The sequence below is a fragment of the Balaenoptera acutorostrata genome, chromosome X (genome assembly GCF_949987535.1).
Source record: "Balaenoptera acutorostrata chromosome X, mBalAcu1.1, whole genome shotgun sequence".
NCBI lineage: Eukaryota > Metazoa > Chordata > Mammalia > Artiodactyla > Balaenopteridae > Balaenoptera > Balaenoptera acutorostrata.
Window position 1 is genome coordinate 104,705,600 of NC_080085.1, and position 142,548 is coordinate 104,848,147.

At 42.7% G+C, this 142,548-nt stretch overlaps 7 protein-coding genes, 1 long non-coding RNA gene and 2 other non-coding genes across 15 annotated transcripts; 5 read left to right on the forward strand and 5 right to left on the reverse strand.

Annotated features, from left to right (window-relative positions):
• The first annotated feature begins 4,176 nt into the window (after positions 1-4,176).
• SOWAHD (sosondowah ankyrin repeat domain family member D) lies at positions 4,177-6,136 on the forward strand. Its single transcript, XM_057538420.1, has one exon. It carries the CDS (start codon positions 4,593-4,595, stop codon positions 5,550-5,552), a length of 960 nt encoding a protein of 319 aa, XP_057394403.1. The 5' UTR covers positions 4,177-4,592; the 3' UTR covers positions 5,553-6,136.
• Positions 6,137-25,032: 18,896 nt separating this feature from the next.
• Positions 25,033-29,343, reverse strand: RPL39 (ribosomal protein L39). Its single transcript, XM_007178595.3, has 3 exons — positions 29,207-29,343; positions 27,886-27,989; positions 25,033-25,738 (listed from the first exon to the last, which is right to left on the reverse strand). The coding sequence occupies exons 1-3, from the start codon at positions 29,207-29,209 to the stop codon at positions 25,690-25,692; spliced, it is 156 nt and encodes a 51-aa protein (XP_007178657.2). The 5' UTR covers positions 29,210-29,343; the 3' UTR covers positions 25,033-25,689.
• Positions 26,807-26,940, reverse strand: LOC130706552 (small nucleolar RNA SNORA69). Its single transcript, XR_009006774.1, has one exon. It is a non-coding gene; the product is annotated as a small nucleolar RNA SNORA69 (small nucleolar RNA).
• LOC102999635 (uncharacterized) lies at positions 29,304-34,937 on the forward strand. Its single transcript, XR_450659.2, has 3 exons — positions 29,304-29,434; positions 30,067-30,117; positions 33,667-34,937. It is a non-coding gene; the product is annotated as an uncharacterized LOC102999635 (long non-coding RNA).
• On the forward strand, positions 31,353-31,459 carry LOC114237242 (U6 spliceosomal RNA). The gene has a single exon (XR_003622942.1). It is a non-coding gene; the product is annotated as a U6 spliceosomal RNA (small nuclear RNA).
• A 6,090-nt stretch (positions 34,938-41,027) lies between the features above and the next one.
• On the reverse strand, positions 41,028-84,431 carry UPF3B (UPF3B regulator of nonsense mediated mRNA decay). 6 transcript variants are annotated; one of them, XM_057537748.1, is made up of 12 exons: positions 84,299-84,431; positions 83,143-83,209; positions 55,688-55,794; positions 55,407-55,513; positions 50,924-51,022; positions 49,509-49,619; positions 48,432-48,475; positions 47,782-47,964; positions 47,339-47,377; positions 45,321-45,481; positions 44,691-44,985; positions 41,028-42,032 (listed from the first exon to the last, which is right to left on the reverse strand). In XM_057537748.1, the coding sequence occupies exons 2-12, from the start codon at positions 83,161-83,163 to the stop codon at positions 41,883-41,885; spliced, it is 1,317 nt and encodes a 438-aa protein (XP_057393731.1). In that variant the 5' UTR covers positions 83,164-83,209; positions 84,299-84,431; the 3' UTR covers positions 41,028-41,882. The 6 variants fall into 6 exon arrangements, with proteins under 6 accessions (XP_057393731.1, XP_057393733.1, XP_057393732.1 ...); XM_057537750.1 differs by lacking the exon at positions 55,688-55,794 and adding an exon at positions 68,807-68,887 and having other exon boundaries at positions 84,299-84,361; XM_057537749.1 differs by lacking the exon at positions 84,299-84,431 and adding an exon at positions 68,807-68,887 and having other exon boundaries at positions 83,143-83,159.
• RNF113A (ring finger protein 113A) lies at positions 83,230-84,320 on the reverse strand. The gene has a single exon (XM_057537752.1). The coding sequence runs from the start codon at positions 84,318-84,320 to the stop codon at positions 83,286-83,288; it is 1,035 nt and encodes a 344-aa protein (XP_057393735.1). The 3' UTR covers positions 83,230-83,285.
• A 26-nt stretch (positions 84,432-84,457) lies between the features above and the next one.
• On the forward strand, positions 84,458-88,658 carry NDUFA1 (NADH:ubiquinone oxidoreductase subunit A1). Its single transcript, XM_028165546.2, has 3 exons — positions 84,458-84,736; positions 85,794-85,883; positions 88,503-88,658. Exons 1-3 carry the CDS (start codon positions 84,635-84,637, stop codon positions 88,521-88,523), a joined length of 213 nt encoding a protein of 70 aa, XP_028021347.1. The 5' UTR covers positions 84,458-84,634; the 3' UTR covers positions 88,524-88,658.
• A 10,781-nt stretch (positions 88,659-99,439) lies between these two features.
• AKAP14 (A-kinase anchoring protein 14) lies at positions 99,440-109,559 on the forward strand. The gene is made up of 6 exons (XM_007178599.2): positions 99,440-99,624; positions 100,810-100,937; positions 101,027-101,118; positions 105,201-105,380; positions 108,030-108,082; positions 109,214-109,559. Exons 2-6 carry the CDS (start codon positions 100,820-100,822, stop codon positions 109,392-109,394), a joined length of 624 nt encoding a protein of 207 aa, XP_007178661.2. The 5' UTR covers positions 99,440-99,624; positions 100,810-100,819; the 3' UTR covers positions 109,395-109,559.
• Positions 109,560-113,770: 4,211 nt separating this feature from the next.
• On the reverse strand, positions 113,771-131,401 carry NKAP (NFKB activating protein). The gene is made up of 9 exons (XM_007178617.2): positions 130,868-131,401; positions 127,840-127,920; positions 123,524-123,594; positions 123,202-123,342; positions 121,478-121,541; positions 119,402-119,511; positions 119,229-119,304; positions 117,709-117,858; positions 113,771-114,648 (listed from the first exon to the last, which is right to left on the reverse strand). The coding sequence occupies exons 1-9, from the start codon at positions 131,251-131,253 to the stop codon at positions 114,474-114,476; spliced, it is 1,254 nt and encodes a 417-aa protein (XP_007178679.2). The 5' UTR covers positions 131,254-131,401; the 3' UTR covers positions 113,771-114,473.
• Positions 131,402-142,548: the final 11,147 nt, after the last annotated feature.

Here is a 142,548-nt window from a genome sequence, read left to right on the forward strand (position 1 = left end):
ACGTTTTTCTAAAAAGGGAAAAAAGTAAATCCAAAATAATAGAAAAGGATGTTTTAAGTGTTTACTAAATATGATTTGTTCTATAGTCTAAGGAGAAGGTATCGAGAATGTTAAACCTTTCACAGGGGTCTCCTCATGGAAAGCCCTGACACTTGGGAAGGGGTAAATGACAATCAGAGACAGTGATGTCTGGCAGTGCGTGCGTGCGTGCGTGTGCACACGAACACATGTTTACACACTCTCACAGTCACACGCTCTTCTGCTCAGGGAGCTTTCTCTCTTGTGGCTTTCTCTCTCACTGAGAATCATGTGATGATATCAGCTCAGGTCTTTGGAGGAAAGAAAACTTATATTTTATATCTGGAACCTCAAGAATGTTCCCTGCAGGGACTTCCCTGGCGGTCCAGTGGTTAAGACTGCGCACTTCCATGGCAGGGGGCGTGGGTTCAGTCCCTGGTCGGGGAAGTAAGATCCCACATGCCACGCGGCGTGGCAAAAAAAAAAAAAAAGAATGTTCCCTGCTCCCTCCATCAGCTACCATTATAGAAGCCTGAGGGATTTTACTTCCCATATTCCACACATTCCCCTCATGCCTGCTCTGCATCCATGGATTTTTCTGAATCCATGAGCCCCACTGGCAAACTCCACTGTGAGCCAAAGATACATGTGCTTTTGGCTTCACCCCAGGAGCATGTTCCTGAAAAGTTGCGGGCAAATTAAATTTTTGCAGGTCAGTTATGATTCCCCACCGGTTTCCAAAGAGACTTTTGAGCTGCGCTCTCTCCTCCTCAAGATTGATTTTCAACATTTCACCTTGAAGTTTCTCTGCCTCTTGCCATCCTCCCCGACAGTTAAACCTCATCTGGAAAATGAAGAACCTGACCAAGGAAACATTAAGAACTCTCGAATAGTCCAGGACCTGGTTCGAATAGTCCAGGACCTATAAAAAATACACTAGAGAGGCTGCCATTTGGAAAAGACACCAGGTACCACCATTCAAAATGCAAACCCTCGCCCTACAGCCAACTTTTGGAGAGGCTATTTCCAAGGGCTTGAGGGGTTTTGCCCCACTCCCTTGGAGGGGGAGCAGCTGCCTCAGGGGATGGGCATTTTCAGTTTAGGAGGATCTTTACTACCCCTTCTGCTTTCTGCTCTCTTCACCCCACTCCCAGGTATCAGATTCCAGAGACCTGTTGACTGAAGAGAAACACACAACCCAAAAGTTGCAAGTTACGTTTTATTCAGCGGACTTACTGAGGACTATAGCCTAGGTGGCAGCCTCTCAGAGAGCTCTAAGGAACTGTGCCAAAGAAGTAAAGGAGGAGCCAAGATATACGGGAGTTTTTGCAAGAAAAAATAAAAACGCGTTCAAACATCAAAGACTACAGCTAATCACAGAAAGCAGACATCTCAAAGTAGTGATTTTAGCCCCCCTCCTTTTTTTTTGGCCATGCCATGCAGCTTGTGGGATCTTAGTTCCCCGACCAGGGATTGAACCCAGAGCCCTCAGCACTGAGAGCATAGAGTCCTAACCACTGGACCACCAGGGAATTCCCTAGCCCTTTTCTCTGTATGGCAAGATGCAAGAGTCTGGGCTCATTGAAATTATTCCTTAGATAAGCATCTTAACTATCTAGGGCCAGTATCCTGTTTTTCTCCATCCTGAGTTCCCCTCAGGGCGCACTGTGGGGTGGTGGGGGACGGTGGCTGCAGCGGCTCCTGGCTTGATGGCAGTTGACATTCATTGTTCACTGGACTAGCAGGCAGCATTCTTTGTTTACTGGAATGGCAGGTGATACTCTTTGTCCACAGACCCTCTCTCCTGAAATGGAGATGGGTGATGTGGTCCCGGGGAACCATGTATGCAACTGGTGACCTAGACAAAGCACTTGGTAAGTAAAGAGTTGCTAGGGAAGCACCTTGGCTTTGGTCTCTGAAAACAGTTAAGCAAGGGCACGTGCACCCTGGCTCTGTGATGCTGGTCAGACGACTGCCCTTGCAGTCTTTGAACCGGAACCAGAGATATTATTAGTGCTGATAGCGAAGGGAACTGCCTGCTTAGTGGCGAGGAAAATTAATAGTCCAAGCGTTCTCCCATCCTGCATTCTCCATGCTGGCATTTTGATTAAAAGAAATACTGCTGCAGCTGTTTGCATATTCTAGAAGTGTGTGTGCATGTGTGCGGTTTAGTGTTTACAGATTTGGGGTTGCGGAGGGGAGTTTCCAGAGCAACGGAAGTAGCTGCTTGTCAGTCAGGGTTCATTTTGAAAATGAAAGCCTGAAAGCTTGGGGCCCACTCTGGGCCTGGGCCTGGTCTCTGAGGAGCCGGCAAAGGCCAGGAGGTGGCTTTGGTTAGTCAGCTCAGTGAAGCAACCACTTGATCACCTTTTGCCTTTTTCTTTTACGAACTGACCAAGTCTATGAGCTGCTTTTGGTGTCCTGCAGATTCAGTCTGAGGCAGGGATGTGGGAGTGGGCATCGAGATTCTGGCCGAAGACACCTCCCCCAACACGTACACACACAGTTACATTTCCCCAGGCTGCCAAACCAGAACGAGGTAACATATTTCTCACACACCTACTAGGTACACAAGGGCAGTATGACTAGTCATCAAAGAGTTCAGTTTAATTGGCATGTCAGAGTAAAGGGAGAGAAATACAACACAAGGCTGTCTGTTCTGGATGCCGAAGGAGTAATACAAACAGATGGTTGGGGGAGCGAGAGGGATCACTCTGGGCTGGGGTAATCGGAGGAGGCTTACTGGAGAAGGTGGCAACTGAGGCCAACCTTGAAGGACAGGGGGAAGAACTTCACCAAATAGAAGCTATGAGGGAGGACATTCTAGGTAGAGGAGGACAAGTTCAAGATATGCTCAGGTTAGGACAAGTCCATCTGTTTGGCTGGAATTTGGGATTTGTGTGAGTGACTTGCTGCTGCTAAGCTTGGTTTGAATGCCAGATCCTCTGTGCCAGAACAAAGGCTATGGTGTCACACAGACTTGCTCTGTTACTTCCTTCGGGGTGACCTTGGGCAAATGGCCTAATCTCTTTGCAAAGTGAGGATAGTAACAATACTTAGCTCTTGAGATCCTTGGGAGGGTGATAGAATGAACATATACAAAGCGTTTAGCAGAGTGGCACATAAAAAATATCCAAAAAATGGATTACAAATGCATAGGCTGCCATGAAGGAAAGCTCCAGGTCTTTAGGGCTGATCCCAAATATTTGAGGGCAAAGGTGGAAAAAAGCCTCTGATACCTTCCATCACTGTGGGACCCAGTAGAGTGGGCTGGCTTGGCCTGAGTCCCCATTCCCTCCGGCCTAGACTGTTGGAACAGTCTCCTGGCTTTCTGCCTCTGCCTCTGCCTCTCCCATAATCATCTTCCTAAAGACCACCTTAATCATGGCTGTATTCCTCTCTGGCTCAAGAACCTTCTATGGCTCCCCACTGCTCATGACTGAACTCCCTAACATGGCAGGGGAGGGGGGAGGCAAGAACTACCATTTATTGAGAGAAGAAAAGAGCAAAGAGGATGCTAATGTTAGGACTAAAAAGGTAAAATATCCTCCTCTTTTAAAAGCCCTGAAACTCTGAATTCGCGGAAATCAGCAGGTCCCTCAGGGAGAGAGCGGGATGCATCTCTGAAGAGCGTAAGGCGTTCGTGGCCGATGACTCAGATTCACCAGTACCTGCTTCTTCAAGCCAAGATGGGAAAGGTTAAAGAGAAGAGGGCGGAGAGAGGAGTCGGGAGCCTCGGGGAAGCAGGGGAATAGCCCTTCTCAGTTCCCTGGAAGGGCTTCCGTCTAGACACTTTCTCGAATTTCTCTGTAGGAATCCCGGGCAGCTTCGGCGCTGCGGGAAGGGTCAAGGCCACACAAAGGGCAGTGCAAGCGAACCCGAGTCACATGGGGCAGCCAAGCCGCCTCCGTGAATGCAAGGCGCGGGACAAAGGCGGCTCGGGGACAAAGTGCAGGGAGACTCCTGAGGAGATAAGAGGGAAGGGCGAAGGAAGGGGCGGAGAGCGAGCGCCCCGGAGCGCTAAGGACTGCGCTCCCGGAGGCCTTGGCTGGAAGCCGAACTCAGCCCGCCGCGGAGGGGACTCTCTAGAGCCTCTTCACCCAGCAACTGCGGGGATGCTGAGAACCCGGCTGCTGGGGCAGCTGGGCTGCTCCCGGCGGCGCTCGGGGCCAGCGCGCAGCGCGCAGCCCACCCCCGCGTCCGCCCCACAGTCGCCCACGCCGTGCGGGAGGCGGGGCCGCCCAGCTCACCTGGCCGTTTGGGGCGGGGCGGGGCGGGGCCGCCCGCGACCCGGGGGAGCGGAGGTGGCGGCGGTACCCGGGGTGCAGGAAAGGGGCTCGCTGCGGGGGCATGGCCGGAGCTCCCACCCCTCCACGCCCCCCCACCGCCCGTGCCGGGGCCCTCCCTCGGCTCGCTCGCGCTCTCCCTCCCTCTTCTCCCCTCCTTCGCTCCCTCCCTCCGAGCCCAATTGCTCAAGCCGCTTCCTTCCCCAACGCCAGCGCCAGTTCCTCTCTTGGTGGGGCCCGGGAAGGGCAGCGAACGCTAGACACTGGAACCGCCGCGGCGGCAGGACCATGGCCGAGCCCCGAGGGGCCGCGAAGCCGGCACCCAAGGCCTCCTTCGCACCGACCGAGCTGAGCCTGCGGAGCGCCCCGCAGCCCCGCCCCTTGAGAATGGACACCGTCAGCCTGGGCAGGTACCGGGGCAACGCCACCGCCTCCCGGGAGCCCCCCTTCCACGGCTCGTTGATGCCCTCGGGAACAGGCTCGGGGCGCCGGCGGGGAGCGCTGCGGGAGCTGCTGGGGCTGCAGGGGGCGGCTCCCGCCGGGTGGCTGTCGGAGGAGCGCCCCGTGGAGCAGTCCCCGGGCGGGCCGAACGGACCGAGCGGTAGCGGGCTATGCCTGGAGCCCCGGGAGCACGCGTGGATACTGGCGGCAGCTGAGGGCCGCTTTGAGGCGCTGCAGGAGCTGCTGGAGGTCGAGCCGGGGCTGCTCCTGCGGGGCGACCCGATCACGGGCTACACGGTGCTGCACTGGCTGGCCAAGCACGGGCGCCACGAGGAACTCATCCTGGTGCACGACTTCGCCCAGCGCAGGGGGCTGCCGCTCGACGTGAGCGCCCCGGGTAGCGGCGGCCTCACGCCCCTCCACCTGGCGGCCCTGCAGGGCCACGATATGGTCGTCAAGGTGCTGGTGGGCGCCTTGGGGGCAGACCCCACGCGCCGCGACCACAGCGGCCACCGGGCCTGTCACTACCTGCGGCCCGACGCGCCCTGGAGCTTGCGGGAGCTGTCGGGGGCCGAGGACTGGGAGGCGGCGGGCGGCAGCGAGCGTAACAACGCCAACAACAACAGCAGCGGCGGCGGCGCCGCGTGTACGCCGAGACGCGCCCCCAGCGCAGTGGGCGCGCCAGTCGTGGAGACAACGGCCAGAGCGGCGGCGGCGTCCGCCAAGGGGAAGGACTCCGTGGGCAGACGGGTGGCGCAAATTCAAGGCCTTTTCCGCCATATGTTCCCCTTCTTCCAGGACCGTTGAAGGAGACGGAGACTGGAGAGCGTGGAGGGACCAAGACGCTGCGGCGGGGCCTCGATCCCGGGTGGTCCCTGGCGGTCCCGGGTCCCACCGAAGGGGCGGCGCCTCGGACGCAGCTCGGGCCGCAGCCGTGGGCGCTGGTCCTGCGGGGAACAGACCACCTCGGGGTCCGTCTCAGGCACCTGTCTCAGGAGTACAGACACCGGCCAGGAGACGCGGGGACCAGGGCACGCCTAACCGAGGGAGAGCAAAGACCAAGCCTTCCTGGCGCCGAATCCACAAACTACAGGATTAAGCAGTTAGGAGCAGAAGCGTGGTCCTGCTTGGGAGAGGGAAAGTTAGCTTCCAGTAGCCATCTCTGGGCAGGTGGAAGCTCTGGGTTTATTAGGAAACATTTGCTAGAAGAATGAGTTAAGATTGTAAACCACTGATGCAGAGGAAGCGCCTAACTGCAGGCCTGACTCGGCTGTTAACGGGTCACTTTGTGAGGGCGGGCTCAGCCCCTGTCAACCTGCTCCTGAGACAACCAGGCCTTACGCATACGGTTTGGTTTCTAATGTATCACGATTGACTTCTTAAGCATATTAAAGTGGCATATGTTTTCCTTTTGCATTACAAAGCTGTCCTTTGAATGACTTTTTTTTTTTTTCATTAACCACCTCTTCCCTGTGTTTGCAGGAAAGAGGTCACCAACCCACGGCTGCGAGCTAGTGATCCAGAACAGTCTCTGGATCTCATTTTCAGAGCAAGTGGCCAAGATGTGCACCAAAGGAGCTACTTTCCCCTTGGCTCTGAGTAGAGACACACAGTTTACCTGTCTCCTGGGCTCTTTAGCATCTAGGTCTGGCCTCTTGCACAAGTCTCATCCCAGAGGAGTTGTCTGCAGGGAGCAGAGGGGAGGTAAAAGGAAAAAGCCTCCAAATATGTATTTCTAATATTTCCTGGTGAGTCACGTAATTTACCTTGACTTCTGCCCTCCAATGAGACACACCCCCTGGCACTTTTTTCCAAGATAGGGCTTTAATCGTCAGCATTGTGGGTTTCTTTTAATTACATTTAATATATAAGTTGTACTTTGGAAAACTGCTCCCATTCAGAAATAGTATGAATTGAGTAGAATACAGGTGGGTTGATTTGAGCTGAAACGAGGGAGAAGCAGTTGGTGACTGGAAATCCATGCTGCTTTTGAGAACAGCATATTTTCAAAATAGCACTGTATCCCTGGAGGGTTGGGTAGCCCTTGCAGTGGACTGCTGTGTCCCCAGCCCTCCCATCCCAGTCCTCTAAGGCCAGGGAGGAACTGAGTCACAACAAAACACAGCCCAGAGACACCACCCTGAGCCCATCCGTCCAGGTTTCCATCTCTGCCTGGCGGGCCTGTTTGCCCCTTCTGTGCTCAAAACGTTCCCACCTGCCCTTAATAACCCATTAGATTCTTCCCATCCATGAAATGATCCAGATCTTTCCTATTGATTCTCAGCCTGTCCCGTGTCTCTAGGAACTATACCTTAAACATATTTACACAGTGTAATGTAGCATTTCCTTTTTCTTCTTCTAAATGAACTTCTTTGGGAATTCCCCCGCCATCCAGTGGTTAGGACTCGGCGCTTTCACTGCAGGGTCCTGAGTTCAATCCCTGGTTGGGAACTAAGATCCCACAAACTGCGCGGCAGAGCCAAAAAAAGAAAAGAAACAAAAGTGAACTTCTTTGATGTTTGCAGTGTGAGGGTGAGCAGCTCCTGGCTTGTGGCATTTGGCATGGGCATCTAGCATAACACTCCTCCACCCCCATGCCCATTTTATAGATGCAAATTGGCTAACTGATGCAGGACTGCGGTTTCTGCTCCACAACCTCTCCCTTGACAGCTGCCAAGGTGGGTTGGGCTTGGTGAAGGCGTCAGGGCAGGGCCTTCCTGCCACATGGCTGAGTCTGCGGACTCCTGGCTTGGAGGGAAGATTGGCATGTGCCTTCGCCCAACATTCAAAGGACACTTTTAACAGTAGTCCCCTCTTCATAGGAAAAGTTTGAACCTAAGCATCTTAACTATTAGCAGATTTGGGGACCTAAGACAAGCATCTGCCCTGCTCTTTCCAAAATGAAAACCAAGTCAGCTGGAAGATTTGAAAGCGGCTTTCTGGAGTTTTTCCTGTAGTCAGCTATTCTTCCCCACAGATTTTTCTCATCATGTGATATTGCCTAGCCTACCTCCTCCATGTAAAATTGAGGTTTGGCTGCAGGGGACAAACCCCCATGCTGAAAACTCTCCATGCCTAACATCAAGCCATTGGCATTTCTGGTATGCTTTTCGAGGCAAGACTGGTATGCTCACCCCAAGAGAAAGAACAAATTCCCTGAGAAACTTCTTTCCAGGGGAGCAAAACAGAGTTAAGCAGATGATGCAAATCTGCATTCTAGTGGGACAGGCAGACAAGAAAAGGAGGCAGAAGCAGGGCTGGGACAGGTAAGCATGGGGGTTGGAGTAGGGGGTGCTGCAAAGAGGGTGGGGCCTAACCCAGGCCAAAGGTGCAGGAAAGGCTTTCCGGGGAGGAAGAGTACACCTGATCTGAGGCTGGAGGGGTGAGTGGGAGTCGCTCAGTGGAGACGGGGGAGCAGCCTCCTGGCAGGGCCACTGGAGTATGCACGGATGCACATAGCAAGTACCAGGAGATGCGAGTCAGCCGGTTTGGAAGGAAGGTGGGAGCTGGGGAGTAACTAACGGCAACTCTGGAGAAGTGGATGGGGGTCCAGATCACTAAGGGTCTCATAGGTCATGCTAAAAGAGGAATACAGATTTTAACCTAGAGGTAGCTGGGAGCCATAGAAGGTTTCTAAGCAGGGGAGTAACATGATGAGATTTTAGAAAAATCACTCTTCCAGTCACGTGGAGGATAGAGCCAAGTGGGGGAAAATGCATCATACAAGCAAAGCGTTTCAGGAGAAACGCTTCAAGGAAAGCCGTGCTTCTGCTGGGAAGTTCAAAGACCCCTGTGGAAGGCAGTGGCCTTCAAACTTGTTTTTTTCTTCTCTCTTTTGCTCAAATGGAGCTTACCTCAGAGCCCCAGGTGTAAAACTAAGTGCGGAGCCGCTCAGGTGAAGCTGGGTTGGGACCTCTCCTCCCCATCCCGTGCCCCTGTCTTAGACAGGCCGGCGGGGGTCGCACAGTGGCCCCGGGAGCAAAATTGCCAAAACTGCTGGCGTGGTGAAAAGTGCTCAGCCTAACCTGGGTTCCAAAACCTGCTACTGATTAGTGACCTTGAGCAAATCACTCACCTCTCTGAGCTGCAGTTTCCTCATCAGTAAAATGGGAACAATACAAGCTCCCTTGCAAGGTTGTTCTGATGATTCGAGAAAATACATATGCAACGCCTAGCAACGCTGCAGGACACATAGGAAATAGAAAATAACAGAGAATGTATTTATTAACAAATTTATTAAAAAATAAATTCTTGTTTGGAAAAATTGAAAGGTACTCAGCAGGCTCTTGTGGTGAAACTACTTTATCTGCTAGGGTAGTCCAGGAGGGATCTTGTGGTTACCTGAATTATCCCACCTCTAAAATGTGTCCACATTGATTGCAAATTATTTTCCCTCTGTACCAGATGAGTGGCTGCTCCTCAAAGGAGATATTGGTTCCTCTGCTGATGTTCTTCACAACCTACACACTTTTACTTTAGACAAAATCGAAACAAGCCAACTTACCTTGTTCTCAGCCCACAGAAGAAGTAAAAGCAGTAACTTAGTAAGTAATTGCCCACCAACTATTAAATAGGTTAGATATTATTTCCAGATAAAGTCATAAACTGGAGTCAGGGCTAAACCTGAAATCTCTGAAGAGAATAAAAGCACACAAGTCGACTCGTCTCTTGACCCTGTTATCTATAGAAATGCCCCCTCCCATCCCAGCCAACATACCCTGCATTCCACACCCAGCCTCCCTGTTTTCCCTCTTTCCCGTTCATTTTAATGAAGGGAAGGAGCATGCCTGTCTCCTTTCAAGATGTAACTCATGCTCTCAAGCCCGCCTCCTCCCACAGCCTAATTCCATCAGTTGTCCCTCTCCTGTATCTTGGAGCTCACCCTCAGTTTAGTTCAGTGCAATAAACGTTTGTTGAGCACCTACTAGGAGCCAGGCTCTTTGGGTGACAAACACTTCCCAGCCAAGCTTTTCCACAGGAGGTCTCCTCCCTTAACATCTCCATTTCCTCAGCTCTTAATCACTCCTATGCATTCTGGTTTCTGCCTCTATCATCCCAGCACAATTGCTTCCACAAAGGTCTCCCATGATGACCTCCTGTCTGTCAAATGCAAGTCCTTACCTTTGTTCACTTCTTGGCAGCACTGGCCAATGTGGGCTACTTCCTCCTCCTTGAAACTCTCTTCTCTAGTCTTCCATGACCTCCTCTGGCTTTAGTTGCTGGCACTTACCAGGTTGAAGTCCTGGAAAGTTCACTCTACATTCTCTCCCTAAGTCATTTCATCCCTTCCCCACTCACCCCTGCCCCCAACTCTGCTCCAGCCACACAGTCCTTGCTGTTCCTCAAAAGAGCCTTGTTCTCCTGAACTCTGGGATTCCTACATGCTGTTCCCTGTCCAGAAACACTCTTCCCTCTATTCCTTGCCCCCTTTCACCTGGCCTACTCCCACTCATCCTTCAAATGTCAGTTTAAATGTCACCTCCTTGGGGAAGTCTTCTCTGACCCTCAGGCTAGGTTAGAACTGCACCTTTTCTAATCCTTATCACACTTGAGAAGTTATTCATGCAGTTATTAGATTAATATCTTCCCTGCCCCACTAGACGTAAATTCCATGAGGGCAGGAACCAAGTCTGTGTTATTCACCACGTTATCCCTAGTTCCTGGTAGATGGAAGGCGCTCAGTAAATTGGCAATGGAATCACAGATTTGACCTCAAAAGCACAAGAAACAAAAGAAGAAATAGATAAATTGGACTTCATCAAAATTAAAAACTTTGGGGCCTGAAAGGAAACTACTAAAAAAGTAAAAAGAGAACCCACAAAATGGGAGAAAATATTTGCAAACATATATCTCATAAGGGTCTAGTATCCAGAATATATAAAGAACTCCTACAACTCAACAGCAAAAGTATAAAAAACCTGATTTAAAAACAAGCAAAGGACTTGAATAGACACTTCTCAGAAGATATGCAAATAGCCAACAAGCACAGGAAAAGGTGCTCAACACCATTAGTTGTTAGGGAAATGCGAGTCAAATCCAGAATGAGATACCACTTCACACCCACTAGGATGACTATCATCAAAAAGTCAGATGATAACAAGCATTGGTGAGGATATAGAGAAATTGGAACACTCATATTCTGCTGGTAGGAATGTAAAATGATACAGTCACTTTGGAAACTAGTCTGGCAGTTCCTCAAAAGTTAAACACAGAGTTACCATACGTAATATTGTGATTTATAATAAAAAACATATATTTGGTCTTCAACCCCATTCCCGGCACAGAGCTCCTAAAGCCCTTGGAATTTCCTATGATAAGAGTGATAAAGGTGTCTCTTGTATGTTAATAAGGTGACTTTGGGGAAAGCCCTTAGGTATAACCTAAGGTTAGGAACTGGTTGCCAGGGGAACCAAAGGTGAGAGGAGAGGGGTGGAACTTTCAGTATACCCCCCCTCCACCCTCTGCGAGGAGAGAGGGGCTGGAGGTTGAATCAGTCATTGGCCAGTGTTTTAATCAGTCATGCCTATGTAATGAAGCTTCCATCAAAACCCAAAGGACAGGGCTCAGGGTCCAGAGCTTCCAGGTTGGTAAACACATGGAGATTTGGGGAGTGTGGCACCTTCAGAGAGGGCATGGAAGCTCTTAACCCTTTCTTCATACCTTGCCCTATGCATCTCTTCCATCTGGCTCTTCCTGGATTACATCATTTTATAATAAACTGGTGATCTAGTAAGTAGGATGTTTCTCTGAGTTCTGTGAGCCACTCTAGCAAATGAATTGAAGCCAAGGAGGGGGTCTTAGGATCCTCTGATTTACAGCCAGTCGGTCAGAAGTACGGGTAACAACCTGGACTTGCAACTGGCATGTGAAACCCGGGGGGTGTGGTAGTTGGAACCTCTGATCTGTAGCCCATCAGTCAGAAGCACAGGTGACAGCCTGGGCTTGCGACAAGCATCTGAAGGGGGAGGGGGCGAGGGACAGTCTTGTGGGACTGAACCCTGAACCTTTGGAATCTGATGCTGTCTACGTGTAGTGTCAGAACTGAGTTGAATTGTAGGACACTCAGCTGGTGTTGGAAAATTGCTCCTTGTTAGTGTGAGGGAACTTCCCCCCACTGGAATTGGTACCAGAACCTATTTACCATATGACTGAGCCATTCCACTCCTAAGGTATCTAGGTATTTACCCAAGAGAAATGAAAACATAAGCTTATATGTGAATGTTCATAGCAGTGTTACTCATAATAACCAAAAGATAGAAAACAACCCTATTGTCTATCAACAGAGGAATAGATAAACAAAATGTGACGTAGCCATACAATGGACTCTTATCCAGCCATGAAAAGGAATGAAGTACTGATTCATGATACAACATGGATGATCCTTGAAAACATGTGCTAAGTGAAGTAAGCCAGTCACAAAAGACCACATATTATATGATTCCATTTATATGAAATGTCCAGAATAGGCAAATCCATAAGAGACAGAAAGGAGATTAATGGTTGCTTAGGGCTGAAGAGGATGGGGGATGGGGTGGGGGGGTGATAGCTAAAGGGTAGGAAATTTCTTTTTTTTTTTTTTAATTTTTATTTATTTATTTATTTTTTATTTATTAATTTCTTTTTTTTAATCATTTTTTTATTGGGACTTCCCGGGCGGTCCAAGTGGTTAAGACTCTGCGCTTCTACTGCAGGGGGCATGGGTTCAATCCCTGATTGGGGAACTAAGATCCTGCATGCAGCGGGGCATGGCCAAAAAAAAAAAAAAAAAATCATTTTTTAAAATTGAAGTATAGTTAATTTACAATGTTGTGTTAGTTTCAGGTATACAGCAAAGTAATTCAGATACATATATTCTTTTTCAGATTCTTTTCCATTATAGGTTATTACAAGATATTGGATATCTTGTAATATCCAATATATTACAATATCCAATGTAATATCCAATACCCTGTGCTATACAGTAGGTCCTTGTTATCTATTTTATATATAATTGTTGTGTATATGTTAATCCCAAGCTCTTAATTTCTCTCCCCTCCCCCATCCTCTTTGGTTTGTTTTCTATGTCTGTGAGTCTATTTCTGTTTTGTAAATAAGTTCATTTGTATCTTTTTTTAGATTCCACATATAAGTGTTATCATATGATACTTGTCTTTGTCTGACATACTTCACTTAATATGATAATCTCTAGGTCCATCCATGTTGATGCACATGGCATTATTTCATTCCTTTTTATGGCTAATATTCCATTGTATATATGTACCACATCTTCTTTATCCATTCCTCTGTTAATGGACATTTAGGTTGCTTCCATGTCTTGGCTATTGTAAATAGTGCTGCAATGAACATTGGGGTGCATGTATCTTTTCGAATTAGAGTTTTCTCCAGATATATGCCCAGGAGTGGGATTGCAGGATCATATGGTAGCTCTATTTTTAGTTTCCTTTTTTAAAATAAATTTATTTATTTATTTTTGGCTGTGTTGGGTCTTCGTTGCTGTGCGCGGGCTTTCTCTAGTTGTGGCGAGCAGAGCTGCTCTTCATTGTGGTGCACGGGCTTCTCATTGTGGTGGCTTGTCTTGTTGCAGAGCACGGGCTCTAGGCATGCGGGCTTCAGTAGTTGTGGCACGTGGGCTCAGTAGTTGTGGCTCGCAAGCTCTAGAGCACAGGCTCAGTAGTTGTGGCGCACAGGCTTAGTTGCTCCACGGCATGTGGGATCTTCCCGGACCAGGGATCAAACCCGTGTCTCCTGCGTTGGCAGGCAGACTCTTAACCACAGTGCCACCAGGGAAGTCCCCTATTTTTAGTTTTTTAAGGAACCTCCATACTGTTCTCCATAGTGGCTGTATCAATTTACATTCCCACCAACAGTGTATGAGGATTCACTTTTCTCCACACCCTCACCAGCATTTATTGTTTGTAGACTTTTTATTTTATTTTACTTTTATAAATTTACTTACTTTTGGCTGCATTGGGTCTTTTTTTTTAATACATTTATTTATTTATTCATTTATTGGCTGTGTTGGGTCTTCGTTGCTGCGCACGGGCTTTCTCTAGTTGCGGTGAGCAGGGTCTGCTCTTAGTTGCGGTGCACGGGCTTCTCATTGCAGTGGCTTCTCTTGTTGCAGAGCACAGGCTCTAGGCGCACAGGCTTCAGTAGTTGTGGCTCGCGGGCTCTAGAGTGCAGGCTCAGTAGTTGTGGCGCATGGGCTTAGTTGCTCCGCGGCATGTGGGATCTTCCCGGACCAGGGCTCAAACCCGTGTCCCCGGCATTGGCAGGTGGATTCTTAACCACTGCACCACCAGGGAAGCCCCTGTAGACTTTTTTTTTTTAATAAATTTATTTATTTATTTTTGGCTGTGTTGGGTCCTTGTTGCTGTGCGTGGGCTTTCTCTAGTTGTGGTGAGCAGGGGCTACTCTTCGTTGCAGTGTGCAGGCTTCTCACTGTCGTGGCTTCTCTTGTTGTGGAGCACAGGCTCTAGGCGTGCGGGCTTCAGTAGCTGTGGCATGTGGGCTCAGTAGTTGTGGCTTGCGGACTCTAGAGCGCAGGCTCAGTAGTTGTGGCTCACGGGCTTAGTTGCTCCGCGGCATGTGGGATCTTCCCCGGCCAGGGCTCGAACCTGTGTCCCTTGCATTGGCAGGCAGATTCTTAACCACTGCGCCACCAGGGAAGCCCCCCTGTAGACTTTTTAATAATGGCCATTCTGACTGGTGTGAGCTGATACCTCATTGTAGTTTTGATTTGCGTTTCTCTAATAATTAGTGATGTTGAGCATCTTTTCATGTGCCTGTTGGCCATCTGTATGTCTTCTTTGGAGAAATGTCTATTTAGGTCTTCTGCCCATTTTTTAATTGGGTTTTTTTTTGATATTGAGCTGTATGAGTTGTTAGTATATTTTGGAAATTAATCCCTTGTCAGTAGCATCATTTGCAAATATTTTCTCCTAGTCGGTAGGTTGTCTTTTCATTCTGTTTATGGTTTCCTTTGCTGTGCAAAACCTTTTAAATTTAATTAGGTCCCATTTGTTTACTTTTGTTTTTATTTCCATTACTCTAGGAGACAGATCCAAAAACTATTGCTGTGACTTATGTCAAACGGTGTTCTGCGTATGTTTTCCTCTAGGAGTTTTATAGTATCCGGTCCTACATTTAGGTCTTTAATCCATTTTGAATTTTTTTTTAAATTTTGAGTTTATTTTTTGTATATGGTATTAGAGAATGCTCTAATTTCATTCTTTTACATGTAGCTGTCCAGTTTTCCCAGCACCACTTATTGAAGAGGCTGTCTTTTCTCCACTGTATATTCTTGCCTCCCTTGTCATAGATTAATTGACCATAAGCACGTGGGTTTCTTTCTGGGCTTTCTATTGGCAATTTTTTTTTAATAAATGTATTGATTGATTGATTGATTGATTTTTGGGTGTGTTGGGTCTTCGTTTCTGTGCGAGGGCTTTCTCTAGTTGCGGCGAGCGGGGGCCACTCTTCATCACGGTGCGCGGGCCTCTCACTATCGCGGCCTCTCTTGTTGCAGAGCACAGGCTCCAGACACGCAGGCTCAGTAGTTGTGGCTCATGGGCGTAGTTGCTCCGTGGTATGTGGGATCTTCCCAGACCAGGGCTCGAACCCGTGTCCCCTGCATCGGCAGGCAGATTCTCAACCACTGCGCCACCAGGGAAGCCCCGGCAATTTCTTTTTAAGGTGACGAAAATGTTCTAAAATTGACTTTGGCAATGGCTGCACATATCTGTGAATATACTAAAAACCACTGAACTGTACACTTTAAATGAGTGAATTGTATACTCCGTGAATTATATCTTAATAAAACTGTTACTTAAAAAACAAAACAAAACAGAAAGAACCAGAGAGAAATGTCCTCTTAGATTAGATTAGAGAGCAGTGAGAACACAGACACAGAGTTATTGAATTAATGAAAGAGAAGTGAGGAGGGGCAGCCTTCAGAAAGGGAAAGAGTAAGAAGTATATAAATAGAAAGCTGACAGAGGAATTAGAAGAACTAGAGCAATGAGGTCCCTGGGTGTGGAGATAAGGCTCCTTCCAGGCCTCAGAGGCCCTGAAGCAACCCTGTAAGCTCAGTTCAGTGTGATAAATGGTGTTCACATAGGGGCCCTGGGTCATTACAACCAGGTTAAAGTGTTTAGTATCTCTGTTGAAGAAGGCAGAGAAGTTTATGACACATCCTAAATAGGTAACAGTCTAAAAGCTTGGGTTCCTATGGGCGCACTCCTCAGTCATCCAGAAAATGTACATTTACGGAGCACACTCAACTGATAAGGTCCTCCTGAATTCAGAACATCTTAAAGGTGTGATGGTCTTTTTGATATGTCAACTTGGCAAGGCTCCAGCCCGCAGTTACTCAAACACTAATCTAGGTGTTTCAGTCAAGGTATTTTGCAGATGTAATTAAAGTCCACAGTTAGCTCACTTTAAGTAAAGGAGATTATCTTAGATAACATGGGTGGGCCTGATTTGATCAGGTGCAAAGCCTTAAAAGCAGGGTTGAGGCTCTCCCAAGAAAAGAAATTCTGCCTGTGGGCAGCAGCTTCAGCCAGTGGACAGCCATGCCTGTGAGATCCTGTCTGCCTTTCCTGAAGGCCTGCCCTGGGAGTTCCCAATTTGCCTCTCAGGCCTCATAATCACAGAAGCCAATTCCTTGCAATAAATCCCTCATTATATATCTCCTACTGGTCCTGCTTCTCTGGGTGAACACTGACTCATAAAAAAAGCAACTGTGTTACTCCAAGATAATAAATTTGTGATCAAATTAAAGTTTATTCAGATGGAACATATCTAATGCTTAGATGGTGGTTTCTAATACCATTCTCCAATAAAAGGAACCAAGGTTCCTTGTCTCCTTGGAGAAATGGCTGATTCTGGGCTGGGGAAATATTGGATTATACCATAAGTATAAAATAAACATCCAGGGACTTCCCTAGTGGTCCAGTGGGAGACATGGAAGAACCTTAAATGCATTATTACTAGGTGAACAAAGCCAATTCAAAAAGGCTACGTACTGGGACTTCCCTGGTGGCGCAGTGGTTAAGACTTCACGCTCCCAACGCAGGGGGCCAGGGTTCGATCCCTGGTCAGGGAACTAGATCCCACAGGCCGCAACTAAGAGTTCTCGTTCCGCAACTAAAAGATCCCGCTTGCCGCAAACTAAAGACCCGACATAGCCAAATAAATAAATAAATAAAAATCCATATGTCCATTTTGATATAAACAAATGACAGAATAAGTAAATAGGGAAGAAGAGACAAATCTCCCATGCAGAAAAATTCTGGGTAATTTATGGAGCTACTCGTCCCTTGAAGAGTTAAAGCGGGGGAGCATGACTCCCCACTTCTTAAGCTGCACATTGTGACTTACTTCCAAAGAGTACAGTCGGGAAAGGGGAAAATAGAGTAACTGTACAGTGGAGAAACCTGACCAACACTACTTCAGCCAGTTGATCAAGGTCAACATCAATGATGATAAATCATGGTGAGAGTACATACCCTTGAAATGATCTGATAAGAACAGCCCGTTACCTCTGTGATCTTCCTTCCCCAAAACTTATAATCTCAGTCTAATAATGAGAAAAACATCAAACACAATCCAATAGAGGGGCATCCTAAAAAATATTTGACCAGTACTCAAAACTGTCAAGCTCATGTTGTTGAACCCAAGTTCATGGGCCTGACACACAGTGAGGCCAAACAAATAGAAACATCAGAGTTTGGAGCAGAGAAAGGTTTATTGCTAAGGCTAAGCAAAGAGTTCTGATCCAGACTCAAACGTTTTGGTTTGTTTGGCCTCACTGTGCATTGGGCCCACGAACTTGGGTTCGACAGCAGTCATCAAAAACAAGGAGAGTCTGAGACACTATCACAGCCAAGAGGAGCCTAAGGAGACATAACTACCATATGCAATGTGGTATCCTGGATGGGATCTTGGAGCAGAAAAAGGCTATTAGGTAAAAACTTAAAAAATCTGAATAAACTATGAACTTTATATTATCTTCTCGACTTTTCTCTAAATCTAAAACTGTTCTAAAAAATAAAGTCTATTAAAAAACTAGAGGGACTTCCCTGGTGGTCCAGTGGCTAGGGCTCCGTGCTCCCAATGCAGGGGGCCCGAGTTCGATCCCTGGTCAGGGAACTAGATCCCACATGCTGCAACTAAAAGATTCCACATGCTGCAACTGAGACCCGGTGCATCCAAATAAGTAAATAAATAAATATATTTTAAAAAAACTAGATCAGGAAAAAAATCAGATGAACAAATACTTCTGAATATGTACTCTACAATTTTTTTTTTAAGATAACTGAGTTAAATTTATTTTATTTTATTTTTTGGCCACCCTGCGCTGCTTGTGGGATCTTAGTCCCCCGACCAGGGATTGAACACGGGCCCACGGCCGTGAAAGTCCCGAGTCCTAACCACTGGATCACCAGGGAATTCCCTGTACTCTACAAGTTTTGGTACTAGGCTACAAAATGAGGAGTCATTCCGCTGTTTTCATTTTTACTTTAATTTAAAAGCAAGTCTTGATGATTTAAGTGGCTGGCAGTCTGTTGACCCTCTGTTGATAGTGACTGTCCTATCTCCTAGTCAGTGCCAAATGAGTGGCTTTTCTACCCCAAAGAGACATTAGCAGGTAGCCCCCCCCAGTAGATAACCTCACTTTCTATTTCATCAAAAAGACAGAAATCACCTAAAAAAATTTGTTCAGCTTCCTGCAACCAAACCTATGAACTGACCTGCACGTGCACCCATTTTCCCCTTCCTGTGCTCCTGTTATAACAGTTACCACTGATGCAGTGTTAACTGCATGCCAGGCACTATGGTAATGCAGACAAAAAAAAGGTTGCGTGCCATTTCAGTAAACAAGAATGTCGCCCACCATCAAACCATCAGCCACTGCAGACGTCCCGATGGCGCGCCCTGAGGGGAATTCGGACGAAGAGAAACAGGATACTGGCCCTAGATAGTTAAGATGCATATCTAAGGAATGATTTCCATGAGCCCAGACTCTTGCATCTTCCCATACATAGAAAAGCGCTGAAATCATTAACTTGAGAGGTCTGTTTTTTTGTGATTAGCAGTAATCTTCTGATGTTTGACTATATTTTTTTTCCAGCAAAAACTCCTATATATCGTGGCTCCTCCCTCGCCTCTCTGGAACATTTCCTCAGAGCTCTCTGAGAGACTGTCTCCTGGGCTGTAGTCCTCACTAAGGTCCCTGAATAAAACATAACTCGCAACTTTTAGGTTGTGGGAGTTTTTGTGGTTTTTTTCAGTCGATAGTAAGCATAGTGCATGCATTATCTCCTTTAATCATCACATCGAAATTCCAAGGTTCTCATAATTTCCTCATTTTATAGTCAAGGAAAACTGAGACTCAGGGAAAGTAAGTGACTTGCCCAAGGTCTCACAGCTAGAAGGTGTTAGAACCAAGTGTTCCAACCCGGACTCCAGAGTCTGACCTCTTAACTCCTAGGCTCTCCTCCTCTGTGAGACAAATCCCTACTCCTGTGCTCTGACTCATCACTTCCCAGCCCTTGGGAGCTTTGATCCACTGACTATTTGTATTGTCCCTTCTGTGTTCCTACTTCTTCCCTTCTGTGCCCTTCACATCATTATGCAAACAAGCTGTCACTCCCCGGGTCAAGACAAGACCCCTCCTCTAATCCCACAGGTTTCTCCAGTTCTCTCGACTCGAATATTCACTACTCAACTGTCTATTGAGCATCTTCACCTGGAAGGCTTACAGCCGTCCCATGCTAAATATACCCCAAACTGAACCCTTGACCACTCCGCTTTCCCACCAGAAAACTATTCTCATGGTCTTTCCCTCTCAGCTAATGACACCACCAACCACCTTGCTGCTCAAGCCAGAAACTTGGGCGTCATCCTTGCCACTTCCCTCTTCCTCTTCTCCTACACTCAGTCAGTCACAAGTCTTGTTGATTCTACGAAATCTCTCCTCTGTCCATTTAACTCTATCTCCACTGCCTCTGCCCTAGTGCTGGCCACCATCCTTTCTCATGCGGACTACAAACCACAGCCTCTTACTAGTCTCTACTTCTAGCCTATGCTGCCCCATCCCCAGCCAGTCTGATGTTAGCACTCCACACACTAACCCCGGTGATTTCTTAAACCCAAACCCGATAGGCATCTGTCCATTTTCAAGCCCTTCAATGTTTTTCTGGGCCTCAAGATGCAATCCAAGCTCTGTCTCAAGGCTTTGAGGCTCCCGGTGATCTGGCCTCTGCTTACTCTCCAGCTTCCTCCTTCATTACTACTTCCTCTGGGCACCCCTCTCCCGCCACCCCCGAGTATGTCCCCTTCCCACACTTCTGCCACACAGAGTGACTTTCACTTCCCTAAAGTCTCCCAGCTTTCTATCTATTTTTTTGGGGGGGGGCGCCCACATGGCATGTGGGATCTAGTTCCCCGCCCAGGGATCGAACCCACGCCCCGTGCAGTGGAAGCGTGGAGTCTTAACCACTGGACCACCAGGGAAGTCCCTCCCAGCTTTTTCCTGACTGGGCCTTTTCACAGTCTGTATCCTCTGTGTAGGACATGAGCACACCACACTCCACCTGCCAGATCTAACTCCTCTTTGGCCTTCGGGGCTCAGCTTGCTCTTCCTCAGCCCCTCACTCCCATGTTCAGGGCAGGTTCCCAAGGACCTAGTGCCTTCCTCACCACAGCACTTAGCATCAGGGGCTGCGGCTGTCTGCACATTCGTCTGTCCCCTGCAGACTGTGAGCCGGTGAAGATGGGGGCCTGTGGATGTGGCTCACCCCTGCAGCCCAGCACCCAGCACCCAGCGCCATGCATCCACCTCGTAGTCTGTATTGGGTGTTTGTGGAATGAACAAGTGGGAGTCAGAGGCAGCTGACCTTGAATTAGATCCACAGGCTTTCTGATTAAACTAACAGTTGTTTTTTTGTAGGTCATTTGCATTCTGTTCCAATGCCTTTCTCCCTTTGGTGGCCCCTGTGGAAACACTTTTTCTAATGAATCAGATACACATTTAGAGACTTACAAATGTGGCATTAGAGGTTCATGATTTTAGACCCAATTTCCTCATTTTGAGCGGCAGGAAACTGAAGTCCCCAAAGCTGACATGGTTTGTTAGTAGGAGACTCATTGTAGCTGTAAAACTGGGACTATATCTTGTCTTACTTCAGTTACTCCGGTACCTAACCGTTGGTAATGCCTGTCTTCTTTCATTTAAACGGTAAGGTAGGTTGCACTGTGACTATGGCTTTCACGATTAACCATGTGTTAATATTAAATGGGGCTGGGACCTCCCTTGGTGGCGCAGTGCCACAACTACTGAGCCTGCGCTCTAGAGCCCACATGCCACAACTACTGAAGCTCACGCGCCTAGAGCCCGTGCTCCACAACAAGAGAAGCCACCGCAATGAGAAGCCCGTGCACCACAACGAAGAGCAGCCCCGCTCGCTGCAACTAGAGAAAGCCTGTGCGCAGCAACGAAGACCCAATGCAGCCAAAACTAAATTAATTAATTAATTAATTAAAAAAAAGAGAGAACGCAGTTCCACTTAGGGTCAGGCTGAGGCACAAGTCCTGTCCCACTGCTCCTGGGTCTCCAGCGACAGCTTTGGACATGCAGCTGCAGGTGGCCTCATCAGTGACCATAGTTCAAGTGCGGGTGTCGGTCCATCAGTGTAGTGAATGAGGTGCTCCTACAGAGGGTGAGTAGTGAGAACAGTGCCATGCCCTACTCGTTATGCCTGAGCTTTCATGATGTGCCCGATTCTCCAGATTCTTTCCCTAGCGCCTTAAACCCCAGCTACCTACCTACCAACCATGCATGCGCACACACACACCATTTGCCTCCTCGTGAACCTGGGTGAGGCCTTCCCCCAACTCCCCAGGCAAGTCATTCCTCCCTCACCCTTTGTAAACACACGTTAAGGCACACATTTTGCACTGCTCTTGCTCCCTTGTATGTCCCTCTCCTCATTCATTCATTCATCCGTTCAAAAAATTTATTGAGCACTTCCTTTGCTCACTCACTCAACAAATATATTTATTGGGCACCTCTGTTATGCCAGCTGCTGGTATGTAAGAGCAATCAGCAGTGAGCAAGACAGACCCTATCCTTGTAGAGCTCAGTCTAATGAGTGAGACAGACGTCAATTAACTAACCACACATAGACCTTTACAGTTACAATTGGGAAGGAAACTCCACAGGGTGATTTAGAGGTACTAAGCGGCAGGACCTAACTGGATTGAGGGGAGAGGAGCAGTCCGGGAAGGTCTCCCTGTGGAGGTGCAAAGTAGCTTGAGACCTGAAGGATGAATGGGAGTTCACCAGGTGAGGAGAGAGAACATTCCAGGTCAAGGGAATACAGTGGGAAGGCTGAGGCCGGGTGGAGCTTGATGCTTTGAGAGACAAAGAGGTCAGTGTGGCTGGATCCAGTTTTGTGAGTGAAGAGAGGGTAGGAGCCACCCGTGCTCCTTTTGGGCCATGTTAAGGAGTGAGATTTATCCCGAGTAGTGTGAAGGGTTGGAAGGGGGGAGTGGTGTGCCAGCAGATCTGTGTCTCGAAAAGCTCACTCTGGCTGGCCACAGGGCTATTCAACTACGGTTTCTCAACCTTGGCACTATTGACATTTTGGGCCCGATGATTCTTTGTTGTGGAGGATTGTCCTATGCGTGGTAAGGATGCTTAGCAGCATCCCTGGCTAAACATCCTCTAAGCTGCCAGTGGTACCTCCCCGTCCCCTAGTTGTTGCAACCAAAGATGTCTCCAGACATTGCCAAATGTCCCCTGGGGGGCAAAGTTGCTCCCAATGAAGAATGATCGATTAGTTTTCTCCGAGGGTTTGCCACCCTCCCTCCCTCGGTTCCCAGACGGGCATATCTGATGTGCACAGGTACAGATGCACGGTAGCTCTCTTGGCTGCAATACCTGTGAGGGTCATAGTTGCCTCTGGCTCCCCAAATACCCAACGTTTTGCATAAGCAGGGGCTTCATGTTTGCTTCTCTGGGCTAAAACACCCTCAGGGAAGGGTAAATGGTTAATATTTCACCCTGTTCTTTCCAAGAAAATCTACTTCCTGTTCAATCTGGTTCTCATTGCCATTCCTGCTGACAGCAGCTACCTGCCATGTTAAGTGCTCAAACTGTTAGTTGCTATCAGCAGGAATGAGAATTGTGGAACTCTTTTTTTACCCTGGCCAATGAAAGCGCCAATTCCTAACCACTGGACTGCCAGGGAATTCCCCTTTCTTCTTTTTCTTAAATTTTTTTTTTGTTTGAGAATTGTTTAACATTTTTTCATCTGTAAAATGGGAGAATTATCTGGTAGGACTGATCCTTGATCGACATTATCATTCAATCCTTACAAACCCGAAGTAGGTATGATTCTGGATAAGTCTCCTGATGTTTCCACAGCTGGTTCAGTAACAGAGGTGGGATTCAACTGGAGGTGAGTGTAAGGCCCAGGATTTTAGTTCTCAAGTCACCCTACCTCCTTTCTTTCCAAGACCTTGAGGGGTTACTCTACTCCAAATTCAAATCCTGGAACTAGAAGGGAACTGGCATCTCTCCAAAGGCTGACATTGAGCACCGACTCCATGCCAGCTCTGCCTGATTTCCCCCCTGACGACCTGCCCCTTCCCACTATCTTTGGTCCCTGTGTCTTATTTTTGCTTTATCCAGCATACAGCCCATGTCTGCTGGGGAGGGGTCCACACCAGAACGTTAACCCTGCTCACTCCCCATTCCTCTTCCCCTTTTCCTAGTTAGGCACTGAATCAGCTGCTTCAGTGCATTATTAACTTCATCCTCACAGCCCTCTGAGGGAGGTCCCATATTGCAGATGACACTGAGGCTTACAGCTGGTGCATGAAGAGCTGGATTTGAATGCAGACTATGCAGTCTTGTCACTCCAGACTGCCAACTCTTGGCCACCACTCTGCTGCTGCCTGCTTCTCAGTAGGCCATTGAGGGATGGACAGCATCACCAAGGGGTTGACTGTCTTTTAAAAGCTGATCTTATGCTGCACCTCTTATAGGTAAATATAAGTCCTAAATATCTCAAAGCTCCCATTCCTCCCTTCAGGAAGCAGCAATCTAGTCCACCGAGGAAACAAATACCGGCACTTACTGTACGAGGCAGTGAGGAGCCACTGGATCCAGGACCTGTGTCCAACCCCAGGCTCAAAAGAAACCCCTTTTACATGGCCAACCAACCCTGGTGTCCATCATTTTCCCTTTCAATTTTAATCCTCCTTATCCAAGGTCTATAGAGAAAGCTCCCTCTGCCGTGTGACCTTGGCCTTGTCCTAACCTCCCTGGGCTCGGCGAGGAGCCAACCTACTCTGAATGGTGAGGGTGAGGTATTCCTAATACTCCAAAATGGTTAGAAATTTCCATCACATGACTGTCAATTTTATCAAGTCCCTCTGCCTTGGACTTGAATAACATTTTTAGCACATTAACATTTACCAACTGCTGTTCACACAGTGGCAGCTGTCTTTGAATATGAGGGAAACAGATGCAATAAGAGAAAATATTTGAAATCTAGGAGCTTGTAAAGGAAGTGGAAATGTTTTTCCAAGATCTGTTGGCAGCTCCCACGTTCTTGGGCTGGTGGGTATTCTGCAGCCCACCCTTCAAACTTCTCGTGAGCACAGTGGTCCTTCTTAAGGACTGTGGTCATGAGCCTCCTAGTGTGGTTACAGGTCAGGGGCCCCTCGGCTGTGCAAGGGGTGCAACCACCATTTGCTGCACTCTGACAGCTCCTTTCACTTGCTTTCTCGGCTCTGTCCAACGCAAGCTCCCAAGCTGGGTAGGGAGTTAGCACCAAACCTGATCCCCCTTCCTCTGCGGCAGTTCCAGCCTAATTCCACAGGTAACTGGCACTCTGGCTTCCTCCCACCTTTCCCAGACGTTAGATATGGCCTGTGTATTGGCCTGTTACTAGCCTAACATACATGTCTATCCATCGGTTAAACTCAAGTACCTAATAGTGCCTGGCCTGTAAATTTGAATGTATTAAATGTCAAAAATACTCTTGATTTCTTTCAACCATTTAAAAATGCAGGGACTTCCCTGGTGGTGTGGTGGTTAAGAATCGGCCTGCCAATGCAGGCGACACAGGTTCAAGCCCTGGTCCGGGAGGTTCCCACATGCCTCGGAGCAACTAAGCCCGTGCGCCACAACTACCGAGACTGCGCCCTAGAGCCTGCAAGCCACCAATACTGAGCCCGCGCACAGCAACAGAGACCCAACGCAGCCAAAATAAATACATAAATTTATTTTTAAAAAATGCAGAACTTTAGTTCACAGGCCATACATTCAGCAGACCAGTTTGCCAATCCCTGGTTCACGTGATTCCTACTCTTTGAGGACTGGCACCATAGAATAGTACATGAATGATTTTTATGGGACTTCCCTGGCAGTCCAGTGGTTAAGGCTGCACGAGTTCGATCCTTGGTCAGGGAACTAAGACCCTGCCTGCGTCGTGGTACGCCAGCCCCCAAAAGCCTTTTAAGAAGGTGCTACCCTCAGGTATGAGAATGACACATACGCGCACTTCCCGTAACAGTAGGTATAAGAGCTGCTAGTTACAGGGAGCTATTAAACAACAAAATCTAACAAACCAGTTCCTTACTTTTACTAGCCATACTTCTAAGTACCTGGTAACTAGAGAACATTTCTATCATTGAACAGTCCTGTGTTACATCTGATAGGAGGGGTATTTATTCAGTACATCATCACAAACCAGAATAATACAATAACAGTTCCAACAAAAGGTTCACATGGTTTATTACTGAGCTACACAGTGAGCAGTGGTGAGGAAAGATCAAGAAAAGAGGAGAGAGCATCAAACACAGGCAGCTGTTCCAGACACTAGTGATGTTCTGATTATGTGTGCCACTTCATATGTGAGGCTCCTTATAGACCCAGCTTGGTTCTTCTCCAATGTCTTCTCTTAGAGTTGTACCTACACAGAAGGAAATCACAAATTACAAAGGCAGTCTGACCTCAATTTAGCTGCTCTTATTGACCACAAACTTTGCCTTAAAGTACCATAAAAATCTTTGAAAGAAAAAGGGTTCCACTTTCCCTACCTTTAACAAGTTTGGAGCTCTTTTTGGAGAGTAAAAAACGATTTGCTAGATGTGTTAAAGAACTAGTCAAAGCAATTTTTTACCTCTCAAAATGATTCCAGGCTAAGGAAAACACACACTGGTTCCTTATAGGGACTAAGTACTGGAGAAGCTCTCTCCTCTCCCCAAGTGTACACTCATTCACTTTTTAAATTATTTATTTATTTATTTATTTTAAAATTTATTTATTTATTATTTTTTTTATTTTTGGCTGTGTTGGGTCTTCATTTCTGTGCGAGGGCTTTCTCTAGTTGCAGCAAGCGGGGGCCACTCTTCATCGCGGTGCGCGGGCCTCTCACTATCGCGGCCTCTCTTGTTGCGGAGCAGAGGCACCAGACGCGCAGGCTCAGTAGCTGTGGCTCACGGGCCCAGTTGCTCCGTGGCATGTGGGATCTTCCCAGACCAGGGCTCGAACCCGTGTCCCCTGCATTGGCAGGCAGATTCTCAACCACTGCGCCCCCAGGGAAGCCCCTATAATTTATTTTTAATGCAGCCTATTTCTTTCTTTTTTAAAGAGTAATCTTTATTTCTTTATTTATTTTTATATTTTTATTTTTGGCTGTGTTGGGTCTTCATTTCTGTGCGAGGGCTTTCTCTAGTTGCGGCAAGCGGGGGCCACTCTTCATCGCAGTGCGCGGGCCTCTCACTGTCGCGGCCTCTCTTGTTGCGGAGCACAGGCTCCAGACGCGCAGGCTCAGTAGTTGTGGCTCACGGGCCTAGTTGCTCCGCGGCATGTGGGATCTTCCCAGACCAGGGCTCGAACCCGTGTCCCCTGCATTGGCAGGCAGATTCTCAACCACTGTGCCACCAGGGAAGCCCTTGCATAATTTTAATAATACATTAACACCTTCAGTCACTTCAATACCAGAGCCAAGTGATTTGCAGAGCTAAGGCTATCTCAGAAATGTTCATGTCGATCTGCCATGATTTTACCCCCCATAAAAGGTAAAATCAAAAATGATCAACACAGATTTTCTTTCAGCAGGATTATGTCAGTACTTCCACGAAACGGAGCACTGTAATTGCAACCTGCTTTCAATACATTTTAAAAGTTAGACAACACACACACACGCACAAAAAGCCAGACCACAGAGCAAGAGACCAGCATCTGATAATTGCAGGTACCCTCTACTGAGCTAGGCACTGAGCTTTATATACATTTCTTTCATTCCTCACAACTATAAAGGCAGGTCCTACCATCATTGGATGAGGACACTATAAACCAAAGGTTGCAATCAATTGGCCTATAAAGCTACAGTGGGTGGCGATTTTCACGTCTAACTGGCTAAATGAATTAAGGAAATGGGCCTTCAATTTTAGCCCTGACAATTCACATCTTCATCTTGGTCTTCACATCAGCCAACTAATCCCACTTCTACTTGCCATACAACCAAATCAGACTTCTATACTAGCTTCACGATCTTGCACTCCTGAGCTTCAGTCTTAATCTTGGCAGGGACCCACTTGCTAGGCTCACCCTACAGTGTCAGCTTAAAAATGCTTTGAAAATATTTTGGCTGAAAGGCATGCAGGAGACCGGAGTTTTAGATATAGCTTTGCCTGGAGTTAGCCTAGACGACCTTGGAGGTCCTTTGTAGCAATTCTAGTAATGTCTTTCTCCTAAAACCATCACTTCAATTACTTCTGCAGTGGAAAGCAATCTTCCAATCTTTAGAAAAGATAAACACTATAATCTTCCCCACTGGGATGTGTAATGAGACAGCCTTCCATCTTATGTTCTGGCTCAGACTGAAGACAACAAGGAAATTAACAAATATTGGAGGAGTGTCTGCCCCTAAGCCCAGCTGTGGGCTGACTGTGTCCAGAAACCCAGAAGAAGCACATTAAAAAAAAAACAAAAGAATTTCAGAATGGTGGCTCAGGACGAATTAAATTGCATAGAACTTTCAATTGTGCATTTATGCCCCCAAAGTAATCCTAAATTCAACAAAACACAAGGGTGGGGAGTGTTTGCCTTTACCTGATTTTATTACCAGTTTTCATTCGAATCCACTGGGGAATGGGACGATTCTGCTTTTGTTTCTTGGCCAGGAATCGTTTGATCCTGAAAGTCTTGTGAGAAGACTGGGAAGGAAATGCAATCAATTTAACAGCAATACCAGAGCTTGCTCCAATGATTCAGTCGGGAACTCCCTAAATCCAACAAATAGTCGAATGCTTAACATATACCAAGAACAACCCTCTCGATGCTAAACCCATCACTGCCCTTTGCTTTGTTCCTCACTTCTCCGGAGGCAGATACCATAATTCCCACAGTTCAAAGAAAAATCAGTAGTCAGGAAGGTAGGTAACCTGCCCCAAAGCAGAGTATTAATGTGCAGATTTGGCTGGGATTCAAACCCAGGTTCTCTCTGCTCCAAGGCTAGGGGGTGTTCCAGTCTTCCCTGCTGTCAGCCCAGGACTGAGAGGGCTATAGTCAGAGATGGCGGGGACTAAAGCACGTGGTTTTCAGGAACAATCCCTTGCAAGTCAGTGAGTCTCAGCGCACTATTTTGTACACCAGGGTACTGGGACTTCCCTGGTGGTCGAGTGGTTAGGATCCCACGCTTCCACTGCTGGGGGCCCCGGTTCGATCCCTGGTCGGGAATCCAACAAGCCGCACGGAGCGGCAAAAAAAAAAAAAGGATTTACACGAAGTCCCTGACTTGCGGTAAATCTGTTCTAGCCCGCTGAGCATTTTGGTATTAATTCTAACTCTATTTAAAACGTCACTTTCCCAAGGATGACTTTCCCAGTTTCCCGTCACATTCAGAGCACATCACCCCTTGATCCAGGCGTTTCTACGAGGTGACGTTCAAGTACCTGAACAAAAGGCTAAAAAGTCCTGTAATCTCATAACGTGGAAGGATCCTGGCCCCCAAGTAAAAGCAGTCTTCGAAAACCAGCAGCCTGCATTCCCTTTTCGATGCCAGGAACATCCCGCGTGTCGCAGGCAGCCCTAAGTCAGGCCACGATTTCTGGGGTACCCCCTCGACTTCTCTTCTTGCCCCCGAAACAGAGTTCGCTCCGGGAAAAACGGGAATCCCTGCCCGCCTGAGCAGTGGCCTGGAGCAGAGAGCGCCCCTTCGGACCTCGCGGGCCCGGCGCAGCCCGCCCCTCCCCAGGTGCTCGCTCGCTTCCCGCCAGGCCCTCGGACTGGAGCCGTGGCCCAACTCCATCTCCTCTGGGAAAGGCCTTAAAAAGGGTCCCGCACATCGACGCAGCCCACGGCACCGGCGAACTCGCGGAGACCTCAGGTCTCGGAAAGCCACCCCAGAGCTGATGGTAACGGATGGACTTACCATGACGAGGAGCAAATCCAACCACACATAGGATGGCGGACAAGAGAAAAAGAGGAGGAATCGAGCGGAAGGACGTGTTTAGAAGGCGCCGCCGGGGGGCGGGGCTTGGGGAGGACACGCCGTGCGCCAACCAACGCCCCCTGGCGGCCGCTCTCTGCACACGCTCCCGTGAGGCCGTGGGAAACCGCGCTCGTTCGTGCGAAATGGAATTCCCTTTGCTTCAGTTCCGTAAGTGGGTTTTTCAGGAGCCCGTTAGTGTGCCAGGGGCACCCTGTGTCATGGGTGAGACAGACAGTCCGTAATAAATGCCAAGGCAGAAACCCTTCCGAAGGCGGGAGGAGCGGAGTGGGCGAGGCTATCTCCAGCGAGGGCGGGGGAGATGTTATGTTCCGGCGCAAGGGACTTCGGTCCTGCGTTTGGGAGGGAGCGCGCCTAGGGGCGGGGGCTGGGAACGCCCCGCCGGAGTGGGCTGGGGGTTGGCCCCCGGCTCTTTCTCGGCGGTTGTTTCCACTAGGCTGGGCCGTGCGGGATGGGAAGGTACAGTGGTGTTGGCCATGGGGCTTTAGACTAGGCAAGAGGCTGCCAATCAAGGTTTTTTTTTTTCCCTTCCAGTTTTATTGAGATATAATTGACATACAGCACTGTATAACCAATCAAGGTTTTACACAACGCAGAGTACTAAGGATCACGGCCCCAATCAAGGTTTTAAATTGAGAAAGTTCTGGACAGAACATTTCCTTGGCTGCTAGGAAGCTCAGACTGACTTTGTAACCCACCTTTGGCAAAATGTACAGGAATTAATGGCACACGTTTTGGATGTTAATGTTCCCCGTTTTCATCTTTTTCTTCTCCCCATTTAGAAACAAAGATCTCTACAGTCACTTCAAGCATTTTTGCACCAATAGATTAAGGTAAGGGTTTTTAACCTGGGGTCCACAAGGGTCAATGTATAGAATTCACAGGGTACATGAACGTGGATGGAAAAAAAAAATCACAACTTCGTTTTCATCAAACTCTGAAACGTAGTGCTTTCTTTATTTACAAATGTAGGCAACAAACTACAGTGACATTAGCAGTACCTGTGACTTGATCACCAATAGAAATCAAAGATGGTTTCATATCACACTGCAGTTGATGCAGATGTCTCAAAATATCGTTTATGTACTCATCACTTCTTTGAAATTACAGTAGACCCACAAGAACTCTGTTAATCCTGTATGTTGCTATAGTACACATTTCTTTTAGAAAATATTTTGATAGCTGTATTGCAGTGTGATTGGTTTTCTTTATCATCCTGTGTACTTTGTTTTATGCATTTAAAAACATTCTGAGAAGGACTTCCCTGGTGGCGCAGTGATTAAGAATCTGCCTGCCAACGCAAGGGACACGGGTTCGAGCCCTGGTCCGGAAAGATCCCACATGCTGCGGAGCAACTAAGCCCGTGTGCCATAACTACTGAGCCTGTGCTCTAGAGCCCACAAGCCACAACTACTGAAGCCCGTGTGCCTAGAGCCCGTGCTCTGTAACAAGACAAGCCACTGCAATGAGAAGCCTGCGCACCGCAACGAAGGGTAGCCCCCGCTCGCCGCAACTAGAGAAAGCCTGCATGCAGCAACAAAGACCCAATGCAGCCAAAAATAAATAAAATTTATTTTTAAAAAAACGATTCTGAGGGACTTCCCTGGCGATCCAGTGGTTAAGAATTGCCTTCCAATGCAGGGAACGCGGGCTCGATCCCTGGTTGGGGAACTAAGATCCCACATGCTCCGGGGCAACTAAGCCTGCGTATCGCAACTACTGAGCATGTGAGCCACAACTAGAGAGCCACATGCCAAAACAAAGGATCCTGCATGTCACAACAAAGATCCCACATGCCGCAACTAAGACCCGACGTAGCCAAAAATAAAATAAATAAATAATTTTTTTAAAATTCTGAAAATAAGTCCAGAAACTTTCTCAGACTGCCAAATGGTTCCATGGCACAAAAATGGTTTCGAATCCCTGGATTGGGGTAGTGACAGATGGTAGAACAAACAAACTAGGTAGGAGGCTTTGGAAATAGTCTAAACAAGAAGTGATGGTGGCACAAAGTAAGGTAGTCACCATGACGTTGAATAAGAAGAAACAAGATCAAGGGGTGATTGTGGTGCTCCCTTCGGCAGCACATATACTAAAATTGGAATGATACAGAGAAGATTAGCATGGCCCCAGCACAAGGATGACACACAAATTCGTGAAGTGTTCCATATTTTTTTGAATGTTCTTAATAAATGGTTACATATGTGGAAAAAAAAAAAGGTGATTGTGACATAAAGTTAGCAGGTCTTAGTCCCAGGTCTCTGCCTTGGGCAACTGGATGCTGGTGCCTTAGATCTAGAGAGGGAATACAGAAACCATAGGAAGCTTGAGCCCAATTTAGTAATTACCAGGGTTTTGTTTGTTTGCTTTTTGGCCACGCCACGTGGCTTTCAGGATCTCAGTTCCCCGACCAGGGATCAAACCCGTGCCACCTGCAGTGGAAGCACGGAGTCCTAACCACTGGACCGCCAGGGAATTCCTGAATAATTACCGGTTTTTAACAGCAACAGTTTAGTTACTTTAATCCCACCCAGTTTTTAGATTCAGATCCTCATCGAAATTTACATTTAATTCAAGTGAGACCTCGGGCTTCTTACCTTGGATTTTTATTATTTATTTAAGAGCCAGTATTTTCTTTTTGGTGACCAGAAGGAGCAACAAATTAGCCTTTAGTAGATGAATTACCATCGTCATTATCATCATCATCATAGCTACCATTTCCTCAGGTTTAGAGTGTGACTGACACTGTGCTAAGAGCTTATATAAATCATCCTTTTAATTCTTACAGCTTTATAGGACACTTGTTGTTCTTTCCTTCTACATTGCATGGCACCCCTTCTGAGTTTCTTTTGCTGATTCTTCCTTATCTCACTTTTTAACATTGGAGAGCCCTGAGGTTCAGATTTGGACCTCTTCTCTTTTCTATATACACTCCCTTCCTTGGTGACTTCATCCAATATCATGGCTTTAAATGTTTTCTTGGACTTCCCTGGCAGTCCAGTGGTTAAGACTCGGCACTTCCACTGCAGGGGGCACGGGTTTGATCCCTGATCAGGGAACTAAGATCCCGCGTGCCACACAGCGCGGCCAAAAAAAAAAAAAAGTTTAAATACTCTCTTGGTTGACAACACCCAAATGTATGTCTCCAGCCTGGATGTCTCCTTGAACTCCTACTACCTTCAACGTCCCCACCTGGATGTCTAATAGATGTCTTTAAACTTAATGTGTCCCAAACAGAACTCCTGATATTTTCACCGTCAACTGGCTCACTCAAAAGTCCTTCCCATCTCAGCAATGTCACCTCCATTCTTCCTGTTGCTTAGGCCAAAATTTATTTTCCACCCTTCTCTCTCTTTTTTAAAAAATACTTCCTCATTTAAAAAAAAAATTTTTTTTAAATTTATTTTATTTATTTATTTATTTTTGGCTGTGGTGGGTCTTAGTTGCTGCGCACGGACTTTCTCTAGTTGCGGCGAGCGGGGGCTACTCTTCATTGCAGTGCGTGGGCTTCTCATTGCAGTGGCTTCTCTCATTCTGGAGCACGGGCTCTAGGCGCACGGGCTTCAGTAGTTGTGGCACGTGGGCTCAGTAGTTGTGGCTCACGGGCTCTAGAGCACAGGCTCAGTAGTTGTGGCACATGAGCTTAGTTGCTCCGCGGCATGTGAGATCTTCCCAGACCAGGGCTTGAACCTGTGTCCCCTGCATTGGCAGGCAGATTCTTAACCACTGCGCCACCAGGGAAGCCGTCCACTCTTCTCTTTTCTCTCACATCCCATATCCAATTTGTCAGCAAATCTGGTCAGTTTGACTTTGAAATTTATGCAGTACCTCAGAATGTGACTTTATTTGGAGGTAGGGTCTTTACAGAGGTAATCAAGTTAAAATGAGGCTGGCTAGGGACTTCCCTGGTGGTCCAGTGGCTAAAACTCCGCACTCCCAATGCAGGGGGTCTGGGTTCAATCCCCGGTCAGGGAACTAGATCCCACATGCCGCAACTAAGAGTTCAGTACCTCAAACAGACAAAACAGAAGAACAGGCCCCTCAGGGCAGTTGACAGCTTCACTGTTTGGCCTGGACACTTCTTGTTTGAGGAACCCCTGAAGCACTTCTGACCAGCCAAGAGGGTTCCTCAGAGTAGAGCTTCAAAATGACTGCTGAAGGCAAATGGGAGCCGTTGAAAGCTTTTGAAGGGCAAGCAGCACTTATGTGGTTATTTTAGAAAGATCGCTTGGGCAGCTGTGCTGAGAGCAGATGGAAGCGGAGGTAAGAGTGGAAACAAGGAGCCCACGGGGGCCACTGCTGCAGTCCCAGCACAAAGATGCGATTTTTTTGTTGCAGCTACTTCCCAGTCCCTCCCAGTCTCTCCCTTTCATTCCTTGCAGATTTAGCTCCTGGCTCACTGCCGCTCTCTCCAGCACTGCTCCTGTCATGATTCCTGGTGAGTTCAGTATCCACTTGCGGCCCCTTGGCTTCCTCTCCTCCGGTGACCCCGTCCTCCGCTGCACCGCAGCCACTTGCTCCCTTGCCAGCCCTTCGACCTCGGCATGATCCCGCTCTCTGCTGTCCTTGCAGCTGACTTTCCCTAGGACTCCAGCACTGACGACGATGCTCCCACCCCACCGGGACCACCCATCCATCGAACCTATGCCCTTTCCCTGTTCCTTCCGCTGCCCCTCCGTGTCTCCTCTTCCCTCCTTATTTAGCTTAAATTGTATCAGCCACTCACTCGTCCACACCCTGCCCTTTCTTGTACTTGCCTGGAGAGACCGTAACCCTAGTAAATCCAGTCCTCCACCTGCTCGACAGCCTGTGCCTCTGACAGCTGAATGAGCCTGGAGGAGACCGACTGACCTCACTCCGGGTTCACGACCACTGACTTCAAGTGGGCCCTGAAGGCTGCCCCACAGTTCTACATTTCTCCGGTGCAGCCACCCTCCCATTCTCCTGGAGCAGTGCTCCTCAAGCTTTAGTGTGCACACGAATCACCTGGGGATCTTGGTCGACTACAGATTCTGACAACTTCCCAGGTGACCTGCATGCTGCTGGCCTGTGATTAGCAAGGGCCTAGGCCAGGGGCTGGCAAACATTTTCTGATAGCAAATATTTTAGGCTTTGCAGGCGACATATGATGTTTATTACAACTATTCAACTCTGCTGCTGTAGCTAGATAGTACATAAACTAGTGGGTGTGACCAGGTTCCGATAAAATTTTAGTTACAGAGACTAAAATTTGAATTTCGTAGAATTCTTTTGTATCACAAAATATTATTCTTTTGATTTTTTCCATCATTTACAAATATAAAAGCCATTCTTAGCAGGCTGTACACAAATAGGCAGTGGCCAGGCTTGGTCCACTTTTGGCCTAAATGACAGTTTTAACCCTTCTTCCTCCGTTCTCACTCTCAGTGATGCCCTTGCTTCCTAGCCACCGAGGAAACTTCAGCAATGGCAGGAGAACTTCCATAACTCACCTACCGCATCCCAGCTACCAGCACTGTACTCTAATCCTCTGCCTTCGTCCTGTTCCTTCAATGGATCCTAACCCCTGTCACCTATTCAGAAACCTGCCTCTGGCAGTTCCTCCCTTTTTGTCCCTGCTTTTCCCTGGATTGTTCCCATCAACACACAAATAAATACGCAGTCGTTTCTCCCATCTTAAAAACCTGATCTTTACCCCGACTCCCTTTCCAACTACTGCTGTTTTCCTTCCTTTACAACAAAACTGAAAGATTTGTCTATATTTACTATTTCCAATTACTCTCCTCATTCTTTTTTTTTTTGTTTTTGAGCTATGATTCACATACCATAAATGTCACCATTTTAAAGTGTACCATTCAGTGGGTTTTAGTATGTTCACAAGGTTGTACAACCACCACCGGTATCTAATCCAGAACACTTTCATTACCCCCAAAAGACACCTGTGCCCGTTAGCAGTCACTCTCCATTCCCCTTCTCCCCCCAGCCTTAGGCAACCACTAACCTACTTTCTGTTTCTATGGGTTTGAATATTCTGGACGTTTCATATAAATGGAATCATACATTATGTGGCCATTTGTGTCTGGCTTCTTTCACAATTTTTCAGGGTTCCTTCATGTGGCATGTGTCAGTAATTCTTTCCTTTTTATGGCTGAATAATATTCCACTGTGTGGACATAATCATTTTGTTTATCCATTTATCAGTTGATGGACACTAGGGTTGCTTCTGTGTTTTGGGCTATAATGAATAATGCTATAAACAGTGGTGTGCAATTATGTTTGAGTACCTGTTTTCAATTATTTTGGATATATACCTAGGAGTGGAATTGCTGGGTCATATGGTAACTCTGTTTAACCTTTTGAGTAACTGCTGGGGTATTTTCCACAATGGCTACACCATTTTACATTTCCTCCAACACTGCGTGAGAGTTCACATTTTTCTCGCTAATGCTTATTATTTTCCATTAAAAAAAATTACAGCCATCCTAGTGGGTACCCATCCTTTCGGGAGCCCACTCCAATCAGGTTTTCACCGAGCACTCAAGCTGAAACTGTACTTAAGATCATCAGTGACCTCTGTGTTGCTAAATCCTAAGTTAATTTCTCGGATCAGATCTGACCTATCAACATTTGTCTTAGTTGACCTTTTCTGGAAGGTTGCCTATCTCCACTTCATTTAGTTGTTTTTCTGGGGTTTTTTCTTGTTCCTTCATCTGGTACATAGCCCTCTGCCTTTTCATCTTCTCTGTCTTTCTGTAACTGTGGTTTTTGGTCCACAGGCTGCAGGATTGTAGTTTTTCTTGCTTCTGTTGTCTGCCCTCTGGTGGTTGAGGCTATCTAAGAGGCTTGATGGGAGGCTCTGGTGGTGGGTAGAGCTGACTGTTGCTGTGGCGGTCAGAGCTCAGTAAAACCTTAATCCACTTGACTGTTGATGGGTGGGGCTGGGTTCCCTCCCTGTTGGTTGTTTTGCCTGAGGCAACCCAACACTGGAGCCTACCCGTGCTCTTTGGTGGGGTTAATGGCAGACTCTGGGAGGGCTCACGCCAAGGAGAACTTCCCAGGACCTCTGCTGCCAGTGTCCTTATCCCCACGGTGAAACAGAGCCACCACTCGCCTCTGCAGGAGACCCCCCAACACCAGCAGGTACGTCTGGTTCAGTCTCCCCCAGGGTCACTGCTCCTTCCCCTGGGTCCCGATGCACACATTACTTTGTGTGTGCCCTCCAAGAGTGGGGTCTCTGTTTCCCCCAGTCCTGTCACAGTCCTGCAATCAATTCCCACTAGACTTCAAAGTCTGATTCTCTAGGAATTCCTCCTCCCTTTGCCGGACCCCCAGGTTGGGAAGCCTGAGGTGGGGCTCAGAACCTTCACTCCAGTGGGTGGACTTCTGTGGTATAAGTGTTCGCCAGTCTGTGAGTCACCCACCCAGCAGTTATGGGATTTGATTTTACTCTGATTGAGCCCCTCCTACCGTCTCACTGTGGCTTCTCCTCTGTCCTTGGACGTGGGGTGTCCTCCTTGGTGAAGTCCAGGGTCTTCCTGTCAATGATTGTCCAGCAGCCAGTTGTGATTCTGGTGCTCTCGCAAGAGGGAGTGAGAGCACGTCCTTCTACTCCGCCATCTTGGTTAATCCAGTTGACCTTTTCTTAGAATACTTTCTTCACTTGGCTTCCAGGACAGCACACTTGGTTTTCTTCCTATCCTTCTGCCTGCTCCTTCAGAATCTCTTTTTTCTGGTTCTTCTTTATCTCATTTCCTCCTCAACTCTTTATTCAAAAGTCATCTTCTTCCCTGGTAGGTCCAGTGGCTAAGACTCCATGCTCCCAATGCAGGGGGCCCGGGTTTGATCCCTGGTCAGGCAACTAGATCCCACATGCATGCCGCAACTAAGAGTTCAGATGCCACAACTAAAGATCCCGCATGCCGCAACGAAGATCCTGCACGCAGCAACTAAGATCCGATGCAGCCAAATAAATAAATATTAAAAAAAGTCATCTTTTCATTGAAGCCTTTCAACCCCTATCCATGAACATCACACTCCTTTCCCCTGATTTATTTTTTCTCCTAAGCACCTGTCACTTTCTAACAATACGTATTTTGCTTGATTTATTTACTTTCTCTCTCCACTTTAATGTAAGTACCATGAAGGCAGGAATTTTGTCTGTTTCGTTCACTGATGTAATTCCAGAATCTAGAACATGAATGGTACATGGTGTGTGCTCAAAAAATGGCAAATGAATAAATGACTGCATGAATGATGGCAGCTTGAACTAGGGCAATGAAGGCCTGGAGAGGAGGGAGATGAATGGCACAGGATGATTGAGTGGCCTTCGGGAGTGAGGATGGAGTCAGACATGATCCTCAGTGCTGAGTGAGTAGGTGGTTCACATCCTCTGTGAAGCAGGAGGATGGGAGGAACGTTGAGTTCAATTTGGGGCCAGGGATACTTGGGGTCATTGGGTGATGTCCGGTAGGGAGCTGCATCTGAGATCAAGGGATTGGTCAGGGCTGGAGATATGGAGGATAGCCTTAAAGTCTGGAAATATAGATAATACATCATGCATTACAGTAGCAATGAACAATCATGTATTTAACCATGCCTCCGTAGTATAAGCTTAATAAATATTTGGTGGATGAATAAATGAGCTCTGTGAGATTTCTAAGAATGGCCAATCCTATGTATTGTCGGTACATACTTTCTAAGAATTCACCAAATGTCAGCCTGTCTTTGCTTCCTTGCCTTCCTTAATAAGGATATAAATGGTCATAATAAATTTTTGTCATGTAGAGGACAGTCCCAGAGACAGTAAAGAAAATTCTGGGCCACCCCCATAAAAACATGTAACATATAGAGCCTCTATATACCAACAAAAGGCCACAAAACTCCTCTAATCTTTCTCCTATGGAATTAGTTTAGATAAGGTCTGTGAATACCATAGGCAGTTAGATCTTAATTTATAATCAGTTAAATTACTGCCTCAGGACTACCTTGTATATGCCTGCTGGGCAAGGGGGTGTGGTTCCTGATTTTGAAGGCATGAAAGCCTCATGAATGCCCAAGCCACTCCCTTTTCACTGCCCTGGAGGTAGCTATTCCCACTGCCCTCACTCCTTGAATTTCTCTTGCCTACTTCCCTTAGCATCGCTTCTCTCCACCAGAGCAGCAAACTCTCCAGGGCTGTCAGCATCTGGAGGGTGGGGACCTTGTTCACAACTGTGGCTTTAGTGCCAACACATAGGAGGTGCTTGGTGAATGTTCAGATATCCAGTGTCTGAGCTGTCTCCATCCTGTCTTTATTTCCAAAGAAATCAAACCTGTGTCCGAAGAAGGCAAAAATGGAATCAACTGCTTAGCAGGAGGGAGGGCCCTCCTGCAGTCTCAGCAGTTTGTCTGGTCTAGGGATTTTCTTCAGCAATACCTGGCAGCTTAGGGGCAGGAGACTCCCACCCCAGGCCATCACCACAGCCCCTCTCACATGGTGCATTGTGCCCTGGTTATTTCTGGTCGTCTCTTTTTTTTTTTTAATTATTAATTTATTTTTATTTTATTTATGGCTGTGCTGGGTCTTCGTTTCTGTGCAAGGGCTTTCTCTAGTTGCGGCAAGTGGGGGCCACTCTTCATCGCAGTGCGCGGGCCTCTCACTATCACGGCCTCTCTTGTTGCGGAGCACAGGCTCCAGACGCGCAGGCTCAGTAATTGTGGCTCACGGGCCTAGTTGCTCTGCGGCATGTGGGATCTTCCCAGACCAGGGCTCGAACCCGTGTCCCCTGCATTGGCAGGCAGATTCTCAACCACTGCGCCACCAGGGAAGCCCTCTGGTCGTCTCTTGACACCACATGGTTCCTCAAGGACAAGGACTTGAGCCCTTGAACCCCAGGGCCTCCGCACAGTCCGTGACTAGTAAATGTTAAGTGAATACATAAGTGAATGGAAGAAATTTAAGAGGGAGTGGGGAGGGGCTTCCCTGGTGGCGCAGTGGTTAAGAATCCGCCTGCCAATGCAGGAGACACGGGTTCGAGCCCTGGTCCGGGAAGATCCCACATGCCGCGGAGCAACTAAGCCCGTGCACTACAACTACTGAGCCTGCGCTCTAGAGCCCGCGTGCCTAGAGCCTGTGCTCTGCAATAAGGGAAGCCCCCACTTGCCACAACTAGAGAAGGCCCACATGCAGCAACAAAGATCCAATGCAGCCAAAAATTAATTAATTAATTAAAAGAAAAAAAAAAGGGGGTGGGGAAGTGTGGTTTAACGAGTTGGACTGGGCAGCAAGTAGAACAAGAGACGGAGGTACTGACATGAAAACAGCTGTGAGAGGGCTGGCAACGGGCCCCAGGCTGGGTACAGAGGCAAGTGATGCCAACTCATGACTGATGGTTCTGGGGTGATGCTTCTCCTAAGCTGCCAAGAGGTTCCCTTTTCACCTGCCTTCTCAGGAAACCTACACTAGTGGTTATCACTTCCCCTGGGTATTCATCCTTTCTCAGTTCTTTCCTTTTGGCTTCTAAACGTGCTTTAGTATTTCTCATATTAAAAAAAATCCTTCCCCAATACCCTTTATCATCGTCATTTTTTCACTGCCAAACTTCTCTGAAAAGTTGTCTATGCTGTTTCCATTCTCAGCCCAGTCTGGCTTTCATTCCTTATCATTCCAGGTCATCAATGATTTGTAAGTCACTGAATCCCATGGCCTTTTTTTAAAAAAATATTTTTTGGCTGTGCCACATGGCAGGTGGGATCTTAGTTGACAGATCAGGGATCGAACCCTTACCCCCTGCAGTGGAAGTGTGGAGTCTTAACCACTGGACTGCCAGGGAAGTCCCCCCATGGCCTTTTTTCAGGCATCACACTTGACCTTCCAGCAGCATCCAACCCTGATGGCCACTCCCCTTCTTCATTCTTATCCTTGGGTTAGGTAATATAATACCAGTCTTCTGGTTTTTCACCTACTCTCTGGCTACTCCTTTTCTGTCTTTATAGATACATTTCCTTACTTGTATAGTATCCTTAGAGTTCTTTAAGGCTGGGCCTTAGGTCTGTTTCTGTTCTTTCTCTACTCTCTCCCCCTAAGTGATTAAATCCAGGCCCATGGCTTCAATGATCACCTAAAAATAGATGAATTCCAAACCTGTATCTCTAGCCCAAATCTCTTCTCTGAGCTCCAAGACCTGTATATCCAACTGCCCCCATCTCCACTTCCCACCTGCCACTCACCCCTCACTGTCACATGGTTTCTGCCTCACCAGTTCACACGTGCCTCAATACTGCCAAATCCAGTGAACAGTGCACATTTCTTATCTTCCTTAATCTCTCTGTGGCATGGGACACTGCCAGCCATTCTCCTCCTTGAAAATACCCCTTCCCTTATGCCAGTACTCTCTCCCAGTTGAGGACCATTCTCTTTCAGTCACCTTCGATGGCTCTTCCTCTTTACCTGCCTCTTGGGCTACTGGTTTCTAAAAGCTGAGTAAACATAAAGCAGTGACTTATAAAGTAAAGGCAAACTGACATCACATTAGAGAAGCTGGCAGCATGGAAATGAAGCAGCAGCTCAAGGATGTTGTCCAGACATTTTGTTTCTTATGGAACAAGAGTGGTGAACCATGATTTGGTCTTCTTGGTGAGCAAAATATAGGCATAGTGCTAGTGAAGGTAGTAACAAATATCATTCATCCACTTTCAAAATTCCCAAAAGGTTAATTATCAAAAGTTTAATTTCTCAAAACTAACAGCTATTTTATAAAGTTAATAAACACACTTAGCTTCGTACTTGAGTGATGTTGATATTTATTGGCATCGACTGCAAAACAAGCTAAGAATAAAAGTTGCTATTTAACAGGAACAAATATTGGTGCAGTTTCCTTCCTGGAGACGGTAGGCACTCGGCTTATGAGACCTAAGATAAAACAAAGACTGGATTGTCAAGCACCAACTAAGGGTTAAAATTTAGTAATATAAAAATTGCTAAAGGCAAAAGGAGATGTTAAAAAAGTTTTTTTTATGCTAAGCTCACGTAAGCAAACAAAAAACTAAAACTAACCCTAAAACTTTAGGACATAGGATATAGACGTGACATGACTATTTAAATTTTTGCAGAAGCGAAAATCTGTTATATCCTTCACTGTACTTGTATTACAATTACATGCTTGTTGCTTCTACACTACACAAAGTCAACAGTTATCACCAACAATGACTATAACTAGATCTGAACAAGACTTCAAAGTGACTCTGCTCCACTGAAATTAAGAAAATTCAATCCAGGATTAACAAAACCTTTTGATTTTAGAGCCAGTTCCCGTATCTTCTTCTCGTGTCATACCTAATTAAGTCCTCTCTTGACATTTCCTGCCTGCAAATTGCAATGTATGTCCTCTCCCTCAGCTTTGTCGGACACTTTAAAATTAATTTGTAGGAACTGCATGAAAAATGAAATTGTACTTCCAATCGGAGCGTGCAAGCGGGGTCCTGCTTTGACGCAAGACACACTCCTCTGCAGTGTACCCCACCAGCACAGCGACCCCCTTTCTCTCTCTCTATTCCTTCGCCCTGAAGGCACTTCTGGATTGCTTAATTCGTGCTCTTTGGCTGCCTAGACAGTCAGGACACCTAAGGCCATTTGGACCTGTCACTCCTCGCTTCCTTCTTTTCTATGGCTAATACCACTTTCCTGCTTTTTTTCTATGGTTGAATCTCCAGACTTGGTGCTGTCATCATGGGGACAGAGTCGATTTCGGCTTCGAGCTCCTGGTTGGTAAAGCTGCATTGCTGGGCGATCCTAAAGTAAAATGAAATGTTAATGTTACAACATTGCTACTAAGCATTTACAGGGGATTTTCAGAGTCTTAAGTTATATATTGATATATACCAAAAAGAACCCACACAAGACCAAAAATGTGAGGGCACAGTACATGACAGTAAGTGTCGATGGTTAATTTGCTTCAAACTGCCCGCTTCCTTTCCCCTATCTACAAGGAAAAACAACCGTTTCACTTTTTAAGCAGCAGTTAAAAATAAGTATTATTTTATATGCCTAGAGTAAATTTTTGATAAGGCTACTGCCTAATTTTCTTAACCATCTCAAGATGAACTGAATTAGCTTGAATAGTTTTTCCTTAGAAACCATGGCCACTGGCTATCTCTCTTCCCCATCAGTAAATTGACTTTAAAATGCACCACCACCTGAGAAAATTTTAGGAGTAAAAACAACAATAATAAAGAATGCAAAGTCTTAAATGAAGACCTCCCTGAAGTTATGAGCTCAGACCCCTGTAACTTAGCACAAATATGACTGTCTGTTAATTCAGGTTTAACAAGGTAACCGCCTAGCTTGAGACTCTCTAGGTGGCACTTTAGATCTCAGGTTCCTAAATAATCCTCAATAAAGTCACCAGGTACCCCTCAGTTCAAGTAATGTGTTTGATTATGACAATATGGCCTTGGAAAACTTAAATGTATAGGCCTTTTTTCAACTTCAGTAAAACACGACATGAGCCTTCCTTGCCCTTTCTCTCTGACATATGAAAGTTAGCCTTAAAGCATTATTCCCAAGTGAATAATTCCAGCAAAATATTTCACTATTTTAACAAGATGAAACGTTAAAACAAATGAGACTGCTGCGTAGCATTTAAAGAAACAGATGATGAGGCTCCTACTGTGCAAAGATGGGACAATTTAACCATCAACAAGGACAATAACTGATAGTAACAAGTTGGAGTACACCAAATATTTCTAAATCCACAAGTTCTTAAAGACTAAACAGAACAAAGCTCATGGACAGCCCCTACAAGTTGCTGGGATACCAACTCATTACTCTGAATACTGTAAATAAAGGGAAAGGATCAAGTGTTTTTCTTGCCTTTCCCCCACCTTATGAAATAACGCATCTAAACAAAATTATTAGGAGAAAGGCTGATATAAAATTTTATAATATATGGATCAGGCTTACAATACGTGAACTAATTGATCAGTTGTTTTTCCAACTTTTTATCTTAAAAAATTTTAAATCTATAGAAATGTTGCCAAACTTGTACAACAAATACCTAATACCCTTCTCCTAGATTCATGATGGTTAACATTTTGTCACATGTGCCTTTTCCGACTCTAGTGTGTGCAGGCATACACGTATATAGACACATTATATTTTTGCAGAACCATTTGAGAGTAAGTGCAGACATCATGACCCTTCATTGCTAAATATTTCAGCTTGTGTATCTTAAGAGCAAGGACATCCTATCACATAACCATAATATGATTACTACTGATCAATCTTATCATCACAATAAAAGGACACCCAGACATTGTATGCTTCCTGATATGATGCAGTAGGAACTGCACAACACCACCTATCAAGTATTCTTGCCAACAATTGAGTCTGAATATATTCAGGCCTCTAGATGAGGGGCCACCTGTTTTTGTGAATAAAATTTGATTGGCACACAGCCAGGCTTATTCTTTTACATGTTGTCTATGCCTACTTTCCTACAAAGCTTACTGGTTGTGACAGAGACCACATGGCCCACAAAGCCTGAAATATTTACCATCTGGCCCTTGACAGAAAAAATTTGCTGACCCTGCTCTAGATATGACTACTGGTTTTCAAGGAAACATAGAAGGTAGAGGAACATGTTAAATGATACCACAGGAATGTAATTAGCCAATCTGGACTGTTAGAAGCTCTGCAGGGCAAACTGGATTCTGCAACAAATAAATGGTAGGAAAACAAGAGGAGGAGGAATTGTTTAGATTAAAAGAGACAAGGGAACATTTCAAGCAAATACAATTTGTGGACCTTGTTTAGAGCCTATAAAAAAGATGTTAATGAGACAATTGGGAAAATCTGAACACTGAGTAGGTAGGATGCTAAGGAGTTATTGTCAGTTTTGGGTTTTTTTTCTGGTGTGAAAATGCTACTAGGGTTATTTTATTAAGAAAAAGAGTCTTCGGGACTTCCCTGGCAGTCCAGTGGTTAAAACTCCGCACTTCCACTGCAGGGGGTACGGGTTCGCTCTCTGGCTGGGGAACTAAGATCCTGCATGGTGCCTCGGGGCGTGGCCAAAAAAACAAAGTCTTTACTCTTAATATTGACGTATTTAAAGAAGAAATTATCTGTCTAGGATTTGCTTGAAAATAATCCAGTAGGAGTAAGATAGGCTAGAGTAGAAAGAAGATTGGCCATGAGGTGATAATTGCTGAAGCTGGGTGATGGGTACATCACATTATTCCTCTGTTCTCTCTACTTTTGTGTGTGTTTGAAATACATACACAATCTTATTAACAATAAGTTAATAAAAGGACCCCACCAAGACTGAAAAGGTGCAGATAGTTAAAGTTCCCCTAAAATTCTATAATGAACAACGAGCTAGCCCTTTCCTTTATACTTGCAGGAAAAGAAAAAAAAAATCCTCATGAAAATAAGTTTAACGAAAAGCAGCACCTTGTTTCTTATGCGATCTCTCTTAACCACTTCCTCTTTCTTTTCAGTTTTTTCTGAGCTGCCTACTGGTTCTGTACTTTCAGGCTTCTTTCCTTTATCCCGAAGGGCTTCTTTCTCTTTTTTCATTTCTTCTTCCTTTCTTTTAAAAGCCTTCTCTTTCTCATAGCGCTCCTTCTGCCTGCGGCGCTCTTCCTCCTGCCGCTTCAGCCTCTCTCTTTCCCGCAGTATGCGCTCTTGGTCTCGTTCATAATCCCGCTCCCTCTCCCTGTATTCTCTGCCACTCTCATCTTCAGGTCTGCATGAAAAACAAATCTGAGAATGCACCCTCAAAGCTCTTCTAATCACAAATGCAGGAACATTCTGATCCTGACTTGGCCACTACAATGAGGTTGAACTTTTGGAGCAGAATTTTAAAAAAAATACTAGTATTTTGAAAAACAATTTAAAAAAACCCCCAAAGTCATTCACCCAGATTAAGATACTAAAATATATGAAACCTGTCCTCCTCATCCCCCTACACCTCATAAAACCAAGTATCTTGATTCAGGTACAAGTCCAGAAAGTAGCAGTAAAACTAGCACCTAGAAACATATCGAAAACAAATGTACCAAAGAGCCCTCGACTACCGACCTCTTAGGCTTTTCATCTTTAAATTCACCATCAGAACGTTTGGGCAATGGACAACTCTGCCCACTGGCTCTTTCATCACTCAGATTCTCTTTGTCCAATTTCTTGGCCTTTTCTCTTTTGTCCAATTCTTTTTCATCGCCTTTTTCTGGCTTCTTGAGCAGCTTTAAAGAGAACAAATTTAAGTTTATTTTGAAGGGTGGGACATTGTCTTCTGATTCTACCAAAGAAAATAATATACTAAATATTTTCAATTTAGGCTATAGAAGGCCCCCGTCTCTGCAGGTACTCGTAAACTTTCAGGTGAACAACTAGTGCACGAGAGCAGTAATTTGCTAAAAGGACGCTATTAATGTGAAAGTGTTATCCACTCAAATGAAGTGGTTTAATCACTTTGTGGCAATAGGATCAAGACTCCTTTGGCTTAAATGGGTCAACCTTTAAGTAGACCAACGTACACTTTCAAGTATGCCTTCTGTAGCCCAGCATGTTGGCATAACTTGATAGGAAAATATGGTATGAATTTAAAATGCTAAGCAGATCATTACTGTTGGACTATTTTTACATAGTAATTACAATGACAAATACCTTGGTCACCAAAGGAGAGATCCATTGCAGGAATAATTTTGCCTTGAGTCTGAGAGTAGTTACATACTTATGATGGTACAATCATATTATCATTAGAGATGAAAAGCAAAAATTATTTGGCATTTGATTTAAAAATCCAAATACCTCATACAATGGAACTGTGAAGTTCCATCTCTACTGAATAGGAATTCTGCTCAATGTCATATATATGACAGAATGCAATTCTAAAATAAAAGTGGTTTATAAAGTCCAAATTGCTAACAAAAATTTCTTTCTCATGCCACTGCTATAAATCTCTATAGAATACCCCCCAAGTGTTGGATATTCAGAGAGATTTTTAGGCAAAATAGAAGAATTTCAAGTCTCAGAGTGAAGGCATCATAGAAAGTTTCATCTCAGGGTGAAGGCATCATACAAGCCACCAAGCAAAAGGCGAAGCACCACAAGACTTAAGCATGAAGTATTTCAGCACACAGACAACCACTGCAAATGGTGAGTCCAAACTGGACACTAAGAAGGCACCAGTGTAAAGTGAGGATACCATGTGCAGGTTTCATTGGAAGTGTTCTTATTTCTCTAATGAACATCTTTGTTAGAAGCCAAGATGTTCATTACTCTAATAAGAACATTAACGGATATCTCTAGCATGGCTGGCTCTACCTTCTGCCTTGCTGACAGTTAGAAATAGCAAGTCAAGTCACTTGTGGCATGGCGGACAGAGAAATCGCTAGAAGGAATTAAGATGGGAACCTCCCCACACTGCCGCCAAGCCCCTTATCACCAATAATGAGTCCTGGAGAGCCTAGGGGAACCCTAGCCACATGAACGGCTGAATTTTGAGGAGGTAAAAGGAGACCCTGCCATCATCTCTGTGAGATTTTCTCTGACTTTCTCTGAAGTACTATGTACGAGTACTTCCCCAGGAAGTTCGCTGAAGCAACGGCTGCCAAGCCATGCCCTCAGAAGGGAAGTAGCAAGGCTGGGATCTTTCTATAGGTTTTCCTCTTCCTACATGCAATATATTAATCAGAATCTGCTGCTCACAGATTCCCAGGTAGATGCAAGAAGGTAACATGGGGAATCCTGTGAGAGGGGAAAGGACGTAATGCAGGGGGTATATCCCTAGTACTCCCACAAGGCAGCCAGTTATGAGAGGCATATAAAAAGAAGAGAAGGGAAAGAGCTCTTTAGGCATGGTTGTCCTCTAGCTGTATATTGTTGAAGCTCCTGGGTACACAGCAGAGCATCAGCAAGTCATCTGAGCTTCCTTCTAAAGTAGGAATTTAAAATGGCTCAGCTTTTAAGAAGACTTAGGTCAGTCTGAAGGGGTTTTCTACAGGTAACACTACCACCACCACCAAAAGGACTTATTAACTAAGACCTGTGTGTGTGACATGATACTAGGTGCTCTGTATCATGTACTTGGTCCTTACATTTTTCTGATTCACAGCTTGTAACAGAAACCTGTGTACCTGAGGACAGTGGAAAACAAACAGATGAGGCAACTTCATGTATCAAAAATGAAGGAAAAGCTGAATATAACCCGTAATTCATGCCAGCCAGCCCTAAGCCCTTATTTATGAAGAACTGAGAAAATAATAATCCAAAATTGAACATTTTCAATGATTAAAAATAACACAGATCTGCACTGAATACCATGTAAACTACTTAATCTTTTAAATTATTTTAAATTAAAAGAATAATACTATTACTATTATAGGAAAGACTTCTGTTGATTCACTCCCCCCCCCATAAAAGACAAAAACAAAACCAAAAAAACTGTTTACACCAACACAAGATGCATGCATATTTGAAGAAGTAGATACAGTACATGCAATTTTCAGCAACATGCAGTCAGTTTAAGTTATTTTCATACCTTAATCTTTGGTTCATCCTTTAGTTTGTCCCTTTCTGGAACTCTGTCTATCTTCTTTAGCTTTTCTATATCTTTCCTTTTTCGTTTCTCTTCTTCTTTCCATTTCCTCCTCTCTTCTTCTCTTTGTCTTTTTCTTTCTATTTCTCGCCTCCTTCTTTCTTCTCTCTTTTCTTCTCTCATCCTCTAGAAAGAAACATCAACACAAACCTTCAAACAAGATAACTGCCACCAAAAACTTAGTCTTGAAGGTATGGTGGGCACCCACTTAACTGTATCATCTTTCCTTCCCATTTTCTATCTCCTTAACCCCCTCCCCACCCCATTCAAAATATGAGAGAGAATAAAGACCAGGGCCTGCTAATATCAGAGTCTCCCACTGCTGCCTTACTACATTATCCAGAGGCTTTCAGGAAATCAAGAGAGTGTCTCTGGAGCAAGCTAAGGACTCCCTGGTTTTGCAGAGTGAATCTTTGGTCCAACAACCAGAGTGAAGGAGAGGGCCAGAGAGTGAGGCCAATGAGCCAAATCTTTAAAGAATAATGGCAGAAAAAGCAGCTATCTCTCCTATAGGATCCCAATGCTCTTATATTCACAGAATGCAAACCAATGAAATAGAAGTATTGAGAGAACTATAAAAACAAAAGGTTTACCTGCTTGTTTTTCAGGAAGCTCAAAAGTGGGGTTGTCTTTTTAGCTACATAAATGTAAACAGATTATTAATAATACTTAATCAACCCCTAGAAAGGATTCCGTTTTCTGACATTCCCTGCCAACCACCCAAGGTGGGAAAACTACACTCCTTAAACAGTAAGTTCACAACTATATTATTGGAAAGAAGTTTTACAGTATTCTATTTCGATTCTGAAGGTTTAAAATAATTTTTTAAAAGTTAAGAAATTCAAATTAAAACAATGAAACAATTATTAAAAAGAGCAATTCCCAGTCAGTGAGAATAAAGTGCAAAGGACATTCTCTTGTTTTATAGATGGGAGTATAAATTTGCTCAACCAGGAAGAAACTGGGGTAAGGGGCTAAAAATATCTAATACTTTTGACCCCATAATTCCACTTCTGGGAATTTATTCTATGGAAAGTATCGGAGATGGGCTTATACTATGCATCCATTAATAAAAACCAAGTTTTAGAAGAATATTTAATTCATTCTTCAATATTCTGAACAATGCTATCTAACCTTGTAGCTAGCTTTTTGAAAAGCATACTTCCTTCCTAGGATAAATTCCTAGGAGTGGAAATCCTGGGTCAGAGGCTATGCTTATGTTTAGAGCTGATATAGTAGTGACAACTTACTACTAAAACCAACATCCAAGCTAGAATTTCTCAAGTGGTTTTCAATTTTGCAGTAACTAACTTCATTTTTTGACATTTTCAGGTCAAATTTTTTTTTAGGAATATGAGCTTATTACTAGAAAACACCAATTGATCTTCAAAGGCTTACCAACATCTTAAGGTCCCATATGAGTCTTCAAACTTTTTATACTTCTGTTACATTTGTGTGGCACTAAATAAGTCAGAATTTTTCCCATCTTATCAATGCATTCTCATAATCCTGTGAGGCAGGTATTATCTGCACTTTATAGTAGAACAAACAGAGTCTTAAAGAAGTCAGTGCCTTTCCCATGGTCAAACAGCTAGCAAGTGACAGAACTGGGAGTCTGACAGGTCTTCTGATGAAAAAGCTGTTACCCTTAATTCCTTTTGCCCACTTACCTATTAATTCTCTATTTTTTGCTTCTATTTCCTCTAGCAGTGTCTCTGGAGTAGATGTCATTTTCTCATTATCTGCAGCATAACTTTCCAAAAATTTTCTATATTCTGGATCTAAATAATTATTTAAGTAAATAGAAAATATAGCAGACTTTAAACAAAATAGGAAATATTATCTATGGGAGAACTGCAAGCTATAGTTATGGGACCTTCAGAGACTATCATGTATAGCATGTAAGCAGTTTCTGCATCAGTACACCTCACTTTAATTAAACTCAGCATATGAAAATTGGGTGTTCTAAACAGATAAATGAGGGCAGATGTCCTAGATGTGGCACTAGAGGTGATGGTAACTTCTGGAATTCTTTCCTAGATGCCTCCGACATCAGAAAGGGTAACACATCTGAGTCATTACGTTGTATCTGGAGCATGTACTGTGGAGCATGTCACTTGATCTAGTCTTCACAGTCTGAATCTATGATACAATCAATAAGCAGCTGTGTGTTGAGTCTTTTCTGTGTTTTCCTTATAAAATACCCATTATAGTAATAAATAATGGAAACCAAACTAGTTGATTCTAAAATGCCAATCTGATATAAAATATTGCAGCTAAGTCCTTAGCCAACACAACCACATTACAGAGATCTCAAAATCTGGATCCAGTTTACCGTAAATGGCAATTATTTTAGTTTTTTAGTTCCAGTATTTCAGTTCAATGTAATTACTATGTGTGCAGTTAACTGCATATTCAAAGCCTAGAAAACAGGACTGGCCACTACAGATACTTTATATTAAGTTACTCAAGTATAGAAATTTTTCCATCACAGCTCTCAATGATAACTCTTCCTCTTTATAAAAATGGAAACCAGAAGTCAAATAAATAATCATAAAAATGGTAAGAGGCCTCAAGGAGTTGTAATTTGAAACATCTGATTTTTTCCCATTGTCTTCTAATGAATATATCTAAGGTGATTTACTACTCAACAGTCAAAATATATTGCTTAATGGTGAAGGGATGAAAAGCCATTAGCCAAAGAGAGTGAAAACTAGAGGAAACCCACCTCCATTCTAACAAGCAAAGCTTTCATCAGTGAATTACATTTCTCATGAACTTTATTTCCTATGTTTTCTTAATTTAAAAGATTGGAATCCACTTAATTCCCACAAAGGTAATATTTTTAAAAAACCCATGGCCCTACTATATATACAACACAGGGAACTCTACTCAATATTCTGTAATAACCCATATGGGAAAAGAACCTGAAAAAGAATGAATATATGTACATGTATAACAGAATCACTTTGCTGTACACCTGAAACTAACACAACATTGTAAATCAACTATATTCCAATATAAAATAAAAATTAAATTTAAAAAAACATGGCATTAGCATTACATAACTAGAGCTATACTGTACCATCATCGATAGTCCCAACTTTAGTATCTCTTTTCTTAGTCTTCTTTTTTGCAGCTTTTTGAAAAGGTGCAAATTCTACTATGGCAGGATATTCCTGACCTGTTTAGGAAAAATAGCATACTTGTTGTAAGAAAGAAAATGTCAAAAGTGGATACAAGAGACTCAACCCACCACTCTCTAGGCCTCCTTTGATGACAGTGGTCTGAATAGGTCTCCCAACAGGCATAAATCACATTGGCACAACTAAAATCAACATGTTACCAAAGGAGCCCCCAGTTCATACTGATAACTTAGTGAAAAGATATGGGAGGGAATTAAAATACTCATTTAAATTCAACTTCTAAAGTGTGATATTGTGATATGTGGGGGGAAAAAATCTACAAACTAATTTTCATTTAAAAAATATATCAGAGGGAATTCCCTGGCAGTCCAGTGGTTAGTACTTGGCACTTTCATTTCAGGGGCCTAGGTTCAATCCCTAGTGGGGGAACTAAGATCCTGCAAGCCATGAAGCATGGCCAAAACAAACAAACAAACAAACAAAAAAACCAGACCACAATACTGATTATACAGGGGTATAAATATGTCAAAAGTCACCAAATGCACACATAAAATGGATGCATTTTAATATGTAAATTATACCTTAATAAAATTGATATTTTATAAGTGCAAAAATATACATCAGAAATCTCTAGAACAGGTAAAGCTATAGAGATAGAAAGTAGGTTAGGGCTTCCCTGGTGGCGCAATGGTTAAGAATCCACCTGCCAATGCAGGGGACATGGGTTCGAGCCCTGGTCTGGGAAGATCCCATATGCCGCGGAGCAACTAGGCCCGTGAGCCACAACTACTGAGCCTGCGCGTCTGGAGCCTCTGCTCCGCAACAAGAGAGGCTGCAATAGTGAGAGGCCCGCACACTGCGATGAAGAGTGGCCCCCGCTCGCCGCAACTGGAGAAAGCCCTCGCACAGAAACGAAGACCCAACACAGCCAAAAATAAAATAAGTAAAATAAAGAATTATTTAAAAAAAAAAAAAAGAAAGTAGGTTAGTGCTTGTCTGCAGATGAGGAGTAACAGCTAATGGGTACGAGGTTTCTCTTTAGAGAAACGTGTTCTAAAATTAGATTGTGGCGACCGCTGCACAACTCTGTGAATATACTAAAAAACACTGAACTGTACACTTTAAAAGGGTGAATTTTATGGCATATGCATTATATCTCAGTAAAGCTGTTATTAAAAAATACACCAGGAGACACCAAAAGCACAGGCAACAAAAGTGAAAAATAGATAAACTGTGCTACATCAAAATTAAGAACTTCTGGGGCTTCCCTGGTGGTGCAGTGGTTGGGAATCCGCCTGCCAATGCAGGGGACACGGGTTCGAGCCCTGGTCCGGGAAGATCCCACATGCCGCGGAGCAACTAAGCCTGTGCGCCACAACTCCTGAGCCTGTGCTCTAGAGCCCGCGAGCCACAACTACTGAGCCCGCGTGCCACAACTACTGAAGCCCATGCACCTAGAGCCCATGCTCCGCAACAAGAGAAGCCACCGCAGTGAGAAGCCTGTGCACCACAACGAAGAGCAGCTCCCGCTCGCCACAACTAGAGAAAGCCTGTGCACAGCAACAAAGACCCAACACAGCCAAAAATAAAAATAAATAAAATAAATAAATTAAAAAAAATTTAAGAACTTCTGTGCATCTAGGGACATAATCAACAGAGAGAAAAGGAAGGCTACAGAATTGGAGAAAATATTTGCAAATCATATATCTGATAAGGGGTCAATATACAGAATATGTAAAGAACTCTGACAACTCAACAAAAAAAATCCCAAATAATCTGATTAAAAAATGTTCAAAGGACTCGAATAGACATTTCTCCAGAGATGGTATACAAATGGCCAATAAGCAAATGAAAAGATGCTATGTGCTCAAGCATATGAAAAGATTAAACTATTACCTCACTAATCATTAGGGAAATGCCAATCAAAACCACAATGAAATATCATCTTATACCTGTCAGAATGATTACTATTAAAGGGGGAAAAAAAAACAGAAAATAGCAAGTGTTGGCAAGGACATGGAGAAATTAGAACCTTCATGCATTGCTGGTGGGAATATAAAATGGTGCAGCCACTATGGAAAACAGTATGGTGGTTCCTCAAAAAAATTAAAAATAGAATTACCATATGACCCTGCAATTCCACTTTTGGGTATGTATTCAAAAGAAGTGAAAGCAGAGACTTGAACAGATGTTTGTACATTCATAGCAGCATTATTCACAATAGCCAAATGTCCCTCAACAGATGAATGGATAAAGAAAATGAAGTATATACATACAATGGAAAAGGAGATTCTGACACATGCTACAACATGGATCAACCTTGAGGACATTATGCTAAGTGAAATAAGCTAGTCACTAAAAGTCAAATACTATGATTCCACTTATATGAGGTACCTAGAATGGTCAACTTCATAGACAGAAGGGTGGTTCATAGAGGTAGAATGTAGTTGCAAGAGGCTGGGGGAGGGAGAAATGGGGAGTTGTTTAACAGGTAGAGTTTCAGTCTTACAAGAAGAAGTTCTAGAGATTGGTTGCAGAACAATGTGAATGTACTCAACACTACTGAACTGCACATTTAAAAATGGTTAAGATGGTAAATTTTATTTGTGCATTTTACCACAATTTTTAATAATGCAAAAAAACAAAAAAAGCAATGAGGTAATGATACATACTATAACATGGATGAACCTTGAAAACATACTAAGTAAAAGAGGCAGTCACAAAAGGCCACATATTGTATGATTCAGTTCATATGAAATGTCCAGAATAAGGAAATCCATAGTTAGTAGATCAGTGGTTGCCAGGGTCTAGGGCGAGAGGATAATGGGAGATGACTGCTAATGAATACAGGATTCTTTTTGAAGTGATAAAAACATTCTGGAATTACATAGTGGTAATGGTTACAAAACTTGTGAATATACTAAAAACCATTGAATTTTATGGTATGTGAGTTATATCTCAATTAAAAAAAAAAACCCAAGTACTGGAAATATACACCAGATCCCTGCTATAGAATAATGTCATACAAGGTATAAAATTCCATCCTTAGATCTTTGGCATGTAAACATAAGCCAGGATAAATTACTAGAATTGACCATTAGGCATCACAAAGCAGTCACACAGGAAACAAGATTTTAGAAATCCTAGTGAATGCAGAATCATATTACCTTAATAATTGACATATTTGAGAAAGAACAGATAAACCAGACTGAAACAGAAGGAAATTGTGGAAGACAGGCTGAAAAAAACAGAAGTGAGGCCAAACTATGGAAGATGCTGACTACCAGACTAAGGAATTTGGACTTTTTTTCACAACTGCTATCTTAAGTCACTATTTTCAAAAAGATTAATTTCATGGCAATATAAGACTAAATTATACAGAAAGTGGAAAAAAATGGAAACTCCTATAAGGTTAGAGACTGGTTGTCTAAGCATTAGGTGATGAGGATATAAAGTGTGAAAGTATTACTAAGTCTAGATGAACAAGATATTAAAAAGCAATAAATTGACAGAATCCACCACTTGTTTAAATGTAAGGGATAAAAAAGAAAGGAAAAAAGTTAAACACAACTCAGATTTCCAGGAAATCACTGCTATCTACTGGAATAAACTTGGAGTGGAGAAGTAGCTGGTTTGAGGGGATTAATAAAAGCTGGACAAACACAGTAGCAATCCTTCAACTTTTACTGGCATATTCCCTGACAAAGATTTCCTTTTTACCAACTTTGAACTAATACTGAAAAAACATAACCTAACAAAAAGACACATCATTCACCTATGATTGCAAAGCCAAAAGAAAAGTGGCAAATGGAAGCTTGGACATTCTCTGGCTAAATGTTGCAAGCAGCAGATAATAAAATGAGAGTTAAGGCAGAAGTTTTTCTTCCCTATAAACTCCTGGATACAAAGTGGGAAATCATCAAGTTCAATGTTTTAATTATATACAACTTAGAATGTTAAACAGTACTCCAACTGGCAACTATTGACATAAAGAATCTGACTTAAATAAGTGTTGGTCCTTGAAGCAAGATGAGAAGTAAATATTTAAAATTTGTCATACAAGTTTAAAGAGTCATTTATCAGTATCACTGTTGAAACTAGTAAATACTCAAAACAACAGATCATCTAATACCGGGCAAAAGAACAGTCACTGGAGGAGAAAACTGTGGCAATTTCATTCAGTTGATCAAACTACAGAAATAATAGGTTAATACAAATACCTGAGGACTGTAAAAAGTCATATTATCTATTTATAAGGCTGTCATAAGCTTATCAAATGTGTAAAACTCTTTAAATGTTGCTCATCTTATCACCCAGGATTTTAGAAACACCATGAAGGCATCGAGAAAACACTGTGATACACACATTGTCTTAAACATACAAATGACAAAGAAACCAACCCCCTCAGTTAAAAGGACTTACCTTTATTGTCAAGGAATACATAACCATCGAAACGATCCCTGAACAAAATAATGTCCTCCTGGTTTTTAAAGTTGATGTATGCTCTGGCATACATATGAGGATACAGGCTGCAGGGAGGAAAGCAATTATGTCAATGTGCTTGCAGGTGTCTGACTGAATTACAAGTATGCATATATTAAAAAGATAGGCTCAAAAATCAAATGGAAAACATTAGTAGGATAAAAAAGAATGGAAGAAACCTTTTTCATTTACCCCCTCCCTCTTTTATTTATTTATTTTACCTAGTATCATTAGAAAAAAACTCAAAATAATCATGCTCAGGCATAGGCTGAAGATGTTCCTGAAGCTGCTCCTTGGTCAAAGTGGGCGGTAATCTCCGTATTACCACCTTAAGAAATGAATAAGGAAAATAAAATTAGTACAAATTAGTACAAATTTTCTGTCATACCTGAATCACTGTCCCTGAAGAAAGTTGGCCTTTAAACGATGAGATCACTTATAAAAACCCAAGAGAATGTTCAGAAAGCTCAGAATGATTAGTCAAACATAACAGTAACGTAGTTTAAAAAAACCCCACAACTCTCAGAAAAGAGAACTGCCTGGAGCAAGGAAAATTTCAGGTTCTGTTAACCCGAAGCCCCACAGTTTACTAGGTTTTCGCCTCATTTTCTATCACCCATTTTCAGTAGTGGTAAGAAATTAGTAAACCAACCCTGGTCTTTTGTGGGTGCCATGAATTCTTGATTTATTAATATTTCCCTACCACATCCAACACATCCTAAAATAAAATCCTTACTCAATCAGCATAAAGAATTCAAAATTCTAAGGAATACCACAAATTCCCTCATTGCTCCCCAAATAAGGATGCACCCGATCTGGCCCCCAGACCATAATATCCCCCCCCCACCCACTCCCTCAACGAGCCTCTATTAATATTCCTATCACAAACTACTCCCACCCGTGATGGCCTCTTCACTATTCAATAATTCCCCTCCAATTCCTCATTCTTTTCACTATCGCTACCCCTCCCATTATAATCTCACAGCTCTGACCTAAACCCTTCTTGTCTGGGAATCCCCCCGCCCTCCCTCACTCCCATCCCGGGGCTCGGCGGGGAGGGGCTCCCACATTTCTGGCGAGTGGATGAGACAGGGTGATGCGATTTTCACTCAAGTGAAGAAACAGAGGAAGAGACTGGGAGAGGAAGAGGGCAGCCCCTTCCCAACCATCCTCCACGGGTGTTGGAACCGTCCCGCCCTCTCCTGGGCCGACAGCCGGCCAGACACCTTGCTCAACGCCTCTTTCTTCTCCTTGTTCCGATCCTGCTTATCTTCCCGTTTGATGCTGTCCCCCGAAGCCCCACAGACGCTGCCTGTGGCCCCCGGGGGAGTCAAGAGGGTTACTCGCTTCTCCTTAGGCCTATGCTCCTTCTCCTCCTTCATGGCCACGGTTTCGCTCCTCAACGCGGTAGCTCGGCCTAAACGCCACTACGCCGGCACCTAAAGACTCCCGGCCCACTCCGGACAGAGCTCCGCCCCCAACAGACGCCCCTAGTGATAACCGAAGCCCTGCTTTCCATTGGGCCGCGCCAGGATCTCGCGAGACTTCAGGACGTCCGGCTTCTTTCAGTGGAAGGGTTGTAGCACCTGGTCTTAGCTTCCCGCCCGCGGAATCCCCGCACCGCCCAATCCCCTTGCGACCCAGACTCCCTCGGGGCAAGTCATTAGCAACTCCGCCATCTTGGCTGGGACGAGTATTTCACGGACTACAAATCCCGGCATACAAAGCACTTACTCGGGCTTCCCTGGTTGCGCAGTGGTTAAGAATCTGCCTGCCAATACAGGGTACACAGATTCGAGCCCTGGTCCGGGAAGATCCCACATACCGCGGAGCAACTAAGCCCGCGTGCCACAACTACTTAGCCTGCGCTCTAGAGCCCACGAGCCTACTGAGCCCACGCGCCACAACTACTGAAGCCCGCGCACCTAGAGCTCGTGCTCCGCAACAAGACAGGCCACCGCAATGAGAAGCCCGCGCATCGTAAGGAAGAGCAGCCCCCGCTCGCTGCCAACTAGAGAAAGCCCGCGGGCAGCAACGAAGACCCAACGCAGCCAAAAATAAATAAATAAATAAATAAGCATTTACCCGCTTCTGGCCGGGAGATCTGGAGTCGTAGGTGTTTCAGGGTTCCTATTTGTAAGTAAATGGAATCCTTAATCTTGAAAGTGTAGTGTTTTTCAGATCTAAAGATACTTTCTGTGGGCTTTGTTTTCCTCAGATAAACCCGATGTTATCCAAAGTTTACCTCACTAGGGGAACGACTTGTATTTTCTATCATTGGTTGTGAAGTGTCCTTTCAGAGGCTTTAGAGTTTTTTTTCCTTATGTTGATTAGGATTCAGACACTTAATAAACACGCACAGAACACTGACATTAAAGGATCATTATAACCAAAATGTATGAGATTTGTTTTCATCACCGTTTTTTTAAAAAATTTTTTTAAAATTAATTTATTTATTTTTGGCTGTGTTGGGTCTTCGTTTCTGTGCGAGGGCTTTCTCCAGCTGTGGAGAGCGGGGACCACTCTTCATCGCGGTGCGCGGGCCTCTCACTATCGCGGCCTCTCCCGTTGCGGAGCACAGGCTCCAGACGCGCAGGTTCAGTAACTGTGGCTCACGGGCTTAGCTGCTCCGCGGCATGTGGGATCTTCCCAGAACAGAGCTCGAACCCGTGTCCCCTACATTGGCAGGCAGGTTCTTAACCACTGCGCCACCAGGGAAGCCCTTCATCACCATTTTTAAAAGTAAAAGGAATCTATCATGGTACTGATGCCCCACAGGGAGGAGAAAATAAAATAAAACCCAACTTGCTTTAGATGGGATTGCCCCCCTTCCCGCTTTAAAAAAGGCTAGTTATGCATTATTTATAATAGCCCCAAACTGGAAACAACCCAAATATCTGTCAACTGGCTAATGCATAAACAAAATGTGGCACATCCATAGATCGAAATACTACTCAGCAATAAAAATGAACCGATACGTCCATCCACATGAGTGAATCTCAAAACGATTATGCTGAGTGAAAGAATCAGGACACAAAGAGAATACATGGTGTATGATCTCACTGATATGAAATTCCAGAAAAGGTAAAACTATAGTGAGAGAAAGCAGATCAATGATTGCCAGGGGGGTCCGGGGGTGGGGAGAAGGGATTGACTGCAGAAGGACTCGACTGCAGAAGGGCTCCAGGGAACTTTTTGGAATTATAAAAAATGCTCTTTATCATGATTGTGGTGGTGGTTGCATGACTGCAGACATTTGTGTAAACTCATTGAATTGTACACTTAAAATTGGCAAATATTATTTCATGTAAATTATATTTTATTGAAATTCAGCCCCTCAGATTAAAAGAAATGCAAAATTTGAAAAATATTGCTTAGCAAAAGCCCCAGGGGGCTCCTCAGGAGAATGGAATGGAATCTGTCTCCTTCTCCAAACCCAAGAAAAATCTTTTTCCGTGGAGGAGCTGGTTAGTAGTGATCTTGAAGAGACAGCTGGCAGTGGAAGTCTTTACAAGAGGAAGAAATCTTTCCCCAGAAAGGAACCAATTAGTGACCCTAAAGAGGCAGGAAACAAGAGTGTCCCCAAGAAAAAGAGGAAATTCTCTTGTAAATGTCAAGTATTCTGTTTTGGGGGTTTTTAATGTTTTATTATACTTTGTTAAAAAGGAAAAATTGTACATTTTAGAATGTTTTTATGAGTAAATTTAATGTACTGAAAATTTTAAAAAAAGAAAAGAAAAAGAGGAAATTCTCTTCCAAGGAGGAGCCACTCAGCAGTGGACCTGAAGAGGCTGCTGCCAGCAAGAGCAGCAGCTTCAAGAAAAAGAAAAAGCTCCAAAAGCTGTCCCAGGGTGATTAGAATTGACATTTCCCTGGTGAGGCATAACTTGCAGAGATATTTCCCAACCTAAGCCTATATCTCAATAAAAAGAAAAATATTGCTCTAAATGATAGAGCGTTTGTATTTCATCAACTCTAAGATACCATCGAATCTAAAACCATTATTTTATATACAAAGAAAGAAAAAAATGCTGCCAATTGAATTATGACACACTATCAATTTTAAGATGTATCTTGATTTCAGAGGTGTTAAAATGTGAAAAAAAGTGTTAGTATCAATTGAACATATTATATCTCTATTATGTACAATTAAGGAAAAAGGAAGTGAAGTGGGAGAGAAGGGCAAATGATAAGCCAGAGAGAAACACAGACACCCACAGCACGCAGGAACCAAGTTAAGGATGCAATAGAAACCCAAGGCAGAAAGCTGGCTCAGGGCCAAGGACCCATTTTTGCTGACGTCTAGAATATATTACCCAGACTCCATTCTTAAATTTTCTCACTTCTGTTGCCAAGCATATGCTTGTGTTCCTAATTCCTGTTGCCAAGGCTATTTCCCTGTATTTGGGATCTGTTACTCTTGCCTCCAGCACCTGCCCACTCGTACAAGCCTAGCTTAAGTATCTGCCTCTGAACTCCTACTTAGCTTTGCATTTACATCTTGGTGTATGCCTGTTTTGGAGTGCTTGCTAGCTTTAAACAACTGCTGTATTTCAGTCATCAGAGTTGGGTGTTCCAGGGCTCAGTCCTTAGACCCCTTTTCTATCTACACTCACTCCTCTGTTAGTCTCATCTGTTCTTGTGGATTTTCTCTCTTCGCTGACAACTCCAAAATTTGTATCACCAGTCCATACCTCTCCTCTGAATTCCAGACATATATCCAACTGCCTACTTTGACATCTCTACTTAGATGTCTAACACATTCAGATTCTCTGAACATGTCCAAAACTGAACACCTGATCTCTCCTCACACCGCCTGTATTAGTTTCCTATTACTGCTGCAACAAATTACCACAAATTTTTTGGGTTAAAATAACACAAATTTATTATCTTACAGTTCTGTAGGTTAAAAGTCCAACAGAGGTCTCACTGGACTAAAACTGAGGTGATGGCAGGACTGAGTTCCTTCCTGGAGGCTCTAGGAGAGAATCTAGTTCCTTGTCTTTTCCAGATTCTTGAGGTTGCTCATATTCCTCAGCTTGTGGCCCTTCCCTCCATCTTCAAAGCCAATAATATAGCATCTCTCGGGACTTCCCTGGTGGTCCAGTGGCTAAGACTCCGTGCTCCCAATGTAGGGGGCCTGGGTTCGATCCCTGGTCAGGGAATTAGATCCCACATGCAGCAACTAAAGATCCCACATGCTGCAACTAAGACCCAGCATAGCCAAATAAATAAATAAATATATATATATAAAAAAAAACATAGCATCTCTCTCTGACCATGCTTCATCTATGTCTCTTTCACTCTCTCTTCTGCTTCCCCCTTCCACTTTTAAGGACCCCTGTGACTACGTTGTGCCCACCTGGATAATCCAGGATACTCTCCCTATGTTAAAGTCAGCTGATTAGCAACCTTAATTCCCATTGCCATATAATGTAACATAGTCACAGGTTCTGGGGATTAGGGTGTAGACAATTTAAGGGGGCATTATTTTGCCTACCACACACTGTAAAGTTTCTTTTTTTTTTTTTAAAGGGAATTTCATTTTCATTCATTTATTTATTTATTTTTGGCTGCGTTGGGTCTTAGTTGCTGCGCGCGGGCTTTCTTTAGTTGTAGCAAGCAGGGGCTACTCTTCCTTGCGGTGCGCAGGCTTCTCATTGAGTTGGCTTCTCTTGTTGCGGAGCACGGGCTCTAGGTGCGTGGGCTTCAGTAGTTGTGGCACGTGGGCTCAGTAGTTGTGGCGCACGGGCTTAGTTGCTCTGCAGCATGTGGGATCTTCCCGGACCAGGGCTCGAACCCATGTCCGCTGCGTTGGGAGGTGGATTCTTAACCACTGCGCCACCAGGGAAGCCCTGTGAAGTTTTTTTTTTTTTAATAAATTTATTTATTTATTTATTTATTTATTTTTGGCTGTGTTGGGTCTTCGTTTCTGTGTGAGGGCTTTCTCCAGTTGCGGCAAGCGGGGCCCACTCTTCATCGTGGTGTGCGGGCCTCTCACTATCGCGGCCTCTCTTGTGGCAGAGCACAGGCTCCAGACACGCAGGCTCAGTAATTGTGGCTCACGGGCCTAGTTGCTCCGCGGCATGTGGGATCTTCCCAGACCAGGGCTCGAACCCGTGTCCCCTGCATTGGCAGGCGGATTCTCAACCACTGCGCCACCAGGGAAGCCCTGAAGTTTCTTTTTAATTAAAATTTTAAAGTACAACACGTACAGATAAGTGCACAAATAATAAACATATAGCTTGATGAATTTTCACAGAGTGAATACACTCACATAACCAGCACTGAGATCAAGAAGTAGAACATTGCCAGCATTCCAGATACCCTCTTGGTGTTCCTGCTCAGTCACTTCCCCCACCAAGAATACCACCATCCTAACTTCTAACACCATTGATTAGTTTTGCTTGTTTTAAACTTTATGTAAATTGAATCACACAGCATGTATTCTTTTATGTCGAGTTTCTTTCTCTCAACTTTTATTTGTTTATTTATTTAGGCTGCACCATGCAGCTTGTGGGATCTCGGTTCTCTGACCAGGGATTGAACCCGGGCCACGGCAGTGAAAGCCCAGAACCCTAACCACTAGGCCGTCAGGGAACTCCCTCTCTCAACTTTTATGACTAAGAGATTCATTTATGTTGTCGTATGTAGCTTTGAATTGTTCATTCTCATTGCTGTATAATATTCCATTGAATGAATCTACCACAGTTTATTTATCCATTCCAATATTTGGGGTGCTGCTCTGAACATTCTAGTATGTGTTGTTTGGTGATCATATGTATTCATTTACGTTGGATACATACCTAGGAGTGGAATTGCTGGATCCCAGAGTAAGCATATGCTCCACTTTATTAGATACTGCCAAAGAGTTTTCCAAGAGGTTGTACCAATTTACACTCTTACCAACAGTGTGTGAGAGTCCCAATTGCTTCACACCCTTCCCAACACTTGCTAATGTCTGGTGGGTGTGTAGTGGTTGCTCATTGTAGTTTTACTTTGCATTTTTCTGATGATTAGTGCAGTAGAACACCTTTTCATATGTTTATTTTTTACTGTATGCCTTTTTAACCTTTTGGTTATTGCACCATGTTAATATATTATTTATTCCAAAGCAAAATAAAAAAAACAAAACCAAGGTGCGGAGGTGTTACGGCTCCTTTTCACCAGTTAAGGGGGCGAGTAAAGGAGAGAGAGAGAGAGAAACTCTCCTCAAAGTTCCTTACATCATTGATTCTCAGCATTTGATTGTACACTCCAAGATCCTTCTTCCCACTTCCCAAGTTGGCAATATCATGGTTGGGACCCCACCGTAGAAAAGCAGAAAGAAAATGTTTACACATACACAGAGAAAAACCCTTAGTTTAAAAATTCTTCCCTGGCCTTCATTGAGCAGACTGCTTTTTATAAGTGTATTGCCCCTTTTGTATTAACTCCTTTCACAAATAAAATTCCTTGTGGGAATCACGTGGGACTGCCCGATGTTCAGCTCCACCCAGCATAATGGGCAATATAACACTAACACCCAACTTCAAGATCAAAGTTCCTTTCATTTAAATGCTGTTGTGTTTGTTGTTGTTTTTAATTAATTCTTGATCCAGAGCAGCTCTGAAACTACCCAAATCCCAAGCAGACGATGAGAAAAGGAGTTGGATAATTTGTAAAGTACAAAAAAAAAAAATCCACATAAGTGCCTGCTGATTCTAAAGTTATCTGTAAAGGAAAGGATAATAGCTTATTTTATATATTAGCCAAGTTAAAGATATGTTTGAGAACTTTGGACTCCAATGTAAAAAGGAGGATTACATAGTATAATTATTTAAAGTACCTTCCCATTGGTCAAGGATTATAACAAAAGATGTTAACCAGCTATTCCCCATGTGTACTGATGACATAAAACAAGAGGTAATGGAAGATATGACATAAGCAATTCAGTTTCAGGGGAAACAAAAGAGAATTTCTCAACTAAAAAAATTTTTTTTCGGGGCTTCCCTGGTGGCGCAGTGGTTGAGAATCTGCCTGCTAATGCAGGGGACGTGGGTTCGAGCCCTGGTCTGGGAAGATCCCACATGCCGCGGAGCAACTGGGCCCGTGAGCCACAACTACTGAGCCTGCGCATCTGGAGCCTGTGCTCCGCAACAAGAGAGGCCGCGATAGTGAGAGGCCCACGCACCGCGATGAAGAGTGGCCCCCGCTTGCCGCAACTAGAGAAAGCCCTCGCACAGAAACGAAGACCCAACACAGCCAAAAATAAATATAAAAATAAATAAATAAATAAGACCCGGTGCAACCAAATAAATAAATAAATAATTTAAAAAAATTTTTTTTTCAGTTTAAAATTGGTGGCTGAGGCTTGGAGGAGTGACATTAGATTCTGAGTGAGAATACCACACTTATGTAAACTTGTAAGTAAATAAAATAAGGTTTAAAATCCTGAAAATGTATAATTTTCTCAGGGGAATAAATTTACAGGGTATAAAAGTCAAACAAAAATTACAAGTTAATCATATTCTCTAATATGGACTTAGAAAGAGCCTGTGTACTGAGAGTGAGATTATGTTTAGACAAAAGACTTACGGACTCACAACAACAGAAACAATCATGAAAAAAAGCTCAATTTTACCCTGTGCTGGGCACATTAGGTGTAATAACTTGTTTATCCCTCACACCAGCCCTATGAGGTGGCTGCTATTGCTTTCACTATTTTGCAGTGGGTGAAATTAAGACATATTTTGGTGGCTCAAATCCAAAATTACATGGTTAGTAAGTAATACAGGTGATTCATGAACCCAAATTACATCTCCAAGGCTGCTAGTTTTAAAAAAAACAAACCTAGAAAAAATTAGTTATCTTTTATCTTAAAAATACTGGTAAATTCTCAGATGCAACAGTAATGTTAATAAAACGACGTTTATATTATAAAAATATGAAGAGATTTTGTCAAATATTAAACAAGTACAGTAACACATTCTATAGATATAGAAGTAAAGGAAGACAATTAGAAAGGGAAATAATGAACTTATAGAAATTCAGGTTTGAGGGATTTGGAGCTATAAAAAACCCCAAAGGGGAAAAAGACATCAAAGATGAATATATAAGAAAACAAAAAAGTTATGACCAGAAGTGTTTCTTCTTTATGTATGGTAAACAGCTACTAAGCAGAAACTTCTAAGGCTAAGGGGGAAAATGGTTCAAAATTAATACTTTCCTAATTTCAAGTAGGACAATGTTCCAAAGACAAAAAAAAGCTTCCAATGTTAAAAGATCTCATAGTGTTACTGAACCAAACTTGGGTCCACTCACCCTATGCAGTCAAGCCAATCTACTGACACTGGATTGTGGTGAAGGAAAGTACAGTGTTTATTATAAGGTGCCCAACATAGGGTCAAGCAAGGAGAATAGCCAGCTCATGCTTATAAGACCCAAACTCCCTGATGGCTTTCAGGGAAGGGTTTTTAAAGACAGTGTGAGGGAGTGTGATCAGCTCATGCACAATTCTCTGATTGGTTGATGGTGAGGTAACAGAGTGATGTTTTGGGAATCTCAATCATCAACCTGCTGAGTTCCAGCCAGTCTGGGGTCTCCGTGCTGGTGGTCAGCATGCAGTTAACTTTTTCCAATTGGTGGCAGTTTTAGTATCTGCAAAACAACTCAAGGATGTAGCTCAGGATATTATCTCTAGCCCTTGAGGAGAAACTAAAGGTCCTTGACTTTGTTTTATGGATAAACTATTATTATTTTGTCTTGCTTGACTGCTTTCCTTTGTTTCTGCATTTTCTCACTTCTCTGATTAAATTTACCCTAGGGAAGGCCTAGGAGGCTAAAGCTTTTCTGCAAACAGATGCGAGGGACATGGAAGGGTCTGTCCCAGGTAAGGCCCCTCAGGGTTCTGCTTGGTTTCAGTAGTTCATGTTTTCTCTTTATAGACGTTAGAAATCCTTTGCCTTTTGGTTGTTTCAAATACTTTAAACTGTGGTTCAGATAATCATATGAGTAATGAATAATAGTGAGTTTAAAAATGAAATCACTGATCTCTCATCTTCTAAAATGGCCCACATTCTGTGGAGTGTTTCTCCCAGGGTCATTCTTGCCTTTTGAGGCGAACCGCATTCTGTCTATGGAATGTGTTTCTCTCTAAATAAATCTACTTCTTCCCTAAAAAAAAATGATACCATTTAGAGTCACCAGCTAAGAACAGGGTATTCAAAATAGAAAAGATTTATCTTGGGAGTTCCCTGGTGGCCTAATGGTTAGGATTCCAGGCTTTCACTGCTGTGGCCTGGGTTCAGTCCCTGGTCGGGGAACTGAGATCTCAAAAGCTGTGCAGCACGGCCAAAAAAAAAAAGAAAAAAAATAGAAAAGATTTATCTTGATGATGTTAAGATAAATAATTTTAGATTAGTTTCTGCCACAATTTTAAAAAGTTATTTGGATTTCTTTTCCTAAATATTAAAACAGAGGATTGCTTGCCTAATTAATTCCCCAAATTCTTCCCCTACTCCACTCAGTTTCACATAGAAACAAAGGAAGAAATTATCTATTGAATTTTATTGAAGATGAGCGTTGAGTTCTCTTATAGCCACCGCCACCCACAAACACGCATGTGTGGGCACACAAGTAGAGTCAGAAAGTATCTGAGAGGGAAAATGTACAATACAATTATTTGTCTCTTCTGTCCACTCTCAATTAAAAGAGAAAAATAGACATGGAATATTGGATGGAGAAAAAACAGTTTTTTGGACCTAAGATATTCTGTTCATTTATGTGCTTTGTTTTTTTGTTGTTGTTAGTAATTTTTTATTTTTTTAATATGTGCTTTGTTATAGATTACTTTCCTCTGTACTAATTTAAAAAAAAGCTGGAGAATATTCAAGACCTTGTTAGCTAAATAAGAAACCTTAACCATCTTGAAGGCAAATTTCCAAGTAAGAGTAAATTTGACTATGCTTTTCTCTTTGTCATAAGCCATAGGGGTCCTTTCTATTGTGCCTCCCTGACATTTAGTATAAGGACTTAAGGACTCATAATATTTTGCTAAAGAACCTGTCTTTACCCATCCTGTGTTAGGCATGTATTAGCTCCAATAGCTTGTAAAACATGTTTTGGAGAATTTCATGATGTCATAAATATGTCTATTGTAGAAAATAGTTCCAGCTCACAAATTGTATATGTTATTAATCACTCAAGTCATGGCAGACTGATAAACCACAAGTAAATAACAGTAGTGCTTCTAATAAGATTTACTCACAATGCCACATCTTGTTCTTGCATATACGTCCCCTTATCCCATTTAGTTTTATTTCTTTCATTTAATCCTAAGTCGGTGTTAACACTATTATGACTATATAAATGTTGTTCCTAGCTGAGACATATAATATACCATTATTATGCTTCCTTTCATATATGACATTTTGTTTTTCCTGGAGTTATTAATTACTTTGGTTATTTTATTTTATTTTTTTGGCCACGCCCTGCGGCTTGTGGGATCCTAGCTCCCCGACCAGGGATTGAACCCACGCCCTCAGCAGTGAAAGTGCGGAATCCCAACCACTGGACTGCCAGGGAATTCCTATTTTGGTTAGTTAGTTTGACTGATTTGTTTCCTTGTATTACCTATTACTAATTTTTCTGCCAAACCCTTCCAGAGATGTAAAGCCATACTCCATAAGGTCAAACAAATCAGGTAATCTACTAGTTTTTGTTTTTGTTTTCTATTTGGAGACATATTTCCTCCTGTCATCTACCCTTCTACTCCTGTAAGGATTGTTTGATCTTTAGGCCTGCTACACAGATGTTTTCCTGGGACTTCATTTTGCCTTTCTTGGATTCCCCTGTCTACTGGATGTCATTCTGTTTTTGACTATTTGGGTTGTTTCCAATATTTGGCTATTATGTACATTTTTGTACATGATTCTTCACACAAGGATTTCTGTTGAGTGTATACCTAAGAGTGGAATTGCTGGGTCATAGGTTGTGCATATGGTGAATTTGTGAAATTGGATGGAAAAAAATCCCATCTTTATTTTCACTAACCATTAAATGAAATTTAGCATTTCCTTCAATTATGAATGTAGACCACAAACCATAGCAATATTAGCAGTACTTGTGAGTTTGACTGATAGAAATCATAGATCTTTTCCTAGCACATTACAGTTGTTGCACGTAACATGAAATACTGTTTATGCTGATGCCTTCAGTTCCTGAACTTTTCTGGGTTTCTGCAGCACAAACTGGCTTATTTCCTGTTGGCTTTCCCCATGCGTGTACTTAGTCTCATAATTCCTCCATTCAGCTAAGCAAGTTTTATGTCCTTGTGGGTCCATATCTTTTATCCATTATCATTTTAGTGGGATTTCAGAGTGTTGTGGAGATGAAAACATGTTTCCAAAGTGTTCTATATGGCTTTAAATTTAAATCAGATCTGTAGTTATATCTTTTTTCAATATTATTTATGCATACCTTTAATCTTTTTAATAGGTCAATCTTTTTTTAAATTATATTTATTTGTTTTTTAAAAGTTATTTTTGGCTGAGTCGGGTCTTAGTTGCGGCGCTCGGGATCTTTCGTTGCGGTGCACGGGCTTCTCTCTAATTGTGGCATGCGGGCTTGGTAGTTGCAGCATGCGGGCTTAGTTGCCCCGTGGCATGTGGGATCTTAGTTCCCAGATCAGAGATCGAACCTGCGTCCCCTGAATTGGGAGGTGGATTCTTAACCACTGGACCACTAGGGAAGTCCCAGTAGGTCAATCTTGATAGAGGTATGTCTGTTACATTAGTCTTTTCAAAGAACCAGCTTTTGGTTTTGTTGATGATCCCCATTTTTGGGGGGGTGTTTATTAATTTTGCTCTTTATTATTATTTTTTTCCCTCTGTCTTAGGGATGTTCTGCTCTTTCTCTAGCTTCATGAATTGAATGCTTTATGCATTAATTTGGAATATTTTTAGAGGTGCACTTAACACTAAATTTTCTTCATGATTCCATTTTAGATGCCTCTCCCATGTTTTTTATATGTATTTTATTGTTATTCAGTTTTAACTTTTTCATGATTTTCATTAGGATGTTCTCATTAACTCGTTGGCTATTTAGGGTTGTGTTTTTAGTTTTTAGATGTATGTTTTTGCTGTCTTTTTAGTATTGATTTAAAATTTCAACATGCATGTTTAATTTTTAATGAGTTTAGAGTTGATAGATGGAGTTTCCAGTGCTTTAACTCCAGTCCTTCCAATCACACCATCCACTTTTCTGTTATGGTTGTAAGGTATTTGGGTTTCATTTTTTTAACCTCCCCTTTTTATATTAACAGTTAGTACATATTTAGATTTTACAAAGTCTTTACTCACCATTTCTTTTTGTTTGTTCTCCTTTTTGGGTTCAATTTCCTTCTTGCAAAAATCTTCATTTTAATAGTTGTCAGTGAGGGTCTGTGAATAAATAGTAAATGCCCACAAGCTTTATATATCTAAAAATGCTGTTATTTCTCTTTCATTCTCAAATGAAAATTTAGCTGGATACATTTAACCAAGTACCTCACCTTTGCTCCAATGTCACATTCTTAATGAGGTGACCCTGACAACCCTTTAATAACTTTCAAACCATTTCCTGCCCCAGGCAGTATCAATTCCCTTACTTGTTTTTACCTATTACATAATTCACCTATTTGTTTATTGTTTATTTCCTATCTCTCCCCACTAGAATGTCAATTCCATGAGGGCATGGATTTCTGTCTATTTCATTCACTATGTATCCCAAGCGTTTAGAAAAATACCTGGCAAGTAGAAGGTGCAGAGTTTTTAAAAAATAAATTCATTGCACTTGCTGAGTTTGTTGAATGAATATAGAATTCCTGATTGACTTATTTTCTTCAGCACTTTGAAGATATTATTTTATCACCTTATTCTATCATCTCTGGTATCTTTTTTTTTTTTTTGAGAAGTCTGTAGTTATTCTTCTTTTGTTACTTTTTGGGTACTCTACCTCTCTTATCTTTTAAGATTTTCTGTTTTTGATGGTCTGCAGTTTTACTACAACATGTCAGATGTGGATTTGTTATTATTTATCTTGCTAAGTACTTAAGGTTGCTCCTTTAGCTTGAAGATTCACTTTATTTCTAAAAATTTCTCAATTGTTATCTCTTCAAATATTGTCTGTTTCCCATTCTCTCCTTCTTGACTCCCTATTAGATGTGTGTTAGAATGTCTCATTCCCCCTACCACGTAACCAGGTTTTCCTTTTTTTTTCATTGGTTTACTGTGTTGGGTTCCAGGTCATTTCTTCAGATATGTATTCCAATTCAGTGATTCTTTCCTTGACTGTGTCTAGTCCATAATTTTTAAACTTTGTTCAAAATTTAATGATATTTTTTTAGTTGTTACAACCAGGAGAGTGCTACTGGCATCTAGTGGGTAGAAGACAGATATGCTGATAAAATTTCTATTTGTATATTTTTCAAACCCATCTTTTTTAATGCTTTAACATGTTTGTTTTTGTATCCAAATTTCCTCTTCTCATAAGGATACTGCTCAATGGTAGGTAGACTTATCATGGTGATCATTTTGAAATGTATATAAATATTGAATCACTATGTTGTATACCAGCGACTAACATAGTGTTGTAGGTCAATTATACTTCAAAAACAAACAAATTCATAGAAAAAGAGATCAGATTTGTGGTTACCAGAGTTGGGGGGGGGGAGTTGAATGAAAGTAGTCTAAAGCTACTGGAAAAAACACAAACAACGTAAGAACTGTGAGTTGAGTCTATTCCGTGTCTTACTGAGGACTGTAGCCCAGGAGACAGCCCCTCAGATAGCTCTGAGAAACAGTTCCGAAGAGGTAGGGGAAGAGCCAGTATATATAGTGCAGTCAAGATCTCGGTAAAGGTTTACTGCTCATGAGGATCAAATATCTCAGTCAATGATTTCAGTACTTTTCTAAGTATGGGAAGGTGCGAGCATATGGTGTCACTGAAATTTTTCCTTACATATGCATTTTAACTACCCAGGGGCCCATATATCCAAAACACACAATGCTTCATCCTGAATTCCTTTCAGGGTGTCCTTATAGGTCAGTGACTGCAGTGGCCAATGACTTGATCCTTGTAGAACTGGAACAGCAGGCCACATTCTCTGTTTACAGTATAAACTTCCAGTTATAAGATAAATAAGTACTAGGGATGTAATGTACAACATGATAAATATAATTAGCACTGCTGTGTGTTATATATGAAAGTTGTTAAGAGAGTAAATCCTAAGAGTTCTCATCACAAGGAAAAAAGTTTTTTCTATTTCTTTAAATTTGTATCTATATGAAATGATGGATGTTCACTAAACTTATTGTGGTCATCATTTCATGATGTATGTAAGTCACATCATTATGCTGTATACCTTAAACTTACACAGTGCTGTATATCATTTATATCTCAATAATACTGGAAGAAAAAAAATTAGGACACCACTCAGATTAGATTAGGGCCCACCCTAACAGTCTTGTTTTAACTTAGTCACCTTTTTAAGTTTTAATGTTTTTTTGAATTTTATTTTATTTTATTTTTATACAGCAGGTTCTTATTAGTTATCTATTTTATACATATTAGTGTATATATGTCAATCCCAGTCTCCCAATTCATCCCACTGAGTTTTAATTTTTAATTTTTTTACAGTAGGTCTTTGTTGGTTATCTGTTTTATTTTTATTATTTTTTTATTTTTAAAAATAATTTATTAATTTATTATTTATTTTTGGTTGCATTGTGTCTTTGTTGCTGTGCACAGGCTTTCTCTAGTTGCGGCGAGCAGGGGCTACTCTTCGTTGTGGTGCACAGGCTTCTTATTGCAGTGGCTTCTCTTGTTGCAGAGCACGGACTCTAGGCGCGCGGGCTTCAGTAGCTGTGGCTCGTGGGCTCTAGAGCGCAGGCTCAGTAGTTGTGGCGCACGGGCCTAGTTGCTCCGCGACATGTGGGATCTTCCTGGACCAGGGCTCGAACCCATGTCTCCTGTATTGGCAGGCGGATTCTTAACCACTGCGCCACCAGGGAAGCCCTCCATGGTTATCTATTTTAAATATAGCAGTGTGCATAGGTCAATCCCAAACTCCCAATCAATTTTAAAAAAAATTTTATTGGCATATAGTTGACTTACAATGTTGTGTTTGTTTCTGCTGTACAGCAAAGTGAATCAGTTATACGTATACATATATCCATTCTTTTTTAGATTCTTTTCCCATATAGGTCATTACAGAGTATTTTTAAAATATTTATTTATTTATTTATTTGGCTGTGCCGGGTCTTAGTTGTGGCATGCGGATCTAGTTCCCTGACCAAGAATCGAACCCCGGCCCCCTGCGTTGGGAGCATGGAGTCTTAACCACTGGACCACCAGGGAAGTCCTGGTCATTATGGAGTATTGAGTAGAGTTTCCTGTGCTATACAGTAGGTCCTTATTAGTTATCTATTTTATATATAGTAGTGTGTAAACCTCCCAATTTATCCCTCCCCCTTAGTCACCTCTTTAAAGGCCCTATCTCCCAATATAGTCATATTCTGAGGTACTGGCGGTTTCAACATACGACTTTTGGGAGGGAAACAATTCTGCCTATATAACAGGTCTCCACAGTAAATTTGAATTGGCAGAAGAAAGAATTAATAAACTTGAAGATATATCCATAGAGATTATGCAATCCAAAGAATAGAGAGAAAAAAGAATGAAGAAAAATGAAGAGCCTCAGAGAAATATGGAACACCATTATGCACACCAACATATACGTAGCAGAAGTACCAGAAAGAGAGGAGTGGGAGAAAGGAGGGAAAAAAAGATATTTGAAGAAATAATGGCTAAAAACTTTCCTGAATTTATTGAAAAACAATCTACCCATCTAGGAAGCTCAATGGACTCCAAGTAAAACAAATGCAAAAAGATCCATAAACAGACACATCATAATAAAAATGCTGAAATATAAAGACAAGGAACAAATCTCGAAAGCAGCAAAAGAAAAATGACTCATCATTTACAAGGGAATCCCAATAGGATTAAAAGCTGACTTTTTATCAGAAACAATGGAGGCCAGAAGAAAGTGGGACAATATATTCAAAGTGCTCAAAGAAAAAAAAAAAGACAGTCAGCTAAGAATCCTGTATTGAGCAAAGCTATCTTTCAAAAATGAAGGTGAAATAAAGACATTCCCAGGTATATAAAAACTGAGAGACTTCATTGCTAGTAGACCTACCTTACAAGAAATAGGAAGTTTTTTAGGCTGATATCAAGTGACCCCAGATATTAGTTCAAATCCATACAAAAAACCCCAAACAACAAAGGTAAAGGTAATTGTTGGAGGAGGTCATCAAGATGTGATCGTTGGTTGACCCAAAAGCTGGACCCAGGCAATTAGAGGCTCCTTATCCCCCCACTACCCGAGTCAGTGGAATACGTATTCTACCCACCATTCCCACACTAGGTGCCATTTCAAGAATGTAGCCTTGAGAGAGAAATGCTGAATTGTTGAGACCACCTGGACTGAATATGTGACTGAACCCTGTTAAGGCCTCTATGTAAACTTTTAAGATTCTAGTGGGTGGATGCAGAGATTTACTTAGCTTGCAACCACCCAAGACAAGCCTCCTATGTAAGATCCCTTGCTTATTAAAACTGCCACCTACAAATCTGGAGTGGTCTGCCTCTTTCATTGGTATCTCCTTACCCTCCGTGTAAGGGGGCGAATTTCAGATTTCACCTGGGGAACTCCTGAGGTTACAAACCAACAGTAGTTGTATAATTATTAAAGACGGTATAAATGCATATTTCTTCTCCTTTCTTCTCTTAACCAGTTTATATATTAACTGTAGAAAATGATATGTCTATAGTGTATTGTTGGGCCTATAACATATAGAAATGTAATATATTTTCCAATAATAGCACAAAGGAGGTGGGTGGAACAAAGATGTATTGGGCTAAGGAAATGATTCCAGATGGTAACTCAGATCTACCAGAACAAATAAAGAGAATCAAAAATGATAAAAAGGGGCTTCCCTGGTGGCGCAGTGGTTGAGAATCTGCCTGCCAATACAGGGGACACGGGTTCGAGCCCTGGTCTGGGAAGATCCCACATGCCGCGGAGCAACTGGGCCCGTGGCCACAATTACTGAGCCTGCGCATCTGGAGCCTGTGCTCCGCAACAAGAGAGGCCGCGATAGTGAGAGGCCCGCGCACCGCGATGAAGAGTGGCCCCCACTTGCCGCAGCTAGAGAAAGCCCTCGCACAGAAACGAAGACCCAACACAGCCATAAATAAAAAATTAAAAAAAAAATAAAATAAAATAAAAAAGAAGTCCAGTCAATATTTAAAAAAAAAAAAAAATGATAAAAAGAAGGTTAATATAACAGAAGGTATAAATATATACTTGTTCTCCTTTCTTTTCTTAGCTCCTGTAAAAGTCATAAAATTATATAAAGTAATATAATAATGTATTATTAGTTTTACATTTATAGATGTAATATGTGTAACAGTAATATCACAAAAAGGGGTAAAAGGGAATAGAAGTATATAGGAATGCTTTATATCTCACTGGAAATAAATTAGTATAAATCTGAAGCTGAATTTTTTTTTTATAAAGGATATATTTCTTTTTTTAAAATTAATTAATTAATTAATTAATTTTATTTATGGCTGCATTGGGTCTTCGTTGCTGTGCACGGGCTTTCTCTAGTTGTGGTGAGCAGGGGCTACTCTTTGTTGTGGTGAGCGGGCTTCTCATTGCAGTGGCTTCTCTTGTTGCGGAGCATGGGCTTTAGGCGCACGGGTGTCAGTAGTTGTGGCACGCAGGCTCAGTAGTTGTGGCATGCACTCTAGAGCCTGTGCTCCACAACAAGAGAAGCCACTGCAATGAGAAGCCGAAGCATGGCAGTGAAGTAGCCCATGCTTGCCGCAACTAGAGAAAGCCCGTGCACAGCAATGAAGACCCAGCACAGCCAAAAAAAAAAAGACATGAATGGTAAACCCTAGAGCTGCCATTAGGGAAATAATTCCAAAAATGTGAAAAAATCATTAAAGAAGTTAAAATGCTATCTTAGAAAAATATTCACTTAATGCAAAAGAAAGCAGTAAAGTTGGAATAGAGGAACATAAATGAAAAAAAGCAAAATACAAACATACATTCAACTCTATCAACAGTAACAGTAAATGTGAATGGATTAAACAACGCAAAAGATAAAGTTTGTCACACTGGGTAAAAAAAACAAGATCCAACTCTTACTGTCTACAGGAGACATTTTTTTTTGGGGGGGGGGGTGTGCCATCTTAGCTCCCTGACCAGGGATTGAACCTGTGCCCCTTGCAGTGGAAGCAAGGAGTCCTAACCACTGGACTGCCAGGGAAGTCCCAGGAGACACGCTTTAGAGTCAAAGATATAAATAGGCTGAAAAAGATATATCATGTAAACAGCAACCACAAGAGAGCTGAAATGGCTATACTAATATCAGATATAATAGACTTTAAAACAAAAAAAAATGTTACTACAGATAAAGAGGGACATTCTGTAATGATAAAGGGGTCAATCCATCGAGAAGATATAACAATTATAAAATATATGCACTTAGGAAAGGAGCACCAATATACATGAAGGAAAAACTGACAGGAATGTAGGGAGAGATGGACAATTAAATAATTTTTGAGACTTCAATACCCCATTTTCAATAATGGATAGAATAAGTAGGCAGAAGATCAACACAGAAATAGAAAAATCTAACAACGCTATAAACCAAATAGATCTAAGAGACACATCCCACTCTTAGAACCCTCCACCCAACAAGAGAATGTACATTCTTCTCAAGTGTACATGGAACATTCTCTAGAATGGACCAAATGATAGGCCATAAAACAAACCTCAATAAATTTAAAAGGACAGAAAGAATACAAAGTATGTTCTCTAGCTACAGTGGAATGAAATTAGAAGTCAATAACAGAAGAAAAACTGGAAAATTTATAAATATGTGGAAATTAAAAAACATACTCTAAAACAATCAATGAATCAAAGAAGTCAAATGGAAGATGAGAAAATACTTTGAGATGAATGAAATGAAGACACAACATACCAAAACTTATGAGATGCAGCAAAAGTAGTGCTTAGTGGGAAATTTATAGCTTTAAATCTGTACATTAAAAAAAGAAAAATCTCAAATTAATCACCTAACTTTCTACTTTAACACACTGGAAAAGTGTCTTTTCCAACTAAACCTAAAGCAAGCAGAAGGAAGGGAATAATAAAGATTAGAGGGGAAATTAATGAAAGAGAGAACAGAAAAACAATAGAGAAAAATCAATGAAACCAGAGCTGGTTCTTTGAAAAGATCAATAAAATTGGTAAACTTTTAGCTAGATTGACTAAATAAATAAATAGCAAAAGAGAGAGGACTCAAATTACTAGAATCAGAAATGAATAGGGAAGTACCTGGCTGTCCAGTGGTTAGAACTCGGCACTTTCACTGCAGGGCCTGGGTTCAGTCCCTGATCGGGGAACTAAGATCCCACAAGCTGTGTGGCGCGGCCAAAAAAAGAAAAGAGGGGACATTACTGATGATCTTATAAAGATAAAAAGGATTATAAATGAATACCATGAATAACTGTAAAAGAAATTAAAGATTAAAATGAATGGAAAAACATCCTGTGTTCACTGATTAGAAGATTAACATTAATTTTTTAAATTACTTTATTTATTTTGGCCACGTCACCATGAGTCTTGCAGGGTATTAATTCCCTGACCAGGGATTGAACCCAGACCCTCAGCAGTGAAAGTGTGGAGTCTTAACCACCGGCCTGCCAGGGAATTCGTGATGTTAATTAATATTATTTAGATGGCAGTGCTCCCTAAGTTGACCTACAGATTCAATGCAATCTCTATCAAAATTCCAGCTGATTTATTTGTAGAAATTGACAAGCTGACTCAAACATTCATAAGGAATTCATAAGGAATTGCAGGAGATCCAGAATATCCAAAACAATAGGAGGGCTCACACTTCCTGTTTTCAAAACTTTCTACAAAACAACAGTAATCAAGATGTTGTGGTACTGGCATAAAAATAGATATATAGATAAATGGAATGGAATTGAGAGTCCAGAAACAAGCCCATCTGTCTATGGTCAACTGATATTTTTACAAGACTGACAAGAACATTCAATGGTCTTTTCAACAAATGGTGCTACGTCACTGGATAGCCACAGGCCAAAGAATGAAACCAAACCCTTATCTCATGCCATACACAAAAATGAACTCAAATTGGATCAAAAACCTAAATGTAAGAGCTAAAACTATAAAACTCTTGGAAACATAGGGGTAAATCTCTATGACTTCAGATTTATTTATCAGATTTATGTATTCTCAGATGTGATGCCAAAAGCATGAATAACAAAAGAAAAATGGTTAAATTGCACTTCATCAAAATTAAAACCTTCTGTGCTTCAAAGAATACCAACAAGAAAGTAAAAAGACAACCCACAGATTGGGAGAAAATATTTGCAAATTATATATCTGATATGGGCCTGGTATCCAGAATACATAAAGAACTCTTACAACTGAACAACCCAAAGTCAAAAAACCCAATTAAAAAATGGGTAAAGGACTTGAATAGACATTTCTCCAAAGATGACATACAGATGGCTAACAAGCACATGTAAAGATGGTTGTCATTAGTCATTAGGGAAGTACAAATCCAAGCCATGATGAGATACCACTTCACAGCTACTAGGATTGCTATTACAAAAAAAGGGAAATAAGTGCTGGTGATGTGGAGAAATTGGAGCCCTCTTACATTGCTGGCAGGAATATAAAATGGCACAGCTGCTGTGGAAAACAGTTTGCCAGTTCTTCAAAAAGTTAAAGATAGCATTACCAGGGACTTCCCTGGTGGCACAGTGGTTAAGAATCCGCCTGCCAATGCAGGGGACACGGGTTCGATCCCTGGTCCGGGAGGATCCCACATACTGCAGAGCAACTAAGCCTGTGCGCCACAACTACTGAGCCTGCACTCTAGAGCGCACTCTACTGAGCCCACGCGCCTAGAGCCCGTGCTCCGCGACAAGAGAAGCCACCGCAATGAAAAGCCCGTGCACCACAATGAAGAGTAGCCCTTGCTCACCACAAGTAGAGAAAGCCCACACGCAGCAATGAGGAACCAACGCGGCCCAAAAAAAAAAAAAGATAGCATTACCATATGACCCAGCAATTCTACTCCTAGGTGAATACTCAAAAGAATTGAAAAACAGGTACTCAGAGATATGTACACATTTTCAGAGCAGCCCTATTCACAATTGCCAAAAGGTGGAAAATAAAAAATGTCCATCAACAGATGAATGGATAATAAATTGTGGTATATACATACAATGGAATATTATTCAGCCTCAAAAAGGAAGTTCTGATACATACTACAATGTGAGTGAACCTTGAAAACATTATGTTAAGTGAAAGCCAGACACAAAAGACTACATATTATATGATTCTATTTATATGAAGTATCTAGAATAGCTAAATCCACAGAAATGGAATGCATATTGGTGGTTGCCAGGAGATGTTGGGAGGAGAGAATAAGGAGCATTTGCTTAATGGGTATGAGGTTTTCTTCTGGAGTGATGAAAATGTTTTGGAATTATATAGAGGTAATGCCACCAAACTGTTCCTTTTAAACCGGTTAATTTCTTGTTATGTGAATTTCACTTGTTAAAAAAAATGTTTTAAAAAAGGTTAAACAGTTACCATATGACTTAGAATTTCCACTTCTAGGTATCTCCCCAAGAGAAATGAAGATGCACATACACACAAAAATGTGTGTACATGAATGTATCATTATTCATAATAGCCAAAATGTGGAAACAACCCAAAGTCCACAACTGATGAATGGATAAACAAAATATAGTATAACCATAAAATGGAATATTATTCAGCCCCCTTAAGGAATGCATTGATATACTCTACAACATGGATGAACGTTGAGAGCATGCTCAGTGAAAGCAGGCAGTCACAAAAGGCCACATATTATATGATTCCATTGATATGAAATGTCCAGAAGAGGCAAATATGTAGAGACAGGAGATTACTGGTTGCCTGGGGGGATGGAGAGTGACTGCTAATGGGTATGCTTTTCTTTCTGTTTTTTTTTTATTAGCAAATTTTTAAAAATTTTTAAAAATTTTATTGGAGTATAGTTGATTTACAATGTTGTGTTAGTTTCAGGTGTAGGGTATTGCTTTTCTTTTTGAAGTATTGAAAATTTTCTGAAATTAGATAGTGGTGATGGTTGCACAACCTTGTGAATATACTAAAAGCCACTCAAGTGCATATTTTAAAATGGTGAATTATATGATATGTGAATTATATCTCAATAAAGCTGTTACAAAGAAGAGTACATGGGAGAGAAACAAAAGACATTAAGTATACATTATTCTTGGTTGGGCGAGAGGGAAGGAGAGATAAATAGCCAAAGAGGAAGATCAATGGAAAAAAAGCAAGGGAGTGATTACCATAAAAATCAGCATAGTGGTTACCTGTGTGTGTGATCTGGAGAATCTGGATAATGTGATGGGCTTCTTGAGTGTTGTCAGTTTTGTATTTCTTGACCTGGGTGGTGGTTATGCAAGGGATTCCTATGTAACTACTTGTTATGCTGCAAAGCTGTGTTTTATGCACTTTTCTCTATGTGCCTCTCTCCATCTCACTAAGTGGTACCACTTTCCACGTGGTTGCTCAGGTCAAAAATCTTGGAGTCACCTTGACTCTTCTATCTTACACCTCATATCTAACCTGCCAAGACAACTTGTCAGTTTTACCTTCAAACTACATTCAGAATCTGACCCCTTCTCACCACCACCTGGTTTGAGGCACTTACCATCTCTCACCTGGACAGCCTTTTTTTTTTTTTCTGGCTGCGTTGGGTCTTCATTGCTCTGTGCTGGCTTTCTCCAGTTGTGGCGAGCAGGGGCTACTCTTTGTTGCAGTGCGCAGGCTTCTCATTGCAGTGGCTTCTCTTGTTGTGGAGCACAGGCTCTAGGCACACGGGCTTCAGTAGTTGCAGCATGCTGGCTCAGTAGTTGTGGCTCGTGGGCTCTAGCGCGCAGGCTCAGTAGTTGTGGCGCACGGGCTTAGTTGCTCCATGGCATGTGGGATCTTCCCGGACCCAGGCTCGAACCCACGTCCCCTGCATTGGCAGGCGGATTCTTATCCACTGCGCCACCAGTGAAGTCCCAACAGCAGTAGCCTTCTAACTGATCTCTCTGCTTCATCCCTTGACCCTCCTGCTCTGGTTTATTTTCTACATAGCAACCAGTTTCTTTTTTTTCTCCTTTGATTTGAAGGTGTTTCTTAATGAGATATAATCACATACAATGAAACGCACATACATGTACAGTCCAGTGAGTTTGGATAAATGTAGACACCTGTGTAACAAACATCCCAGTTAAGATATAAAACATTTCCATTATCCCCCATAAGTTCCAGAAGGATCCTTTTTTTTTTTTAAATTATTTAATTATTTATTTATTTTTGGCTGTGTTGGGTCTTCGTTTCTGTGCGATGGCTTTCTCTAGTTGTGGCAAGTGGGGGCCACTCTTCCTCACGGTGCGTGGGTCTTTCACTATCATGGCCTCTCTTGTTGTGGAGCACAGGCTCCAGACGCGCAGGCTCAGCAATTGTGGCTCACGGGCCTAGTTGCTCCGCGGCACGCGGGATCCTCCCAGACCAGGGCTTGAACCCGGGTCCCCTGCATTGGCAGGCAGATTCTCAACCACTGCGCCACCAGGGAAGCCCCAGAAGGATCCTTTTTAAAGCCAGTGTTAGATTATGTTAGTCCTCTGCTCAGAACCTCCCAGTGACTCTCCATGTCACTGAGAATAAAAACTCAAGTTCTTACAATGGCTCATAAGGCTGTACACAGTCTGCCCTCGCCCCCCCATTACTTTTCTTATCTAATCTTAGAGTTCTTTCCTCTTCCTTCAGTCCACTCTGTACGGGCTCCCAAAACAGATAATTACATTTCTTCCTCACTGTTCCTAGGACACGTCAGGCACTTTCCTGCCTCAGGGCCTTTGCACTTGGTGTTCTGTCTGGAATGCTCTTCTCCCAGATATCTGCTTCATTTAGGTCTCTGCTCAAATGTCACCTTATCAGAAGAGGCCCTCCCTGACCACCCTATATAAAATAACATGCCCCCCCACCCCGCACTCTCAGCCCCTTACCTTGCTTCATTGTTCTTCATAGCACTTAGCTCAATCTATTATATATCATGCATGTATAATTCTGTTACTCTCTCTCATGTAAGTTCTAGAGTGCAGGGACTTGAATGCTTTTGCTTTGGCTGTATCTCCAGTGCTTAAATCAATGCCTGGCATAGAGTGAGTGCTCAAAAACTATTTATTAAATGAATGTCCACAGCCTCCGGTCTAGTCCAGTCTGCCATCATATCGCCTGGACTAGTGCACGAGCCTCCTAACTGATCTCCCTGTCTTGTGTCTGGCCTCCACGATCCATTTCCCACACTGCAGAATTATCTTTTTAAAATTCAGATCTGATCATCTTACTTTCTTTCTTAAAACCCTTTGATGGCATCCCTTTGCCCTTCTGATAAAGTCCAGAGTCCTTAACATGACTTGCAAGGTGGCTGACTTGGCCCTGACTACCATCCGTCTTTTTCCTCCAGCATCCTGGTCTGCTTGGAGTTCTTAGCTGAAGCCAGTCTCTCACTTCAGGTCCTTGGTATATACTAACCCTCTGACTGTGATACTCTTCCTACCACCCCCCTTTCAGGTCTCAATTTGAGGGTCATCTCCTAGGGGAGCCTCCTCTGAGCTCTCAGACTAGGTTAGCGCCTTCAGAGTTCAGCTGCAACTCATCTCTGCTGGCACGCTTTCTTTTCCTCCCCATATTTTTTGTTTTTTTTGTTTTTGCCACGCCACAAGGCTTGCGGGATCCCAGTTCCCCAACTAGGGACTGAACTCGGGCCACGGCAGTGGAAGCCCGGAGTCTTAACCACTAGGCCACTAGGGAACTCCCTCCATATTTAATTTTTTTTTTAATTTGTAGGAATAACTATTTAGTTTTCACCTATGAAATGAAGTTGCACCATTTAATTAAAGGTAATAAAAAATATTTCTTTAAAAAAATTTAATCATAAACTTTGTAAACATGAAAAATACCTTGAGTACACCACTGATTTTTGCTACTCATTGTCCTGTTTCTTTCCATGACACTTTTTAGAACACTGTCTTGCTTTGCATTCCACCTCAGTGTAAGCTTCTCTTTCTCCATCTGCCTCTACAACATCCTCTTTCCTGTTCTGCTGGTTTTTTGTCTCATCTCTTAAATGCTGTTTTCTGTGTGATGCTTTCTTTAGCCATTTTCCCACTAGGCTTCTCATGTATCCCCACTGTACTTAATACATTCTGTTAAAGAATGTTATCACATTATATCAAGTGAGTTTGATTCTGAACTCCCCCAAAGGCTGGGATTGGCTTAATCCTGAGAGATCAACCCAGTGCACTTTTGTTCTTGTACTCTTCACACCTGCACTGTTTGATGTCCAGCCCCATGAGGTAAGGGGCTATGTCTACCTTGTTTGCTAATATCCCGTATGCCAGGCATGGTGCCTGACAGAGTACTTGCTCAAAGAATATCTTTAAATGGACTAACGAATATGAATATAAAAACTCTAACCCACAATTTATTCTTACATCTGTTTCCTGGGATCAGCCCAAATTCTAGTCAGATCAATAAAAATTTACAGGTCATTTGCCCTAACTGGCCTCCCTGCCTTCCATCTCCCTGCCATCTATCCGATAGCCTGCAACCACAGTAACATTAAAAAAAAAAAAGTCTGATTGTGTTCCCCTCCCCAAGTCTCTATCTCCTCATTACCAACAGAATATAGTCAAAGCTCCTCGGCTTGGGTTCAAGGCTTTGGCCCTGATCTCCTTTTTCAAACCTCTCTGGGTTTATTTATTAAGTGCTTATTATATGCCAAGCACTGGCCTAGTCACTGAGGAGTTCACAAACTAGTTGGGAAGACAGGTACATAGATTAACTTTAATAGGGCGTGATCAGCTCTATTACAGGGTCTGTGAGAACACAGTTTCAGACAATGGATTATAAAATGTTACATTTTTGCCGTCTGCAGGTTCACAAGTTCAGTCTAGAACTGCACGTCCAATACGGTGGCTACCAGCCACATTTCAAGTGCTGAACAGCCACACGAAGCTAGTGTAGTGGCTATCATACTGGACCGCGGAGCATAGGCCATTTCAGTCATCCCTGGAAGGGATGCATTACCTATAGGTGCTTTAAGGAGAGCAAGGAGCATTTCCCATACGCACAGGCTGTGGGGCTACCAGTCCCCCAACCCAATTCTCCCACTCCCACTGCTCCCCTCAACCCCCAACAGACACACCTTGGCTGGGGTGTATATTGAAGTAGTATGGGCTCTCAAAACAGATCATGTATGAAAGTACTTTTGTAAATTATTACGTGATGCGAAAATGTGATATAATACATAGGTTCAGTTCTTGTTTTCATCACAGCTTTGGTCACTTCAAGCAAATTCTAGCTCTTTTCTCGAACTTCTCCCATCCCCCAAATTTTTGCTAAAGGGTTTTGAAAAGTATCTGTTACACGCAGGCAGCATTTATACCAGGTAAAAATCCAGGTTCTACCTACCTTGATGCTTTTACAAGCCATCCATCCAGGATCCTACTTCACCACCCGCCTTTTCCTCTCACTTTCCCTAGAAAGGAAGAACACGAATTAAGATGTCCAAAACAACAAAACATTTATTTTGAGATTTGAGAATAATGGGAAAATTAAGTAATGGGAATTGGACCCTCATCGGGGTCTTCTGGGAAATCGGAAGCACCACCCTCTTCTGCAACTCTATGCTTCTCCAGTTTAGCAATCAATTCTTTCGCTGGATTGAAGACGCCATTGGTCTGCTGGTCACAGACATAGCAGCGCGGGGTGGTGCGGAAATGCTGCAGCGCACAGCTCTCGCAGAAATAATGCCTGCACTTGGTGACAACTGGGTTTTGGAAGGTCTGGCGACAGATGAAACACTTGAATGGTATTTCCTCCTCATCGCTTCCCACTTCATAGTTTTCGTCCTCATAGACACCATAGCGACCCTCATCAAGCTCACGTTCGATCTGCCACCCATGCTTGTAATCTGAACGGTCATGGAGGAATTTGCAGCTGTCTCCGAAGCCGCAAAAACCAGTCTCCTTGTAGTCCTTACAAATGTCGGGCTGGTAATCCCAGCGCACGGTGGCACGCAGATGCTCGGGAGCTCGGATGGGGCCCTTCCTCACCATCCCGGAGGAAGCATTGCCCATAGACGTATCCTTAGGCTTCATGTATTTCTGATAATTATTGATTCCCCGATAGATCTTGTCATCTTCCTTGCCCCTCAGCTCCTCCTGGATCTTCTGGCTGCGCTCAAAGATGGCTTGCGCGTCACGTTCCTTCTCTGTGTCTAGTTCGTAGACAGCAGTCGCCCCCATATCCTCTGGCCCCACGGGTTTCGCCGAGCGAGTGGACTTATAGACCACGCCGAGGCTCTCGGGCTCGTTCTCCCCCTCTCCCTCCTCGCTACTCAGGTCGCCGTAAGCCGCCTTCTGTTTACCACTGCCACGGGTTTTCTGTATCATCGGATTGTGGGTCGCCCGCTTCTTTTCCGGGCGGACCACAGTGCTGCCTTCGTCACTGCTGCTGCTGCTGTCTCCGGACTCTTGGTCGCAGACTGGGCGCTTTCTGCGGCCTGCAGCCCCTTTTCGCACAGGCTTTTTGAAAAGAAAGGTGCACACCTGGTTTGTCGTCTTACCTGGAGAAAGTTGCTCTGCCATTTTAAGAGTTTCGAGCTCCGAAATGGCTGTGGCCTGCTGGGTGGCGCGGAGCTGCTTCACGTGACTGCACGTCTTACGCTCGACCGCGAGTCGGTACAAAATCGTCTGCGGAAAGACGACTGTGGGAGCGAGAGTGTGCGAGAGCGCGGGCGCGGGCCACTCTTGGGCCCTGCCGCGCCCCGTCGCTTCCTCAGGACGCGTACGTGACCCCGTCCCGCTCGTGCGCTGCCGCGGAAGTTACCGGAAAGGGATTGAAGCCGGGTCACCTTTAAGGAGCTTGGAAGGAAGTGTTTGGCCTTGGTAACGGTGTCGCGATGTGGTTCGAGATTCTCCCCGGGATCGCTGTCATGGCCGCGTGCTTATTCATCCCGGGAATGGCCACTGCACGCATCCACAGGTTCACTAACGGGGGCAAGGTAAGGCGGCTTCTCCGGCCCGGCGGCTGACTCCACCGGCTGGCGTTACGAAATGGGCGGTGGGGTCGGGAACCCGTTAGGACCCGGAGCCTCTCTCCGAGATGGGGAATACCGAGATCGGCCCTCCCTTTTTTTTTTTATTGCCTAAAAGCAGAGGCTTGCGGAACGAAGCCGACGGGAACCGTATTCTACTTTAGCAAGAAACAGCTGGTTGCTAGGTGAAGCGTGGGCAGGAGGGCGGAGCAGAGTTTTGGGGCTGGAAAGGCAGGAGATTGAAAGAGGTAGGTCCAAACTGCTAGGCAGAGGAGAGAGGCGTCAATTAGTCTTGCCCCACTCCCTCTGACCTCTGGTCTCCTTTCTTGCTGGATTTTGATTTTAATTTCTCTCATCCATATCTTGGTCTTCTTGTTTTTCACTTTTTTCCTAGCCTTAGTTAGTTTGTTTTGTTTTTGGCCGCGCCGCGCAGCTTGCGGGATCTCAATTCCCCGACCAGGGCTTGAAACCCGCTCGGGCAGTGAAAGCGCCCAGTCCTAACCATTGGACCTCCAGTAAATTCCCCTTAATTAGGTTTTTTTACTTTGACATTTTTTTATCCTCCCACTTTCTCTTGCAAGCCTTTAGGAACTTAGGTCATGCTCCTGTTTTTCACATTAGGATTGTGATTTTCCTCTCTAATTAGTCCTTCACATTATCTCTAAAGTACAGAGTATAAATGTATTTACTTTCTGTTTTGTGATTGTCTTTCACTTGTGATCTACCACTGTTGTTTCTTCTCATTAGGGTCCCCAAAGGGAACAAGTAGTCATGACTTTAAAAAAAAAAAAAAGAAAGGAGGAAAGAAAAAAATGATGCTGCTTAAAATAGAAAGTGTAAGAACTCATGGTTACCATCTTAATTCTAAAGTTTAGTGGTCCGATTTTATTTAGGATTCTGGTCTTATATTGTTAATTTGGTTTTTATATCAGTGATTCCATTTTTCTGGAATATCACTTATTAATATCTTTCTATTGGGTCACTCATCTTTATAAACTACAATAACAATTTCTTTTAATTGTAGGAAAAAAGAGTTGCCTATTATTCATATCAGTGGAATTTGATGGAAAGAGATAGGCGCATCTCTGGAGTTAATTGTTACTATGCGTCAAAGGTAAGATGGCTCTGACACTAGCCCATCTGTCAGGGTTGAGGTGCATTCTGGTTAATGTTTTGCCAAAGGTCTTACAGCAGACTGGGAAAATGCAAACTAAAATAGCACTGTCTTTTACATATTTAATGATCCTTTGTATTTCTTATTATGTGGATCATCTGCCTATATCCTTTCTTGTTCTGTTATCTTTTTCTTTTTGATTTATAGGGCTTCTTATATATATATTACAGATATTAATCTTTTGTCTCTTTTATATGTGGCAAATATTTTTCCCAGTCTGCTGTCTTTTTTACTTTATGGTGGCTTTCATCAGATAGTTTTTAATCTTGATGTTCAGTTTATCATATTTTATTATTCTGGATTTTGGGTTTTATATCTTGTTTACAAATGACTTTTTTTTTTAAAGGAATTCCTTTTATTTTTATTATTTATTTATTTATTTATTTATTTTTGGCTGTGTTGGGTCTTCGTTTCTGTGCGAGGGCTTTCTCTAGTTGCGGCAAGCGGGGGCCATTCTTCATCGCGGTGCGCGGGCCTCTCACTATCGCGGCCTCTCTTGTTGCGGAGCAGAGGCACCAGACGCGCAGGCTCAGTAGCTGTGGCTCACGGGCCCAGTCGCTCCTTGGCATGTGGGATCTTCCCAGACCAGGGCTCGAACCCGTGTCCCCTGCATTAGCAGGCAGACTCTCAACCACTGCGCCACCAGGGAAGCCCTACAAATGACTTTTGTACCCAAGATTCTAAAAATATATTTCTACAGTTTCTCCAAATACCATTACAGTCTTTTTTCCTTTTTTACATTTAGTGCTCTGACCTGTCTACAGGTCATTTTGGGGTATAATGTGAAGCAAGGATTTAACTTTAGTTTTCTCCAAGAAACAGCCAGTTGTCACAGTTATCTACATATGGAAAAGTCCATTTTTTATTTGAAATACCACTCTAGTAAACTAAATTTCCATATACACATGGGCCTGTTTCATGAATGCACTCTTTTTTTTTTTAATTTTATTTATTTATTTATTTATTTATTTATTTATTTATTTTTGGCTGTGTTGGGTCTTCGTTTCTGTGCGAGGGCTTTCTCCAGTTGCGGCAAGCGGGGGCCACTCTTCATCGCGGTGCGCGGGCCTCTCACTATTGTGGCCTCTCTTGTTGCGGAGCACAGGCTCCAGACGCGCAGGCTCAGTAGTTGTGGCTCACGGGCCTAGTTGCTCCGCGGCATGTGGGATCCTCCCAGACCAGGGCACGAATCCGTGTCCCCTGCATTAGCAGGCAGATTCTCAACCACTGCACCACCAGGGAAGCCCGAATGCACTCTTTTATACTCCATTGGTTTGCCAGTTCCTGCACCAGTACATTAAAGAATTACTATAATTTTATATTTGATTGAATCATATGAAACTGCTGTTTTTGTGGGTCAAAAATGGCCAAGCAGTAGCATTTTCATATGGTTCAACTTAATAGTATGTTCTTATATATTGTAGGAGTTCATCCTCATTATTCTTGTAAAAATTTTTACTATTTTATACTTCCTCCTTGCTAATTCACCCTTCACAGCAAATCTAGGTAAATATTAATTCCATTTTATAGATGAGAAAACAGAAGGTCAGAGTGATTAAATTACAGTATAAGGACTCAACCTATGTGATCTGCCTCTCAGTATAGTGCTATTTGAGAATCTAATCTGATGAACATGATGATATATATCTACTCATCTAGAGTGGTATTTCTCAAAGTATGGTTCAAGAATAACCAAAAAAAGGGAGAGTGGGGGAGGAATTCCTTGGCGGTCCAGTGGTTAGGACTCCGAGCTTCCACTGCAAGGGGCAGGGACACGGGGCACGGGTTCGATCCCTGGTCAGGGAACTCAGATCCCACAAGCCGCACAGCCAAAAAAATAGAAAAGAAAAAGTATGCCATCAGGATCACCTGGCATGTGAGATAAAATACAGATTCCTAGGACCCTGACTGGACCAAATGAATTAGGATTTTTACAAGGTGGCTCCTAGGATTATGCAATTTTAATTTCTCTCAAGGTGATTCTTCCTTCAATTGAAACAATACGTGTAATGTGTTATTTTAACACCTGGAAGAAATGTCATCACTGATTACTCTTTTCCTTTGTTGTTTCTGAAGTATTTGGTTGTGAACTGAGTAAGATAGAGTGGTCTTCTGAATAGTGTCATGCTTACAGGGCAAGAGTTCTGGAGTTGGGGGTCCCTGAACTTGAATTCTGGCTCTACTGCTTCCTTACTGACTTAAACAAGGGACTTTAAACTTCTCTGAGCCTCCATTTTTTTCACCTGTAAAAAAGTAGAATGGGGCTAATAATATCTTCCTGATGTTGGCTGTTATTTTATAAAATGGATTTACCTTACTGTCCTCTGACTCTGAGGGTGCTTTGTAGAAGGATCCAGGTGGTAAATAGTTGCTTTACTTTAGTTTTGATTGCAAGTGGAAGGGGGGGTTGTCTTTTCATATAAAGTGGTATGTTTGCTACTGTCAGAAAATGAAAATTAGGAGTCATTATAGGTTATAGGAATCATTGTAGGTTATAGTACATGTACATCTTTGACAGGAACAGAATTCTCACATTTTCCTTTTTAAACTGTTTTTCAGGGTTTGGAGAACATTGATTAAGGAAGCATTTTCCTGATTGATGAAAAATAACTCAGTTATGCTTGTCTACCCCTGCTAGAAGGTTATGCAGTGTATTGTGTAGCATGCAGTGTATTTTGTAGTGTGTAATAAAAATAAAACAAAAAAGTAAAATCAGAGGTTTTCTTTACTTTTTAAAATGGTACTACACAAGATCAAGCAGTCTACCCAATGTAGCTTTATCACTTTAAAAAAACTAAAGGCAACTGAGGCTTGTAAAATTATAGACGTAATGTACACCAAGCACCAATCACTGTGCCTGGTGCCTAATGTGTCACAAATGGTAGTTCCTGCTATTGTAATATTACTGAAAACCATTGTTTCTTCAGAGATTGCTAGGAGAATACAGAAAAAGTAGTACTTTGTTTTTTTTCTAGTTCCTTTTCTGGGTGAATCCTATGTGCTTAAAATTCCAGACCGCACCTTCAACTTTGATGCACTCTGTATCCAGCACATAGTATTCACTTCAGTGTTGATTTTTATTTTAGATTGCTGTGTAGAGCAGCAACAACAGTGATTATGTTTATTAAAATGAGTGTACCGACCATTTGAAATAAAGAATTGCATGTTCAGATGATATGAAGATCTGAAAAGGTGTAACTACTGTGAAGATGGTGATACTCCATGTGTACAGATCAACACCCCAGGTGACCACAGGACCTCTGGGTGAGAAAACTAAGTTACTTGTCATCCCCATCTTTTATCTAGTTTAACATTTGATCTGCTGGTGACCTTAAACACACCTGCACTGTATAGTTTCCGTTGACCTCATCTTACAGGACAGGGCTTACAGAGGAAGGAGGTGGCAGTCCCTCTTAGAGGAATACTGTATATTGTGCCACCCTGTGATGATGAAACTGTTTAAGGAAAGCTGTGGTCATGGTTAAAAGTTTAATACAACCTCTAGTCTTTATTTAGTGCTACACAGGGCTCATTTTGCTGACTGTTATTAGAAATATCTCTGGAAAGGAAGAGAGAGGGCAGGTAGTACAGATAGGAATACGGGAGACTTACTGACAACATTACTAAATTTGTCACTAAATCTATTGATTTTTAGGTCTGTTCTCTGTCCACTGTACCTCTAGGCGGGGCTCATCCACTGGAGGATTCATCCTTAGATGAATGTCAGGGCTGTATAGTGAGGGGCTACAAAGTGACAGAAAATCAGTTGGTCAGGTTTAGCATTAGCGTCAGAATTCTTCACTCCCTTTTTTGTGGCACTTGCTATGAAATTTAGCCTTATTTTTATACTCCACTGCCAGGGAGTAAACCAGATTAAAACGCACACTTTGAAGCTAGAAGACTATAGTGGTGCGTTGTAGCCTGCATTTCTCTTGATTTTTTGAAAGTGCAGTTAGCCGGAAGGGTTTTCTTACAGCAGCTCTGACAGATGTGGTCTGGCTACTGACCTCGGGTCCATTGGTCACCTGCTTTTAAGGCCAGTTGAAAGGATGCTTGGTAAACGATGCCATTCATTTGGTTTTATTATCTTTTTTATTTATGTTTATTGAAGTATAGTTGATGTACAATATTATATAAGTTTCAGGTATACAACAAAGTCACAATTTTTAAAGGTTACACTCCATTTATAGTTATTATAAAATATTGGCTATATTCCCTGTCCTGTACAATATATCCTTGTAGCTAATTTTATACATATGGTTTTATTCTTTAACTTTTAAAACAGATACTGTATTCACATAGCTCAAAAATCCAACAATATAAGGTATTCAGTGAAAAGACTTGTTCCAGTCCCCTGCCCAGCACCTGCCCCACTGTCACACTACCCCAGAGGGTCTCTATGCATGTAGAAATACAAACACGTGTTCTTCTGTCTTCTGTGATGGTAACATTTGATACACAGTTTACCTTTATGTCACTTGTTTGGAAGAATGGTTCTTGTTTGAAATTATATCTGCCAGGCTGCCATCATTATTTCTAGGGTCAAATGAAATAGTCAGTAGGAAAAGAGTTTGAAAAAGTTTAGAGGAAGCCATACACATTCAGAAGGGGGTTGAAAGAGGATGGCCCTGCCCTTTGGGAAACACTTTTAAGTGAAATATTTATGAAAAAAAAAGACAACACTCTAGAATCAGCAATTGCAACTTATAAGGACCCTTAGACATCTAGTCCAAATTCTGATTCCTCAGATGAGGAAACAAAGGTTCAGCGATGGGAAGCCATCACCTGGCTAGCTAGTAGCAGACCTGGGACTAGAATCTTGGTGTCTAGACTCCCAACCTAGTGTACTTTTAACTGTTCTTTGTGGCTCACTTCAATAAACACTGCTGAGTGAATGCCACATGCCAGGTACTGTGCCCCAGCTTTGAATAAGACAGCCTCGCCCTTCTGGAGCTCAGTCCGGAGGACTGCAAGGCAATTACAGGATGGGGCGGTGAGTGCTATGACGGGTCTGCAGAAGGTGCTGTGGGAGCACACAGCTGGGATCTGACCCAACCTTCAGATGGGGGGAAGGGAAAGGGCTTCAGGTAAGTTCCAGGTGATGCCCACACCAAGCCAAGTCTTGAAGGTTGGGGAGCATTTATGAGATAAGCAACTGAGGCGAGAAAGCAGCGCGAGCGTGAGGACACAAACTAGCGTGGCTGTGTGGGAAAGAGCCGCAAGTCATTGTTCAGAACTAGAGCAAAGAGTGCGAGGCAGGAAGGAGAGGGAAGAGGGACCGGAGAGGCTGGCAGGGCCCAGAACACCAAGGGCCTGGCCCGTCTCCCTTGGGTGTCAGACTTTATCCAGGGCAGCTGGAAGCCTCTGGGGGCGGCGAGCAGGAGAGTGAGGTGGGGACCTGCATCCATCTGCCGGGCTGCTCTGCAGAGCACGGACTTAAAGACGTGCTTCTCAGCCAGGGTGAGTTTGCCAGTCAGGGCACATTCGGAAAGTTTGGAGACGTTTTCACTGTCACTTGGGGAGTCGGGGGAGGTGCTACTGACATCTAGTGGCTGGAGGCCGGCAATGCTCCTCAACAGCCTACAGTGCAGGGGCCAGCCCCTCCCAGGACAGTTTTAGGGAGCCCACGACGTCAACACTGCTGAGATTGAGAAACTCTGAAAGCAGCGGGGTCTCCATCAAGCAACACGCCAGGAAGTGTTATTTTTTATTTTTATTTTTATTTTTGCACGGCTTGCGGGATCTTAGTTCCCCGACCAGGGATCAAACCCGTGCCCCATGCAGTGGAAGCTCAGAGTCTTAACCACTGGACCGCCAGGGAAGTCCTGAAATGTTGCTGTTTTTTAAAAAAAAATTCCTATTTATTCTGGTCAGGAGTCTATGGGAGCAATTCCCCTTTTCCTCTCGTTCGTTCCTCGTTCTTTTTTCATTAGAGTTCAGATCCCAGATTCTCTCTCGGCTCATTTCTTTTCTTTTTTTTTTTTTTTTTAAAGAATTTTATTTATTTATGGCTGTGTTGGGTCTTCGTTTCTGTGCGAGGGCTTTCTCTAGTTGCGGCAAGCGGGGGCCACTCTTCATCGCGGTGCGCGGGCCTCTCACTATCGCGGCCTCTCTTGTTGCGGAGCACAGGCACCAGACGCGCAGGCTCAGTAATTGTGGCTCACGGGCCTAGCTGCTCCGCGGCATGTGGGATCTTCCCAGACCGGGGCTCAAACCCGTGTCCCCTGCATTGGCAGGCAGATTCTCAACCACTGCGCCACCAGGGAAGCCCTCTCGGCTCATTTCTAAACCTGAACTTTATCCCATCCCTGGAGGCATTTGTAATCCCATGGATGTATCCCAACTCACTGCGAGTGACGTGCTTCAAGTCGAGAAGGCAAAGAACAAACCGTTTCTTTTCCGAAGGGCTGTGGAGACTCGGAACTTTGGGGGGATCAGCACATCAGGAGGCTCGCCGCCTTCAGCTGTGTGACCTCACGCAAGTCACTTCACTGCTCTGAGGCTCAGGTCTCCTATCTTCCAAGGGAGGATAGTACGCGCTCTGCACACGTCCCTGGGTATCTGAGACAGTCAGGACGCCATGTATGTGGAGTAGTTTGTAACTGGGCAGCCCCGTGCCTGTGGAGGGGACCACTGCTGGCGCTGCAAGCACCCCTGGAACAGCTGTCCAGTCCACTCCCAGGCCGCCCAAAGGCACTTACCCGACTGTGGTAGGAGGACCCTCAGGCCCACTGCGGAACCAAGTGTAGGTGGCGGTAGCAGTCTTGGGTCCTCTCTTAGAATGAGTGATCACACCTAGGGATTCGCAGAACACCGCAACAAAGACAACAGACCACACTAACCTCGATAAGGACACGCATTGCTCTAAAGGTGTGTTCTGAGAGCAGAGAGGAAAATGCAGTTTCTTGCCACCATGAGGACCGAGTGCCCGGTTACCCCTCTTGGCAGACGTGGCCTGCTCTGTTCTAGGGGAAGGTGGTGACCGGATGGAACTGGAGCTGGCCGTCCTCAACAGGGAGCCTCTGGATGGGAGGAGGGTGGAGAGTTAAACATCACTTGGTTTTCAAGATTTCATATCACCCTGATACTTTTGTGACCTGAGAACTCAAATGATTCTACTACACTTTTGTGACACACAAGACACACGGAACGGTTATCGAGGTTTTTCTTTCCCAAGTATGTCGATGCAGATTTTACTTATCTAAAGACACTGGCGTTCAGCTTCTTGGTTTGGGTCCCCGTGTGCTTGTGTAATTCTGCCTTCCTCCACCCCACCTCATCCACACACCCCTGACCCAATATTTCATCTCTGAGGTTTGCATACTCGGGAATATTCTTTTGGGATGTGCTCTTCCTTTGCTTCCCAGATGAAGCTGGAGTAGAGCCTGAGCTAGACCCTGAGGGGTTGAGAATGTTCTTATGACCTTCACATATGGGGCACTGTCGATAAAAGATGAGGAAATTTCTGTAAGGAATAAATCCAATGCTATGTTTGCATAATCTTTAATTGTTAAAAGTTTCTTTGGCATATTTGTGTACCCTCTGTGTCTGATGCTGTTGGCCATAATATACCTCTCCCACCCCCAAAGTCTCTTTAGCAATGCAGAGCCAAGTCACTGCTTTTGGGATTTCCACAAATCTTGATTGAGGACTAAAGACCTAATTGTTCTTTTCAGGGCATCACTGAGAAAATGGCCTAGCAGATCTTACTTGTGTAAACCCATGTAACTGGTGCTTTACTAGTTTGAACACATTTTGTTTCATCTGTTGTTCTGTTTCTTGGCAGGCGTCTTCCTAAGTTCCAGAAAACATGGAGAAACCAATTATGATATATGGGCTAGAGAGTAGTCAGGTAATAACATTTACAAACAAGTATGCAATTTCAGTTATGACCCTAAAGGACTGTAATACCAAAGGCAATAGGAAAAAAGGGAAGACAATGGAAACACTGAGCATCACTGCCCCCAAGAAAACGAGAATCTTTCCCGTGTGTTTAGGAGTTGCTTTGGTATACCTGCCTGTCCCCCTGTGTGCCACCTACCACACGGCTGGGGAGTGTCTCTTTCACTTAGCAGACAGATTTTTTTCCTTCTAGGTTTAATACCCTTTTTTCTAGAGGCCAGAAAACAGCACAGGCCCCCAGAAGCCCACTCCGGTCTCTCATCTCTAAGAGCCTGGTCTTTGGGGCGAGGTGGGTGGGTCAGGTCTCTAGGGCAACTCTGGAGTTTTCATCCAGTGTCTGTTGGGGGCAGCCCAGTGTGGTTATGACCGTGGAACAGAACATCAAGGCATCACCATCAAAAGTCCAGCCATCCGGGAACAGCTCTGCCACAGTACTTGTGTTCTGAGCATGGCACTGTTCAGTGAGGCACTCGCCCTATGGCAGACCTGCATGCTCAGGAACAGCTGGAACGTTCTGAGTGGTCTTTATGACATCATGACTGTCAGGGATCCACCCACCTGGGACTGACTGGCACAGTCCAGTACTCAGGGTGTGTGGCCTTTATGGATGGAGAATGGGCCTCAGTTTAGGAAAGGCCCTGGGCCCCTACCACCTCCTCTCCCTTCCCGGGACAGTCTGGTGGCCTTTTAGACTGGAAGTGAGGTCACTCTGCCACACACTTAGAACCTGCCCCAACCCAAGATGCCTTGCTACATTTGACTCACTGGTTCTCTTTTCACGTGAGCGCACCTTATCTTCCCACCTAGATTGTAGGTGCATTGAGGGTGGGAACCTTGTCTCACTCAGCTTCACTTCACCACAGTGCCCGCCACCTGTCCACTTTGCAGCACTTAGAAGATATGTGCTGGCTGACTGGGCTCACTTGACAGGAGAACGTCAGCATTTAGCCCGAGCTTCATCGCTGAGAACTGACAGCCTTGCTGGGCATAGGCCGGGAGGAGGAAGGGCGGGGTGGGAGAGTAAGAAGATAAATAAGGGAAGGGGGTGACGGGGTGAGCATGAGGGTACAAGAGGAGGCGAGGGCAGGAACTGGGAGGGAACTGACATGACTGAAGGACTACAGGTGGGAAAGAATAGAATCCAAGGCCCAAGGTGTGGCGTCCTTCCTGGCGCGCTGACGTCAATCGCCCCTGCCAGCACCCCCCAACTGCCCTCAATTCAGGAAGGAGCTGACAGCGACGGAGGCAACTCCTCGCTCTAGTGAGCACCGCATCCTGGGTACAGATTCGCCCCACTTCCCATATGCGGGGGCAAGTGCGGCCCCTGCCCTCTCCCTCCCCTGGCGGAAGGAAGGAAGCCCGGGAGGCGGGCTCGCACGTCTGATCCCGTGTGTCGTCGATGGTCTCCCTGAAGCGGACCGGGCACGCTTCGCGCACTCACCGGGCTGCCGTCAGGGTCTGGAAGGGCTTCGTGGCGGGTCTGGGTCCGCGGGGCACATCTTTGCACGCAGGCTCCACCTTCTTGCAGGGGCCAGGCTGGACCAGGCGCCGTGTGTGTGGGAGAGGGGCTGCCAAGGCTTATTTCCTGCTCGCCCTCCTCCCGCCCCACCTGCTCCTCTCCGGGCTCCGTGCCACTTCTCCACACTCAGCTGCGCCGGGAAGGAGGCATCCGAGGAGGGCATGCTTTGGAAGAACCTGTCCTCAGTGCTGCCTGAGAGTTCAAAAGGCCTCTCAACCTGGACAGCCTGGAGGCCAGAATTTGTCGCTTCAGTGAGTGGCCTGGCTGGGGGTAGGAGGTGAAGTTGTGGCCCACCCACTTGCAGCTTCTGCTTCCAAGAGGAGCCTTTCTAATCGTCTGGGAAATCTCTCCTGGCTCCCTCACGCAAACATTTTGTCTTCTAGGAGTTTCTCATCGCTGGTCTGCAAGTCTCTCTCCTCCGGGCAATTAAGAATCCCACTGCCCACCCTTCCAGGCCAGGTCCTCACCCTGGGCCTCGCACCAATGGCCCCGGGGCTTCTTAGGAGAGGTCTTGCTGCCCCTGCCCACAAAAGCTTGGCATGCAGGAGGCTGGAGCTCTGCTCTTTTGGAATGCATCTACGTAGGGCCTAGTGTTTCCAGTTTCCCCTCTTTCCCCCAGGGAACCCAGGAGGAGGGCAGGGTGTGGACCAGGGCCTGCTATGGCACTAGAAGGTTCATGGCGGTTGGTCTGATGGACCTTGTGGGAGTCAGATCAGCAAACAGAACTGAGGCCAGTCCTTATCATCAATTGTTTTCGTAGATCAGGAGCCTGTGGGCTCACCAATGGCAGTGTCCACACTCCTGCTTTGGCTGCTGGGCATCAAGCCTAAACAGTGAGAGCTCAAGACACACCCGCCCCTGTTATCCTAGGCACATTCTCCTAGCTTTGGGGAAGTGACCGGCTCTTTCTGACTGCTGTACTTTTTGATTCTCCCCGTTATGGTTTGTCTCTTCATCGTCATGATTGTGGTACCTAATGGTTATTGGGCACTGTGGACAAAGAAACTCGCCTGCCACTCTAGTAAACAAAGAATGTTGCCCGCCATCAAGCCAGGAGCCACTGCAGCTGCATCCCCAGCCCAACACGGTGCGCCCTGAGGGGAATTCAGAAAGGAGAAAAACAGGATACTGGCTATAGATAGTTAAGATGCATATCTAAGGAATGATTTCAATGAGCCCAGACTCTAGCATCTTCACATACAGAGAAAAGCACTAAAGTCATGAACTTGAGATGTTTTTTGTGATTAGCAATAATCGTTTGATGTTTGACAACATTATTTTTTTTCAGCAAAAACTCCTATATATCGTGGCTCCTCCCTTACCTCTTCAGAACGGTTCCTCAGAGCTCTCTGAGAGGCTGTCTCATGGACTATAGTCCTCAGTAAGGTCCCTGAATAAAACAGAACTTAAAACTTTTAGGTTGTGCTTTTCTTTTCTCCAGTCAACAGCACTTACAGTGTGCCTGTCCTTGTTTTGAGCGCTCTGCATGAATCGCTTCCTTTCATCTTCTTATCAGCCTTATGAAGTGATGCCTATCAATATCCCCATTGTACACATGAAGCTCAGAGAGGTGAAACAACCTGCCTAAAGTCACAAAGCCAGTGCATGGCAGAGCTGGGGTTTGAAATCCTGTCTGTGATCAGAGCCTGAGTTCCTCCATCTAAGCCACAGTACCTCCCACCCCAGTCCATCCCCAGTCCATCCCTACCTCACTACACCATCTCAGCGGTCTCTGTGTGTGGGTCCTGGATCTGGGTGTGTCTTCCAGGCAGTGAGCTCAGCATTTCATCCTGGATAAAGAGGACACTTAGCAAAGCACTTTCCTTTCTTTATTGGGATTGAGACCAACTGTCTTATGGTAAGAAACCAACCACTCCATATATAAAGCACAGTGGTTAAGGGCAGGGGTTCTGAGACTTAGGGCTTTCATGGATTAAGAGAATTAGTAAAACTGGGTCCTAACACAGGGCCAATGACTTTTGATTTCACCATTTAAAAGAACACTATTTATACTACTACTACTACTATTAATAGTACTACTAGAAATAATATCTAACCATTATAGAGAGAGGCTGTGATGTACCAAGCACTGTTCTCAGTCTTTACGTAAATTATCTGATTTGATCCTCATAAAGAACCCTATTCCATAGGCACTGTTATCCCCGTTTTATAGATAAAGAAACTAAGAAACGTTAAGTAAATTGTTCCTGGGTCTGTGCTGATAACCATTACAATATAAGCTCACCCTTGATTCATAAAAGACATCTTTGAAAAAAATCAAGCACACAAGGGAGACTCTAACCTCAGAATTTGGGAATAAATAAGTAAAAGCTCAGTGAAGTTGGACAGCTCTGGGTTTGAGTTTGGGGCAACTTATTTAATACTCTCTGTGCCTCTGTTCAACTGTAATGAAAGCACTGACACCTACCTAATGGGGCTATTGTGAGGAGTAAATAAGCCCTTCCCACGGTGACTGGCACATAATAAGGACCCCCAGTACATACCAGCTGCAGGCTTACTACTCCTCCTGGCACAGCCCTGCGAGCCCATCTGCTGGGGAGAAGCTGGGTATGGACAGGACAGCCTGGTCCTGCTTTGCAGGTCAGATTGTTGCTGTGACTGACTATCCCCCTCTCTCACTAACAGAAGCAGTCAAACATTTGGGCTTTACTTCCCATTGGTTGAAATTGGTGTTGCCTTGGCAGCACTTGTAAACATTCCGGCTGGGAATCCTGGGGAAAAGCTGCCCAGAGACTTTCTGAGGCTTCCCGGGCTACTACTGTTCCAGACAAGGATCTGGTCACTCAGGTATCGAGGGTTATTAAGGGTGGGAGGGTTCCACAAAAAGGACCTGCAATTGTTCTCCCCATTCATCGCTCAGACCACAAACTTGGCCCTGGCCCTTCACACCCATTTTGCCCATCTGGCCTTTCACTAGGAAGGGAAGGGGAGAAAAAGAACTAAGAGAGGCCAGTTGGAGGGATGCTTTAGACTGGTGCCCACAGATGTGTGAGGGTAACATCTGAACTTTCCTGAGCCCTGCTCCCCCCTTGCCCTCTGCCACTGGAGCACAGGGCTCACTGGGTCCTTCCATAGACAAGGCCCCTACCTCATTTGCTAGGTGTTGAAGGGCACAGATTTGGCTTCCAGTCAATTTGTCAAGAGGCAGTTTGCTGAAAGCCAAGTCGCTGAATGACCAAGTAGCCAAATGGGCCATTTTCTGAAGGATCACGTTGCTGTATGGTTAACTCACCAAAGCCTACCGAATTTACCAATTTACCAAAAAACTATTGTTGTCTAACTATAGAGTTTACGGCAAATTGCTTTGGCCAAATTGGCATGGGCCTTGGGCTGGGGAGAGCTAGTTCTCTAGAGCTAAGGGCCTCCAGACACCCTTACCGCCACCCTTCAGGTCCTCCTCACTCTGGGATGGGCAGCCTGAGAAGATTCCGCTTTCCTCCAGAGGATGGAAAACTGTCCACCAGTTGCAGCAACAGGGAACTGAGGCAGAGGCAAACGAGCTTAAAATGCTGACATGAAACCCAAATGAACATGAGTCAGTATTATTCCCAGAATGTTTAAAGGCTGTTCACACCATTTCTGGCCTGACAGCCAGGGGAACTGGGGTTGCTTTGTACAGCACTCACCACACCTTGGGACCAGCGATGTCCAGAAAGGGAACAAAGGGTGACCCTTCTTGAAAGAGGCTCGCAGAAAGAGAGTGAGCACATTCTGGACGGCAGACGGAAATGTGAGATCAGGGCCCCAGGACTCTTTGTGAATCTTGGAGGGAGGAGAGTGGGGTGATTAAGAGCACAGGCTGTGGAGCCGGATGGTCTGGTGTGAGCTTGGCTTCCTCATCTCACATGGTAATGAGAGGCCCTCTCTTTATGACTCAGGGCCCCAGCAGGAAATTGTTGGCATACAGAAAGTAGGAGAGGTCGAGAAGTGTTAAGTAAAGGGAATATTTACAAAGGTGTGGGCAGAGGGTAGGGAAAGGAGGGGCTGGTAACACTGGGGCCATGGGGTTGAGGGGAGAGGAAGGTTACCCTCACCAGACTGACAAGTGGTGAGCGAGCTGCCCTGGGACAGATGGACGCCTCCTCCACACAGCCAGCCACAGGTGACCCTGGAGGCGGAGAGCCCCCGGTGAATACATGCCCGGAGCTCACTCTTCTCCCTTCAGCCTGGTTTCCCCATTGTGTGGCACCTCCTGGAAGCCAGAGGGCATGGGAGAGCCCACTGCTGCAGTCCCGGCAGGTCAGCGTTCCAGGGCAGAGAGCGGGGGAGGTGGGGAGAGTGGGCCTGGAAGGGCACAGGGAAGGTCTCCAGCCATGATCTCACAGCGCTGTGCTAAGAGGTAAATGGAACGAGGCCCATTACACACCCCAAATTGGGAGTTGCTACTTTTACAAAAATAAATAGCTCCCCTGGGAGTGAGAGAGCCACTTTCATGCAGGGATTGCCTACAGGGGGTTTATAACTGGCGCTAGAAATACGTGACTGCTCCTCAGTGAGGAGACCTCAGTATAGCAGGGAAAGAAAGAATCCAAGACTCAAGGGAAAAAGATGGAAAATGTGCAAAGACTTCTAGCTCTGTGATGAACCCTTCACAGCCCTGGTAACTCTAATTTCCACAGTCTCAACAAATGGTAAAAGCATTTGGAAAATTTTAGTTATCACTTATAAACATCTTACTAAAATAGGAGCAGACAAATGTTTTCTGAATAAATCTCAAGGCATGAGCCAGCATCATACTTACTGGTGTGACACCAGAAAGCATGCCCACTGAAGCCCGACGCAAAAGGAGGGTCACCATCTCCACTTTCACTTCCATTTTTCCGGAAGTGTTACCCAAAGCTAACACTTAAAAAAAAAAAAAAAAAAAAGCTAACACTTATATATTGTAGGAAAAGAGATGGCAAAAAATGATAGTTTCCGGCAGATAATTGTATACCTGGAAAATCCAAGAGAAAAAAACCTGAAAAACGAACCTCTCCTATACTGTACTGCCTCTAATCATTTTGATATACTTTTTTAAAGAGCCACTTGCCCTCAGTGGCCTAAAGCAGGGGCTGAAGTTCTAAGAAAGACTCAACTAGAAATCATTATTGTTGGAACTCTAAGGAAGTTAGGAATCATTCGGCTATGTCTTGCTGAAGTCTTCATGGTTATGAGAATTGGCAAATCCTTGGTTTTCAGGAATATGGACCTCAGCAGCCAGGCACAAAGGGTAAAGAGTGAGGCCTCTCTCCTACCCCAACCCCTAATTCCCTCCCTAGAGGCAACACCGTTTCCTGTGTCTTGTGATTCTTCAAGAGATAGTCTGTACTTAGACGAGAGTGTACACACGCGCACACACACACACACACGCAAAAAGTAACTTTTTGAGTTTCTTTTCCCAGTCAAAAGAAAATGAATGTGACTAAAAATGTCAAATTTCAGAAGGAAGTAGATGTGGATAAAGGTCCCTACAAGCCAGATGATGGATACAGAAGACACTCAAAATGTAACTGAACTAGCTCTAGCTTTAGCCAAGAATGCCATCGCTGCTGCTATCAAGTCCATGGAAGGTAGTAATCCTCTTGGGGTGCGTAAAGGATGGTCTCATTATATAACAGCACACTAGGAGGCAACTAATAAACTCATACCTTGTTTGCAGAAGCCGAAAACCCCATCAAAAATATCGACTGGATCACACAGGGTGAATTCACAGAAGAAAGGGGCCGTAAACAAATTGAGGAGTTCATTTCGGTAAGTCCGTTGACCACTCCAGCTCAGCACACAAAGGGGAAGAACAATTAAAAGGCTCCTGTTTGATGCAAGGTGGGAGTCCTTCTAGGAAGCCTAAGCAATGATATCACAGGCGACCTGAATAAATAAAAACTGTCCTCATCTGGGTTGCAAAGTCAAGATGGGATAGTCTTTGAAGGTGAAAAGCCAATTGTATTTTCCGGTGTTTGTGTCGTCCTCACCGTACACCTCCCTAGGAAAATCGGATATTCTCAGCTAAGCAATTTCCCCATGCTGCTGCTCTAAATGGGGGCCTAGTGGCCTAAGGAGGGAGGTGCCCCTCTAAAATGGGGGTTCTCCAGACCCAGCTTTAGAGTTCTCATATTAGCAGAGGGGATGCACACAGATCACGAGTCTTTTTGATTTAGCTTTGGAATGTATTCACTGTACAGTCAGATGCACATGCTCATGAATTTCTTTTCTTTTTCCTCCTGGTCCTGGCTCTGACCTATTTGTGTGGCTTATCCTGGCAGCTCTGGGGAGAAGGCCCTGGGTGGCTTTGCATAACTGGCGGGGTGGATGAAGAATGGCCTGAAATCCCCACTCACTGTATTTCCTTAGAAGAGAAAGCAGTTGAAATTGGTGGAGGCAAACTCCCCCAGCCTGGGAGAAGTCTCCAGCTGTCTCTGATCAGCCCATCCAAGCCTTCCACCCTAAGGGCACTTTCCCAGGCCCAGGAAGGCTTGGTCAGGTGGGAAGGAGGAAAAAGGTCAGGGGTTCCTGGCTCCACACCCTCCATCCGTGATTGCGGCATGGCTCGCCATTGCCATTGCAAGGGGTATCAAGAGCACAGTGAAGAGAAACGGTGCAAAGTACTAGTTGCTCTTGGGCCTTCCTGCTCTGGAGCACATCTCCCATTTGGGTTTGGGCAAAAGTTCCTGCCTGCTGCACCCAAAGTTTGTGAATCAGACTGAAATTGGACACAGAACAAGCAGGAAAATGTTCCCCTGCAGATCCTACTGGTTCTGAGTAAAAGGCAAAAGTCAGTCCGGACAGTGGCCTATAGGGCCCGACATAATCTGAGTCTCCATCCCCCCTTCCTCCCAACTGCCTGCTCAGACTCCATCACCCACCACCTTCTCCCCGTTCACCTTCCTCACTCCAGCCATGCTTGCCTCCTTGCTGTTCAACTGCCAGGCATGCTCCCACCTCAGGGCCTTTGCACTTGCTGTTCCCGCTGCCGGAACCCTCTCCCCTGAGATCTACTCTCATGGTTTGCACTTTCCCTCTCTTCAGGTCTTTGTTAGGATGCCTTTTGCTCACTGAGGCATTTCCCGGCCACCTGATCTAAAATTGCACCCATCTCTCCTCTGACTTATTTTTTTCATTAGCACTTACCTCTACCTATGATATTAGATTTTATTTACCCTATTGCCTTTTTTCCATCACCAGACCACATGATCCATGAGGGCAGAGACTTTTGTTCATTGCTCTGTCCCCAGGCCTTAGAAAGGTCAGGTACATAGAGGATGTTCTATAAATATGTGTTGAATACATGAACAGATTTATTCTCTCCATACCATTATTCTTCACAGATGAAAAGCTAAGTCAAGGGCTGTTGTGAGGACACAGACAATTAGAAAGTAGAAGGTGACGGAAAAGCTAAAAGCTCTATATAACTCCTGACATAAAATCACCCTGTTCCCAGCCCCACTAATGCAGCAAGCCCTAGAAGTGAAGTCTACCATCTAAGTGCTAGGCATTTCTGATGGAGAACTTTCTCAAGCCTATTGCAGATTTCCCAGAGTCCACCATACACCAGGGGACAGCAAATTAGGAGTTACCATTTCCTGAGTGAGCACTGCTATGTGCCAAGCACCACTAAGCACTTCACATGCATTATCTCATTTAATCCTCACAACAAACCTGTGTATAGGTACCTCAGTGTACCCATTTTACAGATGACGAATCTTGAGGCTCAGAGAGGTTGGGCAATTTGTCCAAAGTCTTTCTGATTAACCAGCAAAATGAAGTTCTGATCATAGGTCTGTCTGATATACTTCTTCCACCTTAACAGGAGAAGTACTTTTTGATGACAAAAATAATGCAGTTTACTATCAATGAAAAATGCAAATTCAAAAGATTTTAAGGTATTGCAATGTGAAAGGGGGCACGGGTTCAATCCCTTGGGAACTAAGATCCCGCATGCCATGCGGTGCGGCTCCCTCCCCCAAAAAAGAATGATTAAATCTGGTATCACAAGGCTTGTGTGTTTGTGGGGAGGGAACCGGTGCACTTATACATTGCCAATGGGCATAATAATTGGTTAATTTTCTTCAGGAATGCAATCTGGCAACAAGAATACACAAATAAGTTCTTAGTATAAGAAAAACTGGAAAATCCCCCATGCCTATCACATACTTAAAATATTTTTACAATAAGACATCATTATTAAAAAAAAACTCTGAGCAAAAAGACACAAAGTAGAAAATGAAAGTTCCCAGATCTACTCCCTCAAATGTCACTTATCATCGATAACAGTTTTGTGCATATACTTCCAGGTGCCTGTTGATTTTGAGTGTCCAATAATATGTAATTGGCTAAGCCATCCATGGTAGAGTAGCACAATGAGATACTGTTTCCTGGAAGTGAGTATATGAAGCATATGAAGCAATGTTATGTAAAAATGATAAAACATGGGATAACACACACTCACTGTACAGAGATAAAAATGGGAAGAGAGTGGCCTGATGGAGATAGCTGAATTTACTGTGTCTAAGGCTGCTTTAGAAAATCCTAGAACTGAGACATCTGATGGGGTGGAGAGAGCGCTGCTCGGGAGCCCTCCGAGCTGGCTGCTCGGGAGCCTGGGTTCCAGCTGTTGTGTGGGATTGTCCCTTCCTATTTCTAGGCCCCAGGATCCTCATCTGCAAAGTGAGGGGCCTTGTTAGATGATCTTTAGGGACCACTCCAATGCTACAAAGTCTGTGATTGTGTGACAGATTAAACATTAGGCCTGAAAAAGTATATCAAGTAACACAGAAAGGTTGGGAAAAAAAAGACATGCTCCAATGGGCCTCATGGGGTTGGCTGTCGGACTCCTTCACTGAAAGGGAAAATGATCTATGTAAGAAGACACAGAACTGATCTCAAGGAATCTAGAGTCTGGTGCTCCTCTCTGGCTAACTGAAACAGCCAATTGGGTATAAGTTTGAAATAAAGTTAGCTGAGGCAGAAGGCCAGCCTACATTTTTTTTTTTTTTAAAGGAAGGCCTGAAGTCTTTTTACCATTTCCTCCCAAACTCTCTCTCTACATCACTGGGATTGTTAGATAATCCTACTTCCTTCCTTCTGTGGACCTTCATCTTAATTCAAGATCTTTTTTAGGAAGCTTTCTGTGCCCCAATAGCCAGTGCAACGGTGTTCCGTTGAACTTGTGGAACACCTCTGGCATTCAAGGCCTGGTGCCCAGACTCAAGGCTACATCATGCCTGTGTGGACCCTAGGTGTTAGTAAGATCTGTGCTTTGGAGGGGGAAGCTTCTCCAAGGGATCTGAGGGATCTGAATGATCCCTTGCCTGATCTATTCCTTTTCTGACCTTATTTTACCTACCACCTAGGGCTGCAATGAAGTGAGTCTGATTTTCCAAAACAGCTTGTGAAATCAGCCCCCTTACTTTCTAGTCACACCTTTAGGTCTTCTGGAGTAGAGTGAGCAGAACACGTGTTCTAAGCACTTTCTAATTATTTTCCAATTAACCAAAGTTGCCTTCCAAGTAAAGGTCTGGAAGGAGGTTAATGTGTACATGTGTGTGGTGTGTATGTACACACACACTGAGCGTGGGCCCCTGAGCTCCAAAGCCCAATCTCAAGCGATGTCTGCACTATTCACTTATTTGACATTTTAGCTCCACCTTTTCTCTCCCCTACCTGTGGAGATAAGCGGGAGTTGACTATAGTTTGAATCCCAGTCAAAAGTGTTAGAAATGGATCCAGAAGCAGGGCTGTAACCCCTACTGTTGTGCGCTGCCTTCGTCTAGACAGCTTGAACAGAAGTCTGCTTTTCTTCCTTTGTGTGCTTTTTATTTTTTCCTATGAAACAGAACTGGGAGTATCAAGGCTGCTGGTCACACTACACAGAGTTTTTAAAGAGGGAAGATGTGATTCACAGCTTCCACTACATCTACTGTGTACACTGGAGCATCCCAACTGCTCGGAGACCCATAGCACGAACCACTGCCAGTGTCTACTTCACCATCAAGATCAACACAAACAAACCTCCGGTAAGTGCTTTCCTTTTCTGCCCTGTTCCCTTCAGTGAGGCTTCGATGAGAATAGAGACTTCTCTTGTCAAGGCCATTGACGGGCCCCTTCTTTGTGAAACAGAACAGTCGTATTTCTGTCCTCGTCTTGCTTGGCCCATCTGCAGCACTTGCCATAGCTGATCACTCCCTCCTCCGTGAAATGTTCCATTTGGCTTCTAGAACAACATTCTCTCCTGGTTTTCCTCCTGCCTCACTGACCATTCCTGCTCTACTGGTCTACTGGCCTCTCCTCCTCTCACCAACCTCTTCATGTTGGAATGTCCCAAAACTCAGGCCTTGAATCTTTTCTCTAGCCTCACCTCCTTGATGATCTTATCCAGTCTCCTGGCTTTAAATGCCACCTCTAGCTTATGATTCCCAAATTTCTATCTCCAGCCCAGATTTCTGCCACTTGGATGTTTAATAAACATCTCACTTATTGTATCCAAAACTGAACTTCTTATCTGCCTTTCCAAGTCCAACCTACCTGTGCCTTTCTCATCTCAGCTGATGGCCAAAATCCTTGGCGTCATCCTTGACTCTTCTTTTTCACTCACATCCATTAGGAAATCCTGTTGGTCCTACCTTCAAAAATAGGCCCTGATGGGACTCCCCTGGTGGCGCAGTGGTTAAGAATCCGCCTGCCAATGCAGGGGACACGGGTTCGAGCCCTGGTCTGGGAAGATCCCACATGCTGCAGAGCAACTAAGCCCATGCACCACAACTACTGAGCCTGTGCTCTAGAGCCCGCGTGCCACAACTACTGAAGCCCGCGCACCTAGAGCCCGTGCTCCACAACAAGAGAAGCTACCGCCATGAGAAGCCCGTGCACCGCAACTAAGAGTAGACCCCGCTTGCCGCAACTAGAGAAAGCCCACGCTCAGCAATGAAGACCCAACGCAGCCAAAAAAAAATTAAAAAAAAAAATAGGCCCTGAATCCAAGCATTTCTTCCCACTCCACCTCTACCACCCTGGGCCAAGACACCATCATCTCTCACCAAGGTTATTTCAATAGGCTTCTAACTAGTCTCTCTGCTTCCACCCTTACCCGCATCCTGTCTCTTTTCAACCAGCCGGAGTGAGCCTTGGGAAAATGAAGTTATGTCACGCATCTGTTTTGAATGTTCCAACATGCTTTTCAAACTTCAAAGTGCATGTGAATTACTCAGGGGTCTTGTTAAAAGGAAGATTCTGATTCAGCAGGTCTGGGGCTCAAACTTCTGCATTACAAAGAAATTCCCAGGGGATGCTGATGCTGCAGGCCCACAGGCCATACTTTGAGTAATGAGGGCCTACAGGCCTTGTGTGATCTGGTTCCTTGTTATTTCGACTTTCCCGTTACTCCTTCCCCCTCACTCTGCTCCAGCCACTCTGATCTTGCTACTCCTTAAATAAGCCAGGTATTGTCCCTCCTCAGGGCTTCTGCGCTTGCTGTTCCCTTTGACTGGAACCCTTTCCCCTAGGTACGTGCACAGCCTGCTCGCTCACCTCCTCCACTGCACTTTCTACCCACCCCCATGATTTTGCTTTTCCTCCATAGCACTTTATCACCTTCTGATCTTCTATGTAACTTCTTATCTTGTTATACTCTGCTCCCCCACCAGAATGTAAGCTTCAGAAAGGCAGGGATTTCTGTCTTGCTGTAAAACAAAGCCTGGTAAATAGCAGGCACTCAATAAATACTTGAAGGAATGACTGCTTGTAGCCACTAGGTCGACCGTGAATATGAAATATGTTGATAGCTGGTGTGAAACGAGTCCAAATAACATGTATGACTCCAAGGCTAGGGTCCTTAGAACAGGGTTGGTACCAAGCATAATGCCTGGAATACAGCAGACATAAAAATGTTATTTCCCCTCTGCCTTCATCCTTTCAAAGTTATTTGAGGCTCTGCCTGACTCTAAGGCTTTATATATGATGACACAGTGAGCCAGCTATGTCCTATATTCATCCTATCCTAGTACAAACTTACCTAGTTGGAGGGTTTGGAACCTGGAGTGATCTAAAAAGGTAAAATCTGTGAGTTCTCACTTCTCCTGGTCATATATCCCGCCATCAGCTGTCTTGCTAACTGGTGAGCTCTAAGATCGGAAAGTGAGGCTGCTGGAGGTGAATGAGACCATGACAAGAGACCACACAGAGACAGGGCTTGGGAGCCTGGCTCTCGCTCAGAATTCCGAGTATAATTTTGGAGGGGACACTGGATGGGGACCACTGAGACAGCATTACAACCTAGATTTTTATGCTGCTTTTAAAATGTTTTTGAACCATGTTCATCTATATGGTTTCATTCTTAGGCCATCCCTACAAGGTAAGTTGGTACTGTTGGTTGAGTAAACTGGAGCACGTAAAGAAGGCACATGACTTCCTCATGCTCCTAGTAATGAGAGCACAGCCTCTCTTGACTTGTTTTCAATTTTGTGGATACTCTTAAGGTATTTGTTGCCAAAAAGATCTTTTGGGGAACACAGGTTTGAAGTGAAAAAGAACTACTACCTACAGACCTCCAACTCACAGGGAAAATGAATTCTAGAAATTGAAGAGTCTACTTATGGACACTTGTAGCAATGGAAAGAATCATGAGTTGGTGTGACTGGTCTTGGCTGACAGCTGTCTTTTTCTCTTAGGATACACCCATTGATGTCTCTTACGTCTTTGAGAGCCATTCATTTGTTCACAGGTAATGAACATTTAGAGACTTACTTTATTTTTTATTTTTTTAAAAAATTGGTCATAGCTTTATTCAAACGAGTAAAGTTTTAGCTGGTAGTAAGGCAAAGCACTGTTCATTAACATTTATTTATTTCCCAGTTAGATATATATATATTTTTAAATTTTTTAATCAGTCATCAATTTTATACACATCACTTTACACATGTCAATCCCAATCGCCCAATTCAGCACATCACCATCCCCACCCCCCACTGCTTTCCCCCCTTGGTGTCCATACGTTTGTTCTCTACATCTGTGTCTCAACTTCTGCCCTGCAACCCGGTTCATCTGTACCATTTTTCTAGGTTCCACATACATGCGTTAATATACGATATTTGTTTTTCTCTTTCTGGCTTACTTCACTCTGTATGACAGTCTCTAGATCCATCCACGTCTCAACAAATGACTCAATTTCGTTCCTTTTTATGGCTGAGTAATATTCCATTGTATATATGTACCACAACTTCTTTATCCATTCGTCTGTTGATGGGCATTTAGGTTGCTTCCATGACCTGGCTATTGTAAATAGTGTTGCAATGAACATTCGGGTGCATGTGTCTTTTTGAATTATGGTTTTTAGAGACTTACTTTAAAAGGGTGGTGGGAAAACTCATCACACTCCAGGAGCCCAGCAGGCCCACAGCCACAGGTAATTTACATAATGGTCACTTTTCTTCTTTGGACCACCTACTCCATTAAGATGGGCTGAAAGTAGGAGTCTGCCTTTGTTCTAGAAAATTGTTTTTATTTTTAGTGTCTCCTTTTTCAGTGATTATAAATGTGAGGATTAGTTGCTGGAGTAGGGTGGGGCCAAGGTAGGTCATGTCTACTGTTTCTATGTGAAACTTCACAGTCACATGGAACTAACATATAACAATTCCTTTTATTTGTACAGCGTCTCTCTTAGAGAATCGTTACATATAAACTCATTAAGCCTTTTATTGAAGGGGCCTAAGGAACAGAGATGACCTTTGTCCCCCACCCACAAAAGGCATTTGCTCACTAGGAATGTAACAGAGTATACAGGTAATCAATCCCTGGCTCAATGTTTTGTTTCATTTTAAAAACTTCTGTTGTGTTTGTTTTTCTTCCTCTGCAGACCAGGAATGACTCACTTTCAAGAAAAATACCTGAGGGACATTATTGAGGCCAAATATATTTTAATGAATTCAAATATCTTCCAATTCAACAGTGTCAGAATCTTCCAGAATATTTTAGGAATAGATTTCTCATCAGAGTGTGTTAAAAATACGATACTGCACACACAGAATATTTATTGAATAATAAACTTGTGGCACACAATCCAGCTGCATTGGTTTTCTTTGCATTCATTCATTTTCCAGTTGGCAACTTCCATTACATTAGCAGAGTAACCAGTAAGTTGTCTTCTATTTTTTTTTTGATTTTATTTATTTATTTATTCATTTATTTTTGGCTGTGTTGGGTCTTCGTTTCTGTGCGAGGGCTTTCTCTAGTTGCGGCAAGTGGGGGCCACTCTTCATCGCGGTGCGCGGGCCTCTCACTATAGCGGCCTCTCTTGTTGCGGAGCACAGGCTCCAGGCGCACAGGCTCAGTAGTTGTGGCTCACGGGCCTAGTCGCTCCGCGGCATGTGGGATCCTCCCAGACCAGGGCTTGAACCCCTGTCTCCTGCATTGGCAGGCAGATTCTTAACCACTGCGCCACCAGGGAAGCCCTGTCTTCTATTTTCTAAAAGGTTTTTCCCATCACTATCTGCATCACTCAGAGTCTTACAGGTACAAAAGCTGAGTTTAGAGAGTTGCTAAAATTCACCTGTCAGACCAAACTGAGATTGGTCCTTGGCTGCTTGTTCCCCCATTTGAGCCTAAGTCTCTAGCCTGGACACACCTCTTTCATGGGCACAACTAGGGAACAGAAAAATGGCAACAGTTCTACAGCTCATAATATAACCAGTCTGAAGGGTTTCCCTACTCACAGACCCCTTTATTTACTGCAAGTTAAGCCTCACTGTTAAACAATACATTCTGAAACTATGAAACTGGGCGTGCTGCCTAACACAACACAGCATTACAACTGTGATGGCACCAGGGTGGCTTGAGGATTGGGTGCAATGAAACAGGGAAGGTTCAATCGCCACCCTTACTATTTCTTGTCTTCTTCCCATCCTCACGCCAGATCGTTCCTACCATCCCTGTGAGGTTGTCTTGCCTGGCTGCAAGGTTTTAAAACACCAAATACAAAATTATGAGTGATTACTTACAGGTACATCAGAATATGTATTTATGTACACAAGCACTGGAAGGGAACACAGAATACTAAAGACAATTGATGGGGTAAGACTGGGGGTAATTTTTCTTTCTTCTTCTTTTTTAACTGTTGCATTTGTGCAATCAATTAAAAAGGAGGGAAAATCTCATCAGAGCAACAGGTGAGGAGGGGGGAAACTAGGTAAGTCTCCTTGGAGAACAAAAAATATATTTCAAATACAACAGCCCTCCCATTTGACTTATGGCTCAGGTGACTAAAACACAGTTTGAAGCAGTAACTCTAATAGGCTGAAAATAAAATACTTTTAGCCCTTTTATTCTTCCCTCCTCTTTCCCAAAGAACATGCTACTGAAGCTATTCTTTGGCAGATCTTTCCTGAAAAAACCTTGATGAAAGATATGATAAAGTTCTGAAATAAATTAATATATTTTCTTTCATTTATTCAACAAGCATTTGTTGAGTATCTACTCTGTGGAGGAGACAGAAGAATCTGATGAAAATCCACAATATTCATATATCACAAAATTGTTGCATTTAAACTACCTTGCCTACTGAATGAAAATCAGAGAACAAATCCATTCAGTCTCTAGGAACCAGTAACAAAAAGTAATGTTCTTAGAGAACAAAATTTTTATTTTTTCTTCTTTTTTTTTTTTTTAATTTTTTTTGGCCACCTGCGCAGCTTGTGGGATCTTAGTTCCCCGACCAGGGATTGAACCCGGGCCCTCGGCAGTGAAAAACGCCGAGTCCTAACCACTGGACCACCAGGGAATTCCTGAGAACAAAATTTTTAAATGGGGAATATAAATTTAGGTTTTATTACACAGGGAAGTGGATGGATTATGACTCACAAATTTGGGACCTAGTTTCCTTTTAACTTTTCGAAATAATACATTTATTAGGCTAGGCAACAATGATGATAAATCGAAATCACTTCAAATTCAGGGATCATAAATGTTGCTACATGCCAACTGGCTGTTTGGTTCATTAATTGTGGGTTAAAGTTAGACATTTTCCTAGAACATATGTTAAGTAGTAAAAATTTTATCTATACTTTGATAAAGTACATAAAGTATATTTTCACTGCCTTGTTTTAAAACATTTTTTATTTTTTTTGAAGAGTACACTGCATTTAACCCCATAAATTATAACATCTTAACACATGTAAATTATTTGTATTTTTAAAGTGCTTTGAAAGATATTTATTTATTTAAAAAATTTTTTTACTTTTTAATTTTTAAATTTTTTCAATATCCACCAGCCATTGCGTGACACACCAGCCGCCTCCCCAAGGAGCTTGAAGGTGAGGGGAGATGCCCAGTCTTGCCCACCACTTCCAGAGGCCCAGGCCAGCCACAGAGCCCTCAGGTTTGGGGACAGTCCCACCAGCCACTTGCTATTCATGCTTCCCCAGGAGTTGCTGAAACCCAGGTCACAGTTTGCCGTGGACTTGCAGACAACGGCGTCCAGAGGGCTCGTGTTTTACACAGGCACTAAGAACTCCTTTATGGCTCTTTATCTTTCGAAAGGACATCTGGTCTTTGCACTGGGCGCAGGAGGAAAAAAACTGAAGCTCAAGAGCAAAGTGCAGTGATGGGAAGTGGCACACGGTGGCATTTGGGCAAGATGGAGAAAGGGGGCGCTTGGCTGTGGATGGTCTAAGGGCCCGGGAGGGAAGTTTGCCCGGAAATTCCACCGTCAGCCTCAGAGCACCAGTTTACCTGGGATCCTCTCCATCAGGAAAACCAAAGACCCTCCCCCAAAACAGCTTTGTGGGATGCCTGAGGAACTTTCAGTTGGATTTGAAACCCCTGGACACTGCTTCTGCAAGCTTTGGGGTGTCTCCCTGCTTGGATGGCTCTTTGGAGAAAGGCATCTACTTTTCTCAAGAAGGAGGTCATGTCATCCTAGCTAACTCCGTGCTTTTGAGGCCAGAATTTAAGCTTGTTTTCAGCATTCGCCCGAGAAGTCTCACTGGAACCCTAATTCACATCGGAAGTCAACCTGGGGAGCACTTATGTGTTTATATGGAGGCAGGAAAGGTCACGGCCTCTGTGGGCAGTGAGGCAGGTGGGATCCTGACATCGGTCACACCAAAGCAATCTCTGTGTGACGGACAGTGGCACTCAGTGACAGTCACCATAAACAGCACATCCTGCACCTGAAACTGGACGCAGACTATAGTTCCACCGCTGGACAGCATCCCGTCCCCACTGCCCGCATGCAGGAGCATCTGCACATTGGAGGTGTCCCAGCTAATTTGAAAACCCTGAAGCTTCCTGCGTGGAAATCCTTTTTTGGCTGCCTGAAGAATATTCAAGTCAACCACATTCCTGTCCCTGTCACTGAAGCCGCAGAAGTTCGGGGGACTGTCAGTCTGAATGGCTGTCCTGACCACTAACTCAAACCCATCACAAGGCAAGGAAGTTCACCTCCGGAAGCACTGATTACCCAACGCCCCTCCCTCTCCCCTCTCAAGGTCGTTCTTGACTTAAGACACCATCCCGATGGGTTTATTAGCAAATCTCATTTTTAATTCCAACCACACATACCCATCATTTTGGCATTCAGTGCTACATATATATTTTACATAAAAATCCCATTTCTTGAAGAGGATGAACAAATCCTTACATGCTTCTGGTAATATCATTTTCCACTAAAAGTTTGATGTCTTTTAAAGAACATTATTTTCCACTTGTTAAAAAAAAATATCTTTCAAAGCACTTTAAAAATACAAAAATTTTACATGTGTTAAGATGTTATAATTTATGGGGTTAAATAAATGCAGTGTTCTCTTCAAAAAAAAAACCTTTTTTTAAAAAAAAAACTTTATTGTAAGGAGAGAGGGCATTTTATAACAGCAAAGTCAGAAATTCCCCATCACTCAGATAATTTAAATTTATCCTAGGCACATAATAATGCAGCTCAAAATAACCTTAACAAAAACAGCCAAAACTTCTACTATCCCCTCCCCCTTCGCTCGTATGTCCTAACAACTAAACTTTAACAAAAGGAGGGAAGGAAAAAGATCACGATCTCACAGTCCCAGAATTTTCCATTTCTCCCAAACTTAAAAGCCAACAGTAGCCATAAAAAAGTGAGAAAGTGAGGGGTTCTATATGAAGTTACAGATTAAACTGAATGACAGATGTAAAAAATAAACTGAGAAGTTTAGCAATGCTTAAAATGAAATCTGCTTATTACAAAGGACAGACTTTAAAAACGTTTAACATCATTTTAGCTTCATCCTTATGAAGCAACCAAGTTAAAACAATGAAAACAATGACTCATTATATTTTTCCTTATTAAACTCCTGACCATTGTTGACTCCCATCCATTTCTAGTATTCAAATAATGATCTAAACACAGCTCAGACGGAAATAATGTACTTACACTGGCACAACAGGAGACTTCCCAATATTTCATATTTGAAATAACCATTTTTAATTAACCTATTAAGAATTTTAAAACTAATGTTCACATTTTCAATTCAACAAGTCTGTGGGTTAGTTTGCTTTTTGGTTTGTTTGTTGGTTTTGGGGTGGAGGTAGGGACTAAAATCAAAATACATTACTTCCAGAGCTGACAATAATATTGTAATATACAAGTCAACCTTCAAATTCCAGATTTGCTTTTTTCAGCCATGCCTTCATTTTGGTAACAGAAGTGGCCTCCTGTGTGTTTCTATCAAGTCCATTTATAACACATTCAACATAGAGGAATGATAATTTCTCACAAGTTCAGTTGGGATGGGTTGGGGAGTGGGCACCATGTAGAGCTAATGGGAGCACTGTCCCATGGTGTGAGAGTTCAGTTTCTCACCTCACCAGCACCTTCTCTCAATGCCACCTCCCCCAACACAGTAGAGTTTCATTCATAATTTGGATTTTTAAACCAGAAGGTTGTTTTGGTCAATCCAAAATAACCCAAAGAGCTTGCTAAAGTTACATCAATAAGCAGCTTTTTATAGAAGGACTGAAAGAATTAAATAGAAGGCACAGTATAGCACTGTAAAGCTTCTTCAGATCATGATAATCTTTTTGTGTGTATATATGGAACCCAAACTTTCTTTTTTGTTGTTAAAAATGTCTGATGAACAATCAGAAAATCCTTATTTGTCCTCTTTCCCTTTAGTTTTTCTGTATACCATCTCTCGAAAACTGGCCAGAATCTTGTTTTCTCTCTTTCGTCTCTCTTCTTGGTTAAAGGATGCAAGGGCTCTCTTCTCATCAGCACTATAGATCTGGTTCTCTTTTCGCAGTCGCACAGCCTCCATTCGGCGATGCCTGGAGATAATTTTATTTTTGGCTTAATTTCTCAGTAATTATTTTCATAGTGCTTCCTCACTAATCCTTTCGTAATACAGAGTAGTCTATTTAAAAAGCCGACAAATAGAAACTGTTTCTGTAATGAGTTAGATTTTCAAAAGATCATTCATTTTATCTGCTGACATGTCCTTTGATTCATTTCTAGTATTCAAATAATGATCTCTGCGGTTCTGTCAATAGGGTGAATGTTATTAATTTCAAATACTAAGGGCCTAAGTCTGGTTCTGTTATTTCCAGTAAAACAACTAGGAACAGGCAAATTATTAAACTTCCTAAGTGATATGTAGACCTGATAGTAGGATAGATAAGATTTAAGTTGTCATCTAGCAGGTGGAACTTCTTCAAAGTTCTAATTTATCATACAACCAAAAGAACCAGGTTTAAATCTACAATCGAATCTTTGGGTGAGTTTTGTGGGTGGATTTAACTTCCTTAGAATTCAGTTGCAGCTCAAAGAAAAGAAAGAAGGGATTTTAGCACAAGGACCAAATCAGGAAAGTATAGGGGTCGAGGCAGAGGGAAACTCTTACATCATCTTCAAAAGGTCTGCCTATTTAGAAGGAAAACTTCATGAAAACCTGCCTCTTTTATGTATATGTACCCAATCGTACACAATCAATTCAAGATGAAGCTTGAACTATGCCTAGAAAAACAGAGCAAACTGAGTAAGGAGAAGAGGGGAGGATCATTTCAGGTTAGTGTGAAGGTGGGGGAGTGGCAGGTGGTAAGTCAAGGAGACGACAATGTATTTAGGTTGCTCAGGGTATAGTGAGTAGTTTATCTGGAACGGAAAGTGCCATGTGAATGATGCTGTAATAAACATCAATGTACACATCTCCTAGTACATGGGAAAGATTCTCTTGGGTATGTAGGTATGGAGTTGCTGGGTCATAGAATATGTGAATGCTCAACTTCCCAAGATAATGTCAGAATGTTTTCCAAAATCGTTGTACCGATTTATACCACCACTGGCAATACTTAAGAGAGCCTGTGGATCCACATCCTCTCAAATGCTTGGAATTGTTAGAACTTTGAACTTACCTCTATCAAATGGGTGTAAAATGGTATTTCCATATGTTGATTTCCATTTCCAATGATAACGAACATCTTTTTTGTATGTGTAGGCCATATATTTTTTCCTTCTGACAAATGCCTGTGTCATTTTCCCACTTTTCTTTTGGATTGTTTATAGGTATTCTTTAAATACTCTCAATACTAACTATCAGTTGTGTGTATTACAAGATCTCATCCCAGCTTGGAACTTGTCTTTTTACTTATTTTAAGATGTCTTTTGATAAACAAAAGTTCTTATTTTTAACTCAGGCAAATTTATCAATATATTATTTTATAGTTAGTGCATTTTTTTTGGCCTTCTTTAAGAAATGCTTCCCCACCCCAAGATCTAATAGAAATCTCCTCATATTTTATACTAAGAGTATTAAAGTTGTTTTTGACGTTTAACTCCTGATTTAGCTGCAATGATTTTTAAATATGGTGATACAGGGTTCTACTTTCATCTTTTTCCATACAGATAACCATTTTCTTCCTGATCCATTTATTGCCTAGTTCATTCTTTCCCCGCTGATCTGACATACCAGCTCTTTCATATAACAAAGTTCCATACATGTATGGCTCTGCCCCTGGGCTCTGTATTTTATTCCGTTGAACAGTTCATTTGTTACGCCACTCTTCCAAAGTGCTGCAAGCTTCATAATAAGCCCTCATATATGGTAGGGCAAATCACCTTCCTGCTCTTCTTCAGAAGTAAGATGGCTATTCTTGGCCCTCTAGTCTAACATATAAATTTTAGAACCATCTTATTACGTTTCATGAAAATCTCAGTTGTGATTTTGATTGGAACTGCACTGAATCTACAGATTAATTTTGGAAGAACTGACAACTTTACAATATTGCCTTCCTATTCATGAACATGATACCTCTCTATTTATTTAGGTCTTCTTTAATGTCTCTTAATAATGTCTTATAGTTTTCCCTGTAAAGGTCTTGGACATCTTTTGTGAAGATTTATTCCTAAGTCCTTCATATTCTCTGATACTATTATAAATGTTTTCTTTTTATTTAACTACATTTTCCAGTTCTTTGTTGCTGGTACATAAAAATGCAATTGATTTTTGGGTATTAACATTATATCCAACTATTTGTTAAACCTTCCTATTATTTGTAATTCATCTGAAGATTCTTTAGGATTTTCTATGTAAAAAATCATATCATTCACAAAAAATGACAGTGTTATATCCTCTGTTCTAATTCTTATGCCTCTAATTTCTTTTTCTTGTCTTACTAGTCCTTAGGTATAATGTTTTCAAATATCAGTCCTCAGAATTCCAAGATTCTGGAGATGCTTCAGGGGTTCCACAAATATTTGCCTCCAATTTCACTTAAAAATGTTTACCCACTTTTAAAAGTTTATGAAGTTTTAAAAAATCCAAAATTCAGTTTGATCTTGGTACTGATACCCTATTAGTTCACTCTCCTTGCTCTTCCTGGGACTTTGCTTTCTCTTCCCAATTTTGTATTCCTTTTCTCATGCTAAAACTGATCTCTGTTCTCTGTCATAATTCTTTTCTGCTCTTCATTCTCAGAGTCCAGAGAACTAGAGAGTCCACGTTCTCTGACTCCACAGAGAACTAGAGACAAACTCAGAAAACAGGAAACACTGTCTTATGTAAATGCTTTCCTAACTACCAGAATGCCACATTCCTCGTGGGGCAGTGATAAATAGCTGAATTTAACTATATCCTCCGGAGGATAAACTATCTGTACCAAAATATGGATTAGAAAAGGACACTGAAAAGACTGATTCTTTGAAGTTGGAGACACAGCCGAGTTGCATACCTACTTGGAATTTTAGACAACTACATTTATACTAACAAAACCAATATTAAACCAATATTTATACTTTACTTTTCATCAGGAATGGTCACTTAATGGAAATCTGTCACCAAAATATAATTTTGGTAGTGAGAAAGGAAACTGACCTCAATGCCAAGAACATACCTGCTACCACTCATTACGTAACCCGAGCATTCAAATGATGCAATTTCTTCACTTGTCAAGCCAATTTCACCTCTTCGTGGGATACGTTTTCCAGCTTTTACATACTCAGCCATAGCTGCACCTTCACCAGGTAACAGAGCATGGCCATAGCTACAAAGTAATATAGAATTCAGAAAAGGTTCATTATAAAAAGTTCATCATCTACAGAGAGCACAAAAAACCATTTCTCTCAGAGAACAGTAGGAATAACAGTTGCTGGGCAGCATGCTGGGAAGCCCAATGTAAATTACTTTAACTTAACTAGGGAACACTGCACTGTGACCTATATCACTAACCCAGAAATGCAGAGGTACTTTGGAAGAATAAAAGAACTGATGTTAATGAGCATATACTCATGGTTTACAATTATGGATCAATTTTCCCCACAGGTATTGCCTTTATTGCTTCTGCCTCCAGCGAATTCCTTTTACCTTTTTCCCTTTAAAAAAAAAAGTAAAGAAATAATATATCTCAAATTAACATATTTATTAGACTTATAACCAATAATAATGCTATACAGTAACGGTTCTCAAATAACTTTCATTCAAGGGGACTTTGAAAACTACCATCCCTTCATTCAATTCACTGAATTCTTCTTGAATAGCTATTAAACTCAAAGCTTGTAATATAAAAATAATCTCTGTTCTTATGGCACTTACATATTAATAAGAATATAACACTAATACAACGTAGAATATATAACACATTGCACAAAAGAAAGAAAACGCTATGAGGACTAAAGGATTAAAGAGGGGTAGGAGGACTTCCCTGGTGGTGCAGTGGTTAAGAATCCACCTGCCAATGCAGGGGACATGGGTTCGATCCCTGGTCCGGGAAGATCCCACATGCCATGGAGCAACTAAGCCCGTGCACCACAACTACTGAGCCTACGCTCTAGAGCCCACGAGCCACAACTACTGAGCCCGCGTGCCACAACTACTGAAGCCAGTGTACCTAGAGCCCGTACTCTGCAACAAGGGAAGCCACCACAATGAGAAGCCCGTGCACAGCAATGAAGAGTAGCCCCCACTCGCTGCAACTAGAGAAAGCCTGCGTGCAGCAAGGAAGACCCAATGCAGCCAAAACAAACAAACAAACAAATAAATTTAAAAAATAAAACAAAGTAAAAAATAAATAAATAAAAAATAAAGAGGGGTAGGAATCACACCTACCTGTGGAGGGAAGATATTGGGAATCAGCATATGCCCCCTCCTTTTGAAAAGGGCTTTGAAGAATGTTAAGCATTTTAACAGGAAGAAATTGGGGATAGTAAAGAAATCAGGGCTGGGGAAAGAAGGGAAGGCACATTGGGGGGAGAAATAAGGTGAAAGTGCACAGTGAATACAGGGAAGTTTTAGTTCAGCTCAGTTGGAACCTGGCATCTAAATAAGGGAGTAGAGGAAGATAAGCTTGGAAGAGGAAGTTAGGACCATACTTTTGGGTACGGTACTTTAGAGATTATAAACACACTCTTAACTTACTTCAAAGGTTTATCATCTTGAGAGGCAAGTGTTTTGGGAGCCTCTGGGCCAATCAAATCTGAGGGTTCTTCAGGCTCTGCACAAAAGATGTTCAGAAACATATTCACATTTTGACTAATCAGTTAATTTAATGTTTTATCTGTTCTGAGTCGAAGTCTATCAGAAGAACCTACTTGATCGATCCTTCCAGGGATTCTCCAGAAACTCTTCTTGGGACTCTTTAGAACTTGAATCACTGGAATCTTTTCTGCTCTTCTTAGACTTCTTTTTCTTATATTTCTTCCTGTAATGATTATAATTTGATATAAATTGATTTAATATTCCCATGCTAAAGGGCATCTTATTTTTTTCAAGGCAATGAAGGACTGACTGAAATGATCTGGATGCTCAGCTAATTCAAACTTATTAGAGAAGAACTTTAATTAAAAAAATCTAACTTATTTAACCAAATAACGTTTCACTATTAAAAAAAAGATCCCGGGGCTTCCCTGGTGGCACAGTGGTTAAGAATCTGCCTGCCAATGCAGGGGACACGGGTTCGAGCCCTGGTCCGGGAAGATCCCACATGCCACAGAGCAAGTAAGCCCGTGCGCCACAACTACTGAGCCTGCACTCTAGCGCCCACGCGCCAAAACTACTGAGCTTGTGCTCTAGAGCCCGTGTGCCGCAACAAGAGAAGCCACCGCAATAAGCCCGCGGGCACTGCAACGAAGAGTAGCCCCTGCTCGCCAAAACTAGAGAAAGCCCGCGCGCAGCAACGAAGACCCAATGCAGCCAAAAATAAATAAATAAATAAATTTATTTTTTTTAAAAAAAGATCCCTAAGGGAACAATAAAATATAGTTCTCATGTTGTAGAAAGGTAGCAGAAATAAAGCAGTTTAAAAAACAGCTCTTGGGTTTCCCTGGTGGCGCAGTGGTTAAGAATCCGCCAGCCAATGCAGGGGACATGGGTTCGAGCCCTGGTCTGGGAAGATCCCACATGCCATGGAGCAACTAAGCCCGTGCGCCACAACTAGTGAGCCTGCGCTCTGGAGCCCGCGAACCACAACTACTGAAGCACGCATGCCACAGCTACTGAAGCCCGTGCACCTAGAGACCATGCTCTGTAACAAGAGAAGCCACCCACCACAATGAGAAGCCCGCGCACAGCAACAAAGAGTAGCCCCCGCTCACTGCAACTAGAGAAAGTCCGCGCACAGCAACGAAGACCCGATGCAGCCAAAAAAAAATAAATAAAATAAATAAATGTATTAAAAAAAATTAAAAAAAATAAAAAACAGCTCTTACCAATTTGAACATCAACAATTTTCAGTGTAATGGATTAAAATACATCAAATATGTTTGAATCCTTGGGTTCATAATGATACTAAAAAACCCCAACTCATTATTTTGAAAACTCATAAAACAAAAAAAGTAAGCAATTATTCTGCCCTTACTATACCAACTACACTTCAGAGTAACCAAATAGTTAATGAGGGCAGGTTTCTCATATAGAATTATTCTACCTAATACATGAAGAAAGAAAGCCAGAAGTAGACCATCACCACTTGGCAATGATATAAGGGACCTAGACAATGACTACTGATGCCGGTTAATATGACAAAAAGAGATAACCAGACATTATCTGCCTCCTGCTGCAAGTACACAGCACCGCCTATGAAGTATTCCTGCCAGAAACTCAAATCTGAACCTTATCAAGTGTCTAGACCTAACTGTCAATCTACAGGAAATACAAAGGATAGAAAACATGTTAAAAGAACACTGTAAGAATACAACCAGCAAAATCCATACCGCAGGAAACCCTCCAGGACAAATGATTTTGTTTCTGCTACAAAAAAACTGCAGGAACAAAAAGGGAAGGGGAAGCTATCTATTTAAAGAGATGTAAGAGACATATCAACCAATCACAATTTATGTACATTGTTTGGATCCTAATTTGAATAAACTATACCAAAAACTACTGAGAATTGAATGAACAATTACTGTTAAACATTTTAGGCGGATTAACAGTATTGTACTTTTTTTTTTTTAAAGAATGCCTATCTTTTAGAGAAACTCGCAGCTTTATGGATGAAATGATATCTGGTATTGGTTTCAAAATAATGGCGGGGCGGGCATTAGAGACTGCCAATGAGTTGATACTTGTTCAAGCTGGGTGATGGTTACATGGAGGTCCATTACACTATTTTATATAATTTTCTATATTTTTGAACTTTTCCATAATAAAACTTAAAGAAAAAAACTGACGATCTGCGTTTCTTCTTCTTTTCCTTTTTCTTGGCTTTCTTTGCTCTCCTTTTTGTATCTCCATCTGCAAATTAAAGCACATCATAATTAAAAAAATTTTTAATTCTAAAACCCCAATACTCTTGAGTAGATAAATATCTTATTACTCTTCCATTTGTTGTTACAGAGAAATTAATTCATTCAAATTCATTCAAACATTTATTTCTACTTGTTAGGAAGTGTGCTAGGCACGGGGGACATAGAAATTAAAATTGCATTTGGTTATATAGGGTATTATTATTAACCTTATTGCATGAGATAATAGTATTGTGGTTAGATACGAAAATGTCCTTATTGTTTAGAGGTGTATACAGAAATATTTAGGGTGGCAGTGTGGTATTTGTAATTTACCTTGACTATCTCAACAAAAAAATCCCTATCTGAAGCAAATATGTCAAAATGCTAACAAATGTTAAACCTGAGTGACAAGTACTGTACATGGCATTAATAATACTACTCCCTTTACTTTTCTCAGTGTTTGAGTATTTTCATGATGTGTGTGTTTGGGGGTTTGCTTTCCAGGAGCTCATTCTAGTGGAGGAGACACAGGGAAAGCGGCAAGTAGAATCTGAGTGAGAGGGAAGCATGGGGTGCTCTGGGCATACAGAGGAGTCTCAAAATCAGGCTGATTTGGGGAGGGTGGCTGAGGAACGGTTGACCAGGAAAAGGTGACTCTTAAGCTAGTTCTTTTTAAAATCAGTTTCATTACAAAAGTAATGCATGCCCATCATAGCAATGAGTAAGCCAAGCCGCGTGCAGGGAGAGACCAGCATTGTAGGCAGATGGACTCTCTGCATCAAGCGACAGAGTCAAGAGAAAGGACGTGCAGTATCAAGGAGATGGAAAGTCATTCTTAGGCCAAAGAGGACGCTGCAGGAGAGCCACAGGGTACGTGTGATGCGAGAGATCAATCGGGATCTGACTTTACCCTGAAGGCCATGGAGAACTGCGGAAGGATTTTAAGTAGGGACCGCCATGCTCAGATTTGCGCTTCAAGAAAGCTCAGCCTTCCAGCAGTGAGGAAGAAAGGTGACAGTGAGGGCCAGGAAACCCAGGTGACATCAGAGGAAGGGGTGCCTTAGTGTAACGTGTCCCCAGAGGAGGCACCCTCTGTCAGTCATCAGCCAGGAGAGGGCGCAAAAAGGCGGCTTTTTTGTGATGTGCTGCCCCACAGGAAGTGTGACACCTAAATCAGCTGCTGGCCTGAGGGAGTCCCCTATGGTGCACCTTTTTGAAAATTGCACAAAGGCGCCCACTGACTGTGAGAATCTCACAAAAGAGCCGCTCCACTGGGCTGAGGCAGCCCCCTGTGGCTTGGTTTGGCACCACACGTGTCATAGACTAACCTCAACTTGGTTCGGTGCCACATGCCTTGTACAGCTACACACAACCAATCTGTAGTCACATGGCTTAGGTTTGAATCCCAACTGTGTGGTCTTGGGTGCAGTACTTATAACCTGCTCTGGGCCTCCATTTCTCCATCTCTAAGATGTGTCCTACAGTGACTGTGTGGATTAAATAGCAATAATGCATATCAAGCACTTAGCAGGGTGCCCAACACAAAGTCAGTGAGTGTTTAAAACTCTTGGCTATTACTGTTTTTAAGAACCTTCTTCTAAAATAAGCTTTCAAGAAGTACAACTAGTTTTGAAGCAAGGCTCACAGAAGGCTGTTGGCTTTCTTACCACTGGAGTCTGTTTCAGAATCAGAGTCACTGTCACTATCATCAGAATACTTCTTGTGTTTTCTTTTAGATGATTTTTTCTTCCTCCTTTTCTTGGATCTTTCTTTTGAATGACCAGACTTCTTCTTCTTCTTCTTTTCTTCTACATAAAATACAAATAAAAAACTAACTTCTAAAGAAGTGTTTCTGAGCATCAATTTTATTGTATTAAAAATACTGAAAGGGAATTGATGACAGGCGACTTGAGTAAAGTCTAATGTTCAACTATTTATAAACGTATTTTTTAAACTTCTCAATAAAAATGTCATATATTTAAAAAATACCTTCTGAAGTAGAAGCTGAAGTGGTGCTTTTCTTTGGCTCTTCGTCCTCTACTGGTGTATGTTCATCAGAGCTGAATTTAAAGAAAATTGTAGTAAGAATCAGAAAAGTGATAAAATATGGACCACAGAGTATAAAAATATACACTTAAAATTTTTCAATAACAAATTGATTGTCTAAGAACCATTCAAAGCCAGCACCGGACTGCTTTTTTAACAGTATAGCTTATCGGCCAACCACCTTCATAATAGTAGAATAATCACTTACATTTGCATAAAGTTTTCGAGTTAACAAAATGCTATTCACACTGAAAGCAGCATGAAGGATTTATATTTTCGAAGAAACCACAAGGCAAATGCAGGGAAACAGGAACCATAAGGAAAGAGAGAGAAACTGGAGATAAGAAGGCTGAGGGAAGACTTCATAATTTCATTCTACTTGAGGAACAGACATACGGTAGAGCAGCAACTGTTCTGTCTCCCCAGAGCAAGAATCTAACACACTACAGCTATAGAGATTTCATCCTGTTTTAAGAGAATTCTGAAAATGAGTATTATTAACATTCTACAATAGCTTAAAAAGGGAATTTCCATATCACGGTCTTTTCCTCTGAAGATCACATCTGGAATAATTTAGAAATTGCCTAGAAAATTATATTTAGGATTCCTTTCAACTCTAATTCTTTGAGTATTCTTTTAAAATAAATAAATTTATTTATTTATTTTTATTCTTGGCTGCGTTGGGTCTTTGTTGCTGCACGCGGGCTTTCTCTAGTTTCGGCGAGCAGGGGCTACTCTCTGTTGCGGTGCGCGGGCTTCTCATTGCGATGGCTCCCCTTGTTGCAGAGCACAGGCTCTAGGCACGTGGGCTTCAGTAGTTGTGGCGCACGGGCTCTAGAGCGCAGGCTCAGTAGTTGTGGCACATGGGCTTAGTTGCTCCGTGGCATGTGGGATCTTCTCGGTCCAGGACTCGAGCCCATGTCCCCTGTATTGGCAGGGAGATTCTTAACCACTGCACCACCAGGAAGCCCTCTTTGAGTATTTTAAAGGTATCTGTTAGAACAAGTTTCAGTATCTCAACATAATAAAGACAATATATGACAAGCCCACAGTTAACATCATACTCAATGGTGAAAAGCTAAACAAGACAAGGATGCCCACTCTCACCACTTTTATTCAACATAGTATTGGAAGTCCTAGCCAGAGCAATTAGGCAAGAACAAGAAATAAAAGGCATCCAAATTGGAAAGGAAGAAGTAAAACTGTCATTATTTGCAGATGACATGATACTATATATAGAAAATCCCAAAGACTCCACCAAAAGACTCAGCACCAATAAATGAATTCAGTAAAGTTGCAGGATACAAAATCAATACACAGAAATTCGTTGCATTTCTATACACTAATAACGAATTATCAGAAAATGAAACTAAGAAAACAGTTCCATCAAAAAGAATAAAATACCTAGAAATAAATTTAACCAAGGAAGTGGAAGACTTGTACACTGAAAACTATAAGACATTGATGAAATAAATTGAAGAAGACACAAAGAAATGGATTTTCTATGCTCTCATATTGGAAGAATTAATATTGTTAAAATATCCATACTACCCAAAGCAATCTACAGATTCAATGAAACTCCTACCAAAATTCCAACGGTATTTTTTCACAGAAATAGAACAAACAGTCCTAAAATCTGCATGAAACCACAAAAGACCCTGAATAGCCAAAGCAATCTTGAGCAAGAAGAACAAAGCTCGAGGCATCATGCTCCCTGATTTCAAACTATACTACAAAGCTACAGTAATCAAAACAGTATGGTACTGCCATAAAAACAGACATATAGATCAATGGAACAAAACAGATAGCCCAGAAATAAATCCATGTATATATGGTCAATTAATTTATGGCAAAGGAGCCAATAATATACAATGAGGAAAGGACAGTCTGTTCAATAAATGGTGCTGGGAAAACTGGACAGCTACATGCAAAAGAAGGAAATGGACCACTATCTTACACCATTACACAAAAATTAACTCAAAATGGATTAAAGACTTGAATGTAAAACCTGAAACCATAAAACTCCTAGAAGAAAACATAGGTGGTAAGCTCCTTGACATAGGTCTTGGCAATGATTTTTTGGATTTGACACCAAAAGCAAAGGTAACAAAAGCAAAAATCAATAAACATGACTATATCAAACTAAAAAGCTTCTGCACAGCAAAGGAAACCATCAACAAAATGAAAAGGCAACCTACTGAATGGGAGAAAATATTTGCAAATCATATCTGATGAGGGGTTAATATCCAAAATATATAAAGAACTCATACAACTCAACAGCAAACAAACAATGTGATTTAAAAATAGGCAGAGGATCTGAATAGACATTTTTCCAAAGAAGACACACAGATGGCCAACAGGTACATAAAAAGATGCTCAACATCACTAATGATCAGGGAAATGCAAATCAAAACCAAAATGAGGTATCACTTCACACCTGTTAGGATGAATATTATCAAAGAGACAGGAGGTAACAAGTGTTGGTGAGGATGTGGAGAAGAGGGAACACTTGTACCCTGTTAGTGGGAATATAAATTGGTACAGCCATTACAGAATTCAGTACGGAGGTTCTTCAAAAAATTAAAAATTGAACTACCATATAATCCAACAATCCCACTTCTGGATATATATCTGAAGGAAATGAAACCAGTATCTCAAAGATATATCTGCATTCTCATGCTCATTGCAGCATTATTTACAATAGCCAAGATATAGAAACAACCAAATATCCACTAACAGATGAATGGATAAAAAAGAACTGTGAGAAATATAAACACACACACACCCCACAGTAGAATATTATTCATCCTTAAAAAAGAAAGAATCTTGCCATTTTAGACAACATGAATGGACTGTGAGGGCATTTGCTAAATGAAATAAGTCAGACAGAGAAAGACAAATATCATATGATCTCACTTATATGTGAACTCTAAAAAACAAAAAACAAAAAACCACCAAGCTCACAGACACAGAGAACAGAATGATGGTTGCCAGAGGGTGGGGCATGGGTAGTGAAGGGTATAAAAAAGTACAAACTTCCAGTTATAGAATAAATAAGTCCTGGGGATGTAATGTATAGCATGGCGACTACAGTTAATAATACTGGGGCTTCCCTGGTGGCACCGTGGTTAAGAATCCGTCTGCCAATGCAGAGGACACGGGTTCGAGCCCTGGTCCAGGAAGATCCCATGTGCTGCGGAGCAACTAAGCCCATGTGCCACAACTACTAAGCCTGCGCTCTAGAACCCGCGAGCCGCAACTACTGAAGCCCGCACGCCTAGAGCCTGTGCTCTGCAACAAGAGAAGCCACCGCAATGAGAAGCCCGCGCACCGCAACAAAGAGCAGCCCCCGCTCGCTGCAACTAGAGAAAGCCCGTGCGCAGCGACAAAGACCCAACTCAGCCAAAAATAAAAATAAAATAATAATAATACTGTATTGCATATTTGAAAACTGCTAAGAAAGTAAATCTTAGAAGTTCTCATCACAAGAAAAAAAAATTTATAACTATGTATGGTAATGGATGTTAACCAGACTTACTGTGGTGATTGTTTTGCAATATATACAAATATCAAATCATTATGTTGTATGCCTGAAACTAATATTGTATGCCAATTATACCTCAATAAAAAAAATAACAGGTGGTGGGAAAAAAATAATTTTTTTAAGAAGAAAAAAGAACTCTCAGATAATAATGCTTTATCACCCTGTTACAAATAACAGGTTTACCTGTCAAGCACATTGTCTCAACTCAATCTAAAGAAAACACAGAAATAGAGGAGAGGGAAGAAGCAGCTTATGAATAGCACCAAAGAGAAAAAAAATAGGCAAAAAGAAAAAGTATTAGGCCTTCAACAATACTGCATCCAGGAAACTAAACAAACCCATATCAGTATATTCATTTTAAAAAAACGCTTTGTAATGCTAATGTCTGACATGCAATCAATTACTGGATTGAGAAAAAATAATTCAAAATAATATAAAAGTATTTGTTTCAACACTGAACCCTTCTATGAATAGGAAATTAGCACCTCATGAATTACAACTTAAAGAGAACAATTAGCATGCTAAAATCCACTAGGAGCATGTTTTAATCCTTAGGTATGTTCAATGTTTTTAAAACTTAAGGAGTAGAATAGCATAACTCATAAGAAAGAGGAAAAAAAAGAGCTGTAGTTAAAGTTCTTAACAAAAAATTTGACAATAGACTCTGGATTTAAACAAATGTTGCATTTAAAAAATATATTTTTAAATCACTTACTCTGGTTCTGGATTCTTTGGAGAAAGTCCCCATACTTCAGGAGCTCCCAATTCTCCAATCCTCTCTCTCTCACTTAATCTCCTAGAAGAGATAAGCAGGTAAATTATAACTCCATGGCTAAACTGTTTCCTAAATATATAATAAAAGTCAAAGGAGTCCAGTTAAGTTCCATTTTCCCTTTACAGTTTAAACTTTAAACTAATAAAAACTTGGTTTAAATGTAAACTCAACACTTAGGATCTGATGTTCTGACAGTACTATCAAATGGTACAGACTACAGACAGCCTGACAGGCCAGGCCAGAAATTCAGCCTGGGAGGCTGTCGAGTGTGTCCCTTCCGCCACATGCATGACATAGCTCCTAACTGCTCCTTTCATCTTCTGCAATATGTGACAGAGACAGTCTTACATTTGGAAATAACTTCAGTTGTTTATATATCCTTATGAAAGTAAAGAGAATTCTCTACTTTTGATAAGGTCAAACCTTCTGTTTTCAGAAACTCAGGAATTAATGAAGAAAATAACAACAAAGCATTAGAAGTAGAAAATAAAAGGAGCTCTGAAAGTGAAAGAAAAGTTTTATTTGACAAAAACTGTACTCAATAAGATACAGCACTTGTTTTCTGTTTTCCCTTTAATTCCTTTTTCAAAAAGGAGTAAATCCTCTATCTACTCTTGGAAGACACAAAATTTTTTGTTTTGTCTTATGTTTGTGATTTCTTCTCTTAATTTCTGATATTACTTACAAACACACACACAAAACACAAAAAAACTAAGGCTTAATTCCTCAAAGTTTAGCTGCTGTGATGCCACTTGTTTAAAAAAAAAACCTTACAAAATAAATATAATTGGTTTGATTTTTTAAAAATAAATTATTTTTCTTCTTTATTCAGGGTAAAAGGTGTAATCATGCAGAGTCAGACTCAGGTTTCCCACTTGAAGTAACATGGACCTGGAGTCTGTCATGCAGAGTGAAGTAAGTGAGAAAGAGAAAAACAAATACCGTATGCTAACACATATATATATGGAATCTAAAAAAAAAAAAAAAGGTTCTGAAGAACCTAGGGGCAGGACAGGAATAAAGAGGCAGCCATAGAGAATGGACTTGAGGACACCGGGAGTGGGAAGTGTTAGCTGGAACGAAGCGAGAGAGTGGCATGGACATATATGCACTACCAAATGTAAAGTAGATAGCTTGTGGGAAGCAGCTGCCTAGCACACGGAGATCAGCTTGGTGCTTTGTGACCACCTAGCGGGGTGGGATAGGGAGGGTGGGAGGGAGGAGATATGGGGATATATGTATATGTATAGCTGATTCACTTTGTTATAAAGCAGAAACTAATACACCATTGTAAAGCAATTATACTCCAATAAAGATTAAAAAAAATCTAATAGGGGACATACTTATAGCCAAACTTTGAATATATACATATAGGACAAAGAATGCCTGACAGGCTGAAAAAAGCAAGCAGTCAAGTTCTTATCCCTCCCACCACCTGACTTCATCTGTACTCTTAAGATAAATTATTTATCTTCTAAATGTACAAATGCAAATTGCATCCAAGGAATTCTGACATCTTTTGGTGAGGAATGTCTAATAAGAAAACTGGATGCTTTTTGATCGACACAGCCTGGGGGTAACTTTCTGGAAATTCTAATTTGGAAAAGTAGGTCTCCAACCTAACTCAGGGCTGTTTTTACTGTTTCTGCTCCCATGCCCAAAACACTAACAGCTAACACTTAAGGACTATTTATTATGTTCCGGGCACTAAGTCATTACAACTCTTAAAAAGCTTTCGTGCTAATTTTATCCCCTTTTAAATGGTGAAGAAATGAAACTCAGAGAGGTTAAGTGACTTGCCCAAGGTCACACAACTATTAAGCAGCAAAGGATGGCTTCAAACTCAGGCAGTCCGATTCTGGAGCCTGTCCTCTTCATCACTACGTTTTATTACCTCCCACTCCTGGAAGAAAAAGATTCATGAAGACATCGCTCAGCTGTTGGAACCTTAACCTGCTCCTAAATGCCTGTTATACTTTTTAATTTCTTGGCTTTTTTAAAAAAACACATACAGTATGGTAAAGCACTCAGTACAGTAACTGATACACAATTTAACAACCAATAAGTGTTAGATATTAAGACTTACAAAGCATATAATAACTATATATGAAGTATAACCTTTAAAAATTGTGAATCACTATATTGTACACCTGTAACTTAAAACACTGTACATCAACTATAATTCAATTTTTAAAAAGTAAAAAAAAATTTTAAAACTTACAAAGCAATAATTATAACCCTTTTCCTTTCTCCTTCTTAAACTATTCATTTTCCACTCCAATACTCAGTCTCATTAGAGGAGATCTGATCTCACCCTGACCTCATTTCTCATGGTCAAGATTGAGACCACTTGACAAGATCTTTCTCAGTGTAGTCCAATCTACAGTTTAGCAGATCACTTTTCCTACATTTATTCAAACATCTTGTTTCAGAGGTTTTCCTCCCCTCCAATTTAAACCTTAATCTCAACCCTTCCCAAATCGCTACAAAACAATTCCACTCACTTACCCTATCATCTCAAACTCGTTTGATCATTCAACAAGCAGTGGTTGCGCGCCTACAAAGTGCTTGACACTGTGAATTTTGTGATCAATAAAACCGGGCTCCTCCTTTCCGTGAGCTCAGTCTAGTGGGGAATAAAACATGCTCACGAATGATAACGACACACCAAGTAAATGCTATAATTCCGGTACGTCTGAGGCTCTTGGCCATGTCCGCTACAAGCCAGGAGGCAGGAGAGGGTTGCGAGAGCCCAGGGCACTAGATGAAGGGGCCCGAGGAGGAGTGAAAACCTAGGGTAGAAAAGGCGAATAAGCTGTTATCGTGGGTGGACTGAAGGAGGGGATGAAAATGGGCGCAAGTCAGGGAGAGAGAGCGAAATGGGGATAGTCGGGAGCAAGATGAACGATAAATCGGACACTGAAGGCTGGTGGGCTCACGAAAGATAAGGTGCGTTCGTCTCACTCACTTCTGCCGCAGGCTCTCTTCCCTCTCCTTGTCCAGGAGGCTAGGCCATGGCTTGTCGCTCCCGTAGGGGCGTGAGTAGCCGCCATAATAGGCGGACGAGGAGGCAGAAGCGAAAGGGGCGCCCCGCGGCGCGGAAGGCCGCTCTCGAGAGCGTGACCGCGAGCGGGAGCGGTAGGACTGGTTTCGGGAGCCTTGGCTGGGGCCACTCAGTTGATGGCTAAGGCCATTCCGGTCCCCGGACCGAGAGCAAGAGTGCGAGCGAGAGCGGCGGCCCCGCGGGGAGCGAGAGGATTTGCTGGGCTTAGGGCTCTTCGACGAACTGCGACGCTTCCCCCCGGAGCCCGAGGCCTCCCACTCCGGGCTGCGGGAGCCAGACACCGGAGCCATAGCTGTTGCTGGGTCCCCGAAGCCGTGGGAGAAGGGGGCGCTCTCGCAAGTTGGGAAGATCTCCGTTGCCTTGGCTCCCAGGACCAGCAGCCGCGACACCACCCAAACCTGATAAAACCTTGGAAACAGTTCCGAGTACGTCTGCAAATTCCTTCCCCGGACCTAGGCGGTCCTGCCAATGGGACGGGATGTGTGTATCCGTATAAAGAAGCCGGTGGGGCAACCAGGTCGGCTCATCCTTCGGGTTCCGAGTGAGGCTGCTCAAATCTAAGCTCTACTGGAGACCGTGTACTTTTTTCAGCTTTGAGTTGAAATAGTTGAAGGGAAGGACGACAGGCCACAGGACACATGTCACTGAGCGGCCGTATGAACCATAAATACGTTGTAACTAAGTAAGTAAATAAATAAACGTGTCTATGTATGTATGTATGAGTGCGCGGGCATGCGCGCGCGCAAACACACACACACACTTTTTTTTTCTTTACAATTCCAAGCAAATTAAAGGGGGTTTATCTAAATTGGTGGAGAGCTACAATGTCTAAGCCCCATATTGCCCAGTTAGCTTAGAGGTCACAAATTCTGTATTACTGATTTGAGCCTGTTAACATTCCAGTTAGGTTCGCAGCACAGAGGAAAACTGCATATTTATCCCTCAGCCACCCATCGCCACCAATGTGCTCCAGCAAAAGGAATTTATAACCCTCTCCTTGTCTAGTTCCTTAAACTAGTCCCATCATATGTGAGGACAAAAAAAAAATGTTGCCTGCCATACCAATAAACTAGGAATGTCGCCCTCCCTCAAGCCACCAGCCACTGCAGCTGCCTTGACCCCCACACCCTAACCCTGAGGGGAATTCAGGGTGTTGAAAAAACAGGATAGTGGCCCTAGATAGGAAAGATGCATATCTAAGGAATAATTGCAATGAGCCCAGACTTTGGCATCTTCCCATACAGAGAAAAGCACTAAAATCATTAACTTGAGATGTCTGGTTGTTTTGTGATTAGCAGTAATCTTTTGATGTTCAACTACAGGTTTTTTGTTTTTGTTTTTCAGCAAAAACTCCTATATATCGTGGCTCCTCCCTTACCACTTCGGAACAGTTCCTCAGAGCTCTCTGAGAGGCTGTCTCCCAGGCTATAGTCCTCAGTAAGGTCCCCAAATGAAACATAACTGGCAACTTTTAGGTTGTGTGTTTTTCTTCAGTCGATATATACTAGCTCAGCAATACATGGTTAATGGTCATTATTTCTATTCATTTTATACTGTTTTAAATGAAAGAGCATTAGAACACTAATTATACTAATTTTTATACAGTCATTTTTTTTTTTTTATAGCTACTTTATTTATTTATTTATTTATTTTTGGCTGTGTTGGGTCTTCGGTTCGTGCGAGGGCTTTCTCTAGTTGCGGCAAGTGGGGGCCACTCTTCATCGCGGCGCGGGGACCGCTCTTCATCGCGGTGCGCGGGCCTTTCACTATCGCGGCCCCTCCCGTTGCGGGGCACAGGCTCCAGACGCGCAGGCTCAGTAGTTGTGGCTCACGGGTCCAGCTGCTCCGTGGCATGTGGGATCTTCCCAGACCAGGGCTCGAACCCGTGTCCCCTGCATTAGCAGGCAGATTCTCAACCACTGCACCACCAGGGAAGCCCTTATACTAATTTTTAAACTTTATTTTTAAAAATTTTATTGACGTATAGTCGATTTATAATATTATATTAGTTGTATCTCATGGTTTTGATTTGCATTTCTCTGATGATTATCGATGTTGAGCAACTTTTCATGTACCTGTTGGCCATCTGTAGGTGTTCTTTGGAAAAATGTCTATTCAGGTCCTCTGCCCATTTTCTAAAAAATTTATTTATTATATTTATTTATTTTTGGCTGCATTAGGTCCTCATTGCTGCGTGGGCTTTCTCTAGTTGTGGCAAGCGGGGGCTACTCTTCGTTGCGGTGCGCGGGCTTCTCCCTGCAGTGGCTTCTCTTGTTGCAGAGCACGGGCTCTAGGTGTGTGGGCTTCAGTAGTTGTGGCACACGGGCTTCAGTAGTTGTGGTGCACGGGCGTAGTTGCTTGGCGGCATGTGGGGTCTTCCCGGATCAGGGCTTGAACCCGTGTCCCCTGCACTGGCAGGCAGATTCTTAACAGCTGCGCCACCAGGGAAGCCCCCCCTGCCCATTTTAAAATCAGGTTGTTTGTTTCTTTGATATTGAGTTGTATGTGCTGTTTATATATTTTGGACATTGACCCCTTATTGGTCATATAATTTGCAAATGTTTTCTTCCATTCAGTAGGTAGTCTTTTCATTTTGTTGATGGTTTCCTTTCTATTGACCTTAATTTTTGAAGGCACAATGAGTTTGCTCTGGAAATTATTTTTTAAAAATTATTTCCAGTTGTAAAGTACATTTAATGGTAGGAAATCAATAATGATGATAGTAATGGACACCATTATATTGAGCACATTCTATGTGCACAGCACTTTACATGTATTATCTGTATTCCGCATAACAACCAGGGTTAATATTCTACATTTCAAATGTTTTTAGAAAATGAGTCTCAGAGAGACAAATGTGCCATAAATCAAGTAAATGGCAGAGCTGAGGTGCAAACCAAGATATCTAGTAACTCTGCTATGGTGCCAGCTTTGTCAGTCCCTCTAACACTAGGATTTCTTCTCTGATAATGAATTGATGCTCCATTTATAGGAAGGAGTTTGATGATATTAGGCCTCTAGATGTATGGAAAATTTATCAAACTCTTGGGTCAGCCAATATGAATTTCACATTAGAAAACTGTGCCGTAAATGGACAATTATTTCTAGCTTACGCTCACTGGGAGGAGCTATGTCTGCCAACAGGTAGAAAAGCAGCTGGAGCTTATGGGAGTGTTGTGATGGCCCAAATTAACACAGGATGAAATGGAATGATGTGACCATTGCAGGATATATTTGAGCTAAAGTGTCTGTGTGTGTGTATGCAAAAGATAGAGGAAAGAATGAATAATGCACTGCACAGAGCATGGCTTAGATGGAGAATTTGAGCGTTTTGCTTGCCCACCAGGCCCCTAGGGGAATAGGATGTTGACCAGCTTTGCTAGAGGCTAGTGTTGAGCGTGGGAAAGCTCATCCTCAATGTCTGAGAAGGGTGGAGACTGAGGAAGCCGCAAAACTTGGCAAATAACTCAGATCCTGAAGCACAGCCAACGGTTGTGGTATCACAGATTCCAAATAAAATTAAACAACTATCAATTCACATCTCTGTGTGAAAGAGGAGAAAAGGGAAAGACAGATGAATACAGAGGCAAAGAAGATACAGCCCTCCACTCCTGCATTGCTTAATTCCAATTTACTGATGTCTTTATTTGTGGCATTTAAGGTGTAAAACTTTGGTTGTGATGATATTAAAAGATAAATGTGCTGCACATTTGCTGTTCCTTTAAGGGCAAATGTTAAACATGGTATTTGATTTCCTCGGGCTGCCGTCTTCTTTTCTTCTTTCCTTCTCCTTCTCCACATCTCCCTTCCTCCTTCCTTTGCTTTAAAAATGAAAGAACACGAGTTTCTCAGAATGAGGTTTTGCAAAATTTAACCAACACCACACAAAGTACTTTTATATCTATTATCAGATAAACTACACCAAGAAACCGAAAATCCAAGATAGGCACATCTTGAAAACATGGGATTCAAACAAGCGGAGATGCTAGCAATATTCACGCTTTGATCTTGTCTTGCTTTTTAAAAAAATTAGTAGACTTTATTTTTTTTTAGACAGTTTGCAGCAAAATTGAGCAGAAAGTGCAGACAGTTCTCATACACTCCCACTCCACCCTAGCTAGCTCCCTGCCCCCCACAGTTTCCCCTATTGTTAACATTTTGCATTGGTACATTTGTTACAGTTGATGAACCACATTCATGCGTTGTAATTAACAAAAACCTGTTATTTACATTAGGGTTCACTTCTTTGTGTCCGGATTCCTTTGGATTTTGTCAAATGCTAAAGCTCATGTATCTATCATTGCAGTATCATACAGAATAGTTTCACTGCCCTAAAACCCCCCTATGCTCCACCTATTCATTGTTACTCTTCTGCTCTCTTCCCCTTCCCCCACACCTGGCAACCTCTGAAATTTTTACTGTCCCTACAGTTGTACCTTTTCCAGATTGTCATATTGTTGGAATCAGACTGGCTTCTTCCACTTAGCAATATGTATTTAAAGTTCTTCCATGTCGGGACTTCCCTGGTGGTCCAATGGTTAAGACTCCGTGCTCCCAATGCAGGGGTCCCGGGTTCGATCCCTGATCAGGGAACTAGATCCCGCATGCTGCAACTAAAAGATCCCGCGTGCCGCAACTAAGACCCGGCACAGCCAAATAAATAAATAGATAAATAAATATTAAAAAAAATAAAGTTCCTCCATGTCTTTTCATGGCTTGGTAGCTCATTTGTTTTTTCTTTTTTTAAAATTTAATTTACTTTTTTTAAAATTAATTTTTATTGGAGTATAGTTGATTTACAATGTTGTGTTAGTTTCTGCTGTACAGCAAAGTGAATCACTTATATTGATATGTATACCTATATCCACTCTTTTTTAGATTCTTTTCCCGTATAGATCATTACAGAGTATTGAGTAGAGTTCCCTGGGCTATACAGTAGGTCCTTGCTGGTTATCTATTTTATATATAGTAGTGTGTATATGTCAATCCCAATCTCCCAATTTATCCCTCCCCCACTTTCCCCCTTTGGTAACCGTAAGTTTGTTTTCTACATCTGTGACTCTATTTCTGTTTTGTAAATAAGTTCAACTGTACCATTTTTTTTTTAGATTCCACATATAAGCAATATCATATGATATTTGTCTTTGTCTGACTTATTTCACTCAGTATGACAATCTCTAGGTCCATCCATGTCACTGCATATGGCATTATTTCGTTCCTTTTTATGGCTAAAATAGTCCACTGTATATACGTACCACATCTTCTTTATCCATTCATCCGCCGAAGGACATTTAGGTTGATTCCATGTCCTGGCTATTGTAAACAGTGCTGCAATGAACATTGGGGTGCGTGTATTTTTCGAATTATGGTTTTCTCTGTATATATGCCCAGGAGTGAGATTGCTGGATCATATGGTAGCTCTATTTTTAGTTTTTTAGGGAACCTCCATACTGTTCTCCATAGTGGCTGTACCAATTTACATTCCCACCAACAGTGTAGGAGGGTAGCTCATTTCATTTTATCACTGAATAATATCCCATTGTATGGATGTATCATAGTTTATCTACTCACCTATTGAAGGACATCTTGGTTGCTTCCAGGTTTTGGTGATTATGAATAGCTACTACACACATTCAAGAGAAATTTTTTTGTGTGTAGACATTAATTGTCAACTTACTTGGGTAAATATCTAGGGGTGGGATTGTTGGATTGTATGGTAAGAGTATGTTTAGTTTTGTAAGAAACTGCCAAATTGTCTTCCAATGTAGCTGAACCATTTTGCATTCCCACCAGCAATGAATTAGAGTTCCTGTTGCTGCACATCTTTGCCAGCATTTGGTGTTGTCAGTGTTTTGGATTTTAGCCATTCTAATAGGTGTGTAGTGAAATTTTGTTTTAATTTTCAATTTCCAAATTCCAAATTTGGAATTTCCAAATTCCCAAATTAATTTTCAATTTCCAAATTCCAAAATTTCAATTTCCAAATGATATTGATCATCTTTTCATATTATTTGCCAACTTTTTATATTCTTTGGTGAGTTATCTGTTCAAACATTTTGCCCACTTTTAAATAGCATTGTTTGTTTTTTTGAGTTTTAAGAGTTCTTTATATATTGTGAATACAGGTCTTTTATCTGATATGTGTTTTGCAAACATGTTCTTCCTGTCTGTGGCTTGTCTTTTCATTCTCTTAACGATGTTTTTTGCAGGGCACACATTTTTTATTCTAATGAAGTGCAAGTTATCAGTTTTTCTTCATGGATTGTGCTGTTTGTACAGTTTTCTTCATGGATTGTGCTTATGCATAAACCTAACAAAATATATTGCACATATTTTGTTAGGTTTATACATAAGTATCTCAGTTTTGGCATGCTAATATAAATGGTGTGTCTTTAATTTCAAATTCCAATTGCTAATTGCTGGTATATAGGAAAATGATTGAATGTGTCCTGCAATCTTGCTATAATCATTTATTGGTTCCAGGAGGGTTTTTTGGGGTTTTTTTTTGTCAATTCCTTGGGAATTTCCACCTAGACCGTCATGTCATCTGAGAACAAAGACAGTTTTATTTCTTCCTTCCCTATCCCTATACCTGTTTTTTTTAAATAACAGTGAACTTTTTAAAATAATTAATTAATTAATTTATGGCTGCGTTGGGTCTTCATTGCTGTGCGCGGGCTTTCTCTAGTTGCAGTGAGTGGGGGCTACTCTTCGTTGTGGTGCGTGGGCTTCTCATTGCGGTGGCTTCTCTTGTTGCGGAGCACGGGCTCTAGGCACGCAGGCCTCAGTAGTTGTGGCACGTGGGCTGTAGGGTGCAGGCTCAGTAGTTGTGGCACACAGGCTTACTTGCTCCACGGGATGTGGGATCTTCCCGGACCAGGGCTTGAACCCCTGTCCCCTGCATTGGCAGGTGGATTCTTAACCACTGCGGCACCAGGGAAGCCCCCTATACCTTTTATTTCACTTTGTCTTAGCGCATTACCTAGGACTTCCAGTATGTTCTTCAATAGGAGTGGTTAGAGGGGACATTCTTGCTTTGTTTCTGATCTCAAGGTGAAAGCATCTAGTTTCTCACCATTAAGTATGATGATAGCTGTGAGTTTTTCATAGATGTCCTTTATTGTGTTAAGGAACTTCCCCTCTATTCCTAGTTTGTTGAGAGTATTTTTTCTTCTTGGCTGCCCTGCGCAGCTTGTGAGATCTTAGTTCCCCGACCAGGGATCGAACCCAGGCCCACGGCAGTGAAAGCACCAAGTCCTAACCACTGAACAGCCAGGGAATTCCCTGTTGAGAGTATTTAGCATGAATTGGTGTTGGATTTTGTCAAATGCTTTTTCTGCATCTGTTGATATGAATATGTGATTTTTCTTCTTTAGCCTCAAAAGTCAACAATTGACTTTTGAGTGTGAAACAGCTTTGCATACCTGGGATAAATCCCACTTGGTCATCATGTATTGAATATAAATCTTTTCATACACTGTTGAATTTGATCTGCTAATATTTTGTTGAATATTTTTGCATCTATGTTCATGAGAGATATTGGTCTTCAGTTTTCCTTTCTTGTAATGTATTGTCTGGTTTTGGTATTAGGGTAATGCTTACCTCATAGAATGAGTTAGGAAACTTTCCCTCTCCTTCTATTTTGTAGAACAGATTGAAGAGAATTGGTAGCATTTCTTCCTTAAATGTTTGGTAGAATTTCCCAGTGAACCCATCCGTGCCTAGTGCTTTCTGTTTTGGAAGGTTATTAATTATTGATTCAATTTAAAAAATAGATTTAGGTTTATCAGATAGTCTATTTCTCCTTGTAGGAGTATTGGTAGATTGTATATTTCAAGGACTTGTTCCATTGCTTCTAAGTTAGCAAATTGTGGCCATAGAGTTGTTCATAATATTCTTTTATTGTCCTTTTAATGTCCATAGGATCATTAGTGATGGCCCCCTTTTCATTTTTTTTTTTTTGGTAAGAGTACTTGATAGCACCCCCCCTTTTTATTTATTTATTTTTTATTTATTTTGGTTTTTTTGGCCGCACCATGCGGCATGCAGGATCTTAGTGCCCTGACCAGGGATTAAACCTGTGCCCCCTGCATTGGGAGCACAGAGTCTTAACCACTGGCTGCCAGGGAAGTCCCCCGTTTTCATTTCTGATATTAGCCATTTATACTTTCTCTCTTTTTATCATCATTAGCCTGAATAGAGATTTGTCACTTTTATTAATATTTTCAAAGAACCAACTTTTTGTTTCATTGATTATCTCTATTGGTTTCCTGTTTTCAATTTTATTAATTTTTGCTCTGGTTTTTATATCTTTCCTTCTGCTTACTTTATATTTAATTTGCTCTTCTTTCTCTAAGTTTCCTAAGGTGGAAACTTAGATTATTAATTTTAGATCTTTCTTCTTTTCTAAAAATATATGCATTCAATATGATGAATGTCCCTTTATGCACTGATTTCATTGCATCCCACAAATTTTGACAAGTTGTACTTCATTTCCATTTAGTTCAAAATATTTTTTCAAATTCTCTTGAGATTTCTTCTTTGACCCATGTGTTACTTAGAGGTGTGTTTTATGGCCTTGAATGTAGTCTATCTTAGTGAATGTTCCATGTGAGCTTGAGAGGAATGTGCATTCTGCTATTGTTGGATGAAGTAGTCTATAAATGTCAATTAGGTTCAGTATACTGATGGTGTGATTAGTTCAACTATATCTTTACTGATTTTCTACCTGCTGTATTTGTTAATTACTAATAGAGGGGTGTTGAAGTCTTCAAGTACAATAGTAATTTGTCTGTTTCTCCTTGCGGTTCTGTCAGGTTTTGCTTCATGTATTTAGACTGTGTTGTTAAACACGTATATATTAAGGATTATTATGTCTTCTTGGAAAATTGAGGTCCTTTATTGTTATGCAATGCCCCTCTTTATCCCTGATAATTATCCTTGTCCTGAAGTGTGCTTTGTCTGAAATTAATATGGCTATTCCAACTTTATTTGTTTAGTGTTAGCATGGTATATTTTTCTCTGTCTCTTTTAATCTATCTGTGTCTTTATATTTCAAGTGGGTTTCTTATAGACAACATATAGTTGGGTCTTGTTGTTTTCTTTAATCCAGTCTGACATTCTCTGTCTTTTAATTAGCATGTTTTCATCACTCCCTTTTAAAATTATTATTGATATATTTGGATTAATAGCTACCATTTTTGTAACTGTTTCCTATTCATTGTCATTGTTCTTGGTTTCCGTTTTGTCTTCCACTCTTTTTCTGCCTTCTTTGGTTTTGTTTTGTTTTGTTTTATTTTGTTTTGGTTTTTTTGTCCACGAGGCTGGTGGGATCTTAATTCCCCAACCAGGGATTGAACCCAGGCCCTCAGCAGTGAAAGCCTGGAGTCCTAACCACTGGACCGCCAGGGAATTCCCATGCCTTCTTTGGTTTTAATTGAGCTTTTTATTATGATTCAATTTTCTCTCCTCTCTTAACATATCAGTTATACTTAAGGAAATTTTTTAGTGGTTGCCCTACAATTTGCAAAATACATTTACAATGAGCCCAAGTCCATTTTCAAATAACACTATATCACTTCAGTGGTAGTGCAAGTACCTTATACACAGTATTCCCAATTCCTCTCTCCTGTACTTTATAACGTTGCTGTCATTCATTTCACTTATCCATATGCTATGATCACTGAATACAGTTTTGTTAATATTATTTTGAACAAACTGTATCTGTTAGATCAATTAAGACTATGAAAAATAAATTATTTTATTTTGCTTTCATTTATTATTTCTCTAACACTCTTCCTTTCTTTATGTAGATCTGAATTTCTGACCCTTATCATTTTCCTTCTCTCTGAAGCACTTTTAACATTTCTTGCAAGGCAAGTATACTGGTGACAAATTGCCTCAATTCCTGTTTGTCTGAGAAAGTCTTTATTTCTCCTCACTTTTGAAGGATAATTTTGATGGATACAGAGTTCTAGTTGGTGGTATTTTTCTTCCAACACTTTAAATATTTCACTTCACTCCCTTCTTGCTTGCATATTTTCAGAAGAGAAGTCTGATGTGGGTCTTCTCCTTGCTCCTCCATAGGAATATTTTTTCATCTGGCTTCTTTCTGGGTTTTCTCTTCGTCTTTGATTTTCTACAGTTTGAATATGAAATTCCTCAGTGTAGTTTTTTGGATATTTATCCTTCTTGATGTTCTTTGAACTTCATGGATCTGTTGTTTGGTGTCTGCCATTAACTTGGAAAAATTCTCTGCCAGTGTTAAAGTATTTCTTTCATTCCTTTCTCACTTGCTTCTCCTTCTGATATTCCCATTACACTAGGTTATACCTTTTAAAGTGTCTACAGTTCTTGCATATTCTGTTCTGTTTTTTAAAAAATTCTTTTTTCTCTTTGCTTTTCATTTTGGGATGTTTCTATTGTCTATTGGGATGTTTCTATTGTCATATCTTTTACCCCACTGATTCTTTTTTAAAAAATTTATTTATTTATTTATTTATTTTTGGCTGCATTGGGTCTTAGTTGCTGTGCGCGGGCTTTTCTCTAGTTGCAGCAAGTGGGGGCTACTCTTCATTGTGGTGCACGGGCTTCTCATTGAGGTGGCTTCTTGTTGCGGAGCACGGGCTCTAGGCGCACAGGCTTCAGTAGTTGTAGCTTGTGGGCTCTAGAGTGCAGGCGCAGTAGTTGTGGCACACAGGCTTAGTTGCTCCATGGCATGTGAGATCTTCCCGGACCAGGGCTTGAACCCGTGTCCCCTGCATTGGCAGGCAGATTCTCAACCACTGCACCACCAGGGAAGCCCTACCTCACTGATTCTTACCTGGCTTGTCCAGTCTATTGATAAGCCCATCAAAGGCATTCTTCATTTCTGTCACAGTGTTTTTGATTTCTGTCATTTCCTTTTGATTCTTCCTTAGAGTTTTTATCTCTTAGCTTACATTACTCATCTGTTCTTGCATTTTGTCCACTTGTTTCATTACAGCCCTTAGTATATTAATCATAGTTATTTTAAATTCTAGATCAGGGAATTCCCTGGTGGTCCAGTGGTTAGTACTCTGCGCTTTCACTGCCAAGGGCGCAGGTTGGATGACAGGTCGGGGAAGTAAGATTCCGCAAGCTGCATGACGTGGCCAAAAAAAAAAAAAAAAGATTAAAAAAAAATTCTAGATCAAATAATTCCAAATATCTATGCCATATTTGAGTTTGGTTCTGATGCTTGTTTTAGCTCTTCAGAATATGTTTTTTTAAAAAATTTTTAGCATGCATTATAATTTTTTGTTGAAAGCCAGACATGATGTACTGGATAAAAGAACTGAAGTAGATGGTTTTTTGGTGTGAGGTTTTGTGTTTATCTGGCTAAGAATTAGGCTGTGTTTACTGTTAGTAGTAGGTGTCAGAGGCTAAAATTTCCACTAGTGTCCTTGTTTTGTTTCCCCTGTCATCTTTGAGTTTCCATAGAGGCTTATTCTTTTTTTTTTTAAGATTTATTTATTTATTTGGTTGCACCAGGTCTTAGTTGTGGCAGGTGGGCTTCTTAGTTGCAGTAGGCAGGCTCTTTAGTTGCAGCATGCACGTGGGACATA

Excerpts from the sequence above, each read along its gene's own strand:
- SOWAHD (XM_057538420.1), top strand. The coding sequence starts at position 4,593 with ATGGCCGAGCCCCGAGGGGCCGCGAAGCCGGCACCCAAGGCCTCCTTC.
- RPL39 (XM_007178595.3), bottom strand. Across the intron at positions 25,739-27,885 it reads AAAACTGGTAATAAAATCAG|GTACAACTCTAAGAGAAGAC; the intron begins GTAAAGGCAAAC and ends CCTTCTGTGTAG.
- UPF3B (XM_007178596.3), bottom strand. The coding sequence starts at position 56,848 with ATGAAGGAGGAGAAGGAGCATAGGCCTAAGGAGAAGCGAGTAACCCTC. Across the intron at positions 47,965-48,431 it reads GCTTCCTGAAAAACAAGCAG|AGGATGAGAGAAGAAAAGAG; the intron begins GTAAACCTTTTG and ends GTTTCTTTCTAG. Across the intron at positions 45,482-47,338 it reads AAGCTGTGAATCAGAAAAAT|CTGCTCAAGAAGCCAGAAAA; the intron begins GTAAGGACCAAG and ends TTCTCTTTAAAG.
- RNF113A (XM_057537752.1), bottom strand. The coding sequence starts at position 84,320 with ATGGCAGAGCAACTTTCTCCAGGTAAGACGACAAACCAGGTGTGCACC.
- NDUFA1 (XM_028165546.2), top strand. The coding sequence starts at position 84,635 with ATGTGGTTCGAGATTCTCCCCGGGATCGCTGTCATGGCCGCGTGCTTA. Across the intron at positions 84,737-85,793 it reads GGTTCACTAACGGGGGCAAG|GAAAAAAGAGTTGCCTATTA; the intron begins GTAAGGCGGCTT and ends TTTTAATTGTAG. Across the intron at positions 85,884-88,502 it reads ATTGTTACTATGCGTCAAAG|GGTTTGGAGAACATTGATTA; the intron begins GTAAGATGGCTC and ends ACTGTTTTTCAG.
- AKAP14 (XM_007178599.2), top strand. The coding sequence starts at position 100,820 with ATGTGGATAAAGGTCCCTACAAGCCAGATGATGGATACAGAAGACACT. Across the intron at positions 105,381-108,029 it reads TCAACACAAACAAACCTCCG|GATACACCCATTGATGTCTC; the intron begins GTAAGTGCTTTC and ends TTTTTCTCTTAG. Across the intron at positions 108,083-109,213 it reads AGCCATTCATTTGTTCACAG|ACCAGGAATGACTCACTTTC; the intron begins GTAATGAACATT and ends CTTCCTCTGCAG.
- NKAP (XM_007178617.2), bottom strand. The coding sequence starts at position 131,253 with ATGGCTCCGGTGTCTGGCTCCCGCAGCCCGGAGTGGGAGGCCTCGGGC. Across the intron at positions 127,921-130,867 it reads GAAGAGAGCCTGCGGCAGAA|GAGATTAAGTGAGAGAGAGA; the intron begins GTGAGTGAGACG and ends TATCTCTTCTAG. Across the intron at positions 119,305-119,401 it reads TCCCTGGAAGGATCGATCAA|AGCCTGAAGAACCCTCAGAT; the intron begins GTAGGTTCTTCT and ends TCTTTTGTGCAG.